The following is a 144,179-nucleotide window of genomic DNA, read 5'->3' on the forward strand; positions in this document are numbered from 1 at the left end:
TCTCTCTCTTTTCTCTTCTCTCCCCAGTACTCGCAATAGTCTCACTTCGATTTTCTATGAATTTACTATTCTAAACTTGAAGAAAAGGGAATGGGAATCATATCAAGTAAGGAACATGGCATTCTCTTGCCCTCAGCTCTCCAGCCTGCTCCGGCCCATGTCAAGCACGTAGACTTACTGGCCTACTATGAAGCAACACAGGGTGTGACCCCGTCGGTGCTGGATCTAGGTAAGCACTTTTCTCCGTGTTGGCTGGCAATGTCCTGAAACCGTTTATTTTTGTGCTCCATTTTATTAGGCACGATCTTGTGTTTACTCATTTAGTTGCAACACCCCATCTCGTTTTTGCTCTCTTACACACACCTATTGTAATTATGTATTACAAAGAAATGTGTGCACAGTTGTTTTGCAAATAGCTATTAGTTGAATGCATTTAGAATGCAGTGATACTGCTACCGAATCTTGTCCCATGCTTAAGCTACTCATCACATAAGGAATTGGATTTTGTTAGCCTGCATAGATGCATCATGCATGCAGTGCTTTATAATAAAGGTGATAATTTTTTTCAGTCAGCACCCCCTGCTCAAAACTACTTCCCGCGGCTATGCCACCTTCTCCTTGACTCTGTCCTCTGTCCTTGACCGGGAGGATAGAATCCTCCCAGCGTCTAGCATGGACAGTGGCATCATGCCCATAGGGGGCACAAGGGCATGTGCCCACTCAGATTTGTCCTGTTTATGTTAAAATAATTACTAAACTGAATTTTTAAGTCCACGTTTTATCATAATTCATCAGAATTATTGTGGAGGGGGCACACTAACTGGACCCCCCTATTCTCCCTAGTAAGTGATTATTTCCAAGTTGCACTGAGCAAGGAAATGCTAGGCAGACCATTGGATAGGCTCTAGTGTGTGCAGTATCGTCAGTGGAGGAGGAGAGGGAGTGTAATGTCACGACTTCCGCCAAAGTTGGTCCCTCTCCTTGTTCTGGCGGCATTCGGCAGTCGACGTCACCGGTTTTCTAGCCGCCACCGATCCACTTTTCATTTTCCATTTGTTTTGTCTTCATTGTACACACCTGGTTTCTCTTCCCATAATGATGTTCCTTATTTTACCCTCTAGTTCCCCCATGGTTTTGTGTGTGTTTGTTCATTGTAAGTTGGTCTCATTTGTGAGCTTGTTTATTTTTCCTTCTTGGAATATTCGTTGTTTTGAGTAAAGTTACGTTTATTACTCATCTCTGTGTGCTGCGCCTGACTCCGCCTTACCTGCTACACCTAGACTCCTTACAGTAGAGTGTCACACACAGCGTTTGATTTGATTTTAGCTGCCGGTGATGGGAAGGACTTGCAGGGAGGTATGTTTGTAAATTGATTTGATTAAGCTATTGATTTCTTCTTGATGAATAAATACAAAAAAAATGTTTCTCTGTAATACCAGCCGCCTAGCAATTTCATGAAGTTGGCTTTAGCTAGCCAGCTAGATAATTCGGTTGGAAGATTGGGAACCTTTCGATCTAATAAAACTCAAAGGTTTTCTTTAATGGAAGCTTCTCTAATGTCAAACATGTAAAGCAGCTCTCTAGGCCCTGTACTCTTTTCTATTTTTACTAATGACCTGCCACTGGCATTAAAACAAAGCATATGTGTCCATGTATGCTGATGATTCAGTTCTTAACTGACTTGCCTAGTTAAATAAAGGTTAAATAAATGTAAAAAACGCCACTATATACACACATCAGCAACCACAGCTATTGAAGTCAAATGAAACCCTTAAGAGTTGCAGTCTGTTTAGGAATGGGTGGCCAATAATTAACTGGCGCTGAACATCTCTAAGAGCATTGTATTTGGTATAAATAATTCCCTAAACTCTAGACCCCAGCTGAATCTGGTAATGAATGTGTAATGGGTGCGTGCTGGTGGCAGGGAAGTCAGACGCAGGAGAACTAACTTTGTATAAACGGAGTCGTTTAATAAGTGCTCACAAAACTCAGAATACCAAAATATACATAATTAAAGTGGGTACAAAACCCGTCGCACACTAGAACATAACTTGCACATAACATAAAATCAAACAATCACCGACAAGGACATGAGGGGAAACAGAGGGTTAAATACACATGTAATTGATGGAATTGGAACCAGGTGTGAAGGAAGACAAGACCAATGAAAAATGGATCAGCGATGGCTAGAAGGACGGTGACGTCGACCTCCGAACACCGCCCGAACAAGGAGAGGGACCGACTTTGGCGGAAGTCGTGACAGAATGGTGTACCTGTTGAACAAGTTGAGACTAAATTATTTACGGTTACCTTAGATTGTCATGGTCAAAACATATAGATTCAATGGTTGTAAAGATGGGGAGAGGTCTGTCCGTAATAAAGAGATGCTCTGCTTCTTTGACACCACACTCCCAAAAGCAAGTCCTGCAGGTTCTAGTTTAGTCTTATCTTGATTATTGTCCAGTCGTGTGGTCGAGTGCTTCAAGGAAAGACCAGGTTAAGCTGCAGCTGGCCCAGAACTGAGCGGTACATCTTGCTCTTCATTGTAATCAGAGAGCTGATATAAATACTACGCATGCCAGTCTCTCTTGGATAAGACTTGACTGACTGCCTTTTTATAAAAAACATTGAAAATTCCAAATCGTTTGTACAGTCAACTTACATACAGCTCTGACACACACTTACCCAAACAAACATGCCTCCGGGGGTATTTTCACTGTCCACAAATGTAGAACAAATTCAAGTGTAGAGTATTATATAGAGCCATTATTGCATGGAACTCAGTTTCATCTCATATTGTTCAAATGAACAAACATAGTTAAAAAAGATTAACACTTCATAATGCCTTTCCCCTGTTTGACCTAGATAGTTTGTGTATGTATTGATGTGTAGGCTTTTGCAACAGATAATGGGGATCCATCTAGCAAGGTTGCTAGACTAAACAGAGCAAGCAATTAAATGTTCTAAGAGTCACATTCTCAATATTTTACCAGAGATGCAGAGAAGCATATTTAGTATGAACCACCAGTCAGGATACAGCTAGTGCAAGGTGAACGCTTAAATAGGTGGAAAGATACTTGGTTTAAAATGGAATCTGATGAGTATCCTAGCAACGGTTCCATTTTGGAATCTCAATGACAGGTGTTTGAAGATAACAGGAAATGGGTTACTAAAACAGCGATATCTAGAGATTGGTACATATGATTCCAAAATCCAGATTTGAAAAGCATGGGAATGTTTTGCATCTTTGAAAATGTTCTAACTTGTTGCGTTAGTTAAAACGGCAGTTGTTCAGGAAAAGTTGGAAGATGTGGTAATGCAGTTACTAAAACAGCTGTACTGCAAGTTCCATGGTCAATATTTTGAGTCTGTGGACAGAAAAAGTAGACAATTACATACCCTGTAACTTTGTCTAACTTGAGGTAGTGGTCAAAACAGCAGCTGTTTGCAAACATGTTAGCTTGATGCTGTTATTTTATCAAAATACATTTTCTTCCAACAGCAGATTAGAGTAGCGGGGAATAAGACTATAAATAGCTGATGTAAACACCGTACAAAACACAGCACCCCCACAGCTATGCTTCCGCCATAGTGAAACACCAATTAGTGACAGCAGAAAGGGTTCAAGCACAGTAGACTTTCACAATGTGTGAATAAAAGTAGATATAATTCTACCAATGTATTGTTGTGAAAGCCCAATGTGTGCGAAACTGAGGCAAAAATAAGAGGTTATCTGCGAAGACGGTTTAAAGTTTAGTAGCCTAGTCAAGGATGCGTCATGAAATATTGGGACACTACACATTATATTTTAAAATGTGTTTTAGGTAATCATTTAGCACTAGAGGAAGTGGAATAAGTATTACTGAGCAGCTAAGCTTTAAAATACTAAGGACTATGTTCATTTCAAATGTTATTGTAGCCTATGAGAAAGTGGAAACATACATTGTCACAAGTACATGTCAAAACTTTATTGAACAATCTATGAGCATATTAGGCTGCAACAGTTATATCATGATGTTTTTACAATAAACGTTATACTACACAAAAATCACAAGTGTACATCAACCCTCTGACAAAGTATCCTTTGCAGTTGCAGGAATAGAAATACCACTGTATGGACACATGCAACAGGTCAGATAAATGGATGCGTAAGCATCAACCAACATTGTCCCCTAGCACAACAAAAATGTACACTGCATAAACTGCAAAACAATCACTAACGACCCCTGTCGTCTGTACACAGGAAGCAAACAAGTAAGGAGTTTCGTACATCCTCATAGCCTGCCTCCACAGAGTGGACCACACGTTAGGCCATATGTGCTTGTCCACGTGCTTGTCACGTGATTGTCAGTGTCCACGGAATGGGTAGGCCTACTGGTTTGAGCGCAAATATGAATTCCCATGCGTGAAGTAGAAAGGTGTTCTCGTCCGGTACTTCCCAATTTGCGCACATGACCGTCCTCAATGAAATGTTTAAAATTGATTTGTTAAACAGTTTGCCCAGCTAGGCCGCCGATGTTAATCCTGGCTGTGTGTTCAGTGCACATGAGTACTCTAGAAACGGCCCTGTATGAGCGAACCCACCACCGCAATGTGGATGAGGAGCGTGACGTGGCTGGACTGCAAGGACGCACTGGCTCCTTTGGGAATGGTGATGTTCTTGGTAGTGACATCGGGCATCTTGGTCATGTTAGAACTCACGTCGCCAGCTTTGATCGGAGCAGTCATGGCAGTGGACTGTGTGGTAGCGTTTTGCGCGTGGACCTAAAACAGGAGAGCAGATGGTCGCGTCACTGAGGATTGGCGACAAACTTCACATGTTACAAACAAGTCAAGTTTAAGCAATTGACGAATCAGGACAAGTCTCAATAGGCCTACATACCTTCCGACTAATTCCAAGCGGCAAAAACATGTGCATTATGTTCGGAGAACATATTGCCATGCTCCTTACAAAACTTGAGACATGTCATAAGTGCCATAACCTTGTGGGAATGTTAACTGCCAATAACCTGCATTTGAATTGCGAAGCAGAAAGATACAGTCGCTCTCAAGTTACATTAGCCTATGCATCTTGAAGTAACTATAGTAAGGATTCAGTATTTGATGGGAGGCGTCACCGTTTCATATCGCGCTCGCACGCTAGATTTCGCCAGTCAGACAGAAAACATCGGATACCAATTATACGCGCCATCATTAGCTTGTCAATGAGAACACCCGTCGATAGTCTAAATAAATCCTACATTGATTCATTTTCTATGGTTTATCAAAAATAATCCATATTGAATGTTGCAGCTGTACTGTTGAAATGCCTTCACTCTACAGACTGGATAGCCTAATTAAATACTTTGTTCAACCGAAACAAACATGCTAAAAAGTAGGTCATCTTAAAAAAGTTCTTACGTGTGATGAAAACTGAATGGCAAGGAGAAGGAATCCAATATAAGGCATCACAATTTTAGTCATTTTGTTATAGTTTTTTTTTTCTCAACCTCAATTACGCGTAGTGTGACTCCTGTCTTTTCTCACCGTGAATGACAAGAGGACAAATCCAGGGGATTTTATACCCCCATAGAGTGTGACGTCAGGTCAAAAGGGCACATCCCCAAAACCAACTGTCTGACCTACCCCTCAAATAGAAACATACAGTATATCAGAAACCTCCCATAAACCAAAGGGCTGAGACCTCTTCCTATATATATCATCTTAGGGGGTGACTGTCAGCAATACAAATATCCTGTGTTTTTAATTATTGTCTTTCTTTATATAATGTCAGTGACTATTAGGCAAATTCACAGGCAAATAATTTGAAGTTCGAGACTAACCTTCCTCAGAGAAGGTGGACCTCAATGAACATGATGGGGACATCTACAATACTACTCCTATAGGTAGTTTAGTTTATGGTGCTCAAAATATATTTATGGAAGATATTTTGCCTGGTAAAGAAAAGTTTTACACGTAAACAGGTCTTATAGCGACCTCTTGAGGTAAATCAAATTAAATCAAAGTTTATTTGTCACTTCCACCGAAAACAACAGGTGTAGGTAGACCTTACAGTGAAATGCTTACTTGGCTCTAACCAATAGTGCAAAAAAGTTATTAGGTGAACAATAGGTAAGTAAAGAAATAAAAACAATAGAAACTACTTACCACAATACAATTCGATTCATACATTATGTCCCTTCCCCATCCGTAATAGTAGGCATACTGGTCTCACATGGAAGCAGTGGCGGTTCTAGCTTGTATGGCTCCCTGTGCGAACCCCCCCTTCAAAAATGAAACAATATGTCTTTGGTTTAATTTGGTAGCGGCCCCCGTACTTCTGAGTGCGAGACCTTCACAAGCAGTAGCCTGCCTAGCTCACAAACTAGAATCAGGGCGCCCACGGTTAATTGACGTAACGTGCAAATGAGCGATAGAAAACCAATCGAGCAAATGTCACAATTCCACATTTTTTTGCGTGGGCGCCCCGTGCTGCCCCCAGCAAGATGACGCCCTGGGCAGCTGCTCATGTCGCCTATACCTACATCTGCCACTGTATGGAAGCAACACTTCACTGGTGGTAACTAAGGTCAAGTAAAAACTCATAGTACATTTCCTGAAGTAAATGCGTGTGCTTGCTAGCTTGTCTTGAGGTAATATGATTGATAGAATAGGATAGCTGGGACAGGTGAAAGTTGGTTGGGCGTCTCTAGCTTGAACGGTTCTAGAGTTCGGCCTATAATATTACTGTGTGTTATTTTATGCTAAATCATGCAAATTTGAATCGTTCTAATTTATAAAAGTTTGTACCAGTTTTATGTTGTTTTAATGATTGTAGCTGAAATGTTAAAGAGCAGTAGCATTTAAAATGTATATCACTGTGTTCTTGTAATTGGCATTGGGAGATTCTCAATTGGGTTAAAGTCCATCCTCCATAGCGGAGCTCCAGTACCCTCTCTGGGGAAATGACAAAACGGCAGCACCCCCTGCAGAAGAGGTAAGAATTTGTGTTGTTACATTAAAAAAACATTAACTATTTTTCTGTTGCATATTTGATATAAATAATAATGAGATTGGAGCAGGGGAGAGAGAAAAACATGGGAGTTCTTTGAAGCAGTGGATGTGGTGCAATCAGAAGCGGAGAGAAGATTCGACCAGGAAAGGCTTGGGATATACGCAAAATAAGAGACAACCATAATTGCCGCAGCAAAAGGAAGCACAACTCAACTGGATGCACAGTCCCTTGACTCCCTTCACCTCCCCATGCAGCTAAACATAGGCCGCCTGCTGCTCCAACTCCACATGTTGGGAGAAATCACAAAAAATATCCCTTGCAGCACTGTCCCATGGGTTACTTCAACTCGCCCAACTTCACCCACAAACAAGAGGTCTCTTCAGAGAAGTAGAAACCCTAATTAAACTTTGCCTCCATCTCCTGATCTCTGTCATGTCCTCAGAGAGGACGTTCTCCACCTTTCGCTGCCTAAAGGCGTGGATGGTCTGCTTAGTTCATTGACTGTATATGAACCACAAAAAGGAGGGACTGGGATGTCTCGCTTCCTATTCAGTATCTGGATGGACATGTTCGAAAACTTTTCCATGAGAGCAGAAGTCATGTTCTGATAATCACGCCAACTAGTAGGGAGTTTCAATACAACTCTGAAACTCTGAGTTAAAATGTACATACTTTTTTTTGCGTATGGCTTCCTATTGGTCGATTCTGATATTTTCCAAGTAGGATATTTCAGAGTTTCTGAGTTCTGGGTTGTCTTGAAAAGGGCGTTAATCACGTGTTTGACTGGATGGTCATATACAGTTGAAGTCGGAAGTTTACATACACGTTAGCCAAACACATTTAAACTCCGTTTTTCACAATTCCTGACATTTAATCCTTGTAATAATTCCCTGTCTTGGGTCAGTTAGGATCACCATTTTATTTTAAGAATGTGAAATGTCAAAATAATAGTAGAGAGAATGATTTGTTTCAGCTTTTATTTCTTTCATCACATTCCCAGTGGGTCACAAGTTTACATATACTCAATTAGTATTTGGTAGCAATGCCTTTAAATTCTTTAACTAGGGTCAAATGTTTTGGGTAGCCTTCCACAAGCTTCCCACAATAAGTTGGGTGAATTTTGGCCCATTCCTCCTGACAGAGCTGGTGTAAGTGATTTAGGTTTGTAGGATCCTTGCTCGCACATGCTTTTTCAGTTCTGCCCGCAAATTGTCTATAGGATTGAGGTTAGGGCTTTCTGATGGCCACTCTAATACCTTGACTTTGTTGTCCTTAAAGCCATTTTGCCACAACTTTGGAAATGTGCTTGGGGTCATTGTCCACATGGAAGACCCATTTGCGACCAAGCTTTAACTTCCTGACTGATGTCTTGAGATGTTGCTTCAATATATCCACATAATTTTCCTACCTCATGATGCCATATATTTTGCGAAGTACACCAGTCTCTCCTGCAGCAAAGCACCCCCACAACATGGTGCTGCCACCCCCGTGCTTCACAGTGGTGTTTTTCGGCTTGCAAGCCTCCCCCTTTTTCCTTCAAACATAACAATGGTCATTATGGCAAAACAGTTCTATTTTTGTTTCATTAGACCAGAGGACATTTCTACAGAAAGTACGATCTTTGTCCCCATGTGCAGTTGCAAACCGTAGTCTGGCTTTTTTTATGGCAGTTTTGGAGCAGTGGCTTCTTCCTTGCTGAGCGGCCTTTCAGGTTATGTCGATATAGGACTCATTTTACTGTGGATATAGATACTTTTGTACCTGTTTCCTCCAACATCTTCAAAAGGTCCTTTGCTTTTGTTCTGGGATTGATTTGCACTTTTCGCACCAAAGTACGTTCATCTCTAGGAGACAACGAGTCTCCTTCCTGAGCGGTATGATGGCTGTGTGGTCCCATGGTGTTTGCACTTGCGTACTATTGTTTGTACAGTTGAATGTGGTACCTTCAGGCGTTTGGAAATTGCTCTCAAGGATGAACCAGACTTGTGGAGGTCTACAATTGTTTTTCGTGAGGTCTTGGCTGATTTCTTTTGATTTTCCAATGATATCAAGCATTGAGGCACTGAGTTTGAAGGTAGGCCTTGAAATACATCCACAGGTACACCTCCAATTGACTCAAATGATGTCAATTAGCCTACCAGAAGCTTCTAAAGCCATTACATAATTTAAAGGCACAGTCAACTTAGTGTATGTAAACTTCTGACCCACTGTAATTGTGATTATATTGAATTATAAGTGAAATAATCTGTCTGTAAACAATTTTTGGAAAATTACTTGTGTCATGCCAATTGTCCACATATTCTAAGTCAGAACCGATGGACGGGCGGGCGGGTGCGGGCAGCGATCAGTTGAAGAGCATGCATTTAGTTTGACTTGCATTTAAGAGCAGTTGGAGGCCACGGAATGAGAGTTGTATGGCATTGAAATTCGTCTGGAGGTTAGTTCACACAGTGTCCAAAGGGCCAGAAGTATACAGAATGGTGTCGTCTGCGTAGAGGTGGATCAGAGAATCACCCGCAGCAAGAGCGACATCATTGATGTATACAGAGAAAAGTCGGCCCGAGAATTGAACGCTGTGGCACCCCCATAGAGACTGCCAGAGGTCCGTGCAACAGGCCCTCCGATTTGATACACTGAACTCTGTTTGAGAAGTAGTTGGTGAACTAGGCGAGGCAGTCATTTGAGAAACCAAGGCTATTGAGTCTGCCGATAAGAATGTGGTGATTGACAGAGTCAAAAGCCTTGGCCAGGTCGTTGAATACGGCTGCACAGTATTGTATTTTATCGATGGCAGTTATGATATCGTTTAGGACCTTGAGCGTGGCTGAGGTGCACCCATGACCAGCTCGGAAACCAGATTGCATAGCGGAGAAGGTACGGTGGGATTTGAAATGGTCGGTGATCTGTTTGTTAACTTGGCTTTCGAAGACTTTGGAAAGGCAGGGTAGGATAGATATAGGTCTGTAACAGTTTGCGTCTAGAGTGTCTTCCCCCTTTGAAGAAGGGGATTACCGCAGCAGCTTTCCAATCTTTGGGGATCTCAGGTGATATGAAAGAGAGGTTGAACAAGACTAGTAATAGGGGTTGCAACAATTGCGGCAGATCATTTTAGAAAGAGAAGGTCCAGATTGTCTAGCCCAGCTGATTTGTAGGGGTCCAGATTTTGCAACTCTTTCAGAACATCAGCTATCTGGATTTGGGTGAAGGAGAAATGGGGGAGGCTTGGGCAAGTTGCTGTGGGGGGTGCATGGCTGTTGACCGGGGTAGGGGTAGCCAGGTGGAAAGCATGGCCAGCCTTAGAAAAATGCTTATTGAAATTCTCAATTATTGTGGATTTATCGGTGGTGACAGTGTTTCCTGTCCTCAGTGCAGTGGGCAGCTGGGAGGAGGTGCTCTTATTCTCCATGGACTTTACAGTGTCCCAGAACTTTTGGGAGTTTGTGATACAGAATGCAAATTTATGTTTGAAAAAGCTAGCCTTTGCTTTCCTAACTGCCTGTGTATATTGCTTCCTAACTTCCCTGAAAAGTTGCATATTACGGGGGCTATTCGATGCAAATGCTGTACGCCACAGGATGTTTTGGGGAGTGGAGCTAGGCGCTGCAGGGCCTGGATTCATCTCCACATCACCAGAGGAGCAGAGGAGGAGGAGTAGGGTAAGGGTACGGCTAAAGGCAATAAGAACTGGTTGTCTAGTGTGTTCGGAACAGAGAGCAAAAATAGCGGGATTCTGGGTGCGGAAGAATAGATTCAAGGCATAATGTACAGACAAGGGTATGGTAGGATGTGAATACAGTGGAGCATTGAGGCATTGAGTGACGATGAGAGAGGTTTTGTCTCTAGAGACATCATTTAGACCAGGTGAGGTCACTGCATGTGTGGGGGGTGAAACAAAAGGGCTAGCTAAGGCATATTGAGCAGGGCTGGAGGCTCTACAGTGAAATAAGACAACAATCACTAACCAAAACAGCAATGGACAAGGCATATTGACATTAGAGAGAGGCATGCGTATCCGAGTGATCATAGGGACCAGTGGGTAGCTAGGCGAGCTGGAGACACGGCGATTCAGACAGCTAGCGGGCTGGGGCTAGCAGAAGGGCCTTAGGGGGACGTCGCGATGGAAGAGTCTGTTGTAGCCCTCTCGGACGGTTACGTTGGCAGACCAGTGGTGTTGGATTGGCAGGGCTCTGTGTAGGCAGTAAAAGGGTCCAGGCCAATTGGCAAAATAGGTATTGTAGCCCAAGAAATTGTCTGATGGTCCTCTTCAGCTAGCAGTCCGATATGCTCTAGACAGCTAGCCGGCCGCGGCTAGTAGGCTAGCGGATGGGCCTTCAGGGAACGTCGCGATGGAGGAGCCTGTTGAAACCCCTCGGGCAGATTACGTCAGTAGACCAGTCGTGATGGATCAGCGGGGCTCCATGTCGGCAGTAAAAGCGGTCCAGGCCAATTGGCAAAATAGGTATTGTAGCCCAAGGCGTGGTTGATGGACCTCTTCAGCTAGCCGGGAGATGGGCCTAGCACGAGGCCAGTTCCAGGCTCACTGGTGGTTGCTTAGGGACAAAGATGTTAGCCAGGGGGTAGCCACTCGAATAGCAGCTAGCTAACTGCGATGTGTGGAGAAAAAGCAGTCCGGTATGCTCTGGGTTGAATCCGCTGTGTAGACTGCCAGGGTTGACCGAGCTAAGGTTAGCTGATGACAGCTAGCAGTGGCTAATTGACTACTAGCTAGTTAGCTGGCTAGGTTCTGTTGGGGGTTCCGGTGCTAAAGTATAGAAAATAGCAGATCCATACCACATTGGATGAGGCGGGTTGCAGGAGAGTATGTTGAAACTGAGGTTAAAAATATTTTTTAAATATATACGAAATATATAGAAACTATTACGCATTCAAGCGCCTGTCTCCCGAATCTCTTCATACCAATGTGACAACAATTCCTTAATAATCTTGACACAGGTCAGTGACCTCCTGCCTATAGGTTGTCTCATCGTCGTTGGTGATCAGGCCAACCACCGTCGTGCCGCCAGTAAACTTCATGATGGTGTAGGAGTAGCGCGTGGCCACGCAAAAATGGGTGAACAGGGAGTACAGGAGCGGACTAAGAGAGCACCCCTTAGGATCCCCCATGTTGAGTGTCAGCTTGGCGGATGTGTTGTTGCCTACCCTCACCATTTGGGGGCGGCATGTCAGGAAGTTGAGGATTCAGTTGCAGGGGGAGTACCAGGGTCCTGAACTTAGTGATGAGCTTGGAGGGTGTGGGGGAAATTCTAAAGAAGAGAGAGAATGTAGACTCTTCCAACACACTTAATTATAAGATTAGCAAAAATTGAGTAACCAGCATCACTCAAGTAGTTCAATGCTGAAAGCCCATCGAACAAGAGTTGGGTCTCAGCTTTTATAGAAAGGTACATCCTCTTTTGTCTACGTGGCAGTTTAGCAGATGTGTGGAAACAGGTTCAAAACATAGTTTAAAAGGCGATTGGCTTGTCTGTGCACATCAAGATAGAATGAGGTTGATAGCACGAGAGCTCAACAGTATAACTGCGTTTTGTCACAGTTCACACTAGTCTGTGCTCCTTCCCGCAAGGTTCCATACAGCTGACCTCCTGCAGATAGTAAACCCATGGGATGTCACAACTTTGCTGGAGCCTGACCCAATTGCTCCTTTAGTTCGACAAACGCTTCCTCACACTATTAACTCCACTCTAACGTCTCGTGACCCCTCCTCCCTTTCGTCAATTCTATAAAGCTATTTCAGAATAATTAATAAAGTGTCTCACAAGATTGAAAAAACCCCTAGGGTTTTCCTGAGTCTGCAAGGATTGTTCATTCGTTCCAAAGAATGCATTGTTCCTACTCGATCACGTGTAATGTGCTTCGTGACTTACAAAATCGAAACCCCCAAATATGTTATCTCTTCTTTCGCTGGTTGTACTTTCCCATATGATGCCTTGTGACCCTGCTCTGCCAAATAGTTTACTAATGTGGTGACGTCTGGCATATGAATTTCTTTGTCTTTTATTGCCAATAACCAATTAACTACATACTGATCCAACACAGAACCCTCAAATTTGCCCCCTTTAGCGATTGTTTAAATGCGGCGTGATAGAAAGTTGGACTATTTGTAAACATCATTCGTGCTCTCGCGCCCATGTATGCTGCCAATTTTAACTTGTTACCTTTTAGAATCACCTTTCTTTGATTCTGGCAAGGATTATCAAAGCCCAAAATTGTCTCCACCTCCGTCATCGTGTAAAATGATCTGGGTTTTGGACCTATGTTCAAAGATATAGATAGTAGCTGTATCGCTTTTGATTCTTCCTGTAACCCCACTAAATATAATACTTATCCTGTCGTAATTTAAGCCAATTTCGAGCTCTACTGCCACCACACTCACTTTTGCAATGACCAATGGCTCCACACCTAAAACAAGGTGACTTTCATTGTGGCTGTATTTGATTCCATTCTCAAAACCTCCTTTACTATTTCATCCCAATGAAAAATGTTGGTCCACTACCCCCGCAATATCCATTTTGATAACAGGTTTCAAACCTGCCATCAAAGCATATGTACACATTTGATCAACATACTCAAATCAAATTGTATTAGTCACATGCGCAAAATGCAACAGGTGTAGGTAGGCCTTAGAGTGAAATGCTTACCTACAAGCCCCTAACCAACAATGCAGTTTAAAAAATACAAATAAGAAATAAAAGGAACAAGTAATTAAAGAGCAGCAGTAAAAAGCAGCAGTAAAATAACAATAGGGAGACCATATACAGGGGGTACAGGTACAGAGTCAATGTGCAGGGGCACCGGTTAGTTGAGGTAATTGAGATAATATGTACATATAGGTAGTGACTATGCATGATGATAACAGAGAGTAGCGGCATCGTAAAAGAGGGGGTTGGGGGGAGCAATGCAAATAGTCTGGGTAGCCATTTGATTAGATGTTCAGGAGTCTTATGGCCTGGCGGTAGAAGCTGTTTAGAAGTCTCTTGGACCTAGACTTGGCACTGTTACCACTTGCCGTGTGGTAGCAGAGAGAACAGTCTATGACTAGGATGGCTGGAGTCTATGACAATTTTTAGGGCCTTCCTCTGACACCGCCTAGTATAGAGGTCCTGGATGGCAGGAATCTTGGCCCCAGTGATGTACTGGGCCGTACGTACTACCCTCTGTCGTGCCTTGCGGTCGGAGGCCAAGCAGTTGCCATAACAGTCAGGATGCTCTCGATGGTGCAGCTGTGGAACCTTTTGAGGATCTGAGGACCCATGCCAAATCTTTTCAGTCTCCTGAGGGCAAATAGGTTTTGTCGTGCCCTCTTCACAACTGTCTTGGTGTGCTTGGACCATGTTAGTTTGTTGGTGATGTGGACACCAAGGAACTTGAAGCTCTCAACCTGCTCCACTACAGCCCCGTCGATGAGAATGGGGGCATGCTCGGTCCTCCTTTTCTTGTAGTCCACAATCATCTCCTTTGTCTTGATCACGTTGAGGGAGAGGTTGTTGTCCTGGCACCACACGGCCAGGTCTCTGACCTCCTCTCTGTAAGCTGTCTCATCATTGTCGGTGATCAGGCCTACCACTGTTGTGTCATCGGCAAACTTAATGATGGTGTTGGAGTCATGCCTGGCTGTGCTGTCATGAGTGAACAGGGAGCACAGGAGGACACTGAGCACGCACCCTTGAGGGGCCGCTGTGATGAGGATCAGTGTGGCGTATGTGTTGTTACCTACCCTTACCACCAGGGGCGGCCCATCTGGAAGTCCAGGATCCAGTTGCAGAGGGAGGTGTTTAGTCCCAGGGTCCTTAGCTTAGTGATGAGCTTTGAGGGCACTATGGTGCTGAATGCTTAGCTGTCATCAATTAATAGCATTCTCACATAGGTGTGTTCCTTTTGTCCAGGTGGGAAAGGTGTTAAGGGAATTTTTATCAATGATGACTAATTATGTATACATTTCAATCAGGACTGACTAATCAGAATACTATTATGTTACTGTATATGTACTAATCAGAATACTATTATGTTACTGTATATGTATGACATTTCTTTTTAATCCTGAATATAATGTGTGTAAATATAATCAAGAATTAGAACAATGACAGTCTGTACCATGGTAGAAATTAATGAACTTATAGCCAGACTGGCTAGAAGGCTTATCTACACAAGCTGGCCTTGGCTCGGTCATATATTATCTTAATAGGGAGAGACATGTGAGAACCATACAGCCATTGTACTAGAGTGGAGATGACACGGGCTAGTACTAAAACTAATGACGTCATTTTCAGTTTATAACCTGTGGTAAAATGTGTAATGGGCAGTACTCTCATGAATAAAAGCTGCTGGTTGACTTTAAGACTGGGCTCTGTCCATTTTATACAAATAAGGGTCATACAAATTCTTATGAATTGACAGAGTGTTTGATTTTAATTGGGTATTAAAAACAGAGGAATTGAATTCCTTTAACAAAAGGGCAGTGTGGATGCAATTGAGATTGCATCATCTGTGGATGTGTTAGGGCGGTATGCAAATTGGGGTGGATCTAGTGTTTCTGGGATGATGGTGTTGATGTGAGCCATGACCAGCCTTTCAAATCACCTCACGGCTACAGACGTGAGTGCTACGGGTCGGTAGTCATTTAGGCAGGTTACGTTAGTGTTCTTGGGCACAGGGAATATGGTGGTCTGCTTAAAACATGTTGGTATTACAGACTCGGACAGGGAGAGGTTGAAAATGTCAGTGAAGACACTTGCCAGTTGGTCAGCGCAGGCTCGCAGTACATGTCCTGGTAATCCGTCTGGCCCTGCGGCTTTGTGAATGTTGACTTGTTTAAAGGTCTTACTCACATCGGCTGCGGAGAGCGTGATCACACAGTCGTCCGGAACAGCTGGTGCTCTCATGCATGTGTCAGTGTTATTTGCCTCGAAGCGAGCATGGAAGTAGTTTAGCTCGTCCGGTAGACTCGTGTCACTGGGCAGCTCTCGGCTGTGCTTCCCTTTGTAGTCTGTAATGGTTTGCAAGCCCTGCCACATCCGATGAGCATCTGAGCCGGTGTAGTACGATTCGATCTTAGTCCTGTATTGACGCTTTGCCTGTTGGATGGTTCGTCGGAGGGCATAGCGGGATTTCTTATAAGCTTCCGGGTTAGAGTCCCGCTCCTTGAAAGCGGCAGCTCTAGCCTTTAGCTCAGTGCGGATGTTGCCTGTAATCCATGGCTTCTGGTTGGGGTATGTAATAACTGTCACTGTTGGGACGACGTCATCGATGCACTTATTGATTAAGCTAATGACTGATGTGGTGTACTCGTCAATGCCATCGGAAGAATACTGTAACATATTCCAGTCTGTGCTAGCAAAAACAGTCCTGTAGCTTAGCATCTGCTTCATCTGATCACTTTTTTATTGACAAAGTCACTGGTGCTTCCTGCTTTCATTTTTGCTTGTAATCAGGAGTCAGGAGGATAGAATTATGGTCAGATTTGCCAAATGGAGGGCGACGTCTCTGTGTGTGGAGTACACGTGGTAGAGTTTTTATCCCCTCTGGTTGCACATTTAACATGTTGATAGAAATTTGGTAAAACGGATTTAAGTTTCCCTGCATTAAAGTCCCCGGCCACTAGGAGCGCCGCCTCTGGATTAGCTTTTTCCTCTTTGCTTATGGCGGAATACAGCTCATTGAGTGCGGTCTTCGTGCCAGCAACTTCTTGCTAGCATAATCAATTAATAAAATAGATTTATAACACCCTTTTTACATCAGCCTATGTCACAAAGTGCTATACAGAAACCCAGCCTAAAACCCCAAACAGCAAGCAATGCAGATGTAGAAGCATGGTGGCTAGGAAAAAACTCCCTAGAAAGGCAGGAACCTAGGAAGAAACCTAGAGAGGACACAGGCTCTGAGGGGTGGCCAGTCCTCTTCTGGCTGTGCCGGGTGGAGATTATAACAGTGCATGGCCAAGATGTTCAAACGTTCATAGATGACCAGCAGGGTCAAATAATAATAATCACAGTGGTTGTAGTGGGTGCAACAGGCCAGCACCTCAGAAGTAAATGTCAGTTGGTTTTTCATAACCGAGCATCCAGAGTTCGAGACAGCAGGTGCAGTAGAGAGAGAATGTCGAAAACAGCAGGTCCGGGACAAGGTAGCACGTCCAGTGAACAGGTCAGGGTTCCATAGCCGCAGGCAGAACAGTTGAAACTGGAGCAGCAGCACGACCTGGTGGACTGGGGACAGCAAGGAGTCATCAGGCCAGGTAGTCTCGAGGCATGGTCCCAGGCTCAGGTTCTCCTGGAGGGGAGGGAGAGAGATAGAGGGAGCATACTTAAATTCACACAGGATACTGGATAAGACAGGAGAATTACACCAGATATAACAGACTGACCCTCGCCCCCGACACAAACTATTACAGCATAGATACTGGAGGTTGAGACAGGAGGGGTCAGGAGACACTGTGGCCCCATCCGACGATACCCCCGGACAGGGCCAACCAGCCAGGATATAACCCTACCAACTTTGCCAAAGCACAGCCCCCACACCACTAGAGGGATATCCGCGAAGATCATATAGTCCACGAAGATCTCCCCCACGGCATGAACCCAAGGAAGGTCACAGGAAGATCACGTTAGTGACTCAACCCACTCAAGTGGCGCACCCCTCCTAGGGATGGTATGGTCTGCAGCTCATCATGAGGTATTCTAACTCAGGCGAGCAAAACCTTGAGACTTCCTTAAATTAGAGATCACGCACTAGCTGTTGTTAAGCGACACACACCTCCCCCCATAACTTAACCTTACACAAAGCTGCCGTTCGGTTTTTACGATGCATATAAAACCAACTAGAAATATATTATCCATGTCCTTGCTCAGCCACGACTCTGAAAAACACAGGACATTACATTTCTTCAGGTCCCATTAATAGTCTCGAACGGAGCTTGACCTGTTTGTTCTCAGTGATTGTACGTTTGCCAACAGAATGGAGGGTAGAGGCGGTTTATTTCCTCACCTGCGTATTCTCGTCAGGGAGCCCGCTCTTGCACCGTCACTTCCCCTTTTGAGTCCCGGGGATTAGGGTGTGAAATGTGCAGTAAGTCCACAGCTGCCGACTCGCTGAAATAGAAATCTTCTTCCAAATCGAGGTTAGGGATCGTTGTTCTGATGTCCAAAGTTGCTTTCGGTCATAGGAAATGGAATAAATAATGTACAAAAAAAAGTTACGGTCAGCGTAAAACCCAAAATGGCAGAATTGGTCAGGAGCCTGCCTGTAAGACGGCAGCTATCAGTTGCAGCGCTGTCTTCATAATATCATTTGTTTCCACGTTCCCTCCCCTCGCTGCCTCTCCTTGATTACCTTTTTCAAAATGAGGTGAGGAGAGGACAGAGGAGGAGGCAGGAGGCAAAGAAAACCAACTGAGATTCTCCCAATGAATCCATGAGGTTGCATGTTTATGCCAATTAAATGTTTATAGTTTCAAATGAATAAATGGCATCAAAAAGCTGTATACATGTAAAGTTGCGTCACTATGCACATTTCAACATTGATTGATTTGATAGTTTAAGCGGTTTAAGAAGTAGCATCTAGATTTTGAACGTTTGACCATTAAAGTAGATGGTCATTGACATGCATTGAGTTTCATACAAATATGGTATTACAAAAAGTATAAATAGTATCAAGCAGTCTAAGTTGGGGCCATCTGCGCATTTTAAAGTTGATTGTGTTTATAGTTTAAAGCATTTTATTGCTAGAGGCAAACTAGAATATTAATAAAAGTAAGTAAGAGTAGCCTACTAGACTAGTCTTGCTTTCAGCAAGCACACAAAATGTCAACCAAGATGACAGTTTACAGTGCCTTCAGGAAGTATTCACACCCCTTAACTTTTTCCACATTTTGTTGTGTTACAGCTTGAATTGAAAATGGATTAAATGTAGATTTGTGTCACTGATATACACAAAATAGAATACCCCATAATGTCAAAGTGGAATTATGTATTTAGAAATATTTCCTAATTAATCAAATTTTTAAAGCTAAAATGTTTTGAGTCAATCACTATTCAACCATTTTGTAATGGCAAACCTAAATAAATTCAGGAGTACACATGTCCTTAACCTATTACAGCCTAAGCCGGGGGAGGAGGCTCCACTAAACTATATGGAATTGTTTTAAGAAGATCATACCAAGGATCATTTTGCTGTCTCCCCAAAAAATCAAAAGGAAATTTGTTATGAAATACTTGTGCTATGCCTGAGAGATATGTATTTAACCCCTTATTTTTGGTACTAATCAGTCTAAGCCCTGTCTAAGCCGGGGAGCGGGATTCAGAATAAAATTATTCCAAAACATGCATTCTGGTTTGCAATAATCAAATGTTATTGGTCGAGTACACATAGTTTGCAGATGTTTTCATGGATGTAGTGGAATGCTTATGTTCCTAGCTCCAACAGTGCAGTAATACCTAACAATACAATACACACAAATCCAACAAATAAAAATAAAGGAATTAAGAAATATAGAAATATTAGAATGAGCAATGTCAAAGTCCGGAAAATACATATATACACTGAGTGTACAATACATGCTCTTTCCATGACATAGACTGACCAGGTGAATCCAGTGGCATTCCGAGGGTGAATGGGCAAGACAAAATTGTGCCTTTGAACAAGGTATGGTAGTAGATGACAGGTGCACTGTTTTGTGTGTGTCAAGAACTGCAACGCTGTTGGGTTTTTTCACAGGCAACAGTTTCCCGTGTGTATCAAGAATGGTGAACCACCCAAAGGACATCCAGCCAACTTGACACAAGTGTGGGAAGCATTGGTGTCAACATGGGCCAGCATCCCTGTGGAAAACTTGACACCTTGTAGAGTCCATGCCCCGATGAATTGAGGCTGTTCTGAGGGAAAAATGGGGTGCAACTCAATATTAGGAATGTGTTCCTAATAGGTAAATGATGGAGTGTATAGACATTATATGAATAGACAAGGTGTACACAGCAGTAGTTATATAAGATGAGCCTAGACTAGAATACAGTACATTATATACATATGAAGTGGGTAAAACAGTATGTAAACATTATTAAGGTGACCAGTGTTCAATGACTATGTACATAGGGCAGCAGTCTTTAATGGGGTAGAGATAACTGTTAGTGAACATAGAGGAGCCCGGTCAGACCTACGGACAGCACTGGTTTTCTGACACGTGGGGCATGATTTGCAGTAGGTTTGTACATCAGTATACATGGAGGGCCAAAAGAAACAGCAGCCTAAGATAGGTCTCATGTTGCCCTAGATGACCTGCCCATGGAACTGTATGTGCAAGGTTGAGAACAAGTGGGCTACAGGTAGATGGCACCACCAACTTCCTGCTATCTGCCTCTGACCCAAGGTAGAGTATGTGGTTGTCTACTGTGTAAATCCCCCCACATGAAGATTGACTGTCCCCAGCTAAGGCCTTGTCAAACATTTCAAGGTTGCGTCAGACTTCTGCAGTGTAGCAACATTTTGCAGAACATCCCATTGCACCTCCAGACACATCAGCAACAGGTACAGGGGTTCCCACATACTTCTCAAGATGCCACTGGCGGCGTGACTTTCTGGGCACTTTGGTTCCCCCCTCACACAGACTATCACACAAGTCAGGCAGAGGTTGTAAACCAGCTTTGGCCTGGGCACGAGTGACAACTGAACATGACATCTGAACATCAGACTGGCAAACTGACTGCTCATATAGCTGACCCCCCACACTTCCCAACAGATCAGAGAGTACAGTCACATCCCTCCCCAAAATCATCTCAAAAGGCAGTCCACCTTGCTGTGCTGCTGTTCCAGTTTCAACTGTTCTGCCTGCGGCTATAGAACCCTGACCTGTTCACTGGATGTGCTACCTGTCCCAGACCTGTGGTTTTCAACTCTAGAGAGAGGAGAGGTAGAGGTGCTGACCTGTTGCACCCTTGACAACTGATTATTTGACCATGCTGGTCATTTATGAACATCTCGGCCATGTTCTGTTATAATCTCCAACCGGTACAGACAGAAGAGGACTGGCCACCCCTCAGAGCCTGGTTCCTCTAGGTTTCGACCTTTCTAAGGAGTTTTTCCTAGCCACTTCTACACCTGCATTGCTTACCGTTTGGGGTTTTAAACTGTTTCTGTACAGCACTTTGAGAAATCAGCTGATCTAAGGGCTATATAAATCAATTTGATGATATCACCATCATATATTTACAGTTAATGCTAATTTGACCCCATTTTCTCCAAAACAATACAAGGCAGGATACTTGTCCACATGATTATGTATTTAATGTAGCATTTGACCAAATGAGCAGTTACTGCCTTTTTGCTTGGCAGGGCAGTATATGCATCTAAATAATCAAATGTCTTCACAAAAATGTTTCACAATTGGGTCAAATGTCAAGGTTACCTTTTGTATTTGTACAAATGAGCCTGTGAAAGCAGTTGCCACTGACAGGTGAAGGTTGCTGGCCAACATGTGGCAGATTGTTCCATTCACAGGAATGCTCACAGCGAGGGGATGTCTGCATGATGCTGATGAGGGACCCCTTGCAGCCTAGAGAAGACCAGCATGTTGGGCTGCAAACTGGACATTTCGAATAATTGCAGCAGGCAATCTGGTAGGTCCCGGCATCCGTTCAGAAATAGGGGATCAGTCTGGCACCCAACTGTGCACTAACAGGGTCAATGGTCATCCCTCGATTATAAAAATAGCTCAAGAAAAATTGTTGAGGCTAATGTGACGCTGTACAGATGTAGACTGGTTCCTGATTGAATTAGATTCAGGCCAGTGACACCATCTGACATGTTTTGCTATGGCCCTGGGTTGGTTTAGCTTCTCAGTACACTTGTCAGACATGAGTACCACCATAACTGCATTAAATATTTGCCCTAGACATTGGTTGCACCCCAGGCTAATGTGACAGTTGTCAAATTACACTTAGTGGCATGGAAACACAGTACGATAGACATTGCTAAAAGCAAATTAGGAAACTGGCATGTGAAATTCTAGAGATGGCGATGTTAATTACTAGCAAACAGTCTAACTAGCAATGCTAATATTCGCTAGCTAAAATAATTCCAATCTGAAGGTTGTGTTCAAGCCTAGCGGTACCCGTTTGTTTTAACCCCATCAAACCTTATCCGTTTAACATTCAAAATGAATAGCTAAACGTAGTGTTTCAACCACATCCAAAACATTAACTTCAAAAGGTGACAGAAACTGAATACTGCACAGGAGTCAACCCAGGGTGTCAAACACTGACATTGAAAAATGTGGCTCAACATCACACTTCAGTCAAATTGGTGAAACCAAGAGAGCGTTGCATAAAGTATCAAAAGAAGTTCAGTATGCGCCGTTCCTACTAGGCCAATTAGTTGGCACGTCAAGCTTTAGACTACAGAGACACAAATCAGTTAGGCCCATGAAATTTTATTGTAGCCTACAAGAACAAATACATTTTGTCACAAGTACATTTCAAATAATTTGTTAACACATGACAATTTAAACTAAATTAATACTTAAAATAATCAAGCTTTAGTGTCCATTGCAGGTTTAGAAATACTACACCTATGCATGCCAAAGATCAGACTACTGGATACATTATGTTCCACAATGCACCCCAACTTCCTTATATTAGTAGACTAAACAAACACTGCGCAAATTTACACTTCATACATTAAAAAAACAACCCTGCCATCTACACAAGACCAGTGGGACCAAACAAGTCAAAGAGTCCAGTTTCACACATCCTCGTCATGGCCTGCCGCCATGGAGGGGTCCACACCATAGGCCCTATGGCCAGTGCACAAGTTGTATAGGCCTACTGGTTTGAAGTGGCCAGGGAGGTGTGATCCCCTAATAAGAAATCCCATCAGTGAATTAGAAAGATGTTCTGCAGCACTGCAACAGCCTAATTGCAATCAATCTATGGTTAGGTGAACACGACTGCCTTTAAGTTATAAAAAAAGTGTGCTCTTCCTAAAACAATTTCCCCATCTAGTCCGCTGATGTTAGTCATTGCAGTATCTGTTCAGTGCACAGGAGCCTTCTAGAAGCGGCCGTGTAGGAGAGCGCCCGCCAACGCGATGGAAAAGAGCGTGACTGAGCTGGACAGCAAGGACACACTGGCTCCTTTGGGAATGGTGATGTTCTTGGTAGCGACAACAGCGGGCATCTTGGTCATGTTGGAACTCGCGCCGCCAGCTTCGGTCATAGCAGTCACGGCAGGGGACTTTGTGGTAGTGTTTTGCGCGTGGACCTAAAACAAGCATGGGAGCGTCACTGACTGAGCATTGGCCACAAAGTTCACATGTGAAACTATTTAAAAATTAAATATGAAACATTTGACAAATCGGCACAATTCCCAATACATCATACTTTCGTCCGACTAATTTCAAGCTGCAAAAAAACGCATGCGTAAAGTTAAGATCTAGCCTACATAAGGTGTAGGTAGTCCTGTGCCTAAGAAAATAACCCCACGGCAAATATGTTTCCCAAACAAAATGCACTTCAAATAAAATGTCATTAAATTAAATCGAGCCCTCACCTTGTGGGAAATGTGTTCATAGCATATAGGTCAACTGTAATTCCTGGATTCAAAATTGCGACCCCTAAGGCACGTTAGATTTCGAATACATTTTGGCGTTATAATTAGACTCATCTGAGGAGAAGTAGCCACGCCATCATTAGGTTCTCAATGAGAAAACCCACCAATAGCCAATAAACCCTAAATTTAGATTCAGTATGATCCATTTATGGTTTCAAAAGCCAATGTTGCACCTGTTGAAATGCATGTATTATACACAATGGACACTAATTAAAACAGATTAGAAACAAACATGGTAAAGTGTAAGTCAATTCATAAGACCTTAACCTACCTGTGATGAACAAGGCAAGGCAAGGAGAATGAATCCAATGTAAGCCGTCAACAGTTTAGCCATTTTGTTGTCGGTTTCTTTCTCAGCCGCTTAGTGTCACTGTCCTGTCGATGGCTTTTCACAGTGAATGACTGGAGGACAAATCTAAGGGATTTTATACCCCCACCAGTGACGTCAGGTCAAAAAGGCGCATCCCCAAAACCACCTGTCTTATCCTCCAATGGAAACCTACACTTTATCCGAAACCTCATCATAAACCACACCACTAAGACCTCTTCTTTGACAAAATATAAGGGTGTGACTTTCAGCAATACAAATACTTGCCTTTGTTTTATTAATAATGGGCTTTTTTTAGGCCTATATGCCTGTAACGGTCAATGAATATCCCTATTAATTCACAGGTTTATAATTTGAAGATCTTGACATATTAGGCTAGGGTCTCCCTTCCTACTAAGATGTATCACGGTTGTTCTCCCTGAACATGATGGGGGAATTTTCTACAATACTATTATAGGTTATAGCCTATGGTGTTCAAAATGTTGGCTATTATGAAAGACATTCTGCCTTAAATGGCAAATAAATGTTTTACACATAAACAGTTCTTATGGCCACCTCTTGCGCTAAAAATAAACAAATTACCACAACGCAATTCAATTAATTTGTCCCTTCATAGTGTCCGTAGAATTCTCTTCTGGAGGACCATATCACAACAACAAACCAACCAAACGGTCTCTTTTTTTAAATTTTGGAAGCTAGATCTGAATATTACAAAGTGCTTGCCTCTCCATGCTGCGGTGCCGCATCTTAGCAGTGAGCCTGACCGTAGTGAGATGGTGACCGAGTGCCCGGAGAGGCGCCCTACTCCACCCCCTGCACTCTCTTTCAACTCCAGCTGATGTCAAAATCTCAGCTCCACTGAATGCACCGTTCAGTCTGCAACTGCCGTTCATCTCAGGATCGGACTGTTTGTTCTTGTGTTGTCATTTCCAGGGGCTGATCGACCGGGACTATACACCAGTGTTCTGGCCTCCTTCCTCCCCGTAGGCAGCACTGAGTGCCTTCTGGATGTCACAAGTCTTTGCTACACACCTTTGGTTGCTTTCTCTGTCCCTCCTCATTCTTAGCCCCCCTCTCACCCCTCCCTCCATTCTCCACCTCCATTTCTTCCTCTACCTTCTATCTCTCCAGGACGGCTCTTTCGGAGGCAGAACTAGAGTATAACCCCCAGCATGTGAGCAAGGCAATCTACACCACCTTCGCCCTGGTCAACCTGCCCCCTAAGATGGCAGAAGCTGATGGGGAGTTGGGCAACATTTCTGTGTTGGTGTGGACCACCCAACCATGGACCATCCCAGCCAACCAGGCTATCTGCCATTGTCAACAGACTACCTCCAGACTGCACGTTCACTAGAATCACTAACATGATACGGTATATCTCCTATCTGTTGTAAATGTTGGGGCTCCCAAGTGGCGCAGCGGTCTAAGGCACTGCATCTCAGTGCTAGAGTTGTCACCACAGACCCTGGTTCAATTCCAGGCTGTATCACAACCGGCTGTGATTGGGAGTCCCATAGGACGTCCCAGCGCACAATTGGCTCGGTGTTGTCCAGGTTAGAGTTTGGTCGGGGTAGGCCTTCAATGTAAATAAGAATTGGTTCTTAACTGACTTGGCCACAGAGTGCGTTTCGAGCCTGGCAGCTGCTGGGCACAGAGCTGGAGAGTGTTGGCACCTTCACAGGTAAACTATACAAATACTCACCTGTCATTGGAAAACTTTTTCTTCCCATCCCCACCTAGGTGCAGAACTTGAGGGCAGAGTCTGCCAGCATCCCACCATTTCCGGGAAGGAGGTTCCATTGCTTCCAGCTAATCTTTTGACCATGGGAAAAGGAACAGGATTGGTCCACACAGCTCCTGCCCATGGGATGGAGAACTACAGTGTAGTCTCACAATTTGAACTAACAGTGGTGCGTTCTTTTAGTTGACTGATATAGCAGCTAGATAGACAGAGCTGAGTGAGTTCACCAGCTTGGATGCCAGTTAGTTTCTGATGAGCCTCCTCCTGAAACAGTCTGGCGTCCAGGCTAATACAGTAGGTTGTAAGTCTTTATGAACTTCCAATGATATATGTACGGCTGTGTGTGTTTCTCCCGTTCCAGGAGTGTATGGCGGATGAGGAAGGTAGGTTCAATGAGCTAGCTGGGCCTTAGCTACAGAATCTGTCTGTGATGGGGGAGGGAAACGACACGGGTAGGAAGAAACTCTATGTGTGTGAGCGACAAAGAGTTCTCGTTCAGCTTCTGCCACTCTGTACACGCTTTTGTTTGTTTTCTCTGTGTGTGTGTGTGTCAGTGATTTCCATACTGAAGGCGGTCAGTGCTCTAGTGAAGGAGGAGGAGTGTGTCCACAGCTATCCGGATGACCAGGGGAGTAAACAGCCTGTAGTCATCAGACCTAGCAAATAGTGGTTCATCAACACCGCCAGCCTCGAAGACAATGCCAAGGTAGGAGTCGCAAACTGGGAATAACTCTTATAAACAGCGAATGATTCTCAGTTCTCATTGGGATAAATTTAAGAAATATTATTTCAAACAGGCGATGACTCTAACTCACATAACTTAGAACAAGTCCCACACAGTTAGTTGGACTCTAAGAAACTGAGAATGTGTCTTTCTCTAGGATTAAGAAACTCTTTCTGACTGTGTGTGTAGGACGGGCTGGCAAAGATGCGTGTAATGCCAGAGTCAGCGAGGGGCAGTCTGTTTGCCCAGCTGGACAGGAGACCGTCCTGGTGTATCTCTCACCAGAGAAGCTGGGGTATGCCCATACCTGTTTTCTACCACATAGAGACAGGAGAGCCTCTCATGAACAAGTAATTACATACACGCACACACACAAACCACGACCCCACTCTGACCCCTGCACTCTCCCCATGTGGCCCAGTTGTTCTCAGAGAAGGGAAGTGACTGCTGGTGGGAGCTGCCCCTGGAATCCCTACTGCCCCCTGAGGAGCTCAAGAAGGTGAATCACTGCAGTGCAGTGCAGAGCAGAGTAGGGAACAGTATATATACAGTGCCTTCAGAAGGTATCCACACCCCTTGACCTTTTCCACATTTTGTTGTGTTAAAAAGTGGGATTAAAATGTATTGAATTGTAATTTTTCTCTGTCAAAGTGGAAGAAAAGTTCTAAAAAAAATGTATGAATGGAAAAAAAACACTAATATATCTTGATTATATAAGTGTTCAACCCAGTGAGTCAATACATGTTAGAATCACCTTTGGCAGTGATTACAGCTGCGAGTCTTTCTGGTTAAGTCTAAGAGCTTTGCAGACCTGGATTGTACAATATTTTCCCATTACTCTTGAAAAAATGTGTCAAGCTCTGTCAAGTTGTTGACCATTGCTAGACGGACATTTTTAAGTCTTGCAATAGATTTTCAAGCCGATTTCAGTCAAAACTGTAACTAGGCCACTCAGGAACATTCAATGTTGTCTTGGTAAGTAACTCCAGTGTATATTTGGCCTTGTATTTTAGATTTTTTTCCTGCTGAAAGGTTCATTTGTCTCCTAGTGTCTGTTGGAAAGCAGATTGAACAAGAATTCCTTCCAGGATTTTGCCTGTACTTAGCTCTATTCTGTTTACTTTGTCCTAAAAAACTGCCTAGTCCTTGCTGATTACAAGCATACCCACCACCATTCTTGAAAATACCCAGTGATGTGTTGTGTTGAATTTGCCCCAAACATAATGCATTCTGTTCAGGATAAAAAGTGATTTTCTTTGCCATATTATTTACAGTATTACTTTTGTGCCTTATTGCAAACAGGATGTATGTTTGGGAATATGTTCCTTCTTTTCACCATGTCATTTATTTTAGCATTGTGGAGTAACTACAATGTTGTTGAGCCATCCTCCGTTACCTCCTATCACATCCATTAAACTCTGTAACTGTCTTTAAAGGTCCCAAACAGTCATTCTGATTACCATGTAAAATAGCCTTTTTAAATGATTAAAATATCACCCATAATATTTTGGGGGGGATGTAAATGCTCAACATTTTTGAAAAAGTACTATTTTTATCTCATGGCTAACTACCAATAAGTATGAAAAGACAGGCTGAGTGGGAGGGGAGCTTATATTCATGAGCTCGCCTTGACTGACAGATCTTTGAAACGCCTATGTTAAGAAACTTGGATGCAGTGAGCAGTGTTGCAGTAATATAAACTCAAGCAAATTTGGTAATGAACAAAGCAACTCAAACAAAATTGATGGCTTTTTTTTTTGTTGCACAAAGCAACTCAAACAAAATTGATTGCATTTTTAAAAATATCCATCTCCCATTTGGCATGTCTCTTGATAGCACTGACGGATGTGTTGACATGACAACTGCGTCAGAGTTTTGAATGACCCTCCCCCCTTTTGTTCCATGCCGACTGAAGACCTAGCTAGCCAATAACTAGCTAACACCAGACACAGACAAAAGTATATTTGCCATAGATGAATAGTGTAAACGTAATTATATTTGCTAAAATCCTAAAGTAACATTTTGGCACCAGTAGAGTAGATATCTAGGTATATAAACCATGCCCATCCAAACACACCTTTTCCACTGTTGGTTACAAGGGGGTACTTATTTAGATTAGGTAAGAGAATATCATGTTACCATTGGTGTATTAAAATGAGAGTTAGGGTGATGTCACCCTGTCCCCTTAAAAATCCTGCCTCCTAAATCCAAATGTTTGAAATGAGAGAGTGAACCAGTAACTGTATCATTGTAGAAGCCAGTCATTTTTAATATTTTTATATGGTTTCATCCAAATATCACCCATTTTCATGAAAAACAGGATTTTGACTGTTCATGACCTTTTAAATCGCCACTGGCCTCATAGTTTAATCCCTGAGCTGTTTCATTGCTCTCTGGCAACTGATTTAAGAAGGGCGCCTGTGTCTTTGTAGTGACTGGGTCTATTGATACACCATCCAAAGTGTAAAATTAATAACTGCACCATGCTATAAGGGTATTCATTGTCTGCTTTTTTTAATACCCATCTACCCTTTGCAAAACATAGGAACACTTCCCTGGTCTTTGAGGTTGAATCTGTGTTTGAAATTCACTGCCCGACAATTATCTGTATGTGTGGGGTACAGAGTTGGGGTAGATTTAATCATGTTAAACACTATTATTGCACACAGTGAGTCCATGCAACTTATTATGTGACCTGTTGAGCACATTTTTACTCCCAAACTAATTTAGGCTTGCCATAACAAAAGGGTTGAATACTTATTGACTCAAGGCATTTCAGCATGTCATTTTTAATTCATTTGTAAACATTTGTAAAAACATAATTCCACTTGGATGTTATAGGGTATTGTATGTAGATCAGTGACACAATCTTAATTTAAGCCATTTTAAGTTCAGGCTGTATAACACAACAAATGTGGAAAAAGTCAAGGGTTGTGAATACTTTCTGAAGGCACTGTAACTGCTACATTCACTCACACGTCAGTGAATACGGTTGTATCATTCGGAGATGATTTTAGCGCCGTGTGTGAAGGTTAACATCTTGTGTGTTTGTCAGAGTAAAGCAGGAGTAGGTAACAGACTATGAGCGTGGAGAAAATGTGTTGGACATTTGTTTTGACAGTGGAACCTCCTGGGCTGCTGTTTTGGAAGGTGTTAGCCACCCTGGCAAAGCTACGTACTACTGCTGCCAAGTATTCTTACACTAGCGATTACTTTAATTTCTTAGAATTCAAGGTTGTTTCTGAAGGTTGCGTCATCTTAGCTAGGGCTAGCTAAATCCCAATTTGGTAAGTGCCTACCTATACTCACACAGCCAGTAATGCGAAGTCTCCTTACTGCACTACGCAGTTACTGAAGACTTACAACCTGCCTGGTAATGCGCTCTCTATTTGCCACATTGATCATTGTGAATAGCAATTACTTAAACTCTATCTCTACATAGTATGTAGCAGCTTAGTCCTCTTACATCAACAACTAGCTTAGTCTCCCTGTGGAACACAAACTGTGACACCGTACATAAGTATTTGTTGTTGATGGTGAGGATGATTGTACAAAACATGAGGAACTGCTCTTTGCATGACAAATATGTATATATTAGTAATTTCTCTCTCTCAGGGCTCTAGTGGTACATTACTTTGTGGTCAGTGAGAAAGGAGAGAAGGTTTTAGGCAACTTAGTAGACCCAGATTCAGCCATCCACAGTGGGAAGGTGAGAGGCAGTGGATATTATTATTATTTTCTTAGTAGACCCAGATTCAGCCATCCACAGTGGGAAGGTGAGAGGCAGTGGATATTATTATTATTTTCTTTTCACCTTTATTTAACCAGGTAGGCCAGTTGAGAACAAGTTCTCATTTACAACTGCGACCTGGCCAAGGTAAAGCAAAGCAGTGCGACACAAACAACAGAGTTACACATGGGATAAACAAACGTACAGTCAATAACACAAATAAAAATCTATGTAGTGTGTGCAAATGTTGTAAGGTTAGGCAATAAATAAGCCATAGTGGCGAAATAATTACAATTTAGCAGATGAGATCCACTTACTGGAGAAACAGATGCACACTCATGGGGTGGTAAGGCCCCAATCTCTCTATCTCGTTCCCTCTCTCTCAGGACCCCAGTGTGCCTATGAGGTGGATATTTTTGCTCTGGTGGGTGGCAAAGTCCAACGTCTTCTCTGAGGTCCAGATCGGCTCGACCGTGCTCAACTCAGCCAGAGACAACATCGATAAGGTGAGTATCTCATGGTGTCTTCTGTGTGTGTCTGTCAATTCATCTGAAAATATGTCTGTCTGTGTGGAAGTTTGTCTCTCCCTGCAATAGGCGGCAGCCCATGGCGGCAGATTGACGAGGGCGGAATTAACTGAGCTAAACTGACCAAGACGCACCTACAACAACACAAAACCTCACATAATGCTGCCCCAAAACAATGACAATTTCTCTCAACCAGTGGCATGAGGGTTTTTTAGGTGAGGGTTGATGCCGCCCTGTGATAAGCAGTGCTCACTTTGTCCCAGGGTGCTGTTGGAGAGACGCATCGCTCCGGCGCTCCACCAACGTTCCCTCAAAGAAATCATCTCACATGAATCATGTAGCAGAAAGAGTGTGTTTCCTTTTCTGTAGCCTACAGGCTGGAGATAAAATGGATGATAATGTAATGAGAGACACTTTTTAAATCATGCAGGTTTCTCCAATCAAATAGCCTAACCTAAATGGCGCCCAATCAAATAATAAATGCGCTGTCATGTTAACAAACATCCTAAAAACAGGACAGGTCAAAGTTAAATGGACAATATGGAATGGACCATCAATCACAACTGTTGTCCAGGAGTTTCACCCCATTGTCATAATCAGTGGTTTCAAGTTTGTATCCGTCAATTTTTGACAAGCTGATCATAGTGAAAAATACTTCTGCATTTCCTGCTGTGTAAACAGACTAGACTCACTATAACTCCTGATAAAGTTGGGTAGCTGATATTCAGAGCTTAAATAGCCTAATTGATTAGTCACAGGAATCAGGACTAATGCCAATGCAACGGCCTGTTTAACAAATGGTGGACCTACCACATGGATGGGCATTCGTAAAATTCCATTGGGTGCCGACATGGTAGGCTACACCCCAGGAAGCACGAGCCGACGCCTTTTGGGGGCCCTGTCCAGAACAGACGTCTTTTTTGTTTGTTTTACAAATGGCAGGCTTACCACAGATGGGCATTCATAAAATTCAATTTCAGGCAACACTATAGGCTACACCTCAGTAAGCACGGGCAGATGCCTTTTGGACATCTTTTTTTGGTGCTATCTGGACCAGCGTTGATTTCCACATCCAAATCTGAACCAATGGTCTATTTGGTTTCAGATTTTGTCAGGTCTGGACCAGCCTTGATTTTGCCCAAACATAGACATCTATAAATTATGTCTTTTCATCTTTCATTCAAACCAAAAATTTGCCTGATTTCAACATCTGGAAAATGTATTTTTAAACAGCTTTTCAATGTCATTTTGCTTACTGGGACTATTCTAGTTTGGCGGGGGAGGAATTTTGTTTGGTCTCACCTAGGGTGGCAGAACGGCAAGGACCGGCCCCGACTCGTTTACACTGTTAATAGAACACTACTACTAATACACTGTCATTAATGAATAGTCTGATACAACTACTCTTCCCCCTCCCAGGCTGTACTGTGAACCTGAGGACTCGTTGGGTCGGAGGTCCTGTCAGATGGTTTTAGAGGCGATTCTGGACGCAGTGACACGTTCCATCGCTCCCATCGTGTCTCACCTGGTTGAGGTCGACCTACACACCCCAGGACATGACGGTACGGCCCTGTGTGTACGTGTGAGTGTGTCTTAGTGACTCAAAGTAAATCTCTGTATCTTCAGAGGGGGAGACCCTGTTCAGGAGTGGCTGGATTAAAAGCAGTCCTGTGTGGCGGAAGCATGTGCTATCAGGGATTCCTTCCTGTCCTCTATCCCAGGACGCAGCGCAGCCGAGTATGAGCTGACCATAGAGATTGAGCCTGGCCTACTGTTCGAACTCATTCAAGAAAGGGGGCAGAATGCACTCTGATGTCCTCATAATCACTATACCACAAACGGCTGAGCTGTAGTTGTATGGAAGTGACAGTCCTGCCACTAACTGTACCTATCTACTCTCTCTCTTTCTCTCTGTCTTCCAGTCTCTCCAGGACAAGCCTAATTCCTATTATGCCCAGCTAACGGAGCTGATGGTGTCATCATGGACCACCCTGAACAGCGCCCTGCCCAGAGACATGCCCTTATCAGCAAGGTCAACTTTCTCATCAACCTGTAGGGTGAGTCCCAGACAAGCCGCTAACACTAACAAATTGACAGTACTGTGGCAGCTGTCTCCATAACGAAACATGAGTTCAAAAGACCCAAGTATTTTAGAGGTCATATAGTAACACCGGGTCATATTCACCACTAGAGACATGAAACAGAAGAAAATGGACCGAAACAGAGTTGCTACCTGATCTTTTGAAATAAGAAGTGTTTCTGCTGCAAAATGTTTTACTACGGTGTGCACTAATGAATACGACCTTGGTAAGCTTCCTAATCATAGCCCCTAGTAACCTTCCTTCCCTCTGTCCAATCAGATGGGGTTATCCGTGATGACAGTGCTTACCAAGTAGCGGCAGTGCCCACTTCTATGGTCCACTTCTATGGTCCCTGGACTGCCCCTGACAGACCATCCTCAACAGGGCGCAGTGACACCCTCACCCGTCATCATTACAACCTGCAAATGACCCTCTGATCCGGTCAATCTGCTTGAACTTAGCCAGGACAACCAGGGGTCAACAAAGAAACACACCTTGCTTAGCAACAGTACTGAGAGGGGTAACAGAGCGACAGCCACTGTCTAGCAGTGCCAAAACTACATTACCCACAATACTATAAGTGACATTGACTCTGGCATGTTGTTGCTGCATGCAGAGTGAGGATGGCTGGTTCAGCACTCATTTTGTGTTATTTATTTAAGAAAGGAGAGAATTATCATCTGGTGTAAGGGCTATGCAGGACTTTTGGGTTGATACGACACCTCTCCCAAAAAAGGGCACATGTCAGTGATGTTCCCTGGAAAGGGAAACGTATTTACTTCTGAATCACTCCAATGAGGCACACAGTACATTAAGATACCTACTGAGAGAATCAAGTCAAAGGGCAGACATGAAGTCAGATTCAAGTTCGTGTGTGCGTTGAGAGGATATATAGGGGATGGTACAATTCTGAGTGCTTTGGTTTTTATTCAAGTTTAATGTTGAAATGGAAGTCATAATGTAACTCATCTTATAATGTGACAAGTAAAGAAGAGATGTTTGAGTTCATTAAAACTTCTTATGGCTGGAGGGCAGTATTGAGTAGCTTGGATGAATAAGTTGCCCAAAGTAAACGGCCTGGTCCTCAGTCTCAGTTGCTAATATATGCATATTATTAGTAGTATTGGATAGAAAACCCAAAAGTTTCTAAAACTGTTTGAATGATGTCTGTGAGTATAACAGAACTCATATGGCAGGCAAAATCCTGAGGAGAAATCAAAACAGGAAGTGAGAAATCTGAGCTTGGTATGTATTCACCACAGTTCCCAATGAAATCCCCTTGAGATATTAATGATGTTGCACTTTCTAGGGGTTCCACTAGATGTCAACCATCTATAGAAATTTGAATGAGACTTCTGTGTTGTGGGACTGAATGAGAGCAGAATCTATCAGGTGACTGGCAGTCAGCCATTTTCTGATCACGCTCATTCCTCATGGTATCCACTTGCGTTCCATTGCTCATCAAGATACAAAGGAATACTCCGGTTGGAACTTTATCAAAGCTATATGTTAAAAACATCCTAATTATTGATTCTGTACTTGGTTTGAAATGTTTCTTCGACCTGTAATAACTTTTAAGTTTTTGTCTGGTCGTAACTCTGACCAGAATGAGCGTTTGGATATGTATACCAAACGGGCATTATCGAACAAAACAAATATTTATTGTGGACCTGGGATTCCTGGAGTGCTTTCTGATGAAGATCAAAGGTAAGGGAATATTTATCATGTAATTTCTTGTTTATGTTGACGCCAACATGGCGGCTATTGTGACTATTTCTTCTGAGCGCCGTCTCAGATTATTGCATGGTTTGCTTATTCCGTAAAGTTTTTTTTAAATCGGACACAGCGGTTGCATTAAGGAGAGGTATATCTATAATTCCATGTGTATAACTTGTATTGTCAACTACATTTATGATGAGTATTTCTGTTGAATGATGTGGCTATGCAAAATCACTGGATGTTTTTGGAACTAGTGAATGTACCCGCCAATGTAAACTCATATTTTGATAAATATTAACTTTATCAAACAAAACAAATGTATTGTGTAACATGAAGTCCTATGAGTGTCATCTGATGAATATCAAAGGTTAGTGATTAATTTTATCTCTTTGTGACTTTTTGTAATCGTTTGTGGTGCTTTCGCCGTAAAGCCTATTTGAAATCGGACACTGTGGTGGGATTAACAACAAGACTACCTTGAAAACGGTATAAGATATACATGTATGTTTGAGGACTTATGAGATTTTTGATGTTTTGAATTTGGCGCCCTGCACTTTCACTGGCTGTTGTCATATCGATCCCGTTAACGGGATTTCAGCCCTAAGACGTTAACAAACTATGATGATTATGGTTTTGGGTAATTGTTCTTCCATATTTTTACTTGTAAATGCAAACCTCTGTATAATACTCCTATACCAAACTCATTAAATAAAGAATTATTTACTTTAGTTTGAATATTGACCAACATAATACACATGGAAGCCAGATATGGTATGTTGGGAATTGCGCTACCTTACAGTAATCAAATAGTCGGTGATTCCCCTCACCCTCTGGATGAGGTCAGTGAGCTACTGTACAAAACGTTATAAACAGTCTGTCTACCTGAATGGTCCGGAGAGAATACGGAATGGAAAGTACCACCATGACCAGCGTTGACTGCTCTTACCCCAGACCCAGAGAGAAAGAGACCAAAGCTAGACCATGCTGAGCATTTAGTCTGTTCCGTCTGCCCCCAGTGGGGTTCCTCAGCCAGGGTGTAGAACAGTACAGAGGGTACAGGCACAGCTAGTACAGTACTGCAGCGTGTATAAATAACCAGATCATCCATTCTGTCTATCATACATCATCATTACTCATCTGAGGGACAGGTGAAGAGAAAGGGATGCTTACTAAACAATGATATGGCACACAAACACACCCTGCAACCCCCTTTGATTGGATTGTTAAGTCTGTTAGAATGGGCAGTACAGGGGCTGCTAGGTATAGCTGACAGACAAAGTTTTAAAAAATAAGTCGGAAGTGACAAAAACAAATGGATATATAACACCATGCTCATATAGCATATCCCCTTCAGAAATGCAGACTTCAAACAAAACAATTCCCTCTCTTTCATTTACAATTACATTTTTTCAACTGAACACATGAGCCTCCTCTCAAACAGGGTGGCCATTTCCCTGACATCTCCTTCCTGTACATGATAGTTGTATAATCCTATATATTTCCTACTTCAACAGTTTACTCTCTCACTCCTATCCTGGATGCTAGCAATGACAGCAGGAACGGAATTGCACACAGGCCATCTCTCTTCCTGAGCCTCTTGCTCTCCTCCCCCCTTTCACTCAGTCCTCTCCCTGCAAGACCTCCACAGCCTCCAGTAGGTGTAGTGCCAGGCTGTACTGGCCGTGGTTCTCAGGTAGGATCTCTATGAGGCGGCTCACCAGCCTGCTGGTCTGGCTCAGGGGCACCGACAGGCACCCCAGCTCACTGGGATCCTGGGGATAACACACACACGCAGAGATAAATACAAACACCATCAGTAAACCAGGCAACACTAGGGGGTTGAATTAGGCTAAGAGATGCTTTTAATCACCCTGAGACAGTTGTTCTAGCATGCTGTAAGGTAACACAGAGGTTGGTCTCACCATAGCCTTGAGCCAGGTGCAGAGTGTGGGGGGGAGGCGTGCCAGCAGCTCCATGGCGGGCTTGGTCTGGGTCTGGGTGTGAAGCAGGGAGTAGCTCAGCCTCTGGCCTGTTAGAACCAACAGCTGAGAACCCAACACGTCCTTATCCTCCACCTCCAACATCACCTGACAGATAACACACACACACACACACACAGGCTAGCTTCTGCTTTTTTAATATACTTTGAGTGATCATAAATAATTTGATTAATGTGTGTATAATGTAACATGTATTTTGTATTGAGGGAGTTGTTGGTGTTTATGACTACCTACCTGCTCTGCCCGGGGGTCCAGGCCGTGGTTGTACAGCTCACACACCAGGTGTCTGCGCAGGATGTCTGGGTTGACTTGCAGCAGGGTCCCCAGGTCCAGACACAGAGAGGGCCACTTCTCGTCCCCTGAGTCAAGGTCCAGCCGGGTGGATGCAGGAGCCATCCCTGCCTCACTCTGGGTCTTCACCCAGCCTGTCAACACCCTGAGAAGGAACTCCTGTCTAAGAGAGACCAGTCCAGGGTCCATATCTCCGCTGGGCATCAGCTGGATGGACACCAACTCTCTGAAGAAGGCACTCTTACCCTGGAAGGAAAGACTTGCAGTGAGTATACTGTAGGTGTTATGCATGTGTGTACTCTTTGGTTTACGCCACATGTGTTTGTCTCACCTTGCTGTCGAACAGACTGAGTGGTTTGACCCGGAGGTTGAAGGTCATAGCAGTGTGTAGTAGAGTGGCCAGGAGACAGTGGTGTTGTACAAGGGGGTAGTGGATTCCCCTCTGCTCCAGGGCTAACTCTACTATGGAGGCAGGACCCTCCGCTCCCCCCCACACCTCCTCCACACACAGCTCTGGAGGGGTCACCTCTTCTATCCCCGAGTCTGCCTGGAGGAGAGGGGGGGGGTTCAGAGTTACCAAGGAAAAGCCTCACTTGCCACTATCAATCTACAAATGCTTTAGTTCAAAAGTAATTTTTCAATGCTGCAGCAATGGTACCAGGGCTTGCGACTAACTTGTTTCCTCACCGTCCCGAAGTGCAATTTCAACTGTCCCAAACTGAAGTTGAACTATCCCAAAATTAAAATACTATTTTTTTTTTAAATGTTTTTGATATGCCAACATGGGTCTAGGTCATTTGCAGTGATTTTGTTGTGTGTGTGTGTATTTCTGAGACAGATACAGTCTATATTATTTATTTAAGAAAAAAATGTTGAGCATCTTATCTAAGAGAGAACTATGTTATTGTGAACTGGTTACTGAATAAACTTATGTTAGCGACATTACATTCCACCAACAGCTGCCCCATTAAAACAACAATAGCCTATACAATAAAGAATGTGTGTGTTCCCAGCCTTCACTTTCTCTGCTTCACCTTCCCTCTGAATAATAAAGAATGGTGGCCTTGACCTTTCTGAGCACCACCACTTACATCACTTTTTGTACATTTTAGTAGGTTAAATAAATCAAATATCCATCGCATTTTAAAAACCTCTCGCATCAGTTGCACGTTTGGGAATGCTGTTCTCCCGTAGTAACATTTTGGAACATTCACGCATATGGCTGAGAGGAGTGAACACATTGCTGCTCTTGTAATGTGAATTATTCATAGTTTAGCAACTTTTAAGCTAAATGTTGTGATCTGTTTCAGCAGCCTCGTCTTTGTGCTTAAACATTTTAGTATGGAACCACTGTTGTATGCATTTTATATTTTTCTGGCCTATGGTCCCCCAACTTCTATTTAGAACCGTCCCAACGTCTGTTTTGAACTATCACAGAATTTATTTGTATTTTTATTGTGCCCGGGAAGACGGGAAGCCCTTAATTTCGAGCCCTGAATGGTACATCATTGCTGTGACAAATCCTCTTGTACTTATATCCACTTTGCATGCAGCACATGCTTTTTACCTGTGCTGCAGTTAATCTGCCTAACTGTATGCATCCATCCATCTATTTGTGTGTACCTCCATCAGAATCTGTAGCAGCGCAACACAGGATCCCAGGAATGATGTCGTGGCACCGTCTCCCATTCCCACATCCTGAATACACACAGAGACACCACCAATGTTATATACCGCTATGTGCACGTCTATTCACAGCCCAAGCTCAACAAGTCCCAATCAGAGAGGTAGACGTGTAGCTGAATAGAGCAGGGCTCTGCTCACCCGTCGACACAGGCGGTCTTTAGGGGCCTTCCCCACCTGTGGAGAGGAAACACAAACAATCTTTCATGAAACAAAAATATAGGACACCAGTTTTCTGTTCTGTTGAAAACAGAACCCATTTGAGTCCCACTCTATGAAATACTAATCTTGTGACAGTTGTAATAGCGTGAAAATGTTCAGCTATGCAAATATATTGGTACATTTCAGCTGATGTCTGCAGAAAACCCTACAACTTCGACCAAACTAAATGTAAAATCATATTTCTACACAAGTGAAATGTCAGTTTTATCGACTTCAGTTGAAAAGTGAAGGGCATTATAAAAAATAATTATGATCGGGACGTTTCATGCATCAGAACTCTCTCACATACAAACACACACAAAAAAAGAAATTGCTGCTCACCTTCTCCATAAGGAAAGCAGCAGCTGAGAAACGTTTAACGATGAACGTGTTCCACATCATTGAGGAGATGCCTGCAGGAGAAAGACTCTTCTAGTACAAACCAAGGGATACACAGCGTGAATATTAAATATGATTCTGTATTGTCTGACCCAGCTGGATGTGAGGACTAGAGACGAGCTTCAGGTGTTCCACTGCACAACACAGATACCGCCCCTCCTTCAGGGAGAGAAGAAAACATTAGATTTTACACCTTAAACTGTGTGTGTGTGTGTGTGTGTGTGTGTGTGTATGTGTATATAGATGTGTATTGATGTGAGTGTCTGTAAGGGAAAGGGGGATAACCTAGTCAGTTGTACAACTGAATGCATTCAACTGAAATGTGTATAGATGTGAGTGTCTGTGTGCTGGTACTGTTTGGAGCCAAACCTCTGGGTATTTGTTCCACTGCACCACGTACTCCCAGCAGCAGTGGGCAAAGAGCAGGTCAGGAGAGAGGGAGTCTGGGAAACGCTGACACACAGACACCAGCAGCTCTGGAGGAACACAGAAAACACACTCTTTAATACAACAACCACACTTCCTATAGAGGAATCAGTTTAGCGACCATAGAGTACCCACTCACCTGCTGCCCTATTGAAGTCTGCATCCTCCTGGCTTTTCTCTCTCAGCACTGGCTGGGAGGGCTGTTCTGTCCTCTGGGCCTCCCCCCTCCTCTGCAGCATGTCCTTCAGCCGCTCAGGGGCCAAGTCCTGCCTGAACACCCACTTAGCCACACTGTCTGCTATACCACCTGAGAGAATAAAGAAAAAGGGGGGGGGGGGGGGGGGATCTACTGTTCATGTGATTGGATTGGTGAAAGCAAAGTTTCACTTTACCACTCTCACCAATACCCAGCCTCTCAGATCTGAGATTCCTTCAAGGATTTAAGGTAAGGATTATGGGCTTTTTATTCAAAGTGGCTGCGGATCTGACTTTTCTAGATCTTTCTTCCTGGGGGTTAAAGGTCTAGAAGCTTCTGCGCATGTTGGATTCTGTACTTTACACACAGTCTCTGTGAGAACAGAGAGAGAACAGGCTACTCTGGCAAATGGTGCTCGTTTAATAGTTACCGGTAGATCAAAGCTGAATCAATATCTGCAAGATCACAGTGACAATTTATAATAGCATAGTATACCGTTATTGGAATGAAGCTGAAATGGTCTAACCACAAGGACACCGTAGTGAAGGCACGACAGCGACTCTTCAACCTCAGGATGCTGAAAAAATTCTGCCTGTCCCCGTGGGCCCTCTCAGTGTTCTACAGGAGCACCATTGAGAGCATACTGTCGTGCTGCGTCACAGCCTGGTACAGCAACTCCACCGCCGTGGACCGCACGGCTTTTCAGAGGGTGATACGTGCAGCCGAATGCACCATTGGGCGCACACTACCTACCATACAGGACACCTACAACACCAGGTGCCGCAGGAAGGCCAAGAGGATCATCAGGGACCCCCAGCCACGCCCTGTTCTCCCCGATTCAATCACTCAGAAGCAGGCAGTACATGGCAAAAAACTGAGACTGGCCAATAGTTTCTACCGTCAGACCACCCCCACACCCTCAACTCTCACTTACCTGCTATTCCCCCTACGGACATTGTTTCGCCGGCCATTTCTTATGAGATCTCAGGATGCCGTGTGAATGGTGGCATTTCTCTCTCATGCGGCCACAGCGCGCGCCACTGGGCAAAAATACGCTATATATATTTTTTTCTTCTTAAAATTGGACAACCCATTGCTGACAGGTGTATAAAATCAAACACACAAGCCATGCAATCTCCATGGACAAACATTGACAGTAAAATGGCCTTACTGAAGAGCTCAGTGACTTTCAACGTTGCACCGTCATAGGATGTCACCTTAGTTCGTCAAATTTCTTTCCTGCTAAAGCTGCCCCGGTCAACTGTAAGTGCTGTTATTATGAAGTGGAAATGTCTAGGAGCAACAACAGCTAAGCCACGAAGTGGTAGGCCACACAAGCTCACAGAATCGGACCGCCAAGTGCTGAACGCATAGCGAAGTAAAAATAGTCTGTCCTCGGCTGGAACACTCACTACCGAGTTCCAAACTGTCTCTGGAAGCAACGTCAGCACAATAACTGTTCGTCGGGAGTTTCATGAAATGGGTTTCCATGGCCGAGCAGTCACACACAAGCCTAAGATCACCATGCGCAATGCCAAGCGTCGGCTAGAGTGGTGTAAAGCTCGCCACTATTGGACTCCGGAGCAGTGGAAACATGTTCCTGGAGTGATGACTCACCCTTCGGAAGTACAAAAGACGAACCTTGGTTTGGCAGATGCCAGGAGAACGCTAACTGCCCCAGTGCATAGTGCCAACGGTAATGTTTGGTGGAGGAGGAACAATGGCCTGGGGCTATTTTTCATGGTTCAGGCTAGGCCCTTAGTTCCAGTGAAGGGAAATCTTATCGCTACAGCATACGATGACATTCTAGACGATTCTGTGCTTCCAACTTTGTGGCAAAAGTTTGGGGAAGGCCTTTTCTTTTTTCAGCATGACAATGCCCCTGTGCACAGAGCGAGGTCCATACAGAAATGATTTCTCAAGATCGGTGTGGAAGAACTTGACTGGCCTGCACAGAGCCCTGATCTCAACACCATTGAACACCTTTGAGATTAATTGGAACGCAGACTGCGAGCCAGGCCTAATCGCCCAACATCAGTGCCCGACCTCACTAATGCTCTTGCGGCTGAATGGAAGCAAGTCCCCACAGCAATGTTCCAACATCTAGTGGAAAGCCTTCCCAGAAGAGTGGAGGCTGCTATAGCTGCAAAGGGGGGGACAAACTCCATAATAATGCCCATGATTTTGGAATGAAATGTTTGACAACCAGGTGTCCACATACTTTTGGTCACATAATGCATGTGCTTTGATTGAATCAAAACACAGGTATGCTGCAGTTTGTTAACACCATCTGCTCAAAAGTTCGCTCCGAAAAATAATTATATCATTCACGATTGACAGTGAGAAAAGTGAAGGGAGGGTGAACACACAAATTTGTGCGCCAAGTAACACATGCGCAGAACGTGATCCGGATCTTTCCATTGGGTTCTAGTGAGACGGGGCGGAAAGGGGCATTTACCTACGGATTCGCAGCCACAGCCTTTTTTATTTCTTATAGTATTTCTTAACTTCTTGGTGACTGGGGGGCAGTATTGAGTAGCTTGGATGAATAAGGTGCCCAGAGTAAACTGCCTGCTACTCAGCCATAAAAGCAAGAAAATGCATTTGGATAGAAAACACTGAAGTTTCTAAAATTGTTTGAATGATGTCTGAGTATAACAGAACTCATTTGGCAGGCAAAAACCTCAGAAAAATCCAACCAGGAAGTGGGAAATCTGAGGTTTATAGGTTATCAAAGATACAGTGGGATATTAGTCATGTTGCACTTCCTAAGGCATCTACTAGATGTCAACAGTCTTAAGAACTTTGTTTGATGCTTCTACTGTGAAGTGGGGCCGAATGAGGGGATTGAGCCAGGTGTCTGGCAGATTTCCACGAGCGGTCACGTGAAAGTTAGCTTGCATTCCATTGCTTTTCTACAGACAAAGGAATTCTCCGGTTGGTACATTATTGAAGATTTATGATTAAAAACAACCTAAAGATTGATTCTATACTTCGTTTGACATGTTTCTACGACATGTAATATAACTTTTTGGACTTTTCGGCTGGACTTGCACGTGCGTTTGGATTTGTTTACCAAACGCCCTAACAAAAAGGAGGTATTTGTACATAAATTCCGAACTTTATCGAACAAATCAAACATTTGTGGAACTGGGATTCCTGGGAGTACATTCTGATGTTCAAAGGTAAGTGAATATTTAGAATGCTATTTCTGACTAATGTTGACTCCACAACATGGAGGATATCTCTTTGGCTGTTTTGGAGCGCCGTACTCAGATTGCATGGTATGCTTTTTCCGTAAAGTTTTTAAAAAATCTGACACAGCGGTTGCATTAACTTCTTATGGCTGCAGGGGCAGTATTGAGTAGCTTGGATGAAAAGGTGCCCATTGTAAACGGCCAACTCCTCAGTCTCAGTTGCTAATATATACATATTATTATTAGTATTGGATAGAAAACACTGAAGTTTCCAAAACTGTCAAAATATTGTCTGTGAGTATAACAGAACTGATATATCAGGCAAAACCCTGAGGAAAATCAAAACAGGAAGTGGCTTCTATTTTGAAAACTCCATGTTCCATAGCCTCCCTTTGCTGGATTTAAAGGGATATGAACAAGATTCCTTTTCCTATCGCTTCCTCAAGGTGTCGTCTTCAAACATAGTTTCAGGCTTTTATTTTGAAAATTGAGTTAGAACGATAACGTCGCGTCAAGTGGTCACATGAGTTTTGCTCACGCAACAGAGTTTGGATAGATATTGCTTTTCCCTCTCCTACTGTGAAAGACATTTGCGGTTGATATATTATCGATTATATTTTTTTTAAACAACCTGAGGATTGATTATAAAAAAACGTTTGACATGTTTCTGTGGACATTATGGAAACTATTTGGAATTTTCGTCTGCGTTGTCGTGTCCGCTCTTTCCTGTGGATTTCTGAACATAATGCGACAAACGGAGGTATTTTGGATATAAAAATAATCTTTATGGAACAAAAGGAACATTTGTTGTGTAACTGGGAGTCTTGTGAGTGAAAACATTCGAAGATCGAAGGTAAACGATTAATTTGATTGCTTTTCTGATTTGTGACCAAGCTTCCTGATGCTAAATGTACTTAATATTTTATCGTGCGATCGATAAACTTACACAAACGCTTGGATTGCTTTTGCTGTAAAACATCACGACAGGTGGATTAACAAAAGGCTAAACTGTGTTTTCCTATATTGCACTTGTGATTTCATGAATATAAATATTTGTAGTAATATTTATTGAATGCAGCGGTGTTGATGACACTTATCCCGATAGGGGGATTGCAGCCATAACAAGTTAAGGAGAAGTTTATCTAAAGTTCCATGTATAATAGTTATGTTTTTATCAATGTTTATTATGAGTATTTCTGTAAATTGATGTGGCTCTCTGCAAAATCACCACATGTTTTGGAACTACTGAACATAACACGCCAATGTAAACTGATTTTTGGATATAAATATGCACTTTATCGAACAAAACATACATGTATTGTGTAACATGAAGTCCTATGAGTGTCATCTGATTAAGATCATCAAAGGTTAGTGATACATTTTATCTATATTTCTGCTTTTTGTGACTCCTCTCTTTGGCTGGAAAAATGGCTGTTTTTCTGTGACTTGGTAGTGACCTAACAATCGTTTGTGGTGCTTTTGCTGTAATCACACTGTGGCTGGATTAACAAGAATTGTATCTTTAAAATAGTGTAAAATACTTGTACACTTGGATTTTTATTTATGAGATTTTTGTTGTTTTGAATTTGGCGCCCTGCACTTTCACTGGCTGTTGACGGGGTGGGACGCTACCGTCCTGAATATCCCAGAGAGGTTAAGTATTCGTTCAGTACCTCGGCCCCCCTCCAGCAGGGCTTTGACTGAGCAGTGTGGTGTGGCGCCCCCTGGTGTTCCTTTAAGAGGCGCCACACACAGCAGCGTCTGCAGGGCCAGCACGTCCTCCAGCTGTCTCACACACACCGCCCACTGCTCCAGCTCCAACGACACCGCCTCCCACTCTGACTGAAACTGACACACACACACACAGAGTCAGTGATGAAGCACACACACACATCAGTGTGTGTGTGTGTGTGTTACCTTAGTCTCGGCCAGGCTGGTGATGTTATCCTTGGCAGCGTGGTGAGCCACTATTGCAGCCAGCAGGGCAGCAGCAGCACTGTGTGACTGGACACACGCAGACCGCACCTGCTGCCACCAGGGGGAGACACACTGCATGTCCCACGACGACTCCACCGCACCTAAGGAGAGGAGGAAACAGAGACGTCTCTGAAAGTCAATGGAAGTCCACCACAGGAGGCTGCTGAGGGGAGGATGGCTCATAATAATGACCGGAACAGAACAAATGGAATGGCATCAAACACTTCGAAACCACACGTGTGATACCATTCCACAAACCTGTCCACCCCAAAGAAGGTGCCACTAGCCTCCTGTGGACTCCACTACCTATTATCTAACCACAACCCAACTGCTAACTCAATTGTATCACAGCACAGACCACCTTACAAAATACGATGTGATCGCACACCTTTCATGGAGCTGAGGGCAGTGAGGAGTGTGTGTAGGTGTCTGACGGCCTTTGGTTTCTTCAATACTTCCTTCTCTCTGTGCAGCCATACACTCAGCAGCAGAGACTGAGGGAAAGAACACACACATAAGGAAATGTAACTCATCCATGTTGTCTATTTGAGTCTATTCTTCCTCCCATACCCAAATCTCCCCTTCCTTGAATTGGAGGTACGGATCAAAAAAGATGGATGAATACATACAGTTGGGCAGATGAAGAAATGTCCCTGCACTGAAGCACAGGTAAAAAGCATGTGCTGCATGCAGAATGGATATTAGTGCACGTCACACTCCCATCCTTTTGCCGTACCACCCTCCCTCTCCTCACCAGTAAATGCTGTGGGCTGATGCCTGTCTCCTGTAGTGTGTCACAGACTTTCTGTAGAGGGCTCTCTCCTATCAGACAGCCCCAGAACAGAAAGCTCCCTACAGGGTAAACAACAACACAGTCTTACCCTTTATACTCATAGGTTTCAAGTTTCACGTTTTAATGTCACGGGCACAATTACACATTTTGCCATGGAGCGAAGGGAAAATGTAGCAGTTTTAATTAAAGCTAATTTCCTGCAATTTTACACATTTTCAATGTCACGTGCACAAGTACAGTGAAATGCCTTTCTTGCTAGCTCTAACCCCAACAATGCAGTAATCAATAACAATGTAATACTACAAATAATAAGGTATAACAAAAACACACAAGATACAAAAATAACACGAGAAAGCAAGAATACATTTTTAGGGTCAGTCAGTTCCAATATCATATTTACAATGTGCAAGAGATACTGGAGTGATTGAGGTAGATTTGTATAGGGGTAATGTGACTTGTGTGTGTGTGTGTGTGTTCCTCCTACCCAGTTGTGTCCAGTCTGCGTCAGGCCCTGGGACCACCCTGATCTCCTCTCCTTCACACTCCATCTGGGACAGGAAGCCGCGTACAGGAAGTGATGCGTCAGGGGAGTCCTGGGCAAATGAGACGGAGGGGCGGGAGCCGGAGGTGAGCTCGGTGTAGCGCTGCAGGATGAGGGAGACACGGGCTAGCTCCTCCTCTACACCGGCAACCTCCGTCTGGATAGGAAGAGGAAGAAAAGAGAGAAAAGAAGAGTAGTTCAGAATGCTGTACTCACAGGTTTAGGGTGTGTATGTGTGTATGGGTTGGTTCTTCTATCCTTGTGGGGACCCACATTTTTTTAATGGACAAGATTAGCAAACATATTGTAGGTATGACATGCCAGAAACAAACGCTGACACTACACATCCTAGTATATCTGACCAAATTATGAAAGACAAGAATTGTAATTTTGAATTTCATAAAGTGAGTGTGGAAGAGGTGAAAAAAAATGATTGACAAGACAAGCCACCGGGGTCAGACAACTTGGATGGAAAATTACTGAGGATAATAGCAGACGATATTGCCACATCTTCCATTTAAGCCTACTAGAAAGTGTGTGCCCTCATGCCTGGAGGGAAGTGAAAGTAATTCCGCTACCTAAGAATAGTAAAGCCCCCTTTACTGCCTCAAAAAAAAGAATTGTTTGACCAACAACAGGCTTTCAGCATGCAGCACTGATGATTGGCTGAGAGAAATGTATAATAAAAAGATTTGGGGGACTGTTTAGTTAGACTTCAGTGCGGGTTTTGACATTATTGATCATAGTCTGCGTTATGGCTGCTATATTGTGGATAAAGAGTTACCTGTCTAACAGAACATAGAGGGTGTTCTTTAATGTAAGCCTCTCCAACATAATCCAGGTAGAAATCAGGAATTCCCCAAGGCTGCTATCTAGGCCCATTACTTTTTTCAAATCTTTACTAGCGACATACCTCTGGCTTTGAGTAAAGCCAGTGTGTCTATGTATGTGGATGACTCAACACTATACACATCAGCTACTACAGTGACTGAAACACTTAACAAAGAGCTGCAGTTGGTGTCCAACAGGGTGGCAAGGAATAAATTAATCCTAAATATTTCTAAAACTCAAAGCATTGTATTTGGGTTAAATCAATCACTCAACCCTAAACCTCAACTAAATCTTGTAATAAATAAAATGGAAATTGAGCAAGGTGAGGTGACTAAACTGCTCAGAGTAACCCTGGATTGTAAACTGTGATGGTAAAAACATTGATACAATAGAGACAACAGTCTGTCCATAATAATGTGCTGCTCTATCTTCTTTACAACACTATCAACAAGGCAGGTCCTACAGGCTCTAGTTTTGTCGCACCAGGACTACTGTTCATTCGTGTAGGCAGGTGCCACAAAGAGGGACTGTCAAGGCTGGCCCTTGGATGTACACAGAGGAAACATTAATAATATGCATGTCATTCTCTCCTGGCTCAAAGTGGAGGAGAGATTGACTTCATCACTTCTTGTATTTGTGAGAGGTATTGACATGTTGAAAGCACTGAGCTGTCTGTTTAAATGACTAGCACAAAGCTCAGACACCCATGCATACCCCACAAGACATGCCACCAGAGGTCTCTTCACAGTCCCCAAGTCCAGAACAAACCACGGGAGAGGAGAGTACTACATAGAGCCACGACTACATGGAACACGATTCCACATCAGGTAACTCACGCCAGCAGTAGAATCAGATTTAAAAAACAGATAAAAAAATACACCTTATGGAGCAGCGGGGACTGTGAAGCAACACAAACATAGGAACAAACACATGCACACACACGATAACATAGGCACTATACACCCACGTAAACATGGATTTTGTGTTGTAGATATATTGTAGTGGAGTAAGTGCCAGAGGGCACACAGTGTGTTGTGAAATCTGTTATGAATGCATTGTAATGTTTTTAAAATGGTATAACTGCCTTAATTTTGCCAGACCCCAGAAAGAGGAGCTGCTGCCTTTATGGGGATCCATAATAAATACAAAATCCCCAAAAGTCCCCACAAGGATAATAAAACAAGGAAAATTCTCCCTCATGGAGACATTTTCCACATCCCCACGAGGGCAACGCTATTTTAAACTTAGGGGTTAGGGTTAAGTTTAGAATTAAATTAAGGCTAAGGGGTTCTTGATTCAATTTAATTTATTTAACCTTTGTTTAACTTGGCAAGTCATTTAAGAACAAATTCTTATTTACAATGAAGGCCTACCGGGGAACAGTGGGTTAACTGCCTTGTTCAGGGGCAGAACGACAGATTTTTTACCTTGTCAGCTCGGGGATTCGATCCAGCATTTCTGTTACTAGCCCAACGCTCTAACCAATAGGCTACCTGCCGGGTTAGGGTTATGGGAAGGGTAAATTTGATTTTGAATGGAAATGAATTTTAGATCCCAACGAGGATAGAAGAACAAAATGCGTGTGAATGCGTAGTGGTTCTGCCCTCACAGGTTTAGTGTGTGCATCTGTGCTAGCCTCCACAGTAGAGTGCAGCTGTTGGATGTCAGTGTAGAGCTGGAGCAGTTTCAGCTGGGAGGAACACAACTGGAGCAATGCTTCATCTACCGCCTCAGGGTCTGCAGGGACAACACACACACATTTGTACAAAAACATGGTTTTGATATTAATTCTCAATGAATGTCCAGAAACGCACAGTACCTTTCCCCCTGAGACTGGCCAGTAAGAGTCGGGTGATGTTGGTCAGACAGGAGACTGGAGCATTTTTATTGGCTAGCAGAGACTCCAGGGCCTAAAGGGCAGGACAGAGAGCAGCAAGTAATAAGAAACGACATTCCCTGGGTGTGCTGACCCCCCCCCCCTCATCTGTGTCTGGGTGTGTGTGCTCATTGACCTGTTTCTTAATGGCAGGGTGTTTGATGTCCAGCAGTACACGCTGGGCCTCGCTCTCCAGGTAATCTGAGGAGAGAAGGTCAAAGGTAAGAAAGAGCTCATCGTTTGCCCTGTCGAAATATTTCTGTAAAGGGCTTCCTTCAACCTCTTCATGTTCCCCCTCCATCTCACCTGGTTCCAACTCTCTGCTCTTCAGTAGTGTGGTCAGTCTCTTCAGCAGGTGCAGGTCCTTTGCTCTCTCACTCTTCTTATCACTGAAACAGGAGTCAACGCTGTTTTGCGTGTGTATCTTTGCCATGTATGACAATCGAGAGACCACAGTGTTCGAAATAGCTTTTCACGTTCAAATAATTGTACCCCTGATACAAAGTGTGTGTATGTACTCACCTGAGGGCCAGATGGAAGGGGACAGTGACAGTGCGTAGTGCTCCAGTAGCAGGGTCGAACAGACACACCTGCTGTGTGTGGAGCTGCCAGCCTTGACTGGTCACACTGTTCACCCCCATCAGCCGGTAGCCTGCATACAGCAACCTGACACACACACACACACACACAAGAGAAGGGAATGGTTACAACTGCTTTAAATCAGAACTGTGTGTGTGTGTGTGTGTGTGTGTGTGTGTGTGTGTGTACCTGCAGTGTTTCCCGACAGTGAAGGCTCCTACTCGGGGGCCCTGCTGTGTGCCCCACACCTCCAGGATGCCTCTCCTGGGGGCGTAGATGACCAGAAACTGAGCATGGCGCCGTGGGAGGGGCGCGGACGGGGAGGACTCGCCCCTCCCCTCAGACACCTGTACCCACCCCAGCTGGGCGTCCCGGTAGCCTGGGGCAGGAGACAGTCAGAATTAGATTAGAACTATATGTATAACCAGGGCCTTTATCCAATTCAACAAAAACTAAACCCTACACAATGTTTGCTGTCTTTATAATAAAAATAAAAATAAACTCTTGTTACTGTTGAGTGTCAAAGGGAAACTATTTCTCTCCCTCTCACCCTTCCACATGCGGATGGCGATGCCTCTCCCCACGTCGAGCAGCATGACCCTGCCAAAGTCGTCCGTGACCCCAGCCAGAGTGTTACAGGGGGACAGACAGATGGACTCCCCATGACGCCGTGAGTCTGGGAGACCAAACCTGGGGCCGGGACAGAGAGGAAGGACAGGGTGAGGATGGGCTAGGTAATCAGTTCACTTAGAAATGGAAAACAAGTGAAAGTGGTAAGGTAACTAGGCAAGTTGACTGTGTCAGAGTAAATGTGCAGATTAAACAATTTCATAGTTCTTCTAATAAGAGGGACGTGTTGTCACCTGACTGCCAGGGGCGTGGCCGGTTCCACCTTAGGCTTCTGTTTCTGAGTTGGCTCCTCCTCATTCTGTTTCTTCCACCCCAGCCACCCACTGAGAGACAGCGAGAGAGAGAGAAAATTAGATGAAAGAGAAAGGGTACAGAGGCAATGCAGACGAAAGAGTGAGAAGAGACAGAAGGGAAAGGAGAGGAAAAATACACGGCAAACCAAATGCATAGACGGAGCCCTGTGCTGGAGGAAATCGTAGATATTTAAACTCATGGTTATAAGCAGAATCATAGCACCCACCCCCCGTGAGGGTATTGACAATCATACCGTGGGTATTTCAAAATACCCCGGTATACATGGTATACCGCCCGAGCCTAACATTCACTGAGAAATACACACCTGGCGGCGGTGAATAAGGCCGATGTGAGTTTGCTGGCCACAGCCAGAGCAACGTGGGAGAGGAGAGGCTGAGAGCTGCCCTAGAGGGAGGGAGAGAGAATAGGAAAGTCAGGAATCCCTGCTACTGGTCTGAACAAATGCTGACTGTTTTCTTAGCCGATAATAACTACAACTTTCTCTCAGAGATAAATAAACATGTGTGAGGTGAGAAAATGATGGACAGCAGCCAGACACAAACACACACCTCTATGGCATAGTAAAAGCCTGTGTAGGGTCCTCCCCCACAGTTATGTACTGACTCATGGCGGGGAGGCTGCCCTTCACAGAGGCATGGAAACCCCCCAGGATAGACGCATTCCTCATCTGGTCAAACACACACAGGGTCATTATACCTGTGTAGTGAGGTACAGAAAGAGAGCACAGTTAGACTGGAGAACATAGCTACACTTTCACTCAACCAGTATCCATCCAATCGATTCTTCATGATCTTCTCCCCCTTTCATCTCCACTCCCTGTCCTCCTTCCCCCTCCCCTACTCCCAGTCCTCCTTCCCCCTCCAGCCCCTCCCACTCCCTGTCCTCCTTCCCCCTCCAGCCCCCCTCCCACTCCCTGTCCGTTCCCCTGTCCTCCTCCAGCCCCCCCACTCCCTGTCCTCCTTCCCCCTCCCCCATTCCCTGTCCTCCTTCCCCCTCCAGCACCCCCCACTCCCTGTCCTCCTTCCCCCTCCAGCACCCCCCACTCCCTGTCCGTCCCCCTGTCCTCCTTCCCCCCCACTCCCTGTCCATCCCCCTGTCCTCCTTCCCCCCCCACTCCCTGTCCGTCCTCCTTCCCCCCCACTCCCTGTCCGTCCCCCTGTCCTCCTTCCCCCTCCCCCACTCCCTGTCCTCCTTCCCCCTCCAGCCCCCCCACTCCCTGTCCGTCCCCCTGTCCTCCTTCCCCCCCACTCCCTGTCCCTCCCCCTGTCCTCCTTCCCCCCCACTCCCTGTCCCTCCCCCTGTCCTCCTTCCCCCCCCACTCCCTGTCCCTCCCCCTGTCCTCCTTCCCCCCCCACTCCCTGTCCCTCCCCCTGTCCTCCTTCCCCCCCACTCCCTGTCCGTCCCCCTGTCCTCCTTCCCCCCACTCCCTGTTCGTCCACCTGTCCTCCTCCCCCCCCACTCCCTGTCCTCCTTCCCCCCCACTCCCTGTCCGTCCCCCTGTCCTCCTTCCCCCCCACTCCCTGTTCGTCCACCTGTCCTCCTTCCCCCCACTCCCTGTCCTCCTTCCCCCCCACTCCCTGTCCGTCCCCCTGTCCTCCTCCCCCCCCCACTCCCTGTCCGTCCCCCTGTCCTCCTTCCCCCCCACTCCCTGTCCGTCCCCCTCCAGCCCTCCCACTCCCTGCCCATCCTCCATCCCCCTCCAGACCTCCCACTCCCTGCCCATCCTCCTTCCCCCTCCAGCCCTCCCACTCCCTGTCCGTCCCCCTTCCCCCTCCAGCCCTCCCACTCCCTGTCCGTCCCCATGTCCTCCTTCCCCCCCCACTCCCTGTCCGCCCCCTGTCCTCCTTCCCCCCCACTCCCTGTCCGTCCCCCTCCAGCCCTCCCACTCCCTGTCCATCCTCCTTCCCCCTCCAGCCCTCCCACTCCCGGTCCATCCTCCTTCCCTCTCCAGCCCTCCCACTCCCGGTCCGTCCTCCTTCCCCCTCCAGCCCTCCCACTCCCTGTCCGTCCCCTGTCCTCCTTCCTCCCCACTCCCTGTCCGTCCCCTGTCCTCCTTCCCCCTCCAGCCCTCCCACTCCCTGTCCATCCTCCTTCCCCCTCCAGCCCTCCCACTGCCTGTAGCCATCCATCCATCCAACCCTCCCTCCGGTCTCTCACCCACGCTGCTGTGGTCTACGATAGCATCCATGTCCTGTAGACCCCACTTCTTATAGGCCAGAGGAGGAGGCTGGACCACCTCACTGCCTGCTGCCGCCGCTGGGGAGAAAGAAGACATGCACATAAGAAGAATAATGACAAAGGGAAGGGTTTTGGAGGAAGAGAGGGTAGACAGAGACAAAGAGGAGATGAGGAAAAAAGTAAATGGTATGGAATTCCAGTATACTGTATATCACCTCAAGCTACAATACACAAAATATACAAAACACACTACAGGTACCATGCTAAGTGTCAAAGACTAGCTTGTGTGCGCGTGTCAGTACCTGCATCCTTTCTGGCGAACCCAGCCAGCAAATAGAGAAGATGGTTCTATTAAAACATAGGACTACTTTGAATTTTTACATTGAAATTTCAGAATAAAATAAATAAATAAAATAATAATAATTAAAGAGCAACAATAAAATAACAGTAACAGTATAGAGGTCCTGGATGGCAGTGGGCCGTACGCACTACCCTCTGTACAGCTGTTTGAAGCTAGTGGACCAAAACCGAAAGTAACTTACCATGAGCTTTTTTTTTTTATTGAAAATATATTTCAGAGATTTACAAGGCACAATGATAAACTGAAATTGAGGGAACAGTGTAGAATTTTTGCAACCAGGAAATGACTTAGCGATTTCCACTAGATAACACAGTCTTCCCAATTTGACAACAGATGCCTCTCCGGCGGCAGAAATCAATAGGCGAATACCACAGCCAATCACAACACTGGGGGGGTAAGTAATCATTACACTACTAGCGACAGATATATTATGGATATTTTCTGAAATGACAATGCAAAAATTGTTTATGTAAATTACATTTTAGTCATTTAACAGACGCTCTTATCCATAGCACCATTAACGCATTACTAAAACTAGTTTTACAACTACTACTACCATACCTGTCCTGCTACTATAGTACTTTAACAAACAGACACAAAAACACACACACATGCAGCAGTACCTCGAGCCACCTGGTTTCTGCAGGCCCGTAGAGACTGGAAGAGACTGAAGCCGTCGATGGTGACCAGGGCTGCTGGGTAAAGGATACTCAGCTCCTCATGCTGACACAGAGACAAAGAGAGAGACTCACAAATACAAAGTGTCACCAAGGGAACCTTGGTCTCCAGGCCAAGAGAGCAGTCAGTATTTCGACATGTGCCATAGTCGTACCTGCTCGGTGACACCAGGGTGGCGGGGGATCTCATAAGTACGACACTTGAGCCTCAGGACAGGGTCCTCATTCAACAGCTGGGCTAGGAGTAGGACCCCACTCTGACAAAACACACACCACCGTTAGATTAACATCAGCCAGACTCCTGATGATATTCTGCCTTCCAGGTCACGGAAGTAAATGCTGCTATACCTCGGTGTAGAAGCGTACATAGCCAGATGAGAAGCCCACGACAATACATGTCCAGTCTGGTCGACCCGTGGAACTCCTGAACACAGACGGAGAGAAGGTTAATACTCATCAATAGAACAAACTTAAGATACACACTGATATGTGCACAGAAGTGAACACATTAGGTGGCTTACCTCTTCTGGCTGGCCAAAGGTATACAGATGACGTTGCTCACACTCTCCCTGTAGAGAGAGAGAGACGCACAGTGAATCTGGAATCACGTCTTCTTTCTGTCCTTTCCTCACATTCCTCTCTCATCCGCCCGTGTTTCTTCCCCACCTCCCTCATCCCTCTGTTCTCCCACCCCTCCTCCCCCTGTTCTCTCCCCCTGTCTCATCCATCCACCCCCATGTTTCTTCCCCTCCTCCCTCTTGTCCCCCGGGTTCCACCACCCCTCCTCGCACTGTTCTCTCACCCCTCGTTGGTGCTGAGAGTTCCACTCCAGGACACAGCCAGCGTCATCCCCTCTCTGCCTCCGTCATCTGTTTGCCACCTCGCTGTCGGAGACGAGAGAAAAAGGCAACACACATCCCCCTCACAATCAACAGCAGTGTGTCTGTGTCATGTCTGTGCATGTGTGCGCGTGTGTGTACATTAAACGTGAGCGTCTGTGTTTTGGGAGACATACCTGAGAGAAACACAGCCTTGCTGCCTTTGGCGACAACCATCAGGTCTGAGCAGGGAGACAGAGACACCACACAGTCCTGCAGCCAGGGGGCGCTGACTGCTGCAGTATCCTCCTCCACCCCCTGAGGAACACACCACAACAGGACCAATCCTCAGAGATCACAGACGGCTATGGAAGAGTGCTATCTGATTTTTGTGCACAGGACAAAAGGCATAATGAAGGATTTTTAGGGATTTTTCTGCCATTGTAATCCTTGGGCGGGCCACCTAAGCATTTTTTTGTTCGTTTTTTTCCAAACAGTGAAATAATAAAACATTTGGGATGGAAAAACGCTTTCAGTGTAAACTTAAACAACTAAAACCAGATATAAACTATGTACACCCATCTAGTACTGGGTCAGACCACCCTTTTGCTGCCAGAACAGAATTAATTATTTGGGGCTTGGAAACATTGCTCAATTGGTATCAAGTGGCCTAACGTGTGCCAGGAAAACATTCCCCACATCATTACACCCCCGAGTACCATTGACACCAGACAGGATGGGTCCATGGACTCATGATGCTTACTTTAAATCCTGACTGCCATCAGCATGACGCAACAGGAAATAGGATTTGCCAGACCAGGCAATGTTTTTCCCACTCCTAAATTGTCCAGTCTTGGTGATCGGGTGCCCACTGAGGCTAGTTCTTCTTGTTTTTAGCTGATAGAAGTGGAACCCAGTGTAGTCGTTTGCCCATCTGTGACAAGGACTGACGAGTTCCGAGATGCCGTTCTGCACACCACTGTTGTTCCGCACCGTTATTTTCCTGTTTGTGGCCCGCCTGTTAGCTTGCACAATTCTTGCCATTCTCCTTTGACCTTTCATCAACAAGCCGTTTTTGCCCCCACAAGACTGCCGTGGGCTAGATGTTTTTTATTTCAAGCACCATTCTCGGTAAACCCTAGACAACGGTTGTGCGTGACAAGCCCGGGAGGCCAGACGTTTCTGAGATATCGGTGCTGCCTTGCACAGACGATCATACCATACTCAAAGCCGCTTAGGTCACTTGTTTTGCCCATTCTAATGTCAATCAAAAAGTAACTGAATGCCTGTCTGCCTGTTTTATATAGCAAACCACAGCCACGTGACTCACTGTCTGTAGGAGTGAAAGGTTTTCGTGAACAGGGTGGTGTACCTAATAAACCGTTTAAGGGAGTGTATTATTTAAAATAATATAATCTTCGAGAACTAACAATCACCAAAATAAAATCTAGACAGGCAGTGAAAATGCCCAAAACAATACATTTAGTAGTATTGCTTTTGTTATTATGTTTGAGTAAATGAACACAGCCTTCTCTGTTACAAAATGCATAGAATTGCAGGAAATTAGCTTTAAAACTGCAACATTTTCTCTCAGTTCCATGGCAAAGTGTGTAGAATTGCAGGAAATGTGCTTTAAAACTGCTAAACTGTCTCTACACCGCCAAGATGGGGGCTTCTAAAATCTTCCCTACAATTTAGCTGCGCCGCCTGGCAGACCAAGGCAATTGCCCTTTTTGATCCAGAAAAACCCTGACGTTATTTTATAAGAAAGACTACTGGGACAGAGCTGGACAGAAGGAGAGTGTTGGAGACGTCTTGGCCTGTTTATGTGTTGCGTATACAGTTGAAGTCGGAAGTTTACATTCACCTTAGCAAAATACATTTACATTCACAATTTTCACAATTCCTGACATTTAATCCTAATAAAAATTCCCTGTCCAAGGTCAGTTAGGATCACCACTTTATTTTAAGAATGTGAAATGTCAGAATAATAGTAGAGAGAATGATTTATTTCAGCTTTTATTTTTTTTTATCACATTCCCAGTGGGTCAGAAGTTTTCATACACTCAATTAGTATTTGGTAGCAATGCCTTTAAATTGTTTAACGTGGGTCAAACGTTTTGGGAAGCCTTCTACAAGCTTCCCACAATAAGTTGGGTGGATTTTGGCCCATTCCTCCTGACAGAGCTGGTGTAACTGAGTCAGGTTTGTAGGCCTCCTTGCTCGCACACACTTTTTCAGTTCTGCCCACAAATTTTCTATAGGATTGAGGTCAGACACTGGTGATGGCCACTCCAATACCTTGACTTTGTTGTCGTTAAGCCATTTTGCCACAACTTTGGAAGTATGCTTGGGGTCATTGTCCATTTGGAAGACCCATTTGCGACCAAGCTTTAACTTCCTGACTGATGCCTTTTGATGTTGCTTCAATATATCCACATAATTTTCCTACCTCATGATGCCATCTATTTTGTGAAGTGCACCAGTCCCTTCTGCAGCAAAGCACCCCCACAACATGATGCTGCCACCCCTGAGCTTCACGGTTGGGATGGTGTTCTTCTGCTTGCAAGCCTCCCTCTTTTTCCTCTAAACATAACGATGGTCATTATGACCAAACAGTTCCATTTTTGTTTCATCTGACTAGAGGACTTTTCTCCATGTGCAGTTGCAAACCATAGTCTGGCTTTTTTATGGCGGTTTTGGAGCAGTGGCTTCTTCCTTGCTGAGCAGCCTTTCAGGTTATGTCGATATAGGACTCGTTTACTGTGGATATAGATACTTTCGTACCGGTTTCCTCCAGCATCTTCACAAGGTCCTTTGCTATTGTTCTGGGGGTGATTTGCACTTTCGCACCAAAGTACATTCATCTCTAGGAGACAGAATGTGCCTCCTTCCTGAGCGGTATGACGGCTGCGTGGTCCCATGGTGTTTATACTTGCGTACTATTGTTTGTAGAGATGAACGTGGTACTTTCAGGTGTTTGGAAAGCGCAGGTTACCTGGAAGGGTAAGCGCAGGTCGCCTGGAAGGGTTAGCGCAGGTGGCCTGGAAGGGTTAGCGCAGGTGGCCTGGAAGGGTTGGCGCAGGTGGCCTGGAAGGGTTAGTGCAGGTGGCCTGGAAGGGTTGGCGCAGGTGGCCTGGAAGGGTTAGCGCAGGTGGCCTGGAAGGGTTAGCGCAGGTGGCCTGGAAGGGTTAGCGCAGGTGGCCTGGAAGGGTTAGCGCAGGTGGCCTGGAAGGGTTAGCGCAGGTGGCCTGGAAGGGTTAGCGCAGGTGGCCTGGAAGGGCCTGGAAGGGTTAGCGCAGGTGGCCTGGAAGGGTTAGCGCAGGTGACCTGGAAGGGCCTGGAAGGGTTAGCGCAGGTGGCCTGGAAGGGTTAGCGCAGGTGACCTGGAAGGGCCTGGAAGGGTTAGCACAGGTGGCCTGGAAGGGTTAGCGCAGGTGGCCTGGAAGGGTTAGCGCAGGTGGCCTGGAAGGGTTAGCGCAGGTGGCCTGGAAGGGTTAGCGCAGGTGGCCTGGAAGGGTTAGCGCAGGTGGCCTGGAAGGGTTAGCGCAGGTGGCCTGGAAGGGTTAGCGCAGGTGGCCTGGAAGGGTTAGCGCAGGTGGCCTGGAAGGGTTAGCGCAGGTGGCCTGGAAGGGTTAGCGCAGGTGGCCTGGAAGGGTTAGCGCAGGTGGCCTGGAAGGGTTAGCGCAGGTGGCCTGGAAGGGTTAGCGCAGGTGGCCTGGAAGGGTTAGCGCAGGTGGCCTGGAAGGGTTAGCGCAGGTGGCCGGGAAGGGTTAGCGCAGGTGACCGGGAAGGGATAGCGCAGGTGACCGGGAAGGGATAGCGCAGGTGACAGGGAAGGGATAGCGCAGGTGACCGGGAAGGGATGGCGCAGGTGACCGGGAAGGGATGGCGCAGGTGACCGGGAAGGGATGGCGCAGGTGACCGGGAAGGGATAGCGCAGGTGACCGGGAAGGGATGGCGCAGGTGACCGGGAAGGGATGGCGCAGGTGACCGGGAAGGGATAGCGCAGGTGACCGGGAAGGGATAGCGCAGGTGACCGGGAAGGGATAGCGCAGGTGACCGGGTAGGGATAGCGCAGGGTTAGCAGAGGTGAGAGGAGAGCACGTACAGTTCTTACCGTATCACAGATACAGCTTATAGAATGCATCTCTGCACCTTTAGTATAGGAATGTGTTTAAGCTATTTATATATGCGCAATAAATTGGAACTTCAGCCAAAAAGATTAATGTTTGGAAACCTGATTTGAGGACATGTTATGGATAGCTCTCTCCTGTGCCAGTGGCTTCTCATAGGGAATCGCCACTACAGAGAACAAGAGTGTAAGAGACAGACAAACTGACCGTGGTTTCCCCACTTCCAACTTCTTTGGCCTCAGGGTTATCCCATGACCCCCAGTTGGAGTCATCCCAGGCCAGCTCATTCTCTGAGGGGGAGGAAGGAATTCACAAATTATTTGAAGGTGCAATCCAGAATCAATTGTCAGTTTATAAAGGCTATAAAGTTGAACATTTATTCAGACCAGGTGATGATACACACACACACACACACTTGTACAACATATTTCAAACTGGTGGGGTCACACTAACAGAGAAAACAGAGAGAGAAGAGCATGAAGGACAAGAGAATTCCCTTGACCCAAGAGAGAAAATTGATGAAGTTAGAGATGCTATAAATATCAATGAGTGGGAGGAGAGCTATTGACAGAACTCCTATTGACAGCCAAGGAGACGCCTGTTGCTATGGTCTTACTGAAACATGCATGCACACAGGCTCAGGGTTAAGAGCATGCATGTGGATTGTGTGCGTGTCTTCTTTTGTCCAGTATCATGCAGTAATCTGTTAAAATGCCCTCCTGTAGGATGACTCATTGCATACGACAAAGGGCAAAACTCCCCCCTCTTTCTTTCCATCCCTGTCTGCATCCCGCTGTCACAGCGGAGCGAAGCAACTCTCCGGCTCACCATCACTACACCTTGCGCATATTAACTGCTATAATCTCTAATTATATTATTCATTATGTGACAGGCCAAGGATTTAAAGAGATGCATTGTTTACATTCCGTGCCCCTGGCATTTCTAACAACTAGAACACGAACAAAAAGTGCGACTTCGAGAGCTGGCAAATTCTGCAGACACGAGATGATAGGTGACTTCGCCCATAGCTAAAACATTAACGTGTGCAGTCTCTTTTTGAAAAGCAAGCACACAAGTTGGTTATAAACAGCAACTTCTCTCTCCCAGAGCTGAGCGTTAGCTACCTCCTTTCTTGTCCACCGAGGAATTGTTGTTTTGCTGGCTCTGGAACAAGAACTCCCGGACTGCTTTGAGTTCTTGGACCCGACAGTACTCGAACAGGCAGCAGGACATTTCGATGCAGCCCCGACCAGAACGGATACAGGGAATTAGCCAGCTAGGCTAGCTAGCAGCTACAGTCCAACAGGGAGGGAAACAACGTTGCAGTACGATTAAGTTTTCGCTAATCTATACATTCGACAAGACTAGAGTCCTCGGCGAAACGTTGTGTTGATATCTGTAACGTTCCCAGGAATATCGGTAGAAAATGAAGTGTACAGGCTTTTGCTGTCAGTGGTTTTCGTTACTATTTGCACCGTTTCCACTCTTTACTTGAAGTGTTTTGGTGAGGACACATACCGTTGTGAAACAGGCAAGAATAACTTAACACTTCAGGTCACGGATTTTTGGAATAGGCTACTTCAGAATAAGAGTCCCGTCCTGCATGCTTTGTAAATTGATAATACGTTGTTTTTTTTATGATGGAAAATGTGCACAATTATCATAATACATTTTGTACACGTTATCATACAAACAATAATGTAAAGTATTTCTATAAGATATTTTGTGAGTTTTCTTCTTCTTTTCAAGCCTAAATGGTCAATAATGTTTTGTTGTGTGTGTAGGTCTACTCTTATAATTTATTATTTTACAAAAAACATTGAAGTTTTGAAACTGCAGTAAAAATATAGTAACTGCAGTCAACTGTGTTATTTTGGATGCAGTAATTGCAGAATACTGCAGTTACACTGCAAAATTACTGTAGTAAAAAAAACAGTGTTATTTTGGATGCAGTATTTGCAGCATACTGCAGTTAAACGGCACTCTGATTTCAATTTTTTTTGTGGGGGATCAGCTTTAATGCAGTATGTTTTTCATATTGGATATACATAGGCCTTTGGCACCGTACACAATTTCCTGTACATTGTGTTAAATTAAAAAGGGTGATCCATTCTACTCAGGAGCCCAATCAGAATATTTTTTGTTCATATGAGACCGATAGGTTATATTTACACAAATACATGTGCCACAATGGACAACTTTTCAATTGAAGTGCAGTTTTCATAAGATAGGAAGGAAAGGAAATAAGGAAGGAAATAAACATGATTAAAAGATAAACATATTACCGTTTTGTTTTATGAAGTTAGAGCAATTTCCTCAAGTATGTGGTACATTTTCACAAGTCTAAGCACAGAAATCTAAACAGATCATTAAAATGGCTAATTTTTCAAAACTTTAAGCAAACATTAAGCACAACAATTCACTTATCACTGATCATTTTGTGGCCATAAAAGAGTAGCAACTCAGTTGAAATGCAGTACATTTTGCATATTTAACTCTGGACATATGGTTTGTTGCTCTGTTGCATTGTATTGTGATGTAACATACAGTCAGATACCTGCAATGACTGGGAAGGTATAAGAGAGTTGGGTGTGTGTGATATATGTAGGTCTCTGTATTATAGCCTATTGCTAGTGCCTTCAGATGTATTCAGACCCCTTGACTTTTTCCACATTTTGTTATGTTACAGCCTTATTCTAAAATGGATGTAAAAAATAAATCCTCAGCCATCTACAGACAATACCATATAACGACAAAGCGAAAACCGCTTTTTAGAAATGTTTGCAAATTTATTTCAAAATATAAAACAGAAATAAGTACTCAGACTCTTTGCTATGAGACTCAATTTTTTTATTTTACCTTAATTTAACCTTTATTTAACCAGGTAGGCCAGTTGAGAACAAGTTGGCTGTGTACAGGTACAGTGATCAGTAAGGTGCTTTGACAGCTGATGCTTAAAGTTAGAGAGGGAGATATAAGACTCCAGCTTCAGAGATTTTTGCAATTCATTCCTGTCATTGGCAGCAGAGAACTGGAAGGAAAGGCGGCCAAAGTAAGTTTTGGCTTTGGGGATGACCAGTGAAATATACCTGCTAGAGCTCGTGCTATGGGTGGGTGTTGCTATGGTGACCAGTGAGCTGAGATAAGGCGGGGCTTTACCTAGCAAAGACTTATAGATTACCTGGAGCCAGTAGGTTTGGCGACGGATATGTAGTGAGGGCCAGCCAACGAGAGCATACAGGTAGGTCGCAGTGGTGGGTAGTATATGGGGCTTTGGTGATAAAACAGATGGCACTGTGGTAGACTACATCCAGTTTGCTGAGTAGGGTGTTGGGCGTTATTTTGTAAATGACATCGCCGAAGTCAAGGATCGGTAGCATAGACAGTTTTACGAGGGTATATTTGGTGTCATGAGTGAAGGAGGCTTTGTTGCGAAATAGGAAACCGATTCTAGATTTAATTTTGGATTGGAGATGTTGAAATTGAGCTCAGGTGCATCCTGTTTCCATTGATCATCCTTGAGATGTTTCTATAAATTGATTGGAGTCCACCTGTGGTAAATTATATTGAATGAACATGATTTGGAAAGGCTGTATATATAAGGTCTATATACCAAGCGATGAGGTCAAAGCAATTGTCCGTAGAGCTCCGAGACAGGATTGTGTCGAGAAACAGATCTAGGGAAGGGTACCAAAACATTAACGCAGCATTGAAGGTCCCCAAGAACGCAGTGGCCTCCATTCTTACATGGAATACGTTTGGAACCACCAAGACTCCAGCTGGCCATCCGGCCAAACAGAGCAATTGGAGAGAAGGGCCTTGGTCAGGGAGATGACCAAGTACCTGATGGTCACTATGACAGAGCTCTAGAGTTCCTCTGTGGAGATGGGAGAACCTTCCAGAAGGACAACCATCTTTGCAGCACTCTACCAATCAGGCCTTTATGGTAGAGTGACCAGATGGAAGCCACTCCTCAGTAAAATGCACATGACAGCCCGCTTGGAGTTTGCAAAAAAAGACACCTAAACGACTCAAAGACCATAAGAAAAAAGATTCTCTGATCTGATGAAACCAAGTTTCAACTCTTTGGCCTGAATTCCAAGAGTTACTCACGTCTGGAGGAAACCTGGCACCATCCCTAAGGTGAAGCATGGTGTTGGCAGCATCATGCTGTGGGGATGTTTTTCAGCGGCAGGGACTGGGAGACTAGTCAGGATTGAGGGAAAGATGAACGAAGCAAAGTACAGAGAGATCCTTGATGAAAACCTGCTCCAGAGCACACAGGACCTCAGACTAGGGCGACGGTTCACCTTCCAACAGGATAACAACCCTAAGCGCACAGCCAAGACAACGCATAAGTGGCTTCGGGACAGGCCTCTTCATGTCCTCGAGTGGCCGAGCCAGAGCCAGAGCCAGAGCCGATCAAACATCTCTGGAGAGACCTGAAAATAGCTGTGCGGCGGCGCTCCCCATCCAACCTGACTGAGCTTGAAAGGATCTGCAGAGAAGAATGGGAGAAACTCCCCCACTCTGTAATCACTGCCAAAGATACTTCAACAAAGTACTGAGTAAAGGGTCTGAATACTTATTTAAATGTGATATTTAAGTTTTTTAACAAGCAAAAATGTCTAAAAACCTGTTTTTGCTTTGTCATTATAGGGTATTGTGTGTAGATTGATGAGGAAAAAGACATTGTAATACATTTTTGAATAAGGCTGTAACGTAGCAAAATGAGAAAAAAGTAAAGGGGCCTGAATTTTCCAGGAAAACTCCAGGGCTGGATGGCATACCAGTTGAGGTATATCAATCCTTTTTTGATGTACTCAGAGGACCATTATTACTGTAGCATGTTTTAACCACTCCTATAAAAATGGTAGATTATCAGATACACAAGAAGGTCTGATTTTACTATTACTGAAACAAAACCCAGGTGCTAAATATAAAGATCCAGTCCATTTATTTAAAAAAACGGAGGTCCCTTGCACTTCAGTGTTGTGACACAAAAATTCAAGAAAAATGCATAGCGCACAGAATTAAAAAGGTATTGTTGGATATTTATAATCGTAATCAGACAGGTTTTTTACATGGACGATACATTGGAGATAATATAAGACAAGTACTGGAAACAATAGAACACTATGACCAATCTGGGAAACCAGGCCTGGTATTCAAAGCTGACTTTGATAAAGTGTGTCTGGAATGTATATATAAATGCCTGAAATATGTCAGTATTAGAGAATCTCTTATACAATGGGTTAAAGTTATGTATAGTAACCCAAGGTGTAAAATATTAAATTATGTCTACTTCTCAGAAAGTATTAAACTGTCAAGAGGAGTAAAACAAGGTTGTCAACTATCGGCATGTATATTTATTATAAAGGCCATCGAAATGTTTGCTATTAATATCAAGGGATTGGAAATCCAGGGCTTAAAAACAAAGGTGTCATTGTACGTTGATGATTCCAGTTTCTTCTAAATCCACCATTTGGATCCCTCCATAGCCTCCATAGAAGATCTAGATCTTTTCTAACCTCTTGTTTTGCTTAAATCCCTGCCTACACCTAACGACTTGTTTTTTAAATGATATGAGCAAAAAATATTCCATTTTATTTGGAATGGCAAGAGGACAGATATTATTAAATATTAAAGCATTAGACCTCTCACTAAAGGCTTCCGTCAAGAAAAGCTATACTTAAATCCGAATTGGTTCTATAGCAGATTAGTAAGAATGGCTCATCCCATGTTCAAGAATGGCCTTTTTCCCTTTAATCAGATTACAACCTCTAACTTTCGGTTATTTGAAAATGAAATAGTCTCCAAAATATTGCAATTTTTTAAACAAGCCAGAGAAATTTGGTTGCAATTTCAGTTTAATCCACCAGAAAAGACAGAACAAATATTACAACAAATATTATGGTTAAACTCAAATATAATAGTTGATCCAAAAAATGTTTTATAATGGTATAGTCTTTGTAAATTATATTATAAAAAGGAGTGTTGGAGTTATGTCACACATGTAGCTAATATATGTAAATGTCTGCTCTATACAAAATTACAACCAACGAATTGCAGCATTATGGAAGAGGCAAGGGGGAGGGGGAGAAAGTAAGGAACTTGTCCGTCGGCCCTGCATTAAAGACCAAAATTGGTTAAAGAAAATTAAGAATGTATACTAGTTTAATTTTAGGACCAACATTTTTACAGCTGTGCTATACAGATTGAAAAATAGCTGTGAAGAGATTTTCAACGTAGCAAAAATCCACAGCTTTTAGTTATTTGACTGTATAATGTATTTGTTTTGCTTTCAATCTTTAGTAGCTCAATCTTCAAGTCCATGGCTTATTTTTGTGTGAAATGTCGTAATATTTTTTTTGTTTTGATTACATTTTTAATAGCTCTTACATAAAGCATTCCATGACTATGAAAATTATGTTTTCTGAATCAGGGGAGGATGGACAGAAATCCATGGCTTTAGTTTATTGGAATCATTTTTGTTTTGGGGGGATTTCAATTTTCAATTTTCAAATTATACAATCTGAATTCGGGGAGGATGGACAAAATTCCACAGCTTTTATGTGTGAAATGTCATATATATAAATATATATTATTTTTTTGCGCTTGCTTTCAATTTTTAATAGCTCTTACACAAAGTGTGCCATGACTATGAAAAGTATATATTCTGAATTGGGGGAGGATGATCAAAAACTCACAGCTTTTTGTGTCAAATTCTGTATATATATTTTTTCTTGTCCTTTCAATCTTCAATAGCGCTTGCACAAGCGTACCATGACTATGAAAATTATATACCCTGAATCAGGGGAGCATGGAGACAAATCCACTGCTATTTTTTGTTGTTAAAATATCTTGAATTGTTTTGTTTTTTTGCTTTCAATCTTCAATAGCTCTTACACAAAACGTGCCATGACTATGAAAATTCTATAATCTGAATTGGGGCAGATGGACCTTATATAGACAGGTGTGTGCCTTTCCTAATCATGTCCAATCAATTGAATTTACCACAGGTGGACTCCAATGGAGTTGTAAGGATGATCAATGGAAACAGGTTGCACCTGAGCTCAATTTCGAGTCTCATAGCAAAGGGTCTGAATACTTATGTAAATAAGGTATTTCTGTGTTTTATTTTTAATACATTTGCAAAAATATCTAAAAACCTGTTTTTGCTTTGTCATTATGGGGTATTGTGTGTAGATTGATGAGAAAAAAAAAGAAATCAATTGTTAGAATAAGGCTGTAACGCAACAAAATTTGGAAAAAGGGAAGGGGTCTGAATACTTTCCGAATGCACTATGTCCAATATGAAGAGTGTGCGTAACATTGTGCAATACAAATGTGTTAATTAACAATGTGATTTAATTTATAAATATAATATAATTACTAGTAATATATATATAATTCTTTCTATATTAAAATTGTTATTGCTATTAATATTAACAGTTGCATTATACATACTTTTTGTCTGGCCCTCATAACATCATGGTCACCTAATCCTCCCCAGCTTCCAATTGGCTCACCCCCTAGTTAGTTATTATGTTACCATAATAACTATCTAGTAATCATTCATTTTAATGCTATTATGTGTTCTTTTAAAGCCATTAACTATTGACCTTTTGTGATCAATTCGAAGTCTGCTAACATTTCGTAATACAATTTTACGAATTCCGACCATTTGTATAATTTCATATCGTCATTTCCCGGAACTTTTATTTTGAATCGAAATCGCCGAGGTCACGTCGTTATTTATTGCTAGGTCTTGCTTATTCTTGGTCACTTCTCAGCGGTATGACACGTACTTTGACACATCGCTAACCATTAAAAAAAAACAGGCAGGTATATACAGAGGCGCTCTCGTGTATGTCGCCCTCTATCGCCCAGGAAGGCAGATGCAACAATAAAAGTGAGCTTTGTTTAAGATCAGCAAAGGTTGACAACCCAATAAATACGCTCACGCACTACAATAATAATCTGCTATATCTATCAGATCTTTGTTGGAGGTGCTCCTCTTTTCAATCTGGGGTTGAGCCTGGGATGTATTTTGAGAGTCCCGCACCGACTGTTGGTAATATGTAAGAGTTTACTGTTCTTGAATGCACCCCAAGGCTGGGAACATTCACTGCGCAAACCATGGAACAAACGGCATTTGTTTGGACTCTTCTCTGACATTAAACCTATAAAACTCGTACTAATTTGCTATTCACTCCATTGGGTTTTCCACTTCGGTTGTAACAAACTTACTCAGACATAATGCTGATAAACAGCTGTTCATAGTTTATCGCTTTTAATAAAATGTAACTCTTCGTCCTGAGTGTTCGAAACAGCGGCTTGGTCTAGGAACGGACAACCAACTCATACTTCCTGTTCTGATGTATGTTTCAACAGCGAATGGAAACGATTACGGAGGGGTTGTGACATGAAATAACTAGGTTTTAACGACATACAGTACGCTAATACAATATGTTGTTGTTTTCTAGCTTATTGTAAGGAGTCTAAAGCCGTCAAGATGCTTGAGACACCTCCTGGGTATCCATTTGAAGAGATAGAATATGAGGATATAGAAGTTGAAGAGGTAAGTGTCGTATGATAGCTATACATACCAAACCATCAGCCTTCAATGAGTGAGAAAATGAAGACAGGCAGGGGTGAGAGAAATCACACTAGCTAGCCTAGTTGAATAGTTTGAATAGTAGAGAAGTTTAGTTTTGTGTTCATCCATGTAACTTCTGAATGACCATTTCAACTATGGAGCCAAGATACCTATTTCAAAACACCAGCTACAGTATCAAGAATGATTTGTAGACTATACAGAAAAGAACGAGACAGACCACCACTCTGAAACATGTCAAATTATAGCCTAGAGGGGAGCCTGTCTGTCCAAGACTCACAGAAGGGACAGAAATGAAAATGCAAGGTCTTCCTTGAAAACATGCTACTAGACTAGAGTTGCAGTGTTTTATGGATGTGTGACATTTGTTTCTCCAGGTTGTTGGCAGAGGAACATTTGGAGTTGTCTTCAAGGCCAAATGGAAAGGCAAAGATGTGGCCATCAAGACCATAGAGAGTGAATCTGAGAGGAAAGCTTTTGTAGTAGAGGTACAGGAACATCCTTGCCTGAAAATCACTTTTTTTTTCTGTGTGTGTAAGCCTGGTTTTGGTAATAGTGTATTGTTGAAATGCGTTTGTCTTGTTATCACAATAATGTCCGTCCTTTAAAAAAAATACCACTAACATTTATTGACACGTTTTATATTAGGTAGCAGCAGTCAAATGATATCCAATTACAATGGAAAGGAAATGTGCGTGCGTGTTTAGATGGTGAGATCCATTTCACTTATCCATGTCTCTTCTTCATCCAGCTCCGCCAGCTTTCCAGAGTAAATCACCCAAATATTGTCAAGCTCTATGGTTCATGTCATAATCCAGTAAGTACATTCAGGAAATGTTGCCTTCTTAGTATGATTTGCCTGGTGTTCAACGATATACTGTAGTGTCATTATTCCTTTATTAGTTGTTATTATTAGTAGTTATTATTCATTTATTAGGTCTACACTTGTTTGTCTGCATTAATTTGACACCAGATTTGCAATCCCATACAGTATGCCTAGTGTAAGTGTTTTCCCCTTTTGATCACAATGATTGAAACATTCACACACAGGTCTGTCTTGTTATGGAATACGCTGAAGGTGGCTCTTTATACAATGGTAAGAAATTACTCTTTAACTCTCCACTGACGGCATATCTATTTATTATGGCCATCGAAATGTTAGCTATTAAAATCAGATCCAACAATAATACATAGGGGTGTCATTGTATGCTGACGACTCAAACGTCCTCTTAAATCTGCAATCTGGATCCCTCCACAACCTCAGAGGATCTAGATCATTTTTCTGACCTCGAACTAGGATAAGTGTACCATATTACATATTGGATTTTTTTTTAAATCAACTTTTACATTACCGTGTAGTTTACCAATAAAATGGTCTGATGGGGATGTGGACACAATCAGTATTCATATCCCTAAAGAAATAAAGGGGCTGCAACACGTTTTAACAGAAAGTTAGCAAAAATAGATAAGATCTTGCTACCATGGAATGGTCAATACCTATTTGTGGAAAAATTATTAAATTCTTTAGTCATATCCCAGTTTACCTATTTACAGTGGTGGAAAAAGTGCCCAATTGTCATACTTGAGTAAAAGTAAAGATACGTTAATAGGAAATTACTCAAGTAAAAGTGAAAGTCACCCAGTAAAATACTATTTGTCTAAAAGTATTTGGTTTTAAATATACTTAAGTATCAAAGGTAAATGTATTTGCTAAAATCTACTTAAGTATCAAAAGTAAAACTATAAATAATTTCAAATTCCTTATATTAAGCAAACCAGATGGCACCATTTTTTATTTACGGATAGCCAGGGGCACACTCCAACACTCAGACATAATTTACAAACGAAGCATTTGTGTTTAGTGAGTCCTCCAGATCAGAGGCAGTACATGACCAGAGATGTTCTCTGCATGAATTGGACCATTTTCCTGCCCTGCTCAGCATTCAAAATGTAACAAGTACTTTTGGGTGTAAAAAGTACAGTATTTTCTTTAGGAATGTAGTGAAGTAAAAAATAGTATAGATACAAAAAAAACGACTTAAGTAGTACTTGAAAGTATTTTTACTCAAGTACTTTACACCACTGTTCAATTGAGAGAATTTCCACACTGCATGATATGGGCAAATCATATAGGTCTTATTTTTAACCAAATGTTGCAATTGCGATTTGACTTGCCAATTAGAGCAAAACTGTTGGAATCATGGAAATATGGCTATTCTAATTCTATAGTTAGAATATAATAGTGGGCACTTTGAATAACGTGTTGTTTGAGATGACAACAAATTAAAATGCCAGGGAGGAGTTATTGCGACAGGGTAGGAACTAAATTGTTGATAAGTGTTTCCTAGGGGACCTTAAAAGTTTTTGCTACATTGCATGTTTTCTCTTAGCTACTTCATGTTGGTAAAATATAATATTGCTTTGCATATTCCTCTTTGATATAGAATATACTGTTGCACAAACAACATGCTGATTTAGGTACACACCATCGCTGGTAATCATTCTCTATTAGCTAGCTACGTTTGCTCTTTATTAGCTAGCTATTAGCATTAGCGGCTAACAATTAGCATCTCACAAGATTTAGAGCAACTTGCTAAGAAAAGACAAACTAGCTGTTTGCTGATGTAAGAAACACAAACTAATGGTGTCATTATAGAACGATAGTGGATTTATATTAAGAAGAAAAGTGAAAACAGCATTGTTGTCAACATTGTTTTATGTGCTGCATTGACCGGTCAATGCAGACTGAACGAAAGTGTCTCGTGGTTGAGGAACATCAAATGCGCTCCTTGAGTGACAGGGGGCGTGGCTTGGTCTGTGTGGAAAGTGGCATGGATGGAGAGAGAGTGGAGAGAGATGAGAAGTAAACTATAAAAATGGACATTACACATGGCATATCACATTTAACAAACCAAACATTCAAATACCGGTATAGAAAGTAAAGTAAAAACCCAAACCGGTACCTGCATCAATTACCTGTACATTATTTTCTTTAGGAATGTAGTGAAGTAAAAGTTGTCAAAAATATAAATAGTAAAGTAAAGCACAGATTCCTCAAAAAACAACTTAAGTAATACTTTCAAGTACTTTTACTTGAGTACTTTTCACCACGGCCTATTTTCTATTGGCCCTGCCTATGCCAAACGATTTGTCTTTTACATTTAACAAAAATTATTGCACTGTGTTTGGAATGGCAAGCCAGACAAAATTAAACGTGCATATATATATAATGAATATGAGTTCGGTGGGGGCTAAAATGATTAAATATTAAAGCATTAAACCTCTCACTAAAATGATCAGTATTACAAAAGTTATACTTAAACCCAAACTGGATCTCCAGTAGATTAGTAAGAATGGCTCATCCCTTGTTCAAAAATTGCATTTTCCATTTATCCAGATTACAACCTCTCACTTTCAGTTCAATGAAAATGGACCCTTTTTGAAAATATCACCCTTTCCAAAACAAGCCATACAAAGCTGGTTGCAATTTCAGTTTTATCCTCCAGAAAAGACAGAACAAATATTCCAATAAATAATGTGGTTAAATTCAAATATACGGTGTAGTTATGCCACATGTGCAGCTAACAAACATATATGGAAATGTTTACTCTGTCCAAAATTACAACCAACTGATAAAAGCAGTACTACAAAAATGGAGGAGGCAAGTGGAAGGGAGAGAAGGTGGGGAACTTGTTTTTCTTTTTGCCCTTTATTGAAGACCATAATTGGCCCCTAAAAAGTGTCATAAATAAGACAGAATACATACATATTTTTTTGACTGTGTTGTGTCTGTCCATTCCCAGTTCTGCATGGAGCTGAGCCCCTGCCCCAGTACAGTGCATCCCATGCTATGAGCTGGTGTCTGCAGTGTGCTCAGGGGGTCTCCTATCTCCATGGCATGAAACCCAAGGCCCTCATTCACAGAGACCTCAAACCACCCAAGTATGACCCTTTTGTGTGTACTGTTCCTAAACTGTCTGTTTTAGGATTGCAAAATTCTGGAAACTTTCCCAAATTTCCCCGTTTTCCTGAATATTCCTGGAAGTACGGGGGAATAAGCAGGAACTTTGGGAATCCTCCAACCAGGATTTCTGTGAAATGGGGGAATTGTGGGAAAGTTACCAGAATTTCATGAACACAAGTCTGTTTACAGTACTTACATATTTAATGAAGTTGTTGCACTCTCTGAACCTAAACCCTAGAAATTTGTTTCAGTCTGCTACTTGTACAGGGGGGCACAGTGTTGAAGATCTGTGACTTTGGGACAGCCTGTGACATTCAGACACACATGACCAACAACAAAGGAAGCGCAGCCTGGATGGCACCAGAAGTGTTTGAAGGCATGTATCCTATAGCAAGGCGCTTTCCTCCTTTCATTCAAAAGCAAAAGACTAAAATGGTCTGAGCACCAATTCTCTCTGTGTCACCAATAGAACAAACAATAGGGTCTCAGTCTAACCTGTATTCCTTCACTCACCTATATCTCTCTCTGTGACTCTGTTGTCCAGGCAGTAACTACAGTGAAAAGTGTGATGTGTTCAGCTGGGGTATCATCCTGTGGGAGGTGATCACTCGCAGGAAGCCCTTTGACGAGATCGGAGGATCGGCCTTCTGCATCATGTGGGCCGTGCACAGAGGTGAGAGGTCACAGAGCCATAGACTCTTAGTTACATACATACACACGCACAGAGGAATAAAGAGAAAAATGTACAGCACCAGTCAAAAGTTTGGACACACCTACTCATTCAAGGGTTGTTCTTTATTGTTTACAATTTTCTACATTGTAAAATAATAGTGAAGACATCAAAACTATGAAATAACACATATGGAATCATGTAGTAACCAAAAATAGTGTTAAATCAAAATATATTTTATATTTGAGATTTATTAAAGTAGCCACCCTTTGCCTTGATGACAGCTTTGCACACTCTTGGCATTCTCTCAACCAGCTTCATGAGGTAGTCACCTGGAATGCATTTCAATTAACAGGTGTGGAATTTCTTTCCTTCTTAAGGCGTTTGAGCCAATCAGTTGTGTTGTGACAAGATAGGGGTGGTATACAGAAGATAGCCCTATTTGGTAAAATACCATAGTCTTTTACCAAATAGTAAAAGACCAAGACCAAGTCCATATTATGGCAAGAACAGCTCAAATAAGCAAATAGAAACGACAGTCCATCATTACTTTCAGACATGAAGGTCAGTGAATCCGGAAAATGTAAATAACTTTAAAAAAGGGAACTTCTTTGGTTCCTACATGATTCTATATGTGTTATTTCATAGTTTTTATGAAATAAAAAAAACCTTGAATGAGTAGGTATGTCCAAACTTTTGACTGGTACTCTGTGTAGGGAGGTGGAATATACACTACCGTTCAAAAGTTTGGGGTCACAAATTTGTTGTCCATTAAAATAACATAAAATTGATCAGAAATACAGTGTAGACATTGTTAATGTTGTAAATGACTATTATAGCTGGAAATGGCTGATTATTTTTAATGGAATATCTACAGTGCCTTGCGAAAGTATTCGGCCCCCTTGAACTTTGCGACCTTTTGCCACATTTCAGGCTTCAAACATAAAGATATAAAACTGTATTTTTTTGTGAAGAATCAACAACAAGTAGGACACAATCTTGAAGTGGAACGACATTTATTGGATATTTCAAACGTTTTTAACAAATCAAAAACTGAAAAAATGGGGCGTGCAAAATTATTCAGCCCCCTTAAGTTAATACTTTGTAGCGCCACCTTTTACTGCGATTACAGCTGTAAGTCGCTTGGGGTATGTCTCTATCAGTTTTGCACATAGAGAGACTGACATTTTTTCCCATTCCTCCTTGCAAAACAGCTCGAGCTCAGTGAGGTTGGATGGAGAGCATTTGTGAACAGCAGTTTTCAGTTCTTTCCACAGATTCTCGATTGGATTCAGGTCTGGACTTTGACTTGGCCATTCTAACACCTGGATATGTTTATTTTTGAACCATTCCATTGTAGATTTTGCTTTATGTTTTGGATCATTGTCTTGTTGGAAGACAAATCTCCGTCCCAGTCTCAGGTCTTTTGCAGACTCCATCAGGTTTTCTTCCAGAATGGTCCTGTATTTGGCTCCATCCATCTTCCCATCAATTTTAACCACCTTCCCTGTCCCTGCTGAAGAAAAGCAGGCCCAAACCATGATGGTGCCATCACCATGTTTGACAGTGGGGATGGTGTGTTCAGGGTGATGGGCTGTGTTGCTTTTACGCCAAACATAACGTTTTGCATTGTTGCCAAAAAGTTCAATTTTGGTTTCATCTGACCAGAGCACCTTCTTCCACATGTTTGGTGTGTCTCCCAGGTGGCTTGTGGCAAACTTTAAACAACACTTTTTATGGATATCTTTAAGAAATGGCTTTCTTCTTGCCATTCTTCCATAAAGGCTAGATTTGTGCAATATACGACTGATTGTTGTCCTATGGACAGAGTCTCCCACCTCAGCTGTAGATCTCTGCAGTTCATCCAGAGTGATCATGGGCCTCTTGGCTGCATCTCTGATCAGTCTTCTCCTTGTATGAGCTGAAAGTTTAGAGGGACGGCCAGGTCTTGGTAGATTTGCAGTGGTCTGATACTCCTTCCATTTCAATATTATCGCTTGCACAGTGCTCCTTGGGATGTTTAAAGCTTGGGAAATCTTTTTGTATCCAAATCCGGCTTTAAACTTCTTCACAACAGTATCTCGGACCTGCCTGATGTGTTCCTTGTTCTTCATGATGCTCTCTGCGCTTTTAACGGACCTCTGAGACTATCACAGTGCAGGTGCATTTATACGGAGACTTGATTACACACAGGTGGATTGTATTTATCATCATTAGTCATTTAGGTCAACATTGGATCATTCAGAGATCCTCACTGAACTTCTGGAGAGAAGTAAAGAGAAAGTAAAGGGGCTGAATAATTTTGCACGCCCAATTTTTCAGTTTTTGATTCGTTAAAAAAGTTTGAAATATTGAAAGTAAAGGGGCTGAATAATTTTGCACACCCAATTTTTCAGTTTTTGATTTGTTAAAAAAGTTTGAAATATCCAATAAATGTCATTCCACTTCATGATTGTGTCCCATTTGTTGTTGATTCTTCACAAAAAAATACAGTTTTATATCTTTATGTTTGAAGCCTGAAATGTGGCAAAAGGTCGCAAAGTTCAAGGCGGCCGAATACTTTCGCAAGGCACTGTACATAGGTGTACAGAGTTTATTATCAGCAACCATCACTCCTGTGTTCCAATTGCACATTGTGTTAGCTAATCCAAGTGTATCATTTTAAAAGGCTAATTGATCATTAGAAAACCCTTTTGCAATTATGTTAGCACAGCTGAAAACTGTTCTGATTAAAGAAGCAACAAAACTGTCTTTCTTTAGACTAGTTGAGTATCTGGAGCATCAGCATTTGTGGGTTTGATGCAACACCGTACAACGCCATGCCATACCCTGTGGACGGCGCTTAATTGGAGCTAATTTCCTCCTACAACAGAACAATGACCCAAAGCACAGCTCCAAACTATGCAAGAACTATTTAGGGAAGAAGCAGTCAGCTGGTATTCTGTCTATAATCGAGTGGCCAGCACAGTCACCGGATCTCAACCCTATTGAGTTTGACTGTATGGTACGTAAGAAGTGCCCATCAAGCCAATCCAACTTGTGAGAGGTGCTTCAGGAAGCATGGGGTGAAATCTTTTCAGATTTCCTCAACAAATTGACAACGAGAATGCAAAAGGTCTGCAAGGCTGTAATTTCTGCAAATGGAGGATTCTTTGACGAAAGAAAAGTTTGAAGGACACAATTATTATTTCAATTAAAAATCATTATTTATAACCTTGTCAACATCTTCACTATATTTACTATTCATTTTGACACTCATTTTATGTATATTTTAATGGAAAACAAGGACATTTCTAAGTGACCCCAAACTTTTGAACGATTGTGTAAGTTTGAAGAAAAACTCACCTATTTGTTAAATGACAGAAAGAAGGTGAGTAGAGGAAGCCACTTTAGACTGACATTACCCACTGACACGTTAGTATCCTGTATGTGTTCTCAGGTACTCGCCCACCCCTGATAAAGGACCTCCCGGAGCCCATTGAGGGCCTGATGACACACTGCTGGGACAAAGACCCTGCCCAGAGGCCCTCCATGGAGGAGGTCAGAAACACCATGGCAAGCCTCATGAAGGTACAGTACTGGAAAACCCCACAGACCCATGTTCTCAGAACTTCACACTCACAACTCTAATAATAACCCATATATGTTAGTAATACCTGCAATTTCAAGACTTCGCTCTTAGAGGGGAATTCAGACCCAAGTTACATGCGGAAATTGAACTTTATTCCCTTTTCTCTGAGTATTCTGACCTTGAACTTAAGTATGAGGAAACACAGCCAACTATTTGTTTGGGGTGGAGGTCATAGAAATGTAGGTGTGGCATTTCTATTTCCAATAGAAATAACACCATTCTACATGCACTGAAATGTATAAATTGATAAGAGCTTGGTTAATTATTTATCCTTTTGGAGAAAGCGATTATAATTAGGCCTACAAATGGCAATTGTTTAAAAATATTTTTCCTTGGGATTGCTGGAGACGAATGTAAAACCAGTCATATGGAAGCAAACTGAAAATAATTTCAACAAGACATATATTTCGGACCCTTCTCCACAGTGAAGTAGGCTGTAAATAGCTGTGCCTTTATTCACAATTGTTATTGTATGTCCTCGTAATTTGAGGGGATGAAATTTGGAGACCCAAACTATAGGCTTATTTAGCGCCTAACCTACCAAGTAGATTTATGCACTCTAGAATGTTTTAATTATATGCCCTGGCTTTTCTCAGTAAAAAAAAACAATTTGTATCATATACAGTGCCTTCAGACAGTATTCACACCCCTTGACTTTCCACATTTTGTGTTACAGCCTGAATTTAAATGGATTAAATAGAGATTTTTTTAACACTGGCCTACACACAATTATGTTTTTCGAAATGTTTACCAATTAGTTACAAATGAAAAGCTGAAACATATTGAGCCAATAAGTATTCAACCCCTTTGTTATAGCAAGACTGACATTCTGACAAGACTGACAAGTCACATAATAAGTTGCAATGTGTGCAATAATAGTGTTTAACATGATTTTAGAAAGTTCTGAACCCGTTCTCCCTATATATTATATTGAGTCTGTCGAGAAAATTCGAATGAAAGATGCACTGTATTTAAAGGGATCGTTGAAAAGGCGCATACATTTCTGACCGAAGTCTGAATCGGGCCCCTAGTTATTAAGAAATGGTGTCTTTGTTCCACAGTTTGAGTGTTTGATTTTATATCTACATTGAACAAAAATATACAGTTGAAGTCAGAAGTTTACATACACTTAGGTTGGAGTCATTAAAACTAGTTTTTCAACCACTCCACAAATTTCTTGTTAACAAACTATAGTTTTGGCAAGTCGGTTAGGACACTTACTTTGTGCATGACATAAGTAATTTTTCCAACAATTGTTTACAGACAGATTATTTCACTTAATTCACTGTATCACAATTCCAGTGGGTTAGAAGTTTGCATACACTAAGTTGACTGTGCCTTTAAACAGCTTGGAGAATCCAAGAAAATTATGTCATGGCTTTAGAAGCTTCTGATAGGCTAATTTACATCATTTGAGTCAATTGGAGGTGTACCTGTGGATGTATTTCAAGGCCTACCTTCAAACTCAGTGCCTCTTTGCTTGACATCAAATCAGCCAAGACCTCAGAAAATAATTGTAGACCTCCACAAGTCTGGTTCATCCTTGGGAGCAATTACCAAACACCTGAAGGTACCACGTTCATCTGTACAAACAATAGTATGCAAATATAAACACCATGGGACCACGCAGCCGTCATATCGCTCAGGAAGTAGATCTCCTAGAGATGAACCTACTTTGGTGTGAAAAGTGCAAATCAATACCAGAACAACAGCAAAGGACATTGTGAAGATGCTGGAGGAAACAGGTACAAAAGTATCTATATCCACAGTAAAAACGAGTTCTATATCGACATAACCTGAAAGGTCGCTCAACAAGGAAGAAGCCACTGGTCCAAACCGCCATAAAAAAGACAGACTACAGTTTGCAACTGCACATGGAGACAAATATTGTACTTTTTGGAGAAATGTCCTCTGGTCTGATGAAACAAAAATAGAAATGTTTGGCCATAATGACCATCGTTATGTTTGGAGGAAAAAGGGAGAGGCTTGCAACCCGAAAAATACCGTCCCAACCGCGAAGCGCGGGGATGGCAGCATCATGTTGTGTGGGTGCTTTGCTGCAGGAGGGACTGGTGCACTTCACAAAATAGATGGGATCATGTGGGAGGAAAATTATATGGATATATTGAAGCAACATCTCAAGACATCAGTCAGGAAGTTAAAGCTTGGTTGCAAATGGGTCTTCCAAATGGACAATGACCCCAAGTATACTTCCAAAGTTGTGGCAAAATGGCTTAAGGGCAACAAAGTCAAGGGATTGCATTGGCCATCACAAAGCCCTGACTTCAATCCCATAGAAAATTTGGGGGCAGAACTGAAAAAGTGTGTGCGAGCAAGGAGGCCTACAAAACTGACTCATTTACACCAGCTCTGTCAGGAGGAATGGGCCAAAATTCACCCCAGTTATTGTGGGATGCCTGTGGAAGGCTACCCGAAACGTTGACCCAAGTTAAACAATTTAAAGGCAATGCTACCAAATACTAATTTAGTGTATGTAAACTTCTGACCCACTGGGAATGTGAAAGAAATCAAATATGAATAAATCATTCTCTACTATTAATCTGACATTTCACATTCTTAAAATAAACTGGTGATCCTAACTGACCTAAGACAGGGAATTTTTACTAGGATTAAATGTCATGAATTGTGAAACTGAGTTTAAATGTATTTGGCTATGGTGTATGTAAACTTCCGACTTCAATTGTAAATGCAACATTGAAGGAGTTGGTCCCATATTTTATGAGCTGAAATAAAAGATCCCAGAAATATTCCATATGTACCAAAAGGTTCTTTCTCTTAAATTTTGTGCACACATTTGTTTACATCCCTGTTGGTGAGCAGTTCACCTTTGCCAATCCATCCACCTGACAGGTGTGGCATATAAAGAAGCTGATTAAACAGCATGATCATTAAACATGTGCACCTTGTGCTGGGGACGATAAAAGGCCTCTAAAATATGCAATTTTGTCACACAACACAATCCCACAGATGTCTCAAGTTTTGAGGGAGTGTGCGATTGGCATGCTAACTGCAGGAATGTACACCAGAGCTTTTGTCAGAGAATTGAACGTTCATTTCTCTACAATAAGCCGCCTCCAACGTTGTTTTGAGTAATTTGGCAGTAAATCCAACTGGCCTCACAACCGCAGACCAAGTGTAACCATGCCAGCCCAGGATCTCCACATCCAGCTTATTCACCTGCGGGATTGTCTGGGACCGGCATAAGCTATGGATAATGAACACAATGTCATTTTATCGATGGCAATTTGAATGCACAGAGATACCATGACGAGATCCTGAGGCCCATTGTTGTGCCATTCATCCGCCGCCATCACCTCTTGTTTCAGCATGATAATGCACGGCCCCATGTCGCTAGGATCTGTACACAATTCCTGAAAGATGAAAATGTCCCAGTTCTTCCATGGCCTGCATACTCACCAGACATGTCGCCAATTGAGCATTTTTGGGATGCTCTGGATCGACGTCTATGACAGCGTATTCCAGTTCCCGTCAATATCCAGCATCTTCGCACAGCCATTGAAGAGGAGTGGGACAACATTCCACAGGCCACAATCAACAGCCTGAACAACTCTATGCGAAGGAGACGTGTCGCGCTGCATGAGGAAACTGGTGGTCACACCAGATAGACTGGTTTTCTGATCCACGCCCCTACTTTATTTATTTTTTATAAAGGTATCTGTGACCAACAGATGCATATCTGTTTTCCCAGTCAAGTTAAACCCATAGATTAGGGCCAAATTAATTAATAAAAATTGTCTGATTTCCTTATATGAACTGTAACCCAGTAAAATCTTAGAAATTGTTCCATGTTGAGTTTTTATATTTTGTTCAGTATACATTTCCTGTAAGCATTGTTCATTGCACTCTTCCTCCCATGTGTCTGCAGTACTTCCCAGGGTCTGATGAGCCTCTTCAGTACCCCCACCAGTGTCCAAGCAACAGCAGGAGTGGCTCCTCATCAGCCACAAGCACAGGTGAGTTCCATAGATTTAGATACGCTTTGAAAGTTTATGGATTTTATAAACATTTGGAGACAAGTAAAACTATATCTTGTATTAAAATTGAGTCAAAACTTTGGAAATGCATATTAATGAAGTTCAGAAGTTGCTGTTATTACAGAAGTTTCTGGAAAAACATTTTAAAAAGCCATCTTCTCTTCTGTAGGTTCCAATGCAGACAACACTATCAACAGCTACAGATCCGAAGGCAACATGGAGCATGGAACAAACTGTCAAGAGAGAGATGACACCCTGAAAAACGAAAAATTTCCACTTCAGTTCAAACCTTTAAAGGTGATGCATTTGTCAACTGCGTTTATTTTCAGCAAACTTAACATGTGTAAATATTTGAATGAACATAAGATTCAACAACTGAGACATAAACTGAACAAGTTCCACAGACATGTGACAAACAGAAATGGAATAATGTGTCCCTGAACAAAGGGGGGTCAAAATCAAAAGTAACAGTCAGTATCTGGTGTGGCCACCAGCTGCATTAAGTACTGCAGTGCATCTCCTCATGGACTGCACCAGATTTGCCAGTTCTTGCTGTGAGATGTTTCCCCAATCTTTCACCAAGGCACTCGCAAGTTCCCGGACATTTGGCCCTAGCCCTCACCCTCCGATCCAACAGGTCCCAGACGTGCTCAATGGGATTGAGATCTGGGCTCTTCGCTGGCCATGGCAGAACACTGGCATTCCTGTCTTGCAGGAAATCACGCACAGAACGAGCAGTATGGCTGGTGGCATTGTCATGCTGGAGGGTCATGTCAGGATGAGCCTGCAGGAAGGGTATCACATGAGGGAGGAGGATGTCTTCCCTGTAACACACAGCGTTGAGATTGCCTGCAATGACAACAAGCTCAGTCCGATGATGCTGTGACACACCGCCCCAGACCATGATGGACCCTCCACCTCCAAATCAATCCCACTCCAGAGTACAGGCCTCGGTGTAACGCAATTTTTTTTTGACGATAAACGCGAAGCCAACCATCACCCCTGGTGAGACCAAACCGTGACTCGTCAGTGAAGAGCACTTTTTGCCAGTCCTGTCTGGTCCAGCGACGGTGGATTTGTGCCCATGGGCGACGTTGTTGCCGGTGATGTCTGGTGAGGACCTGCTTTACAACAGGCCTACAAGCCCTCAGTCCAGCCTCTCTCAGCCTATTGCGGACAGTCTGAGCACTGATGGAGGGATTGTGCATTCCTGGTGTAACTCGGGCAGTTGTTGTTGCCATCCTGTACCTGTCCCGCAGGTGTGATGTTTGGATGTACTGATCCTGTGCCGTTGTTGTTACACGTAGTCTGCCACTGCGAGGACGATCAGATGTCCGTCCTGTCTCCCTGTAGCATTGTCTTAGACGTCTCAAAGTACGGACATTGCAATTTATTGCCCTGGCCACATCTGCAGTCCTCATGCCTCCTTGCAGCATGCCTAAGGCACGTTCACGCATATGAGCAGGGACCCTGGGCATCTTTCTTTTTGTGTTTTTCAGAGTCAGTAGAAAGGCCTCTTTAGTGTCCTAAGTTTTCATAACTGTGACCTTGATTGCTTACCGTCTGAAAGCTGTTAGTGTCTTAACGACCGTTCCACGGGTGCATGTTCATTAATTGTTTATGGTTCATTGAACAAACATGGGAAACAGTGTTTAAACCCTTTACAAGGAAGATCTGTGAAGTTATTTGGATTTTTACAAATTATCTTTAAAAGACAGGGTCCTGAAAAAGGGACGTTTCTTTTTTTGCTGAGTTTAGTTGTCGCAAAAGCTAAAGTAATAACTCACCCCATCCATGTTCATGCTGTTCATGTTCTTTCTCAGGGGGGAACATTACGCCACAGCCTGCCCCTATCCAGAGGGCCTAGTATGGAGAGCCTGCCTGAGCGTACCCAGAGCCCTGCCCCCACTGAGGTCAAAGGGCAATGTGCTGGCCAGTCAGGGCCAGAGCTGAGAGCACCTATCAGTCCCACAGGTATGGGCCCTATTTAGTATTGGTTGAAACAATAGAGCTAGTTTAAATCAAATCAAATCAAATTTATTTATATAGCCCTTCGTACATCAGCTGATATCTCAAAGTGCTGTACAGAAACCCAGCCTAAAACCCCAAACAGCAAGCAATGCAGGTGTAGAAGCACGGTGGCTAGGAAAAACTCCCTAGAAAGGCCAAAACCTAGGAAGAAACCTAGAGAGGAACCAGGCTATGTGGGGTGGCCAGTCCTCTTCTGGCTGTGCCGGGTGGAGATTATAACAGAACATGGCCAAGATGTTCAAATGTTCATAAATGACCAGCATGGTCGAATAATAATAAGGCAAAAAATAATAATTTACCAAAGATTGTATATGCATGGAACCTACTGAATATCTGACACTGTCACTACAGTGTTCACCAGGGGGCAGTACCATACAACATAAAGTATATGCTCACCATTATGTTTTCTATGTCCTCAGATATTAATGGTTTGGACAGCTCCATCCCCATGGCTTATCTGACACTAGATCACCAGCTGCAGGTACTGTTCTTTCTCCATTCATCCTCAGTCCTGACAGATACTAAATCCTAATACTGATAACCAACTAGCAATGATTTACATTCTTACATCTCCATAGCTTACTCACTGCCCTGTTTGGATTTCATGTGTCCTCCACTTGAAATATTACATTTGTTTAAAATGTAAAGTACTGTTCATTATAAGAATGTGTGTGTAAATTGTAAGTGCATGATGGTGATGTGTGTATTCCTGGGTCGGGTTTAGCCCCTGGCCCCATTCTCAAACTCCAACGAGTCCATGGCTGTGTTTGAGCAGCACTGCAGAATGGCCCAGGAGTACCTGAAAGTGGAGACTGAAATTGCCCTACTCACCCAGAGAAAGTAAGTCACATATGAGCCCAGAATTCCCTATGCAGAAGATGTTTGTCCAATATGTACAAACTGTACTGAAGATGGCACCGTAATCTGGTGTTATGTCTAATTAATTACTGTTGAAGATGTTTTACTAACTTCTATTTGTTGTGATACCAGTTACTCTTAACATGAATACATTCATTAGTATTAAATCTAACAACATTGTTTCCCGTACAGAATTTTGTAGTATTTTACTGTATGTAGTAATTAGTTGTAGAGTGACAGTGAATGCAGGCTACCTAAATGCTAAACATGTTCTCTCTCCCTTTGTCGTGGGGATGTGTAGGAAGGAGTTAATCTCTGAGCTGGACCAGGATGAAAGGGAGCAGCAAAATACTTCCCGTCTGGTTCAGGAGCACAACAAACTGTTGGACGAGAACAAGAGCCTCTCCACCTACTTCCACATTTGTAAGAACAAGCTGGAGCGGATTCAGAGTCAGCAACAACAGAAGAGTTAGAATACCTCTTGATGTGTGCTTGCTGCCCCAGAACTGTCCTCAGATCATCAGCAGCCAAATAGACTGTCAAGGGGCCATTTTGTTTGGTCTCCTCTGTAGACCCTCAACTGTTTTGGGATTTGCAGCCAAATATACGTGCCATATTTGTGATGACTGCTTCATATTTCTCATCAACTGTTTTCAGATGAGCAGCCCAAGAGACTGACCATTTAGTGAACTCTTCCCTGTTGCTCTTAAGCTGTTCCTGGATCAGTGGCCAAAGCGGAAGGCCATGTCATTATGAATGCTTTGTAGATCCCCAACTGATCCAGTCAGCAGCGGATTGCACAAAGCATGTCTCCCCTCAGATTCTTGCTCCCCAATGCGCTGTACAGTAACAACATACTCCACCTGTCTCAATCCAGAGCTGCGTTCAGTACAACAATGTTGGGAAATGTTGTGCAAGACCTCTATTAAGAACAGCTAAGTTAATTTACATGCATGTTTTCGGAAAGATGTCATTCTATTCTGCCAGAGGTACACTGGACTAGTTGAACAAGGAAAGTCTGGAGGCCCTGTAAAGTCATCTCCTACTGTAGCTATTGACATCAAGAGGAAAATGCAGTTGCCCCTAGAGACTGATCTTGGGTCAGTTTAGTACCCCCCCCCCCCCCTCACCATTGTGCCTAAGGGCAACTTCTGTCCATAGCTCGACATCCAGGAATTATCAGAAAGGCTTTGTAGAAAATGATTGATGATGTGAAGGGGGGATGACTTGCAGTAACACCTCAGATGACTTGAGGTGTTTCCTGTCTTGCAGCAGATGACTGTCACTATACCCTCCCCAGGACTGTTCTAGAGGTGCTGGTTGTAAAAGAAGTGACTCAGCTTGTTTTCACCGTCTGACTCTGGCCTCTCTGTGACAGCTAGCTTGGTATGGAGATGACAAATAGATGACTAAGTTGTGTTTTTAAATGTTTATACTCATTCTTATATCTGTATTCCCTTTTTACGTACACAGAGTAAACAAAACATTAGGAACACCTTCATAATATTGCATTGCACACCCTTTTCCCTTCAGAACAGCCTCAGTTTGTCAGGGCATGGACTCTACAAGGTGTCGAAGGGGTTCCACTGGGATGCTGGCCCATGTTGATTCCAATGTTGGCTCGATGTCCTTTGGGTGGTGGACCATTTTTGATATACACAGGAAACTGTTGAGTGTGAAAAACTCAGCAGCGTTGCAGTTCTTGACACACTCAAACCGGTGCACCTGGCACCTATTACCATACCCCGTTCAATGGCACTTAAATATTTTGTCTAGCCCATTCACCCTCTGAGTGACAAACATACACAATCCATGTCTCAATTGTCTTTTATGCTTAAAAATCCTTCTTTATCCTGTCTCCTCCCCTTCATCTACACTGACTGAAGTGGATTTAACAGGTGACAACAATAAGGGATCATAGCTTTCACCTGGATTCACCTGGTCAGTCTACGCCATGGAAAGGGCAGGTGTTCCTAATGTTTTGTACTCTCAATGTATATGCAATTGCTCCTTGAGAAGCAATGGCAATATTTCAAAAGGATCTTTGTTTTTAGTAATTTTATGTAGCCTATATTTTGAGGTCTTTCTCAAGTCTTATCTGCCTTCGATGTTTTCGATATATTTTCTCATAGAATACCCCCACCACGTAGTCCACTCTGTATTTGTGTTCATATTTTGTTCATTTTGTCAAATATTTCACTTTTGTATTCACTCCTAAAATGTGTATGTGCTGGTTGTGGACTTTGAGTTTGGTCTTGTTCCAGTACTTCCACAAATGTGTTCTACACTTGTTTGCTTGATTTGCCCTCTGTGTGCGTGTGTGTTCACAAATTGCCTTAGGTTGTATCTCACTGTGTATTGTATTTTTCTAAATAGCGCTTTGACTTGCAAAATCGGAAAGGTTGTCAATGCACTTTTGAATGTATATCTCAAGAACTTCAAAGGTACTGAAATAAAAAAAAGTGAATGCACACAAGAAAAGGCTGCTTTTACATTCTTGGTATTAAGGCATTCGTGATTGAATATAATATAATCTGTTGCCCTAGCATATCTTTTTGATTTCATTTGCACTTTGTGTGTCACTTGGCAGTTCTGAAACGCCTGTATGCTTGAGTGCATAAAACATTTCCTATTATCTATGTTTTCAATGGTTTGATATATTCGTAGAAAAATATTTATTCAGATAGTGTTTTGGGGAAGTAGAATAATACCATCATAAATGTCCTTTATTTCAATTGACTTGTTCCCCCCTTTTTGTAAATTGGTGACACCCTTTGAGAACTATTTTGTTGTTGTATATCCTCTATTTAAACATTGTGCTTGGTCATGCGTTTATGCATACCAAATCATTTTGGTAGCCCCTCTTCAAATTAAACTTATGTGCATGTGGCCATTTGCATTCTCATCGAACATACTGAATAAAGTCATGAACTCCTTTACATCTAAATTAAGTATATGAGTAAAGTATGGAACAAATTTGAAACAATTTGTATGTCTCTGAAGTATGTTTTGTCTCGCGGTTGAAACAGTGTAATGACAAAGGGCTTGCTCAGTCCTGACAGAGGGGGTTTGCTTTGTCTGCAGTGCAGTGGGGATATGACGGCTAAATCACTGGCTAGTGATTAACATGACTGGCTTGTGTTGGCGAAAAAGACTGATGATCTCACTCTCTCTGTCATTCCTGGCATTCCTGTTACAAGCTGCTCAGCTAATGTGAAAATGCTGGTCTTCATACAGTTGTTTTCCCTGCATGTTGAGTATGCTTTGCCTTTGACCCTTACATTGACTTGTTCTGAGTATGAAGTTCTTTCCAAAAATGTAAATGTTATTTTGCGCAGTACAGATGTGGGATCTTAATTTGAGCCGGTTTGCTACAGCAGGAAAATAATCCTGCAGCAACAGGAAAGGTAAATGATAATGTGAATTGTAATTATTATAATTTTTTTGTAGGGGTTGATACATTTTTCATAAGAGAAAATCAATTCAAATTTCAAAGTAGAAATAATTTCGGAAGCCTTTTTAAACCTCAAATACACTACAAGTTCTCCTGCAACAGGGTGATCAAATTAAGATCCTTCATCTGTATGTATGATAGATATTGTGTTCATAATGTTTGCGAAACCAATTTACTTGAAAGTGTTTCCATAGTTACCAAAGTAGGCTATTTCAGTAGCTTAATTAGGTCAAAAGGAGTATGATAATCTTGGCTGCAATAAGACTGTGATTCCTGGCAATTTGATAAGGTTGTTTGATTTCATGTTTTGTGTATGAATGCTTCCATACAACCCTCAGTCTTAAACAAAACATTTGGACTGAGTTTGAACCCAGTTACCCACCCACCAACCTGCCCACGCAGGAATGTAGCCTACATGTTTCCATCAAGAAAAATAACAAGCTGATCTGTCACTGCTGTGTCATCTTTAATCTCTGCTTTAAAAGAAAGTAGAGGAAATTAGAGAATTGACAGCAGAATTTTGTTCCAATTTCAGGTCATGTTCAAGTGTAGGCCATGGCCTCCTGGGGGACTTGTCAGTTTGGCCGGGTGTAATTGTGTCTCCCTGTCTCCGTTATATCTGTTTCAGAAATGCCTTTTTGACAGTCGCTTATATGGGATATGACTAGCAAAGCAACATCTGATAATTTTCTAATGTATCTTCATTGTCAATTTTACACTGCATTTGAAGCAAGTGTAAAATGTGTGATTCTTCCCATCACTGGCTCATTGCATTACCACTTAGTACACCATGTCCAGCTGTTGAACAGATAGATCTGCAGTGAGAATCAGCTTTGGTTATTTATACCACTTGACATTGAAAATGTGGGCCAATCTGAATACCACACATCAGGGGTGGATTGCCCATCTGGCAATTCTGGCAAATTCCAGATGGGCTGGTCTAAATTGACATACACAAAAACATATATATTTTTTAAATATAAAAATAAATAAATGACAAGGTGACATAGCCAGCAGCCCATGGGCCTGTTAAGATGTATTTTGAATTTTTGGGGGCTGGCCCAACTTGGTAGGGTGGCGGCCGTTGTGCTCTGATCAACCAAAGGCTCATTATAGATTAGTATAACAAAGAAATTGCGCAAAAAATCTCAAAACTATCAGCAAAGAGACCTGGTCCGACTCTGTCATCAGCTAGACAGCAAAGACCATGGATCGTAAAAACGGAAAGGGTTCATGGGTTGCATATTTCGTCACAATGTTGTTTTGAACATTAGTTTTGGACTGATGCCCAACAAAGCATTCTACTCAATGCATCGTCAATGAGCAATGACGAAGATTTCATCAAAAATACTTGGAAGTGGCTTGGAAATACAATGGCATTCAAAAGGAGGCAAATAATTAGTAGACATTACAATTACAATATTTTTTACGAACTTTGCTAGTTAATGACAACATTGCCAACTGTCTAAAGTCAATTTGACAACATGATAATGCTGGCAAAGTTGTTTCCTGCTAAATATTTGACTACTTTAGAAATGGCATATTTCCAGACACTATAGTGTAATTTAGACTAAACAGTAGCTAGTTAGCTTCTGTCCAGTATGACTGGGCTTATCATCACTTTAGGGCACCACTATGGCGCCACCGATAGCGGGCGGTTTCAGAATGTTCATAACAATGGCATGGCATGACGTGACAGAGGTGCAACCTATGAATACAGAAACAGCACATTCTACATTGTCACCGCACTCAAAACATTATATTTTTGGATGGCTAAAACCATGATTTGGTCAAACAGTAAAGCATTATTCTCATGATTTCTGTCATGAAAGTGTGTGCCCTGCCCCTGTTCCTGTTTTGTGGGGCTTGCTGCTATAATGAGCGAGACACTCTCGTCTCCCCCATGCGCTCGAGAGATGTGTTCTGATGTGTGTTCTGATCATATAACATTTCAAGCTTCGTTCCTCAGCTTTCTGTAGGTACAATAACTGATTTCTTAATATTCAGCTCAATAGCAACTATTTTACAACTAAGATATTTGATAAGGCATTGAGATATGGAGCAGCACACACACGAAATGGCCCTCACAGGCCACTGTGAGGGCATAGGCCTATAGGTCTCATGGGTAGTAGCATACAACTGCAATGCTTTTTAAAGACATTACATTTACTGTTGGATAAATACAAGCCTACTAGCAGTGAGTAGTATATTTAGAGTTAGCAATCTAGTTAATGTGTAACCCCAAATTAATACGCCTATGATATTAGTTAGTGCACATAAAGATGTATGGAATTCATCTCTGTTGAACAAAAAAATCTGGAAATTGACAGTAAAATATAGCAACTACAGTCTAATTGTCAACCCAAAAGTCATGACAATTTCTGGTCATGCATTCCTGCTTTGACATGTGATATGAAATAACTTATTTCCTGAATACATCAGTAGTCTATTTATTACACTTCTTAATAAAGAACTGTGAATGACTTTATAAGATGATAACTCGTGATTTGGGTCCAACCAAGTCCTGGCCTGGTGCCACCAACTGTAAAAGTTAGTGGCACCAGTGACACCAGGGGAAAATGGTAGTCTGTAGCCCTATAATAGTAATGAACACTGAGGGTTGGTGATGATTCAAGCGATGATTCGGGGGATCACATATGACAGGCATTAATTTGAAATATAGCCTAAGCCGTTTGCTTGGGTTTTATAATGTATAAGGATGAAGCAGACAGACAGACTTGTTTTTTTTTTAATTATTATTTTATTCCACCTTTATTTAACCAGGTAGGCTAGTTGAGAACAAGTTCTCATTTACAACTGCGACCTGGCCAAGATAAAGCAAAGCAGTGCTACAAAAAGAACAACACAAAGTTAGACATAAACAAACGTACAGTCAATAACACAAAAGAAAAGAAAAATCTATGTAGTGTGTGAAAATGTACTGTAGAAGAGTAGGGAGGTAGGCAATAAATAGGCCATAGAGGCGAAATAATTACAATTTAGCATAAATACTGGAGTAATAGATGTGCAGATGATGATGTGCAAGTAGAGATACTGGGGTGCAAAAGAGCAAGAGGATAAATAACAATATGGGGATGAGGTAGTTGGGTGTGCTATTTACAGATGGGCTGTGTACAGGTACAGTTGCTAAGCTGCTCTGACAGCTGATGTTTAAAGTTAGAGAGGGAGATATCAGACTCCAGCTTCAGTGATTTTTGCAATTCGTTCCAGTCATTGACAGCAGAGAACTGGAAGGAAAGGCGGCCAAAGTAAGTGTTGGCTTTGGGGATGATCAGAGAACTATACCTGCTGGAGTGCGTGCTACGGGTGGGTGTTGCTATGGTGACCAGTGAGCTGAGATAAGGCGGGGCTTTACCTAGCAAAGACTTATAGATGACCTGGAGCCAGTGGGTTTGGCAACGAATATGTAGTGAGGGTCAGTCAACGAGAGCATACAGGTCGCAGTGGTGGGTAGTACTGTATATGGGGCTTTGGTGACAAAACGGATGGCACTGTGATAGACTACATCGAGTTTGCTGAGTAGTGTGTTGGAGGCTATTTTGTAAATTACATTGCCGAAGTCAAGGATCGGTAGGATAGTCAGCTTTACGAAGGTATGTTTGGCAGCATGAGTGAAGGAGGCTTTGTTGCAAAATAGGTAGCCAACAGACACAGAGAAAAAAAGAAGCACAGAGTGACAGCAGAGAAGATGCTGAGACAGACAGACAGCACAACAGGGAGTTAAACAAAATGGCTAGAACAGAGGCCCAGTTATAGTGATGAGTTGTATCTCTAGTGTGTTACAAATTTGCATTGGTTTTAAACATGAGCTGGTTAAACAAGAGGAGGACCATGTCTCGCCAGTCACTGGTACAGGAAAGGTTGAGAAATGCTGTACTGTCCTGCCAATGTTATGGGTCAGCACGACTGCCTGCGTCTAGGTAGGGTGTGTAGGGTCCCTCCAGTCTGCTTTCCACCCCTCAAAAGTTGTCAATGACCTCCTCACCTCTGCTGATGCTGGTGCTGTAAACATTCTGATTCTCCTCGACCAGAGTGCCGCGTTTGACACAGTGATCGATCAGATCCTCCTCATCAGGCTTGAGGGTCTAGGTGTTGAGGGATCTGTACTGTCCTGGCTACAATCATACCTCACAAACCAGACCCACTACATCTCCCTCAATGTCCACACCTCAGATTCAGCTGCAGTTACACAGGGTGTTCCCAAGGGCTCTGTGCTAAGTCCCTTACTCTTCATCATCTACATCAGCCCCCTTGGTCAGATCCTCCGTCACTTCAACCTTGACTTCCACTACTATGCCGATGACACCCAGTTCTACAACAGCACCAAATCCCTCCTCAACCCACCTCTGACCCACACTGAATCCTGCCTCTCTACAATAAAAACATGGATGCAACAAAACTTACTCAAGGTGTCAGTGATAAAACAGAACTCCTCCTCATAGGCACCAAATCCAACCTCCCCAAAACTGGCAACCTCACCATTGACACCCCTGTCTCTTCCTCTCCCCACACACACAACCCTGGTGTCATCCTGGACTCCACCCTCTCCTTTGACCACCACATGAGACAGACTGTCTTCTTCATTCTTCCACCTCTGCAACATTGCCAAAGTCAGGTCCTCCCTCTCCCATCCTGTCGCTGAAACCCTCATATATGCACTGAGTTGGCAGCGAGTTGGCAGCGTGCGCATTGATGTGGGCTGGTGTGGATAAAATGCCTGGGCCGAATTCTTGTCCTATCCAGCCCATGCCACACAGGGAAAATAAATGGGCTCCAGGAGCAGCAAGTCTGTGACAACCTGATAAAACGTTATAGCGTGCAAAGCTCCTTGGGGATCCGCTGTCTCTATATTAGAAAACACACTCTCTCTGCCTGACTATTGCTGCCTTGTTCAACCTATATTAGAGTGGCCTCCATACTGAACCAATATGTTTCTGCATAATGCAGAGGAGTGGACAGTCTCGTGTCTGCTGTAACCTCTGAATTGTATTTGTCTAATTATGTAACAAATGGCTGTTGATGATTATTGTCTAGAATTGATCATTCAAATGAAATGTAGGTAGGTTTCTTTTTGGCCAGTGGAGAGATTTGCCATGATATTTCACGCACATTCTGTGTTACAGCCTGAAACAATGATCTTGAAATAGGATTTCTGTGTAGGCGACTAACAAGCATGTATCATGTCAAAGCCCACTGTTTCCTGCCTGTGGCATTCTCACCTTTAGCTGCATGCTCAAACAGACACATAGAGGGTCATATGCCTTCCGTAAATATGCTTTGAAACTTGAAACTCATAGACCATAATATGATTTATTTTAGAAAAATATACTATCAGTAGCATTACCATTATATAGCCAATGTCATCATCACTTGATGGTGATTGTGTAGGGTTTTAGTAGCATAATGGGGAATGGGGTTGTGAACACGGCTGATGCTGGCTATTGTTCAGTCAGTCAGTCATGGATCTGTAGCAGGATGAGATCATGCTTTCTGTGTCCTGAGGTCTAACAGTGATGTGAATAGAGTCTGACAAGAATCTCTGCTCCTCAAGGAGAGACTGGTGATGTGCAATAAGGGGATTGTTTGCTCTGAGTGATGACAATCAGTTAATTGGGGGTTGGTCATAAATGTGTTTAAATGTGTCATCAATGAGATGCATTATTATTATTATGACTTTTTAAAATTGTTATTGTAGCTTTTTTATGGCTTCGGGCTGGTATGACGATAGGATGTTATTTTGTCCTTTATTAATGGTTGATCATCATAGGATTATCGTCATTGTATGCTGTTTTCATTCCTAGCCATCCTCCTGTGCCTCGCTCCGCGCTGAATTAAACACTTCTATAGCCAAACGGGGATTTACGGTGACATGATTGTAAGGCCAATTCACCAACCCCAAGTGCGTCCCGCTATTTTGAGTAAAATGTCAAAGCGACCGGGGCTGTAGCGTAATTTCTGCACAGCGCATTGTTGTGAATGAGGGACAGGGTGACGTCAGCGCTCGAATGTCAACAATGTAGCTCCTGGGAGAAGGCGTTTCATAAGCGATACAAACAGCAGAGGAGGCTGCACGCTGTTTTTCAAAAGGACAAAACGCGTAACATTCACTGAATAGCAATTGTAATAGTGTAACCACTCTTTTACACGTTATAAAACAAAATATTGATGACTATTGAAAAACACGCGGTTTCAGCAGTTTGGAGGGGGTGCTGCTGAAGTCACCATGTGGAACCATTCTAATTTGTAAGAGACCAACGGAGCGCTGACGTGCAAGAAAACGGGAAAGTTACGGTGAGCTTATTACTGCTTATTACCTATAACTAATTAAATTATTGCTTTGGTTTAAAGTGCGTTCCTTTTCCCGATTGCATTGTTCAATTTGCAGTGATTGTTTTATACTGATGTTGCCGCGCATTGCATTATACATTTCCCACAAGTTCTTTGTTGACATCCAATCATATGCATACGTAAATGCATAGAGACGCGTGTATTTTTTAAATATTTTTTTACTTTGTTAATCAGCATAGCGAACGGATATCCTTCATTTGGCTGTACCTTGAAGTGCTCGTCCCATTGTGCAGAGCGGTGACAGTGCGCTTTGTTGTGGGGGGCATGTTTTCGAACGGTCAAAGCGCAGAGGCTGGGTGGTCGCTGCCTGGTCAACATGACTCGAGCTTCCATAACGATGAGGGCACTGTCATTTTGCGGAAAGGGGGGGCAGAGAGGGACAAAGGATCACATCTCGTAGCTCCTATTCCCGCCCTTGGCCGCGCTAGAAGGACATTTTATTAACGTTTTTCAACGAATTAGTGACTTGCAATCATGCAATATAGATTTTTACTCACAAAAAAACGGGAAATAAATTGCACATTGACAATTTTTGTTTCACGGCTAGATGTCACTCTGCTCCCCACGTGTTAGGCTACAAACACCAATAACAGTTGACAATAAATCTTAACATATGTAGATGAATGTCTGAAATTATTATTTTTAAATGATCAATGATTGAATGTCCCAATCTTATTTTTTGGATTAATTGCATTGATTGATTATTTTGATGTAATATAACGGATTTCGTTTCAGTGCCATGCATGAATCTCGTATACCCCTTCTGGCCATCTAATAATATTGTAATCTTTCAATCTGGAATGTGGTGTCACTCGCACTCCCTGACCTGTTACTTGAGCAGTCTTTGAACAGCTGCCTCTTTGTTTTAATCTAATCATACTAAGGTCATTTGCTTTCCCTTATCTTTCCTTGTTTATGGTCTCACATGACGGGGAAAGGCGGATTTGGGTGCAATAGCAACTCAAGCACTTGAGAGTGGAACATTTTTAGCACAGCATCTGATTCCGAGGAAGCGGATTTGCATCATTGTTTTGAAATGAAAGGATAGAGTGAGGGAGAGGGGGCAAGGAGAAGGTGGGACTTGGACGACCCTGAGTTGTTGTCAGTCTGCCAGAGCCAGTCAATGAACACATTCAACCATGCATGGGGAAGCTAGCTACATGCACACAACCACGCACCAGGATCATGTCCTAAATTGAATAGAACGTGGCATGTGAGAGATGACTTGTGAACAGTGGCGTGTATTCATGGATGCCAAGTGAAACCAGGTTTACCCCCAAAATTGACCAATAAAATAATGTATATTTCGTCTATCTGTGTTTCATGATGTATAATCAATTCGCAAGCGGCTGAATGTATCTCACCGGAGAAAGCATTCGAGCGAGCGAAACAGCGCCCCTCGGTCTTTGTATGTGTTTCAGCCCATCATTTCGTATTATTCTGTACATAAATCCTAGACATTACATTTAGTATATGTTACGTTTTGTATGGTATGTATTAATTTGTGGATTTTCATGGCCCATTTCCTATGATAAATTACAATTAGTATTATATGTTACGAATTTGCGAAATGTACAATATGTTACAATGTATGATATGTTACGAATTCTAGCTAGGTGGCCCGCTAACGTTAGCTATGGGTCAGGGTTAAGTTTAGGATTTAAGTTAAATGGTTAAGGTTAGCTAAAATACTAAGTAGTTGCAAAGTAGCAAGTAGTTGAAAAGCTGCTAATTAGCTAAAGTTGTTCGTGATGAGATTCGAACTTGCAATTTATGGGTTGCTAGATGTTCGCGTTATACACCCACTCGTGGTGCTGTAATAGTGGTGCCAGCTCCTGTTTTCTTTGCGACTTGCAGTAACTCAATGGTTCTAAATCAGTAGTTGTTTAGTAGCCCGAAAATGTCGAAAACATTAACTTGCTTGACCATGCTCTAGGTCATTTAACTGTTTGTTACATGCAATATGCTTTGTGGACTTCACCGGACAGCGGTTGCTCTAAACTTTTGTGATGAAACAAAGGTGTGGTGGAATTTATTATGCCATTGTGTCTTGTTATTGTCTCGGCCTGAGGCCGAAAGTCAGCAAAAAGTAAACTGGAGCACTGTCTCTGCTATTCCAGCACCATTTCAACTTAAAAATGTAAGCTTTATTAAATCAACTAGGTCTAATACAGTGAAAACAAACATAAAGATACCATTAAACGATTTAGTGCACTCAATGTTGCTAAATAACATGTGGCTGTCCATGGTAGCCTAAGTCCTCACGTGAGCAACAATGAGCAAGTTAAGTTAGCTAGCTAATTAAAGGTGCAATATGCAGAAATTGCTTAATTTCAGTTTATGTGACAAAACGTGGCTGAACGACTACATTATCAACATACAGCTAGCTGGCTGGTTATACGCTGTATCGGCAGGATAGAACAGCGGAGTCTGGTATGCCAAGGGGTGGCGGACAATGCATATATGTAAACAACAGCTGGTGCACGATATCTAAGGAAGTCTCAAAGTTTTGCTCGCCTGAGGTAGAGTATCACATGATAAGCTGTAGACCACACTATTTACCTAGAGGGTTTTCATCTGTATTTTTTTGTAGCTGTCTACATACCACCACAGACCAATGCTGGCACGAAGACCACACTCAATAAGCTGTATTCTGCCATAAGCAAACAGGAAAATGCTCATCCAGTGGCCGGGGACTTTAATGCAGGGAAACTTAAATCTGTTTTACCACATTTCTATCAGCATGTTAAAAAACTCTAGACCACCTTTATTCCACACACAGAGACGTGTACAAAGCTCTCCCTCGCCCTCCATTTGGTAAATCTGACCATAATTCTATCCTCCTGATTCCTGCTTACAAGCAAAAAGTAAAGCAGGAAGCACCAGTGACTCGGTCAATAAAAAAGTAGTCAGATGAAGCAGATGCTAAGCTACAGGACTGTTTTGCCTGCACAGACTGGAATATGTTCCGGGATTCTTCCTATGGCATTGAGGAGTACCCCACATCAGTCATTGGCTTCATCAATAAGTGCATCAATGACGTCGGCCCCACAGTGACCGCACATACATACCCCAACCAGAAGCCATGGATTACAGACAACATCTGCTCTAAGCTAAAGGCTAGAGCTGCCACTTTCAAGGAGCGGGACTCTAACCCGGAAGCTTATAAGAAATCCCGCTATGCCCTCCAACGAACCATCAAACAGTCAAAGTGTCAATACAGCACTGGCTCCGATGCTCATCGGATGTGGCAGGGCTTGCAAACCATTACAGACAACAAAGGGAAGCACAGCCAAAAGCTGCCCAGTGACACAAGCCTACCAGATGAGCTAAACTACTTCTATGCTCTCTTCGAGGCAAATAACACTGAAACATACATGAGAGCACCAACTGTTTGATCACGCTCTCCGCTGCAGATGTGAGTAAGACATTTAAACAGGTCAACATTCACAAGGCCGTAGGGCCAGACGGATTACCAGGATGTGTACTGTGAGCATGCGCTGACCACCTGGCAAGTGTCTTCACTGGCATTTTCAACCTCTCCCTGTCCGAGTCTGTAATACCAACATGTTTTAAGCAGACCACCATATTCCCCTTGCCCAAGAACACTAAGGTAACCTGCCTAAATGACTACAGACCCGTAGCACTCACATCTGTAGCCGTGAGGTGATTTGAAAGGCTGGTCATGGCTCACATCAACACCATTATCCCAGAAACCCTAGACCCACTCCAATTTGCATACCACCCTAAAAGATCCACAGGTGATGCAATCTCTATTGCACTCCACACTGCCCTTTCCTACCTGGACAAAAGGAGAATGCAAAAGTGAGAATGCTATTTATTGCTCAAAGCTCAAGCTCATCAATAAGCTAAGGACCCTTGGGCTAAACACCTCCATTTGCAACTGGATCGTGGACTTCCTGACGGGCTGCCCCCAGGTGGTAAGGGTAGGTAGCAGCACATCCACCACACTGATCCTCAACACAGGGGCCCCTCAGGGTTGTGTGCTCAGTCCCCTCCTGTACTCCCTGTTCACTCATGACTGCACGGCCAGGCACGAATGCAACACCATCATTAAGTTTGCCGATGACACAACAGTGGTTGGCCTGATCACCGACAACGACGAGACAGCCTATAGGGAGGAGGTCAGAGACCTGGCCGTGTGGTGCCAGGACAACAACCTCTCTCTCAACGTGATAAAGACAAAGGAGATGATCGTGGACTACAGGAAAAGGAGGACCGAGCATGCCCCCATTCTCATCAACGGGGCTGTAGTGGAGCAGGTTGAGAGCTTCAAGTTCCTTGGTGTCCACATCACCAACAAACTAACACCGTCCAAGCACACCAAGACAGTCATGAAGAAGGCACGACAAAACCTATTCCCCCTCAGGAGACTGAAAAGATTTGGCATGGGTACTCAGATCCTCAATAGGTTCTACAGCTGCACCATCAAGCGTATCCTGGTTGCATCACTGCCTGGAATGGCAACTGCTCGGCCTCCGACCGCAAGGCACTACAGAGAGTAGTGCGTACAGCCCAGTACATCACTGGGGCCAAGCTTCCTGCCATCCAGGATCTCTATACCAGGCGGTGTCAGAGGAAGGCCCTAAAAATTGTCAAGACTCCAGACACCCTAGTCATAGACTGTTCTCTCTGCTACCGCACGGCAAGCGGTACCGGAGGGCCAAGTCTAGGTCCAAGAGGCTTCTAAACAGCTTCTACCCCCAAGCCATAAGACTCCTGAACATCAAATGGCTACCCAGACTATTTGCACCCCCCCCCCCTTTTTACGCCACTGCTACTCTCTGTTATTATCTATGCATAGTCACTTTAATAACACTACCTACATGTACATATTACCTCAATTACCTTGACTAACCGGTGCCCCCGCACATTGACTCTGTACCGGTACCCCCTGTAAATAGTCTTACTTTTATTTATTATTATTATTCATATTTTTTAAACTGCATTGTTGGTTAGGGGCTTGTTAGTTAGCATTTCACTGTAAGGTCTAAACCTGTTGTATTCAGCGCATGTGACTAATACAATTTGATTTGATTTGATTTGAAACAGGCAATGTGTAGAGAATCATTGTAATCTAAACCACTGTGAAATATATTTTCAATAACCAAAAATATTGTATTTTCAGCTGGTTGAAGCTGGTGTACAAAACCGAACGTAAAAGACGCAAAAACTAAACTTAAGAACGGGAAGCATAGAAATAGCGCACATAGAAAATATCTATCGCTTCTTAGAATTGCTTTCAATGACAGATCTGTAACTCACATTTCTATGTGAATTTGGTTGGGTTGCACACTAGGCAACATCTAGGCTAGGGTTATATATTGAACTTTAGTTGAGCTCAGCTCAACGCTGATTGGCTAATTATTTTTTGATTTTTTTATCAAGGGAAATCAAATGCTGGCAAAACATCAATCAATCTAAGACTATGGTGGCAACATGTCATACTCTTTTTGTCCAGACAGCATCAGATACATCGGCTACACATACTGAAACAGAGGGGCGCTGTTTCCCTCACTCAGATAGAATCTGAATCTATCTCAGATTCAGCGAATTGAAGGAAAATTATTAAAACACAGAGAGACGAAAGATAATACTATTTTTTTAAAGTATATATGGCATCCATGAATACACAACACTGCAAGTGTGGCTTGTCTTCTACTTCAGTAACTTCAAATGAGTGAGTGTGTGGTGGGCAGGTTCAGGTTGGCGATTTGCATCCTGTGACAGACATACATGTGGTTGGGAGGAGAGTGAAACACACTTCCTGTGCTGTGTATGTACGGAGGCGTATTGTCACTGTCACTCGCTTAAATAACAGGATTTGCTTGTGGTAACTTCTCACTGCCTTGTCATATCAGCAACACATCCAAGATATGTGGACATGCACTGTACAGAAAAGCAAAATCAGTAGCGTTTTGACAGTCACATTTATAGTGGAAATTGTAGATTGTGTCTAAATTTAAATTAAAAATGCACTATGCAGAAATTGCTCCGCCATTTCCTGGTTGCTAAAATTCGAATAGTTCCCCTAATTTCAGTTTATGTGACAAAATAAGCAGGTGCAATGTAGAGAATCATTGTATCATCTAAACGGCTGTGAAATATCTTTTCCATCACCAAAAATATTGTATTTTCAGCTGTTTGAAGCTGATGTACCAAACCGAAAGTTAAAGACTCAAAAACTAAACTTAAGAATGGGAAGCATAGAAATAACGCACATAGAACAGATATACCGCTTCTTAGACTTGCTTTCAATGAGAATGACAGATCTGTAAATCACATTTCTATATGGATTTGGTTGTGTCGCCCCAAAAATTGCATCTTGCAGATTAAAGATTAAGATCACTTTATTTGTCTAATTGTATCAAGGTCAAACAGAAATTTGACTTCCGCTTTGGGGTGGCAGATAGCCTAGTGGTTAGAGCGTTGGGGCAGTAACTGAAAGGTTGCTAGATTGAATCCCCGAGCTGACAAGGTAAAAATCTGTTGTTCTATCCCTGAACAAGGCAGTTACCCATTGTAAATAATAATTTGTTCTTAACTGACTTACCTAGTTAAATAAAGGTTAAAAAAATCAAATATCCCAGCCTCTCAGAAAGATACACATGGAACAGGGTGCCACTATACTATGGGGCCCATGGAGTAGTTGTTTTCGGGGGTTTAAGTGCCTTGCTCAAGTCCACAACAGCAGGCGATGGTATCTAAGATTTGATACCAGCAACCCTCCGGTTGCCAGCTCACTTCCTGACAGATTTGTCTTGTAAGACCTGGCATTTGAACTGGCAACCCTCGGGTTGCCTCTCAAACCACTATGCTATCTGCCGGCTGCCGACCCGTATTTTGTCACATCGTAATAAGAATAAATAGGACTAGCTGAACTGAATGCGGGTCTATTTTCATCTTAGATTCGTCATGTGAGGACATTGCCAGAAGGTGTTTTGTGTGTGTTTGTCCACGTCTGTATACGCCTGTGTGTCTGTGTCCGCTTGTGTGTGTGTGTGTGTCTGCTGCGTCTTTGTGTGTGCGTGTGTGTGCCTGTCATATTCCACTCATAGTGTTTCCCTTAGGATTTATTTCAGCAGTGGTGGCAAATTTAGCGTGGGGGGGGGGGGGGTTAATCACTTAATCAGTAAAAACACTATAACTAATTGAGAGGTGTTCCATTACTTGTTACTTTTGTGAAAATATTACTTTTGTGAATTTTCATTATCCTCTCCTCATTAGGGAGAGAAATTAGAAAATATCTTAAAGACGTGGGTTTTTGGTAACGGAATTTCAAGGCACAAGGCAATGTTTCTTAAACTTATAGAAGGCAGAAACATTTCTCCTAAACTAAATATAAGTGTTGATATTAGTTGGAAGGGGTCTTTACTTCAACATTATTCTGTTTTGATGTATTTCTAAAACCTTTTAAGACTTTTTCCGGTAGATGTTTTCTAAGACTCTTTTCCTTCTGTTTGACCAGAATCAAAGCCTTTGATTATTTATAATTTATAGAATGGAAAATTGTTGAAAAATGTATACAGTATATGCCTTAATTTAAAAAAATATTGACTCTTAGCTTGCATTTGACAGCCAATTGGACATGCTCCTATGTACTTGACATGTTGGCGCTCATTGGCCCTTTTACATGGAAATAGACAATTACATTATGTATGGTGAAGCACTGTGAGGCATTTCTCGGTGCTGTCACACAGAGGGAGAACGTCTGTATGATAGACAGACAGTGGTACCAATGCATTGGATTCAACTCCACTGGAGAAAGACATAGTACAGAATCTACCGTTACCCATGCGGAATCTATCCATATGAGACATCAACTCGTATGTTATTCTTCCACACACTGTCTGGCAGGCAGTATTGAAGCACAGCCCCCTAGTATGTACAGAGTACAGATAGTGCTGTGAGGTACATGTATAATTTACAGTGTAGAGCGCAGTGAAAGTCAAGTGCGGGTATGACTGAGTGTATCAGGATTCCTGTCTCTCTGAGAGGTTTGCTGAGGTGCAGGAAAAGCAGTCGGAGCGACGCCTCGCCACCTCCTCTCCTCTCCCCATTATCACTCCCATCAATCCGTCCAAGGTGATAAGGACAGACTGTCTCTGGGGACGCCTGAGTGCCAGAGCGCTCCAGGGCAGACAGACCAAACCGTGGAGAGAGGCTGTAGATGAATATCCCTCTCTTTCTATCTATCACTTTCATTGTCTTTTTCTTTCTGTATTCTCTATCTTTAGCTTTCCCTCCTTTATGTACCTTTATTATGCGTTTATATCTCTGTCTCTCTCTCTTTCTCTCTCGCTTTCTCCCCCATTAACATATTGTCTGTGAATGCAGTAGAGGGTTTAATGGTGCTCAAGCAGCGGTGTCTGTCATGTGATTCTATTTCACGCCTGGATCCCGTGATTTTTCACCATGACTGTCAGCAAACCTGCATCGAAACCGATATTCCATCAAATTCCTATATGAAATCAAATGTTTTTTTTTTAATGCAGAATGTATGGAAGTGCACACATTTATAAAAACGTATTGACCTTTTGTTCTATTTCTTATGAAATGTGAATCACCCATAAGTTTGAAAAAAAAAAACGAGATATGATTTGTAGGCCATATCCCCCAGCCCTGCTAGCACAGCAGAAATGTGTATTTTTTATCAGTGTGAAAGGATGTGTACATCCTATGTCCTGATGCATGCAGTTCCCTCCCACTGGGCACAGCCTGGGTGAATCAACATTGTTTCAATGTAATTTGTCAACGTATTGTGATGTGGAATTTGTGTGGGAAATACATTGGATTTGAAAAAAGTAATCAATGTATCAATTATTAATTTGTATACAAACTGGCATTAAAGCCAGACTAAGTCAGCGGGACAGATGGAACTATCTAAGCAGAAGATACATCAAGTGTTGATATTTGGTTGTGTTGACAACCAAACAATTCAATATCACTTTTGAAATGCAATAAATAGTCTAATAAGTTGCCGACAAGTTAACAAATTATATGTTGGATTCACGTCTCCAACTCAACCACAAATAAAAGTGAAGGAATGGGATTAAGCCAGTGGCTCAGATGGAATTAACCAAGCAGTAGATACATCTTTTTTTAAATGTTTATAGTTGGTTGCCTTGTCAACCAAACACAATTCAATATTACTTTTGTAATACAGCAAATAACCTAAGTTAAGGTTATCTTACAAACGAATGTAACATTGGGTCAGTAAGAGAAAGGTTGCTGGCTGGAGTCCCCGAGCTGACAAGGTAAAAATCAGTTGTTCTGCCCCTGAGCAAGGCATTAACCCACTGTTCTCTGGGCACCGAAGACGTGGATGTTGATTAAGGCAACCCTCCTCACCTCTCTGATTCAGAGGGGTTGGGTTAAACGTATAAGAAACATTTCAGTTGTACAACTGACTAGGTATCCACCTTTCCCTAACACATCCAGGGCCACATTTTGAGGTTACTGTAACTATACATTTCTTCTTATGTAATCATATAAGGCGTGCATGTTCAACATAGCATGCCTAGGTCTGTCGAGATCTTCACAATTTCTGTAATAATCTACGCAGAAACTGAAATGGCATTGATCATTTGCACCATGTACTTCTAATGTAATCACATCTCCAGTCCAGACCATTTGTTTCTGCTATTAGATGAAGCACATTGATAACCCATTAATCTGTTGTATAAATAAACAAAATATCTGACATTGTATTCCCATTTGAACTTTGTTGTGCTTTTAAATGGTTGAATGTGCAATGATAGACATTTGGGTGGCGAATAAACCGAAAATGAGTCATTGGTTTTCCATTGGAATTTGGTTGTGCTTTTAGACAGGGATGGGAGGTTCAGCTCTTTTAACCAACTCTGATCTTTTCAACTCATTCAGTCAAAATAACAAATCTTTCGACTCATTTTGTTCATTTGAGTCAGTCATGCCCAGAGCACGAACAAACGATGAACTGAAAATTCGAAAGAGTCATGACTCGACAAGCCTCTCGTTCACATCGTTCACAATAGGTGTCTTATTGGAGCTGTCATTTGTGACTGAGACTGTCATTTGTGACTGTGCTTTTAACAATGTACATTTGTTGATCGCTAGGCATACAAATGTGTTGATACATTTGAAATGAGGTCTAGTTGGGGCCGCAACCGGGCTAGATTGTGAACGACTCTTGACAGAGTGCATTGCTTGACTGCCGTGAGGGTGATAAGAGCAATGTCGTTCCGCAAACTGCAGACCCCCAACGATTCTTTCCTCGAGTTCGTGTTTGTGGACGTTCTAGAGCTCGAGTGTGTTGAGGTTCTAGAAAGCTCTGTCCGTCATAATATTCCACCATCATTGAATTGCATTCACTCTTGCACCATGCACAATCAATTATCAATTCTTAACATGTCTTTTTCCTCTATGCTCAGGATCTATTGTCATGCGCACATATGACAGACAGTTGGTGGTCGGAGCACATCTCTGGAGCCGCTGAGCAGGAGTAGTATGTATTAGTCCCGCTGTAAGACTCATTGCGGCCAGCACTAGCAGGTCAAACGAATGACTAAAATGAACGAGTCGCCCATAAAAACAAGTCATAACTCACGAGTCAGTAAAAGGAGTCATTCAAAAAGCACAAATTGTTCGCAAACTGCACATCACTAGAAACCACCATAGTGATAACACATTGGAAATTCAACAAACTTTTGGCTGTCTTTTTGAGTGGGTGAATATAGTATGTAATCTCATTGATCAACATCTCAATCAAATATTACCCAACTATCCATGTTGATATGATGTGGTGTGCCCAGTGGGCTGTGCTCGTATCTGTGCCACCAGTACATCACGTTTAATAGGCATGGAATTGACAATTCATGTTCACAGCATGACAGTTGTTTTCACATTGTGGTTGAATTTTGGCGTTTCTTGACAGATTCCACATTGATGTATTCATCCGGACCTACCGCTGGTAAGAATTGTGCTCGCCGGATTGTAGGATTTTGACAGCATATTAGGGGATGCTTATACATTTTGGCAGCATAGTTTGACACAGACCACCATTGTCATATATTTCATACAGTCCAGAGGCTGTATGTATATGCTCTAATGTGTATGCATTGATTTAACAGAAAAGCCCTCTTGATTGCCCAATACCAGGCTAGTCTGCTTCATAGAAACTAGAATGTCCCCAGTCCATTCTGGCCCAGTATTGGCACAGCTGATGGCTGGCTGGGTTGGGGTTGGATAACCTTGCCATATATCTGGCAGCCCATCTGGCATGGCATGGCATGATTAGTGGAGCATGGGCAGATGGTGACAAGATCATACCCTGGGTCTTTGTTGTTTAGGGGGGTGCATTAATCCATGGATTCCATGGGTGTGCCCACCAGATAAGCCAAAGCCCATGTTGTTTATTCCCATTCTCTCTTGCTTGTTTATAGGCCTCCAGATACATATAGGTCATATTTGATTTGAGTCATGGCACCACTGGGCAAAACAATGGCAAAGGCCTTGCAGTCGAAGAGCCAGTGTGTAGCCAGTGAACAAGTCAGTAGGAAAAAGGCCTGTAGAACTCATCAAGCTCGGTGTGAGTGTGTGAGCGAGAGAGAGAGAGAGAGAGAGAGGAAACCCTTGAGAAGCTTCATGCAGAGAGAGGAGTTAGACAGGAAGGCAGGCATGGAATCCTCACGAACCACAGGAAGAAACATAGGCAGGGCGAGAGAGAATGAGCTGGATTCTTGGAATGCACTTTAGCTGGGACTACATTCTACAGGCTGTCAGTCATTAACCAGCTGAACCCAGTGAACCTGAGTGGGGCTCTAAGGTTCTTCCTGGGAGCTAAGTTACACCGGCCAGCCGGCCAGTCAGACTCTATGACAGAGTCATGTGCTCCACGAGGAACGAGGGGTCATTGAGGGGGAAAACCACTCCAATCAAGGGAACAAAAACAAACACAGGTCATTGCTCTGGTCTGTTTGTTATGTTTGATCACTTAGTCAGCGGTTCGACCTCTTTCATTTTAATGTGGAAAGAACAGGGTTGTGCATTTCTCCTCACGCATTCTTATTCTAAAAATAATGTTATTGCAGCAGCTGTGGTAAATGTTGATAAGTTATTGAGTATTATAAACTGGGTGGTTCGAGCCCTGAATGCTGATTGGCTGAAAGCCGTGGTATATCAGACCGTATGTCACGTTCTGACCTTAGTTTGTTTTAGTATGGTCAGGGCGTGAGTTGGGGTGAGCAGTCTATGTTTGTTTTTCTATGTTGGGTTTTGAGTTCGGCCTAGTATGGTTCTCAATCAGAGGCAGCTGTCAATTGTTGTCCCTGATTGAGAATCATACTTACAGTGCCTTGCGAAAGTATTCGGCCCCCTTGAACTTTGCGACCTTTTGCCACATTTCAGGCTTCAAACATAAAGATATAAAACTGTATTTTCTTGTGAAGAATCAACAACAAGTGGGACACAATCATGAAGGGGAACGACATTTATTGGATATTTCAAACTTTTTTAACAAATCAAAAACGGAAAAATTGGCCGTGCAAAATTATTCAGCCCCTTTACTTTCAGTGCAGCAAACTCTCTCCAGAAGTTCAGTGAGGATCTGTGAATGATCCAATGTTGACCTAAATGACTAATGATGATAAATACAATCCACCTGTGTGTAATCAAGTCTCCGTATAAATGCACCTGCACTGTGATAGTCTCAGAGGTCCGTTAAAAGCGCAGAGAGCATCATGAAGAACAAGGAACACACCAGGCAGGTCCGAGATACTGTTGTGAAGAAGTTTAAAGCCGGATTTGGATACAAAAATATTTCCCAAGCTTTAAACATCCCAAGGAGCACTGTGCAAGCGATAATATTGAAATGGAAGGAGTATCAGACCACTGCAAATCTACCAAGACCTGGCCGTCCCTCTAAACTTTCAGCTCATACAAGGAGAAGACTGATCAGAGATGCAGCCAAGAGGCCCATGATCACTCTGGATGAACTGCAGAGATCTACAGCTGAGGTGGGAGACTCTGTCCATAGGACAACAATCAGTCGTATATTGCACAAATCTGGCCTTTATGGAAGAGTGGCAAGAAGAAAGCCATTTCTTAAAGATATCAATAAAAATTGTCATTTAAAGTTTGCCACAAGCCACCTGGGAGACACACCAAACATGTGGAAGAAGGTGCTCTGGTCAGATGAAACCAAAATTGAACTTTTTGGCAACAATGCAAAATGTTATGTTTGGCGTAAAAGCAACACAGCTCATCACCCTGAACACACCATCCCCACTGTCAAACATGGTGGTGGCAGCATCATGGTTTGGGCCTGCTTTTCTTCAGCAGGGACAGGGAAGATGGTTAAAATTGATGGGAAGATGGATGTGGCCAAATACAGGACCATTCTGGAAGAAAACCTGATGGAGTCTGCAAAAGACCTGAGACTGGGACGGAGATTTGTCTTCCAACAAGACAATGATCCAAAACATAAAGCAACATTTACAATGGAATGGTTCAAAAATAAACATATCCAGGAGTTAGAATGGCCAAGTCAAAGTCCAGACCTGAATCCAATCGAGAATCTGTGGAAAGAACTGAAAACTGCTGTTCACAAATGCTCTCCATCCAACCTCACTGAGCTTGAGCTGTTTTGCAAGGAGGAATGGGAAAAAATTTCAGTCTCTCGATGTGCAAAACTGATAGAGACATACCCCAAACGACTTCCAGCTGTAATCGCAGCAAAAGGTGGCGGTACAAAGTATTAACTTAAGGGGGCTGAATAATTATGCGCGCCCAATTTTTCAGTTTTGATTTGTTAAAAAAGTTTGAAATATCCAATAAATGTTGTTCCACTTCATGATTGTGTCCCACTTGTTGTTGATTCTTCACAAAAAAATACAGTTTTTATGTTTGAAGCCTGAAATGTGGCAAAAGGTCGCAAAGTTCAAGGGGGCCGAATACATTCGCAAGGCACTGTAGGTAGCCTGGGTTTCACTTTTGGATTGTGGGTGTTTGTTTTCCGTTCCTTCGTTCACTTTATTGTTTTGTATTTCAGTGTTCAGTTCGTTTCATTAAATATGTCATCATGAACACTTACGCCACGCTTTGGTCCGATCCTTCTTCCACCTCTGAATGCCATTACAGAAACACCCACCACAAAAGGACCAAGCAGCGTGGTAACGGGCAGCAGCAGCAGCAGCGATGTCAGGACTCCTGGACATGGGAGGACGTTTTGGACGGCAAGGGTTGCTACACATGGGAGGAGATCCTGGCTGGAAGGGATCGTCTCCCATGGGAACAGGTGGAGGCAGCTAGGAGAGCAGAGACAGCCGGAGAGAGGAGCCAGCGATTTGAGGGAACACGGCTGGCAAGGAGGCCCGAGAGGCAGCCCCACAAATGTATTGGGGGGCACACGGGGAGTGTGGCTAAGGCAGGTAGGAGACCTGCGCCAACTCCCCGTGCTTAACGTGGAGAGAGAGGGCATCATACTGGTCAGGCACCGTGTTATGCGGTGGAGTGCACGGTGTCCCCAGTACGCGTGCTTAGCCCGGTGCGCTACATCCCAGCTCCTCGTATCGGCCGGGCTAGAGTGGGCATCGAGCCAGGGGCCATGAAGCCGGCTCTGCATATCTCGTCTCCAGTGCATCTCCTTGGGCCGGCGTACATGGCACCAGCCTTACGCATGGTGTCCCCGGTTCGCCAGCACAGCCCAGTGCGGGCTATTCCACCTCGCCGCACTGGCCTGGCTACGGGGAGCATTCAACCAGGTAAGGTTGGGCAGGCTCGGTGCTCAAGAGCCGGTCTATCTGGTGCCACCTCCACGCACCAGCCCTCCGGTGGCAGCCCCCCGCACCAGGCTGTCTCTCCGTCTCCTCCCTACAGGTGCTCCCGCCTGTCCAGCGCCGCCAGAGCCTTCCTCCTGCCTAGCACCGCCAGAGTCTCCCGTCTGTCCTGAGCCGCCAGAGTCTCCCGTCTGTCCTGAGCCGCCAGAGTCTCCCATCCGTCCTGAGCCACCAGAGTCTCCCGTCTGTCCTGAGCCGCTAGAGTCTCCCGTCTGTCCTGAGCCGCCAGTCTGTCCTGAGCCACCAGTCTGTCCTGAGCCGCCAGAGCCGCCAGTCTGTCCTGAGCCGCCAGTCAGCCAGGAGTCGCCAGTCAGCCAGGAGACACCAGGAGCCGCCAGTCAGCCAGGAGCCGCCAGCCAGCCAGGAGCCGCCAGTCAGCCAGGAGCCGCCAGTCAGCCAGGAGCCTCCAGAGCCGTCAGTCAGCCAGGCGATGCCAGAATCGACCTTCAATCCGGAGCTGCCGGAGTCTCCCGCCTGTCCGGCGCTGCCGGAGTCGTCCTTCACTCCGGCGCTGCCGGAATCTCCCGTCCATTCGGGACCCGTGGCTGGGGTCTCCAGTCCAAGGTCGGCGGCGAGGGTCGCCGCTATAAAGAGGCCACGGAGGCGGGCTAAGAGGCGGACAAAACTATGGTGAAGTGGGGTCCACGTCCCGCGCCAGAGCCGCCACTGTGGACTGACGCCCACCCAGACCCTCCCCTATAGGTTTAGGTTTTGCGGCCGGAATCCGCACCTTTGGGGGGGGGGGGTACTGTCACGTTCTTTGTTTTTGTCTTTGTTTTAGTATGGTCAGGGCGTAAGTTGGGGTGGGCAGTCTATGTTTGTTTTTCTATGTTGGGTTTTGAGTTCGGCATAGTATGGTTCTCAATCAGAGGCAGCTGTCAATTGTTGTCCCTGATTGAGAATCATACTTAGGTAGCCTGGGTTTCACTTTTGGATTGTGGGTGTTTGTTTTCCGTGTGATTGTTTGGTCCACACGGTACTGTTTCGGTTTTCGTTCGTTCACTTGATTGTTTTGTATTTCAGTGTTCAGTTCGTTTCATTAAATATGTCATCATGAACACTTACCACGCTGCGCTTTGGTCCGATCCTTCTTCCACCTCTGAATGCCGTTACACCATATACCACGGGTATGACAAAACATTTATTTTACTGCTCTAATTAGGTTGGTAACCAGTTTCTAATAGCAATAAGGCACCTCTGGGGTTTGTGATATTTGGCCAATATACCACGGCTAAGGGCTGTGTCCGAGCACTCTGCGTTGCGTCATGCTTAAGAACAGCCCTTAGCCGGTTACACTGGCCATATACCACACCCCCCCAGGCCTTATTGCTTAAATAACCTCATGTTAATACAGTGCAATGCAATACAACATTGGATGTGAGATTGTGCCCTATGTGGTGGATATTACACCTGTCTTTTTACATGATAATGCTTCCACATTCATTTCCATGTTTGTGGCTGAAAGAAGACATAGTTTGGTCTTTGATGTGAGGGGATTAGTGTTTGTGAGCCTCGACGGTACTGGGACAGATTATATAGTACAGTAGGAGGTAAATAAACAACCGCTTGGTCATACTCGTAGGAAGTGACGCACCACCTTGCTTTTACCCTCCAATACGAAAACAAGCTTAGGTTCAAAACGCTACATCCTTCTACAACATGACTGAAATAGAAATTTCAAGAATTATTTGTAATCCTTTACTTGGAATGTTCACTGCAACACTGCAACAGACCCCATTGTCTTTTTTTAGTTTCTTTGTCAGGTTAGAACTCTCACAAGCCCCTGCAGTACTGTCATACACATCCGATATGACAGATAATCCAATTTGAGAGGCCCAATAGAGATTGCCGTTACACATGCCTCTCTATGAATGTCTGACATATCTTAGGCAGCTGTGAATGTATTACAGATAATGATGAAGAAATGGCTGCTGTGTCACGTTAATTGGCTGCTGTGTCGTGTTAATTGCGATGTGAGGGGCACAATCTGCTCATTTTGCGATGGCACGAGACAGTGGTCTTTTGGGCTTGTATTAATATTCCCCATCATGTACCATTAACACTGATGGAGCTGTGGAGGCCCTGAGATCAGCTTCTTTTGGCGTAGTCTGATGACTTTGGTAGAGACAGCGATCATAGGGACCGTACCATATTTTGACGCGTAGGGTAGATGGATGCGAGATGTTGAAGATAGGGTTGTTAGTTTGATTGATGTCGGACATTGTTGGGGAAGTACATTGGTCCACAACCTTTCTTTCTTACTTGTTTATATCACCCATATCTAATTTTGGGTGGATTCCCAGCCTCTAACATTTGTGTTGGCACTAGATGCTCTACCATTGCATGACTCTACAGATGTGAGACATCCAATAATTTTTTGGGGGGGTAACACCTGAGTTGATCAGAAACCCTAGAGTGTGCAAGATATGGAGACTGAAGCAAAAGACCCCAGGCCATAAATGATGTCAGCCACAGAGCAGAAAGAAGAGGAGAGTGGATGACTTCAATCAGGAAATGGACTGACATACAATAAAATGTCCCCACAGATGGAAAGTCCCTTGCTTGAGTGAGGACAGGTGTAATCTATACACACACCTTGTCACAGAAGCTGCTCTTTTTTTATTAGGGCCAGTTGTTATCATCACTGTTCCTGTGAGAAGGGAGGATGAGACTACGGGGGGGGGGGGGGCTTCGCTGCTTCTGCTAAAGGTAATGGGGATCCCAATATACGAATAAACCAAGATGCCACTGAATATCTTTTCTTAATAATATCTCTTACCAGCTGCATCCTGACATCCAGTAACCAGGCCATAGTGACTCGGTTTCTGGATAAAATTACAGCAATGGATTACGCTCGGATTTCATCAATACATTTTCTCTTTGCAGGGCTAAAGTGTATCTTGAGTTCACATGTGTAACCTGAATGCTCTGTTGACCTCAATGCATGATTTGACACAAATATCTGAGTTAGGATTTGGTCCTTACAGAATACATTTCCAGAATCTGACAGAATATCTGCAGCGCTGTAAATAACAAACTTTCTGAGTAACAATTCAGATCATGTCATTGTGTACTGTATTATCTTGCTTTTTAAACAGGTAGATTTTCCTTTATGGAAACACTGTAGGTGTGGAACGACCCACACATGTGCTTTCGTTTTTCAGCTGCAGAGGATGTTAGTGTTAGCCAGTGAATGAAATATCCCACATGAAAGTGGTTGTCACAATTTTCCTCTCTTTGTGACTCATTTGTCAACAGAGAGGTTTCACACCCTCGTGGTTATCAGTCAATCTCTTTTTACATGCATGTGGATTTTGTCCCCATACATCAATATCAGTTATCATAAATTGCATATAAGCAAAATTATTAAATACCCAGAGATATTTTGCCACGACTAGTCTTCAAGGATACAATTTTGGAATGTATTGATTATTGATTAATGCTGGTTGTTTGAGTGATGTTGTGTTTTCCATGTAAGTTTTAGAGGAAGTGGAAACGGTGGCTGTTGGCCATCTCCATCCTTGTCTGACCTCTCAGAGGTGCCGGAGAGTCAAGTTCCTCTTCCTCTATGAAAGTACCTCAAAACCAGAATGTATTTAACAGAAAGTCACCCTGTGGTCTTGTCGCACACCTTCTCTCACTTCCGTCACAATTTTGGCCATTCATATCCTCCTGACTTTCACTGCTGTGATATTTCGCTAGGTCCTCCCTCACATTGACATTAAGGTATCGTTCTGTGTCATGGCTCCAAACCACATTTCCTCCCCCAGACTATTTCCACTTGATCTGAAAACGAATGCTATACTATGGAGGCGTGATAAACTGTGAAAGCATGTCACTGTTGTTCCTGACCTGTACTGTTTTGAGCTTGTTAATCACAGGACGTTGCCGATATGAGTGGACCCCTGATGGCATTTCAATAATTCTTTGGGGGGGGAAATGACAAATATTTGGTGTTTGACGTTTCCATATTTGTAAGTTACATTCCCCCACTCCCCCCCCCCCCCCCCTTTCTCTTTCGCTCAACTTTCTCTCCCACACACACCGGCTGTTGTGAGGTCGTCACCCAGCTCTGGGGTGAAACGTGATCAGCCACAGTTCTCCTGGTTTGCCGCCCGCACCAGCTTTCTCGCTCTCTTTCTACTAATCAGGACTCTGTGTCTGAGGATCCAGCCAGTCGTTAATGGTCGGAGGCGGTATGGCGGGCGCTGAGGCTGCTGCCAAATTACCACCAGGGGGTATCACATGGCAGGGGGTCAGCCTTGATACAGACCCCGAGGAGACATGTAGTTCTTAGGGTTCACACAAAGCCTTTACAATCACTCCTGGATGACTTTGGTCATTTAAGCCACTCTGATGTTTTAGGAACCGTTGAATCTGAGATGTTTTTCATCTTTTCTCTGTTTGAGGAATTTTTCAACTGAAATCCTTGTGTGGTTACTGATACATTCTGAGAATGGTCTGTTTGTACTGACATGGCTATTGTCAAACATTAAGCAGCCATGCAGACCCCCCCACACACACACGCGCGCGCACACACACACACACACACACACACATATATACACACACTCATCCATTCAACAGCCTGTCCATGTTTGACCATGAATGAATGCTGGGCAGCCGTGTTAGTTCTCTACACACACTGACTGACTGCTGGGGGTTATTCCTGGCCAGAGCAACAGTGTACGTTTCTGTCACATGGCCGCTCGGCTAGCTCTAAGCTGTGTGTTACCATTCTAAACTGGGCTGTGGTGGTGACTCACCCTGGGCTGGCTGGGCTCCGACCAACAAAGCGCTGAGCAGTGGGAAGTCATGATTCACTCCTCCTGCTCCCTCCGCTTAGTTCACTTTAGTTTAGTTACCACCACACGCCCAAAATACTCTCCAGGCTACTACGACGTGACCGCGCTCCCCACTGACTGGCTGGCTAGCATGGACAGACTGCTTTTCTCCACCACCACCATGCATTTCTGCTGTTACCTATGGGGAATATCTGCTCTGGCCCACTGAGAGAAAGGGTTTACTAGGCCTAGGGTGCATTTAACTGGAGTCACTGACCCTGACATGGACTAGAGAGAGACATTACGCCATTGCTCTGTAAAGGTTTCTGAGGTATGCACTGCATGACTCATGGTTATGGTGGATGAAAACTCTTTAGTGAGTGTGTTGTTGTCCTTTCATGGAGTGTCCACCATTACAAATAAGTTGTTTTTGGAGAGAAAGAATGTGTGCAACCTTAGTCGAATACAGCTGTGGAGTGGAGACCCAGCTATCTTGGGCTGACTAAGTTTGTGCATGACTTTCCCTCAGAAAATTTATGCGTGTGCATGTCTGTGCGCTGAGGTAGCGAGCAAGGTGAAAGTGACTATTGATAGTCAATGGCCAGAGATGGGAGCCAACGTTCAATTTATCATGTCAGCGTCTAGAGGGGAGTAGATTCTAAGTTACACCACTACTACTACTGCACACACACACACACACACACACACACACACACACACACACACACACACACACACACACACACACACACACACACACACACACACACACACACACACACACACACACACACACACACACACACACACACACAGTCTCCCTCTTTTTCCTTTCTCTCGCTGGTTCTTTCTCTCTATTCTGTAGTTAAAACATGCACTACTCATAATGAAGGATCTCTCCTCTCCGTGATGAATGAATTTCAGATGCCTTGTGCTCTAACCTAGTTCATCTGAAATGAAACAGGCCCTTTATTAAACAGGCTGACTGAGCACAGGTCGACTCGCCCTTCAATTGCATCTCGAGTAACCCTTGAATATGCCATTTTCCTGTCTGGAGGGCCAGTGGGGAGCTCGTTTGCAGTAAATCCAATTTCACTTCACAATGCCTGGTTGACTTAGCCGTAAAGAAGATTGAGACTCGCACAAACAGTGTTAGGTATGACCTCAGATGACATACTGTATGTCATGGGTTTCACTGACCTTCTGAAAGTGAGATCTCCTAACCCTGATTCTAGAACAAAGAGGTTTTGTTAAACGCAGATGATGATGTGACTGGTGCATTTCCGTCCCAGCAGCCCTCAGGGGAAGGCCCCTAGTAATGGACCCTGTTGCCCAATTCCTTTTGCTTTGGTCTTATGATGTTTCACCTAATGCCCCTTTTGATGACTAATTATAAAAACAAATGTGTTTATATTTTCTTCCCCAATATGTGTTGGAACGAAAGAAGTCTGACATTGTTTTATTGATTTCACACATTGCCGTCGAGCTTGGCTTTGTGTGTTTTGGTCGAGGTCAACCTCACGCAAAACCCACTTTCATCACCTTCCTTTTATTATTCTCTCTTACACACACTCCCAACGCACACACACATGCCACACACACACCACACACACACACACACACGCCACACACACACACGCCACACACACACGCCACACACACACACGCCACACACACACATACACGCCACACACACACACGCCACACACATACACATTGTCGTGAGTTGAAAATAAGACATAATCAGGGCAGGAAGAACACAGGGTGGAGGGAAGTAGGGCATAGCAGTTGTCAGTGGTGTATAGTGTACTGTACATCACCACCAACATCGGCCTTCAAGTGGGAAGCCCTGAATTATTACTGTTTGTTAATTAATATTTCTCTGCCAGCCCAGAGGAAGACTGGGGCCCCACTCTCTGTGCTCTGTGCTAAATAATTCACAGCTAGTTGCTGATAATCCTGCTGGTTTACTTTCGATCACAAGGTTGTTTTCTTCCTCTTTCTCACTCAGGGGGCAGCCTTAGATGTGTTTTGATAGATGCCGATGGATTGAATATAGGCTAGCCTCACTTTAAACTACAAATGCCATGTTATAATATTGCACTAAATTACTCAAAAGTTTATGTGCATTCCCTGTGGAAACTCCAGGTCGAAACAGGGATAATATATAATACAATTTGTTTTGTAAGTTATCCTAGAAAAATAAATGCACTGTAAAAACTGTATTTTATTTCTTCTTTTGATTTGGTACTATGGGTAGGGTTGCAAAGCCACCGGTAATTTACTAAAATTACTGGAATCTTCACTAATTTTGCTAATTAGCAGAAAATCTATGGCAATCTATCATAACTTTGGTAATTTATACTTGAATAACTTTTAAAATATATATTCATATATAGTATTAATTTTTTATATCAGTGTCTATATTGTCCACGAGTTTCTAGTAGATAGACCACGTGGTTCAAGAGAAAATAGCCTAATTAATGAAAAAAACATCAACAATGGCATTATTATATATAACTCTTTCAACTATTGACTTTTTTCACAACTCCCACCATTTTGATGCCAAAACATTGACAACAAATACATATTGACATAGTAAAATAAAATAAAAGTGTGTAAAACATTTTTGAAAGGATATTTCATGCTGAAACCCTCATATTGTGAAATTGTTAGATTACTTGTTAGATATTACTGCATGATCGGTACTAGAAGCACAAGCATTTCGCTACACTTGCATTAACATCTGCTAATTAATTTGTATGTGACAAATAAAATTTGATTTGAATAAATACCAATGGTATTCACTAAGTTTATGGTTCATATTTAGGATAATGTTTAACAGCTTTGTCATTAAATTTGTGATATTTTTGTATTATTATTTAATAATTTAATGTGATAAGGCCACACAGAGGGCCAGAGATAATTACAGACACCTGTGATAATCTGAAGGACCCAAAAGGGCCACTAAATGTCTTGTGATAGAATACATCAGCTGGGCTAGACAATCTGGACCCTCTCTTTCTAAAATTATCCTTTTACATTGTTGCAGCCCCTATTACTCTCTTTTGTATCGTCTGAGATTCCTAAAGATTGGAAAGCTGCCGCGGTCATCCCCCTCTTCAAAGGGGGTGACACTCTAGACCCAAACTGTTACATACCTATATCTATCCTACCCTGCCTTTCTAAAGTCTTTGAAAGCTAAGTTAACAAACAGATCACTGACCATTTCGAATCCTACCGTACCTTCTTCGCTGTGCAATCCGGTTTCCGAGCTAGTCACGGGTGCACATCAGAAACGCTCAAGGTACTAAATGATATCATAACTTCCATCGATAAAAAACAGTACTGTGCAGCCGTCTTCATCGACCTGGCCAAGGCTTTCGACTCTGTCAATCACCGTATTCTTATCGGCAGACTCAACAGCCTTTCTGAAATGACTGCCTCGCCTGGTTCACCAACTACTTCTCAGATAGAGTTCAGTGTGTTAAATCGGAGGGCCTGTTGTCTGGACCTCTGTCAGTCTCTATGGGGGTACCATAGGGTTCAATTCTCGGGCCAACTCTTTTCTCTGTATATATCAATGATGTCGCTCTTGCTGCTGGTGATTCCTTGATCCACCTCTACTCAGACGACACCATTCTGTATACATCTGGCCCTTCTTTGGATACTGTGTTAACAAACCTCCAAACAAGCTTCAATGCCATACAACACTCCTTCCGTGGCCTCCAACTGCTCTTAAATGCTTGTAAAGCTAAATGCATGCTCTTCAACCGATCGCTGCCCGCACATGCCCACCCGACTAGCATCAATACTCTGGACAGTTCTGACTTAGAATATGTGGACAACCTCAAATATCTAGGTATCTGGTTAGACTGTAAACTCTCCTTCCAGGCTCATATTAAGCATCTCCAATACAAAATTAAATCTAGAATCGACATCCTATTTCATAACAAAGCCTCCTCCACTCACGCTGCCAAACATACCCTCGTAAAACGGACTATCCTACCAATCCTCGACTTCGGCGATGTCATTTACAAAATAGTCTCCAACACTCTACTCAGCAAACTGGATGCAGTCTATCACAGTGCCATCCGTTTTGTCACCAAAGCCCCATATACTCTCCACCACTGCGACCTGTGTGCTCTCGTCGGCTGGCCCTCGCTACATATTCGTCGCCAGACCCACTGACTCCAGGTCATCTCTAAGTCTTTGCTCGGTAAAGCTCCGACTTATCTCAGATCACAGGTCACCATAACAACATAACACCATAGCACACGCTCCAGCAGGTATATCTCACTGGTCGTCCCCAAAGCCAACACCCCCTTTGGCCGCCTTTCCTTCCAGTTATCTGCTGCCAATGACTGGAATGAATTGCAAAAATCGCTGAAGTTGGAGACTTATATCTCCCTCACTAACTTTAAGCATCAGCTATCTGAGCAGCTTACCGATCTCTGCAGCTGTACTGTACATAGCCCATCTGCAAATAGCCCATCCAACTACCTACCTCATCCCCATATTGTTTTTATTTACCTTTTTGCTCTTTTGCACACCAGTATTTCTACTTGCACATCCTCATCCGCACATCTTTCACTCCAGTGTTAATTTTCTAAATTGTAATTACTTTGCTACTATGGCCTATTTATTGCCTTACCTCCTTACTCCATTTGCACACACTGTATATAGATTTTTCTAATGTGTTATTGACTGTACTTTTGTTTATCCTATGTGTAACTCTGTGTTGTTGTTTTTTGTCGCACTGCTTTGCTTTATCTTGGCCAGGTCGCAGTTGTAAATGAGAACTTGTTCTCAACTGGCCTACCTGGTTAAATAAAGATAAATATCTTTATTTAATAAATAAATAAAAAACATAAAATCATTGAACGTTACCAAAATTCTCGTAGTTTACTGGTAAACATAGAACGTTTGCAGTAATATAACCCTCCCTTTGCAACCCTAACTATGGAAGATGATGTGGATCGATGTGGCATTCCTTTGAGTTGAGCTTCTGAGGCTAACCCATTGAGATCCGAGTCTCATTCACAACGGTGCCCTGATCACAGTAACGTAAATATCCAAAATACGATATGAAACAAAACAGCGATCAATACAATGTACAATTTTATAAGAAAAACAATGACATTTCTCAGCTACAAGGACCTCAATCAATACTTTAGTTTGCCCTAGTGGCAATTGTAATGAGTTTTGTAAATCGTTCCAGCAGTGAGGTATGTTAAAACTAAAAGCGGATTTACTTAATTCGGTGGACACCCGAGGAAGCTCAGGAGTTAACCAACACTGTGAACGGGTTTTGTAACTAATGTTTTTATACTTCAACAATGAAGTTAGGTAAGTGCCTATCACAGCTGTGCTATCTAGTGCTGAGCTTGTTCATTTGAACAGAAGGCAGAGACAGTGAGACCCAGAGGAGCTGTTCAATATTTAATTGTTAATTGTTTGTCACTGATACTGTACAGCTTCAGAAAGTCATCTACAAAGGAGACTTAGGGAGACCCTCCCACTGTGCCCTTTGTTAATGTGTTTGTTTATTGCCTTTATAATGTCACACTCACGCACACACATGCACATACACACACACAGTTCCTCACTGAGTCGTTGTTCATAATAATAGTGTTGTATCACCAGCTGGTTATTTCATTCTGAAAGACGAATTCTCTTCCTCTTTGTTAGTCTGTTGTACTCTAAAATGACAACTGATATTTATCTCTGAGTTGATGTCTGATTTTGCCTACGCAACCTCCGTGTACACTGTAGCCTATCACAATGTAGTCACCTACGGGCACATCAAGGCAAAACAGTCCTACAGCACTTTCTATACTGTGTATACCCCGCCAACCTCAATTCACGTCCTGTTTATTTCACCCAACTAGCTCTACCCTCAGTCTGAACCAGTCAAAGCTCAATTATTTCCAATATGATCCCAGAACTGTGACATGCTGAGAGTGGAACGAGAAGGGATGAGAAGGAGGGGTGAGCAGGGGGATATGCTCTCCTCCCCTGGCTCTCGTCAAGCATTAACAGTTGGACTCCCAGAAGCCTGGAGTAATGATTATACAGTTAGCTGCTTGTCTGTCTAGAAGCTGTCTGTCTGGCAGACAAATATGATGTCGAAATATGTCATCCACACACAACAGACAACATGATGAAACGAGCTGCAACGGCTTGTTTACAGAAACAGACTGTTTTTTAAATATTCATCTGGTGTTATTGGTGAGTTAATGAATTGGACTTTGAAGATCAAGTGTCAAACATAAGAACGATAGCTCGTCTAATATACAAAGGTATGTCATGTGGTTGCTAGTCTAATTCGCAAGGTATTGTAAGGGTATTGACACTGGTTTGAAGTTATGGCTAGTTTCCATAGACATATCGGTGTATTAAAGATAACGAGGGAAGGTTGTGGTTGTCCTGTAGATGCAGCAGAGAGAGATGGAAGGTGTGGAAGATTAGGCCATGGAAAGGGAACAAGTTCTTTGTCTGTTTTTGTCCTCCTTGTTGTTTTGTCCTCTACATTATTCAAACCGTTAAAAAGAGAACATGGTTCTGTTCTACTGCTGGCCTGCTTAGCTCACAGAGACTACGAATGAAATCATCTATGGACCATGGCAATCAATCTGTTCAATCAAGACCAATTAATGGCATCACGCGTATTACTGTAATAGTACTAGTCAACACTGCTCTAGAAAATTACAGTATTTTGACATGGGGGAAAATATCAATGCCGAAATGTATATTCTGTAATAACTCAAATATTATGAGGAGAGGGACACCAAAGTGGCTTATTAACAGTGTTTGCAAGCATCACCGTTTATTTATCGAGCTACAAAGAAAGGGAATATTATGATGCTACTGTGAGCCTTTTCTCCCCTAGTCATAAAGGTAACCTGAGGGCAAATAGTAGACCATTTAGAATTCTGAGAAGATTCCCCCCCTGGAGTCTGTTCCTCTGCAGCAGGCCCCTGGCTCCAGGCTCTGCACATTAAAACACCGTGACTCAGCAGAAAGAAACCCCTCCAAGCATGATGAGTCCACACACACACCACACACTCCTGGGCTCAAATAGACAGACTGCAGCCTCAGCTGTCTGTAGGGCTGCAGGAGCTTTAAGTGCTCCAGTGTTGAGATGAGCACAATGAAAAATGCCTCTGCATTGAACCACTTTGAATCAATGTGGAACCATACTGAGTGACGCTACCTTAGACTTCCTGCAAATAACGTATTTATTTTCGATGCTTTTATTGTCACATCATATGATTTCCAATGTGCTTTACATTTTTTATTTTTTACAATTTACGCTCAATCATTGTTGTCTGTAGCGCGCTAGAGCCCTTAACTAATGTCATCGTTGTCCTTTCCTAGGAATCAGCACAACAAGATAATGCTGTTTGTGCTGTAGGCTAGTAATCTCAAATCGCCATGACCGTCTGAGCTATGAATGTGGGTCAAGAGAGACTAGTCCAGAGACTACATGTGTATCCTATTAGGAAAATCACGGGATGTATGTCAGGTTTGTCTTGCAGAGGTGTTGAATCCAGGATTCTCTGTTGAAGCTAGTGGCGAAGAGGTGATAAAAACACATTTGAGGTATGTCATTACTGTGGTATGTCCCCCGTCTAACTGAACACCTGAACAGAATGAAAGTTTGTGCGCTTGTGTGTGCATGCACGTGGGCACGTTTGTACGTGTATGGAGGAGAGAGACAGCGTTTTCTGTTCTCCATATTTGTAGAAGAAAGAAAGAAAAAAAGAAACCTCAGAGAAATGAGGTCCTTTGCATCCTTTGGGTCCATTGACTGTGTATCCAACAAACATCTTGTCTGTGTGTTGTGTTCTCTGCAGGACGTGAGCAGGATGTCTGCGGATGAGGGGGCTCATGCCCACGTCAGGTCCGGGGATGCTCCCATGTACGTGTATGAGTCAACGGTGCACTGTGCCAACGTGCTGCTGAGTCTGGAGGACCAGCGGCGGCAGGACATCCTGTGTGATGTGACGGTGGTGGTGGAGGGGACGGAGATCAGGGCCCACAGGGCCGTCCTGGCAGCCAGCAGCAGATACTTCCTACAGGTGCTGCTGGGACACACACACCCCGAGCAGGAGCCAATCATCAGCCTGTCTGACAAGGTGGGTAATGACCAATCACGTACATGTATATGTATGTCTAACAGCCCTTAGAAAGCGCTAATAACTTGACTTGAAAGACTTTATGCACCCCTGGGCGTGGCCATTTTATACTGTTACAATGTATTATTACACAGCCCTTCCATTACATTCAGATACCTGCAATAGAGTGGTAAAAAGGAAGTGTCAGTCAAAGAGAGAGAGAGAGAGAGAGAGAGAATCTAGACTTATTGAGTACTCAAAATTCATGATCTTTTGTGTCTGTGTGAGTCAGAGAGAGAGAGAGTCAGATAGAGACAGGGAGGCGGCCGAGTAGCTTGCTCAGGTGTCACACTGAAGCATTCCAATAGCTTGTTTACCTAGTGTTGGAAGGATTCCTGAAAACCCTGTGTGAATTTTTTGGAATCAGTGAAACGTTATCTTTCTGCCGCTATATCTAATTGCGGGCGGAACAGCCCCGGCCCACATCCCAGTGGCTGCCATTAGCATATAATGTCCTAGATCTGTCAATTTGATTATCTATTTGACTCTACCTCATATAGTAATCACTATCAACGACTGAACCACTTCACATGTCAGAATCCATCCTCTAATGACTAGAAAGCATGGCTTATTTCAGTTTTGGTTTGTTTAAAAAATATATATCTTCATTCAAGTTTTTACACATTTTGCAATCATAAATAATTCACCTGAATACAAATCAACTTTCACATCAATACATTTAAGTTCATAAATACATAGCATGGTTTACAGATGTAATAGTTTCCACAGAGATTGTTTTTCTTCTTGTTTTTAGTTTAATTTTGGTTTGAAATAAATAAATAAGTGTTTGAACAATAATGTTGTTTTATAGTCTCATAGACATCTTGTCTTCCACATTGTACTGTTCATAATGCATATTATTGTCCACAATATTTGTTAAGTAATGTCAATGCATAATATTCTCCACCATACTTCTTTAGTAATGTAATCCACGTAAATATCAAAGACACCTTGACTTGGGATTTATACATACATCAAACACGATCATTCTCATCAGATCCGCTATTTCTTTACTTCTGTAGTATTTCACTTAAAGGTTTTCTAAATTCTCTTCATCATGACAATTAGGCATAGGACACAATTCACTTTTGACAAAACAACTCCACTTTACTGCAGCACGCACTGGTCATTGTTTTGAAAGGAAAAAGGGCAAATTAAGTCATACAATTAAAATGTTGACACGCAGGTCCATATATGCACACATGCAAATGAACATGTGCACACACGCAACACACAAACACACAGCACACACGATTCCTAACTCTGGCACTCATTGTTCTAAACTGACCTGCCTAATTGGCCTCCCATCCTATTCTAACCACCTCTCGCCGTCTTTGTGAACATGTTAGCTGATGAAATTGCTGTACAATAGGATCTTGTTGCCATCTGAGGCACATTCAGATGTCATAAATCAGCACTGCAGATCTATCCCTGTCCTCTGCTGTGCCTTGATTGTATTACTGTTGATGATATCTGGAAATGTGCATGTACACCCTGGCCCATCTACTGTTGCTAGCCCCAATTCTGACTTGTGCTCTGATATCTGCTTCACTGATTTCTGCTCTCATAAAAGCCTGGGTTTTCTGCACGTTACCTAAAATGGATCAATTGAAAGTGTGGATTCACAGCTCCAATCCAGATGTGTTGGTCATTACTGAGACATGGTTAAGGAAGAGTGTTTTGAAAACTGATGTTAACTTTTCTGGTTATAACCTTTTTCGGCAAGACAGATCTTCCAAAGGTGGGGGAGTGGCAATATTTACCAAGGATCACCTTCAGTCCCAAAACAATTTGATTTGCTGGTTTTAAGCATTAAACTTTCAAAGAGCCCTTTGTTGACTGTTGCTGGGTGCCATCGTCCTCCATCAGCACTGGCCTGTACCCTACCTGCCCTAAGCTCTCTCCTGACCCCTTACACTAAGTCTGAATTTGTCTTGCTTGGTGACCTAAATTGGGACATGCTTAAACCAACTGACCAAGTCCTGAAGCAATGGGACTCCCTAAATCTTTCTTAAATTATTACCAATCCCGCAAGGTATGACACCAAACACCCAGAAAAGGCTACTCTCCCCGAAGTTATCCTCACAAATAATCCTGATAGGTATCAGTTTGTTGTTTTTTGTAATGACCTTAGTGATCACTGTTTTACAGCCTGTGTTCGTAATGGCTCCTCTTTGAAACGACCTGTCCTGATTTGTCATAGACGATTGCTAAAAAAATAATAATGAGCAAGCCTTCCTTCATGAACTGGCCTATGTTAAATGATATAGAATCAGCTTGACCCCCCTCCGTCGAAGACGCTTGAACCTTCTTTTTTGATATTTTCAGTGGTATTGTTCACAGACACGCCCCCATAAAGACAATTTGAATTAAAAACAGGTTCATCCCCTGGTTCGACCATGATCTTGCAGATGTCACGTATACTCCCTCTCCAGCCTCTTGGTCATCAGGCTACTGATTATCCCGCACACCTGTCACCATCGTCTCGCCCGCCTGCGCCTCATGACACTCACCTGGACTCCATCACCTCCTTGATTATATTCCCTATATTTGTCACTCCCCTTGGTTCTTTCCTCAGGTGTTATTGACTCTGTTTTCATGTCGGTGCGTTGTTTGCGTTTCGTGTTTATTTGATTTATTTAAACACTCCCTGAACTTGCTTCCTGACTCTCAGCGCATTCGTCACAGCAGAGTTACTCCACCTCAATAATTGCATTTGTTGAAAGACCTTATTTCTCACGCAAATGAGAAATAAGTGCACTCAGGCTATCCGGAAGGCCAAAGTTAGTTTAAGGAGCAGGTCTAACCCCAAGAAGTTCTGGAAAACAGTTAAAAACCTGTAGAATAAACCCTCCTCCTCACAGCTGCCCATGTCTCTTAATGTTGATGATGTGGTTGTTACTGACAATAAGCACATGGCTAAGCTCTTTAATCACCACTTCATGTCAGGATTCCGATTTGATTCAGCCATGCCTCCTTGCCAATCCAACATTTCCTAATTTCCCACCCCTTCTAATGCGACTATCCCCGATGGTTCTCCCTCTTTTTCCCCTGCCCCGCTACAAAGTTTCTCCCTGCAGGCAGTCACTGAGTCCAAGGTGCTATAGGAGCTCCTTAAACTTGACCCCCAAAACCATCTTGGTCAGATGGTTCAGACCCTTTCTTCTTTAAGGTTGCTGCCCCTCTCATCGCCAAGCCTATCTCTGACCTTTTTAACCTGTCTCTCCTTTCTGGGGAGGTTCCCATTGCTTGGAAGGCAGCCACGGGTGGTCCTTTATTTAAAGGCAGAGATCAAGCTGATCCTAACTGTTATAGGCCTATTTCTATTTTACCCTGTTTATCAAAAGTTTTGGAAAAACTTGTCAATAATCAACTGACTGGCTTTCTTGATGTCTATAGTATTCTCTCAGGTATGCAATCTTGTTTCCGCTCAGGTTATGGATGTGTAACCTTAAAGGTCCTCAATGATGTCACCATTGCACTTGATTCTAAGCAATATTGTGCTGCTATTTTTATAGACTTGGCCAAGGATTTTGATACGGTAGACCATTCCATTCTTGTGGGCCGGCTAAGGAGTATTGGTATCTCTGAGGGGCCTTTGGCCTTGTTTGCTAACTAGTGGAGTGTAGAAAGTCAGAAATTCTGCTGTCTCAGCTACTGCCTGTCACCAAGGGAGTGCCCCAAGGCTCAATCCTAGGCCGCACGCTCTTCTAAATTTACGTCAACAAGATAGTTCAGGCAGGAGGAAGCTCTCCAATCCATTTATATGCTGGTGAGACGGTTTTATACTCAGCTGGCCCCTCCCTAGATTTTGTGTTAAATGCTCTACCACAAAGCATTCTTATTGTCCAACAAGCTTTCTCTACCCTTAACCTTGTTCTGAACACCTCCAAAACAATGGTCATGTGGTTTGGTAAGAAGAATCCCCCTCTTCCCACAGGTGTTATTACTACCTCTGAGAGTTTAGAGCTTGAGGTAGTCACCTCATACAAGTACTTGGGAGTGTGGCTAAACGGTGCACTGTCCTTCTCTCAGCACATAACAAAGCTGCAGGCTAAAGTTAAATCTAGACTTGGTTTCCTACTATTGTAATTGCTCCTCTTTCGCCCCAGCTGCCCAACTAACCCTAATTCAGATGACCATCCTACCCATGCTAGATTACGGAGACGTAATTTATAGATCGACAGGTAAGGGTGCTCTCGAGCAGCTAGATGTTCTTTAACATTCGGCTGTCAGATTTGCCACCAATGCTCCTTATAGGACACATCACTGCACCTATACTCCTCTGTAAACTGGTCATCTCTGTATACCCGTTGCAATGCCCACTGGTTGATGCTTATTTATAAAACCCTCTTAGGCCTCACTTCCTTCTATCTGAGATATCTACTGCAGCCCTCATCATCCACATACAACAGCCATTCTGCCAGTCACATTCTGTGAAAGGTCCCCAAAGCACACACATTCCTGGGTCGCTCCTCTTTTCAGTTCGCTGCAGCTAGCTACTGGAACGAGCTGGAGCAAACACTCAAACTGGACAGTTTTATCTCAATCTCTTCATTCAAAGACTCAATCATGGACACACTTACTGACAGGTGTGGCTGCTTTTTGTGATGTATTGTTGTCTCTACCTTCTTGCCCTTTGTGCTGTTGTCTGTGCCCAATAATGTTTGTACCATGTTTTGTGCTGCTACCATGTTGTTGTTGTGTTGCTACCCATGCTGTGTTGTCATGTGTTGCTGCCTTGCTATGTTGTTGTCTTAGCTCTCTCTTTATGTAGTGTTGTGTTGTCTCTCTTTTGTGATGTGTGTTTTGTCCTATATTTATATTGTATTTAATTTTTTTAATCCCAGGCCCCCGCCCCAGCAGGAGGCCTTTTGCCTTTTGGTAGCCCGTCATTGTAAATAAGAATTTGTTGTTAACTGGCTAGCCTAGTTAAATAAAGGTTAAATAAATTAAATAAATTAAGGTTAAATAAAACCATTTAGCAGCCTACACAATAAATAACTAATATTGATGACTACCTGTCGTACTGAAATCACCCAGGCAGTATCTCTGAAATGTTTTGACAGTAGTGCACAGAGTAGAATTGTTAATAAATTATTTTGTTTTTGCAGGGGTCAGGTATGCCACTTCACTACTATATAATTCATCAGAAATCACTTTATTGATAGTTTTGTTCAAAAGACTGTTCCAGTTAATATTTAAATGTCTGAAATTGTCTGAGATACCCAATCATTAGATTATTCAAATCCCTACATATAATTACTGAATATCTCACACATAAATAGCCCCTAGTTTCGTAAATAATATATTTTCTTATTTGCATCAGATGCTGTGTATACATTTATCGCTCTTATTTTCATTCCTCTAAAGTAGCAGTCAAATATTAAATTATCAATGTTTGCAAAGTATGGTATTCTTTTAGATTATTTGCATACCTTCTACTGGGGACTTGGTTTCTCATCTTTATTTTTAACCTGCTTGAGTGGTGGGGGGAACTAACTCTGGTGGGGAAGGGAGCAGAGAGAATGTGGGCAGGGGGAGATGGGATTCATTGTCATCTCTCTCTCTCTTTTGGGGGTCGCAGAATTAATACTAAAGTCTGACTCGCTTATCTCCTCAAAGGACTCTTCTTCCTCACTCTCACTGCAGCTGGACTTGGGTACTGGATACTCTCGTTTACACTTTCAGCTCCCTCTACACCTACACCTCTGAGATCTGGCCACCCTAACTTTTGGATTCAGCTCCCTCTGCTTCTCTCTCATTCACTAGCATCTGCCTCTAAGCTGCGCTTGAACCTGTAGTGGTGACCTCACGCTCTGTCGTGGTGTGGGGGATGGAACTCACTGTTGGGGTCGGTGGCCCTGTCTCTCGCTCTCTCTCCTCTCCCGGCTCTTCCCCTGGGCTGTATTGGGGACAATAGCAAGATGGCGCCGACAGAGAGGGTCGCCTCGCTTCTAGGCCTTAGGAAACTATGCGGTATTTTGTTTTTTTAATGTATTATTTCTTACATTGTTAGCCCAGAAAATCTTAAGTGTTATTACAAACAGCCGGGAAGAACTATTGGATATCAGAGCAAAGTCAACTTACCAGCACTACGACCAGGAATATGACTTTCCCGAAGCGGATCCTTTGCTCGAACAACCTAAGGCATTCAAACTGATTCCAGAGGCTGACCCGAAACAATGTTGCCACAGAAGAGGTAGACGGAGCAGCCTTCTGGTCAGACTTCGGAGGCGCACCCCCCCCCCCACCGCATCCGAGTATATTACTCGCCTATGTCCAGTCTCTAGATAACAAGGTAGATTAAATTAGGGCAAGGGTTACTTTCCAGAGAGACATCCGGGATTGTAACATACTCTGTTTCACGGAAACATTGCTCTCTGGGGACATGCTGTCAGAGTCTGTACAGCCACCGGGATTCTTTGTGCATTGCGCCGACTGGAATAAACATCTCTCCGGGAAGAACAAGGGCGTGTATGTTTCATGACTAACGACTCATGGTGTAATTGTAACAACATAAAGGAACTCAAGTCCTTCTGTTCACCTCACCTAGAATTCCTTACAATCAAATGCCGACCGTATTATCTCCCAAGATAATTCTTGTCGGTTATCGTCACAACCCTGTATATCCCCCTCAAGCCAATACCACGACGGACCTCAAGGAACTCCACTGGACTCTATGCAAACTGGAAACCATATATCCTGAGGCTGCATTTATTGTAGCTGGGGATTTTAACAAAGCAAATTTGAGAACACCGCTACCTAAATTCTATCAGCATATTGATTGTAGTACCTGGGCTGGCAAAACACTGGATCACTGTTTCTCTAACTGCCGCGATGCATACAAGGTCCTCCTCCGCCCTCTGTTTGGCAAATCTGACCACGACTCCATTTTGCTTCTGCCCTCCTATAGGCAGAAACTCAAACAGGATGTACCTGTGACAAGGACCATTCAATGTTGGTCTGACCAATCGGAATCCACGCTTCGAGATTGTTTTAATCACGCGGACTGGGATATATAATATAGATTTATACACTGATTCGGTGAGTGAGTTTATAAGGAAGTGCATAGCAGATGTTGTACCCACTGTGACTACTAAAACCTACTCTAACCAGAAACTGTGGATAGATGGCGGAATTCATGCAAAACTGAAAGCGCAAACTACAGCATTTACCAATGGAAAGATGACAGGGAATATGGCCGGATACAAACAGTGTAGTTATTCCCTCCGCAAGGCAATCAAACAAGCAAAATGTCAGTATAGGGACAAAGTGGAGTCGCAATTCAATGGCTTAGACACGAGACGTATGTGGCAGGGTCTACAGACAATCATGGACTACAAAAAGAAAACCAGGCACGTCACGGTCACCAACGTCTTGCTTCCAGATAAACTAAACACCTTCTTTGCCCGCTTTGAGGATAACACAGTGCCACTGACGCGGCCCACTACCAAGGAATGCGGGCTCTCCTTCTCCATGGCCGACGTGAGTAAGACAACATGTTAACCCTCACAAGGCTGCCGGCCCAGACGGCATCCCTAGCCGCGTCCTTAGAGGATGTGCAGACCAGCTGGCTGGTGTGTTTACGGACATATTCAATCGCTCCCTATCCCAGTCTGCTGTCCAGAAGTGCTTGAAGATGGCCACCATTGTTCCAAAGGTAACTGAACTGAATGACTATCGCCCCATAGCACTCACTTCTGTCATAAAGTGCTTAGAGACTAGTCAAGGATCATATCACCTCCACCTTACCTGTCACCCTAGACCCACTGCAATATGCATATTGCCCCAATAGGTCCACAGACGATGCAATCGTCATCACACTGCACACTGCCCTATCCCATCTGGATAGGAATACCTATGTAAGAATGCTGTTAATTGACTACAGCTCAGCTCATTTAACACCATAGTACCCTCCAAGCTCATCATTAAGCTTGAGGCCCTGGGTCTCAACCCTGCCCTGTGCGATTGGGTCCTGGACTTCCTGACGGGCTGCCCCCAGGTGGTGAAGGTAGGAAACAACGATCTCCACTTCGCTGATCCTCAATACTGGGGCCCCACAAGGGTGCGTGCTCAGCCCCCTCCTGTACTCCCTGTTCACCCATGACTGCATGGCCTTGCACGCCTCCAACTCGATCATCACGTTTGCAGACGACACAACAGTAGTAGGCTTGATCACCAACAACGACGAGACAGCCAATAGGGAGGAGGTGAGGGAACTCGGAGTGTGGTGTCAGGAAAACAACCTCTCACACAAAGTCAACAAAACAAAGGAGATGATCGTGGGCTTCAGGAAACAGCAGAAGAAGCACCCCGCTATCCACATCGACGGGACAGCAGTAGAGAAGATGGAAAGTTTTAGATTCCTCAGCGTACACATCACAGACAAACTGAAATGGTCCACCCACACATGCAGTGTGGTGAAGAAGGCACAACAGCGGCTCTTTTACCTCAGGAGGCTGAAGAAATTTGTCTCGTCACCTAAAACCCTCACAAACTTTTACAAATGTACAATCGAGAGCATCCTGTCGGGCTGTATCACCGCCTGGTACGGCAACTGCACCTCCTACAACCGCGCGGCTCTCCAGAGGATGGTGCAGTCTGCACAACGCATCACCGGGGGCAAACTACCTGCCCTCCAGGACAACTACAGCACCCGATGTCACAGGAAGGCCAAAAACAGTCACCTGAGCCACTGCCTGTTCACCCCGCTACCATCCAGAAGGCCAGGTCAGTACAGGTACACAAAGCTGGGACCGAGAGACGGAAAAACAGCTTCTATCTCAAGGCCATCAGACTGTTAAACAGACATCACTAACACATAGAGGCTGCTGCCCACATACAGACTTGAAATCATTGGCCACTCTTAACAAATGGATCACTAGTCACTTTATTAATGCCACTTTAATAATGATGTTTACATATCTTGCATTACTCATCCCATATGTATATACTGTATTTTATACCATCTATTGCGTCTTGCCTATGCCACTCTGTCATAGCTCATCCATACATTTATATGTACATTTTCTTATTCCATCCCTTTACTCAGATTTGTATGTATTAGGTAGTTGTTGTGGAATTGTTAGATTGATGATTTTACTGCACTGTCGGAACTAGAAGCACAAGCATTTCGCTACACTCGCAATAACATCTGCTGTGTGTATGTCACCAATACCATTTGATTTGATTTGATTTGTAGACATAAGACTGGGGGACACATGAAGAAGTCGTGGGCCTCGTTTGCACACAGGGTGCACATGCTTGGAGACTCAGGGTCTCCACGTCTCCAACATCTCCCTGATGGTCCAGGCTCTGGGAGATGTAACATCGAGGGGTCTGTCTAGGGAAGGGATCTTCCCGTTGTACGGGCCCAGGAAGAATGAGTTAGGGATTGTTATCAACTGCCCACTTGTGGTTTTGCGCATGCACACTTTGTACTTGCATACCCCATACCATATCCCGAACTTCTGCACAGGTTTCACTACAGGTTTTAAAATAGTGCAATTATTGAACCATTATTATTGAAGATAATTGATATATACTTTGGTTCGTCATGTACAACCGCGAGGTCGGCCAGACAGCGTTTGCTCAAGCGACCGAATGGCTTATTTTCCACATCTCTCTTTTCTTTCTCACCAGACGTCCTCTCTCTCCCTTTCTCGTCTCCTTTATCCTTTGTAGTGTGAATTTTTTATTTTTCTCACTCACACTCATTTTCTCTCTATCCATCCTTTCGCTTGCCTCCTTTTTGCTTTGTAGTGTCTCTCTCTATCTCTTCCTCTCTCTCGCTCTCTCCGTTGTCTCTCATTTAGTTTTCCCTCTTTCTTTCCCTGCCTTTATTAGGAAGGATGGTAGTAACATTAAAGGTAACTAGCCTGGCTTCTGTGTGTTCATAAAGACATGCTTCTGTGGGTTCATAAAGACATGCTTCTGTGGGTTCATGAAGACATGCTTCTGTGTGTTCATGAAGACATGCTTCTGTGGGTTCATGAAGACATGCTTCTGTGTGTTCATGAAGACATGCTTCTATGGGTTCATAAAGACATGCTTATGCAGGCATAGGAGGCAGCTGCTGACGCTAGCTGAAAACAGAGCCTCAGAACACTCAGCACTCTACCCCCCCCCCCCCCCCCACACACACACACATAAACAGGCACAGACACACAGGCACACTCAGACACACACACACACACACATTCAGGTACGCACACGCTGCACGCACACACACACACCAGGCTTGCTGGCTATCAGCTACTATGAGAGAGAACAAGAGATGATGAGGGGCAGGAGAAGATTGGGGGAGCTAGGAGGGGGAAAAGAGGGGAAGAGGAAGGTGCTAGGAGGTGCTAAAGTGGAGGGGAGAGATAGCAAGCTGAAGGGGGAGAAGACGACAAGGGAGGGAGAGACATATTTTAAGGTTGGGTGACGTTCACCTTCAGACAAGGACGAGCCCCCAGGAATTTTTCAATTCAATTCAATTCAAGGGCTTTATTGGTGTGGAAAACATATGTTAACATTGCCAAAGCATGTGAAGTAGTTAATAAACAAAAGTGAAACATTACACTCACAGAAGTTCCAAAATAATAAAGACATTTAAAATGTCATATTATGTCTATATACAGTGTTGTAACGATGTTCTCTCTCTCTATCTCTTTCTCTCTCTCGTAAAAATGTCTAAATAAAAACATGAATGGGTAGTCCACACTGCAGGGTTTGTTTGCCTGTGTGTAAGCATTGTAAGCAGCAGCTTTCTCCCTACACAAAATCCCCAGGACCAATAACAACACAATAGATGTTAACACTGCGTTTCCTCTTTTCCTCCCCTAACCAGGTCACAGCCAGGGGGTTTGCCCCGCTGCTACAGTTTGCCTACACAGCCAAGCTGGTTCTGAGCAAAGAGAACATCCATGAGGTGATCCGCTGTGCTGACTTCCTGGGCGTTCACAACCTAGAGGACTCCTGCTTCCGCTTTCTGCAGGCCCAGCTGCACAGCGACACAGCTGATCACAACAATGGCCTTCTCTGCCGCAAGGAGCACACCGATGACCTCATCACAGAGATGGACGGTAGTGGTGGTTCCGCATCGTCGGAGAAGCTCAGGGTGACGTCATCCTCAGCGACGAGGCGGCGGCCCAATCACTCAACCCTCACGTCCCTCACCAGCAGCCTGACCTCTGACCTCCCACGATGCCCCAAATACAGGAAGTACCAGCAGGCCTGCGCCAAGCACAGCGGAGAGAATGACGACGATGACAGCGTCACCTCAGCCTCCTCGTCACACTGCCATACCTCAACCTCCCCAGGCCCTCTCTCAGAGACCAGCAGCACCCGTCAAGGGGGACAACCTCACCCCCTCTCCCCCTCCAGAATCAAAGAGGAACCCCGCTCCTGGGGCGAGGGAGAGGGGAGTCCCCCAGGACTGTCAGAGGATAGCCAGGATGTCCTGGAGATGGAGATGTGGCCGGAGCCCTCAGAGCGTCCCCCCAGCAGAGGCTCACCATCCTGCCTGAGCTCCTACCTCCAGAGGGGCCTCCTGGATCTCAGTAACCCAGACAGCACTCTACCTACCACTCCTCTCACCCAGCAGCTACTGAACAATGAACGCTCATTAGCCCATAACAGGGATAGGGACAGGAACAGGGGGGCATTTCAAGGTGAGGGTGGAAGGGACCTCAGGGCGGGGTCTGCAGGGACAGTGCATTTGTCTGTGGATGGTGTGACTATGCAACCTCTGCCCTCAGATGGTCTCAGCAAGCAGGAAGTAGAGTTGGATCGCCGTAGCAGCGTCATCTTCTCCTCTGGAGTGTGCGACCGCCTGGGAACACCGTCTCAATCCTACTGCGACCGGAAGTCTCTGGAAAAAGATCTGTTGGAGATCACATCAAAATCCCTGTGGACAGGTGTTAGTCAGTCCTTCCCCTGCCGCCAGCCTTACTCTCCCCTATCCTCCTCCACCACCCTCACCACGGTCCTCCAGGACCCCCTGCCGACAGTGGCCTGCCGAGCGCAACCCACGACCAGCTGTCCTCTGCCCATTAAGATTTCCCCCCGCTCCCCTCCATGCGAGCCCCGCACACGCACCTCAAGCTCCTGCTCATCTTTCTCTTACCTGGAGGACGTGGGCAGTGGGGACTCGCCCTCCAACATGCCCCAGTTTGAGTTCTCCTCCTCCCCATGCTCTGTGTCGGGCTCTGGCCTGGCTCGCTGTCTGGTGGGGGAGCAGAGGGAGCACGGTGGGATGGTGGTGGGGGAAGCCATCTTCTCTCAGGGCCGTGCCAAGATCAAGTGTGAACGTTCGTATGGGGCCAACTCCAGTGATGAATCTGGGTCCTTCTCAGAGGGAGACAGTGAGTCCGGCCCTGCCAGAGAGCCAGGCCCTGAGGTCAGAATACTTCATCTACACTCTATATTACGATTGCAATCTGTGCGATGGGTTTCGAAATTGGTTTGCTCTGTCAAGATATTACTAGTGTTATGGCTAAAATGATGAACTACACCCTTAGAAAAAAGGGTTCCAAAAGGGTTCTTCGGCTGTCCCCATAGGAGAACCCCTTTTGGTTCCAGGTAGAACCATTTTTGGTTCCAGGTAGAACCGTTTTGGGTTCCATGTAGAACCCTCTGTCGAAAAGGGTTCTACCTGCAACCAAAAAGGGTTCTTCAAAGGGTTCTCATATGGGGACAGCCGAAGAACCCTTTAAGGTTCTAGATAGCACCTTTTTACTAAGAGTGTAGGTTGTGGTAAATATTTTCTGATGGTTGGAAATATACTTTTTTAAACCAAAAGGGCAACATTTCTGAACAAGTTGCTACGATCACTCCACTTTATGAACTGCTATGAAAGCAGTGGTGGAGACAAAAGACACAGAAAGAGACAGAGAGACAGTGGTAAATGAATGGACTGGTTATTGGTATGACAACCATTGTTCTGCGGAAGAAGAGCCTGGAGAGTTTAGAACAGTACTAGTCATCTGTGATGCTATTCATCTCTAAAGCTATAGTCATGGCCCATCCATACACACACACACTGTCCATACTGGTACACACCATCCATCCACACAGCCTAGCCTCTTGAGGATAAGACCTTGACTGCCTTGACTTCACACTGCCTTGATATCAAGAGAACCGCAGGGGTTGCCATGGCAATGTTTAAGCTCACACTCAGTCTCTCATGTTGCTGTGTGGAGAGAAATGTGATGATTCCTTCTGTGCTGCACTGTGGGCTGAAGCCTGTCATTCAGCTCCTCTCTGAGAGACACACACACAGCAGCTTCTTCTATTAACTCATCTGTATCAGTGTCCTCGTTTGATTCAAGTCCCTATTTCAGGACCAGTGATGAGTCAGTCAGTCAGAGGTTGTTGGAACGGGTGTGCGTGGGAAAGAGATTCATGTAATACAATGAATGTCTGCTGAAAATACTCAAACAGGGATAGAATTATTCAACTTTTTAGGCACAGTTTTTTTTTTTTGATGAACGGAAGGAAATTGAAGTAACTCTCAGTCACATAGCTCCATAGAGGTGTCGTTTTTTAATTAGTGCAATAAAATGATGTTCTGTTCATAGTGAGGGTTGATGCATTAGCGATTTTTCTCACTCAAGTCTGAAAGGGAGGTGAGGAGTGTGTGTGTGTCCATATGCTCATACCAGTTCTCAGCGCTGACACACTTAGCTCAGACAGAACAGACACACACACACCCCAGGATCCACAGTGGCCAGGTACAAGGTGTTGTGTCCCTGTATCCTCTACCATCTGGCACCCTCCCCCAGTTTAGACACTCCTAACTAGGACAGTCCACTATGCGAGCCCCCTGCCTGGAGACAGAGCACCAGGCCCAGAACCTGGCCCATATAATACAGACACACACCAGTTGAAACAGATGAGGCCTACTTCTTAGCGCTGACCCACTCACAGAGCGGTGTAATGAACTGAATAGAGGGAGGCAGAGTTAAAAATGGAAACCAGAACAAGAGAGAGAGAAGGACAGGATTTACGGCTGTGTCTGAAGCTCACTCTGTCATCCTAACCTTGTTATGGGACTGGTGTGAGTGGAGGGGCTATATATAGATGTCTATCCAGCTCTGAGAGATAGAGAGAGCCCCCCTCCCCCAAGGTCACAGCTGAAACCGAGCACTCCCTAAGTCCCCTGCCTCTCCCCAGCTCTCTCTGAGACATGACAAAACGTCACACAGCATATACTGACCCATTAAACACTGAATACTAAGACTTTCAATTGGGAACATCATGCAGACAACTACTTACATTGGAGGAGTTCCTTATGACGTTAACAGAGATAACTTTATTGTATCTTAAACATCAGTTTGAGAACATCCGCTAATAATTAAAATCTTCCTCCCACTGTTTTTGACTAATATAAACTATTGATTTATATCTGCGCTTCAAATACACTATATAAGTATGCGGACACCCCTTCAAATGAGGGGATTCGGCTATTTCAGCTACACCCGTTGCTGGCAGGTGTATAACATCGAGCACACAGCCATGCAATCTCCATAGACAAACATTGGCAGTAGAATGGCCTTGCTGAAGTGTTTAGTGACTTTAAACGTGGCATCGTCATAGGATGCCACCTTTACAACAAGTCAATTCGTCAAATTTCTGCCCTGCTAGAGCTGCCCCGTTCAACTGTAAATGCTGTTATTGTGAAGTGGAAAAGTCTAAGAGCAACGACGGCTCAGCCACACAAGCGGCTCAGCCACACAAGCTCACAGAACGGGACCGCCTAGTACTGAAGTGCGTTGCATGTAAAATCGTCTGTCTGTTGCAACACTCACTACCGAGTTCCAAACTGTCTCTGGAAGCAACGTCAGCACAAGAACCTTTCATCGGGAGCTTCATGAAATGGGTTTCCATGGCAGAGCAACCGCACAAGATCACCATGCGCAATGCCAAAGCTTGCCACAGTGAAACGCGATATCTGGAGTGATGAATCATGCTTCACCATTTAGCAGTCCGATGGACAAATCTGGGTTTGGCAGGTGCCGGGAGAACACTTCCTGCCCGAATGGATAGTGTCAACTGTAAAGTTTGGTGGATGGGGAATAATGCCCCGGGCTGTTTTTCATGGTTCGGGCTAGGCCCATTAGTTCCAGTGAAGGGAAATCTTTACGCTACAACATACAATAACATTCTAGACCATTCTGTGCTTACAACTTTGTGGCAACAGTTTGGGGAAGGCCCTTTCCTGTGTCAGCATGAACATGCCCCTGTGCACAAAGCGAGGTCCATACAGAAATGGTTTGTTGAGATCGTTGTGTAAGAACTTGACTGGCTTGCACAGATCCCTGACCTCAACCCCATCAAACACCTTTGGGATGAATTGGAATGCTGACTGCAAGCCTAATTTCCCAACATCAGTGCCCGACCTCACTAATGCTCTTGTGGCTGAATGGAAGCAAGTCCTTGCAGCAAGGTTCCTGCATCTAGTGGAAAGCCTTCCCAGAAGAATTGTAGGCTGTTAAAGCAGCAAAGGTCGGAACCAACACCATATTAATGCCCATGATTTTGGAATAAGATGTTTGACAAGCAGGTGTCCATATACTTTTGTTCATGTAGTGTATGTAGTGGAACATCATGTACAGGCTACGACCATCTACAATAGGTAGAATGACAGTGTCACCTAGTGGACTGAGTGGGTACACCCTGGGCTTCTTTCAACTGTGTGTGTGTGTGTGTGTGTGTGTGTGTGTGTGTGTGTGTGTGTGTGTGTGTGTGTGTGTGTGTGTGTGTGTGTGTGTTATCTGGGGGAGTTGAGTAATTAGAGCAGAGGACACATTTCAGTTGTTCACTGTAACATGCACAATAAAGTTGTGTTGTATTGTACACCAGAGAAGATAGAAACTGCTGTATATCCCCAATGCATTCTTCTTTGTATTTTGTTATTTGTCTGCCAGGTCAAACTTCCATTCCCGGTGGATCAGATCACCAACCTTCCCCGTAATGACTTCCAGATCATGATAAAGATGCACAAACTGACCTCAGAGCAGCTGGAGTTCATTCACGACATCCGGCGGCGCAGTAAGAACCGCATCGCCGCCCAGCGCTGCCGCAAGAGGAAGCTAGACTGCATCCAGAACCTGGAGGTGGAGATACGCAAATTGGTACGTACATTGTTTTAACACAAAGGTCTATTTATCATAAAAAGGTTCATCTTTACGGTTAGCATTTTGTAGGACTGTCAGTTTTTTTAATATTTTGAGAGCAGGTTTTGGTAAACTGGTTATGCACTGTATATGAATGGATTTTCTATATGTTTGTATTCCATGAGAGTAAGCTGTGTGTCTATTCTCTATGTACTCATAACATACATGTACTGTACTGTATGTGTGTTTCCTTGCAGGTGCATGAGAAGGAGAAGCTACTGAGTGAGAGGAACCAGCTGAAGGTGTGTATGGGTGAGCTGTGGCAGAACCTCTCCTACCTGTCCCAGGCTGTGTCCCAGGAGGTGTGCAGGGAGGTGCAGGGGAACCCCGAGAAGACCAAAGCCCTGCTCCCTACACACAGGCCAAGCGATCCCATCGCTGCCACCAACAGCATCTCCATCATGGCCAGCATCGACCTCACTTCCAACCCAAGCTCCCCAACCTCAGAGGGCAGCCTGGCCAAGTCACCCTGCTCCTATGAAAGCCCTGTGGAGAGAGATGTTGGCTCTGGGCAGAGGCTTAGGAGGGGTCAGGGCGGTGTGGAGACAGAGGTGTCTGTCCTGGGGCAGAAGGACCCGGAGTCTTCCCTAGAGCCTGGAGCATCTCCGGGTGTGTGTAGCCCCACTGTTTCGGTGGATTTCTGTCAAGAGATGACTGAGAAATGCACGACAGAAGAACAGCCCGGACAGGCCTGTACCTAGCTAGCAACGACTGAATAGCTAGCAACCATTAGTGTTTTTATTGTTATTATGACACACATCTCTACCTTGATATGTATAAAATTTGAAATACATTTGTTATGTGTGTTTTTTAAAGGATGACACTACAGTTGTCTTATCAGCAATACTGTTAAAACAGGTATTTGGAGTTATCAAACTCCTTAAGACATAGCACTGGCAGCTTCCCCCTCTCTCTTTATCTCTCCACCCAGCTAGCACATTTAATTCGTTGGAAGTTGTGGCAATGTATGTTTTTGGTTTCACATTCATTGTGGGAACGAAGCCATACGTTTCCTGACCGGTAAAACTGAACGTTTTTTAAATGAGAATAGAAGGGAACATTTTGCCTGTTCTGGGAATGTTTATTTTTCGGTTGCAGGGAAGTTATGATAACGTCTTACTATGGTTCCTAGAACGTTTTCCTGGGAGATTTTAACGCTCTGAGAGCAGAAATGATTGGTTATTTGGAGGTTTTTGAATGACTTCCTTAAAACTTTCATTAAGATGTTTAATAACACTGCTAGCTTATTTTGTGTTAACTTTTTTGAACTCCAAGCACAGATAAGATACATGGAAATGTATTTCCTTAGGCATTAATCATGCAAACGCAATTATATTTTATTGTGACACGGCATCAGTGAGATTCAAACCTTTAGTCTTCTGTTCTATATCCATGGAATTAGTCCACTGCACCACCAGGATGGAGCAAGCATGCCATGTTTTTTACGCATTCAAAACTGTTCATTTTTGTCTATTCAAACAGACCCCATTTCAAGGAAAACAAGCACTCGTTAAGATCAGGTGTGGCCGATAAGTGGGTGCGGTTAACACACCTGAACACGCTTAACAAGATAGAGGATAGAGAGAGTTTTGTTGTTGCTGAGAACGGAATGTATATGTTAACATGTATATGTTACTAAAGTTTTCTTGTGATTTTTATGGAAAGGTTTTTCACCTTCTGAGAATGGAATGTATGTTTTTAAATAACATTCTTAGAACGTTCTCTGAACGTTACTAAAGTTTTCTTGTGTTTTTTTGTACGGAAAGTTTTCTTAACGTTTTCTGAACAATTTGAGAACATTACTTTAAATGGAACCATGAGGAAACCTGTAGGAAACGTTATACTGAAGTACCGAAATTCCCTCAGAAGAACATTGTTTCTTAACGTTCTCTGAACAATTTGAGAACATTCCCAATGTCAAACCAGTTGGAAAATGTTCCTAGAACATTACCAAAATTGAAATGAAATGTAACCACGTTGAACTTTTAGGAAACGTTCTCTTAAAAGTAATGAAATACCAATAAAATAACTTATTGTCAAGTTCCTTAAATGTGCTGAGAATGTTCCAAAGCCAAGCAACTATTATGCACCATAATAGTACAAAGTACATAATAGTTACAACCTTTGGAAAGGTTGTAAGCAAAATAGGACAACCACACTCTCACCAAGTTCTAAGAAACATATAGTTCTCAGAACATTATGTGCTAGCTGGGTATACATTTCTCTCTCTCTCTCTCTCTCTCTCTCTCTCTCTCTCTCTCTCTCCCTTACTCACTCCCTGGCTCTCATCATGGGAGATTAAACTCAGGAATTCCTCTGAATGTTCAATAATGTCTCTGTAAAAAGCTATTTCATTACAAATTGTACATCTGAAGAGTTCTTCTGTACAGCTGAGAGTAGAATTAACTCTCATATGCAAAGTTTCCTTCAGTTCTTATTTCTCACTTTCTTTTCCCTGCATACATGTTTTTTATGAACATTCCTCTTTTGCCTGTGACACACAGTAGCATCTGTTGTGAAAGAAAGAATGAAAGAAATAAATAAATGCAGGAATCAACATACCGTAGCTAAAGATGAAAATGGAAATAAATAAAAATGACCTGCACCATTCAGCACCTCAAAGAGGTAACATATCCCTACCAAATGCATTGAAATTGGCACTTAGAAATGAAAACTCCCAAGCCAAGTACTTACTTAACTTATATTCAACAAATATTAATGGTGTCAAAGACTATCATACTTATCTGAAACATATTGCGCTTTTAGGGGTAGAAATGTACCTTCCCACATGTAGTGAAAATGTAGTATTTCGTCCTGAGGTATATTTAGTGTAAATCAGATGTATTAAAGTATTGGGGCATAAGTGGAAGGCACCACATATTCCTTGTTTGATAATCCATATAAATTCTTAAATATAAGAGTGCAATTTATCCTCTAAACTTGTCCAGTATTCCTAATGGTGTATTATCAAGTGAAATGTTAAAAAACGAATTCAAAGAGATGCTTAGATAGTTGTTGATCCATGGTAATGCCAAATGATTCCATTGTGGAAGATAGTTCTGTAGCATGTGTCAGGGTTAGCTTAGTGGTTTCTTTGTTGATTTCTCTAGGAACTTTCAAATGTCACATTCGGGGAACCTCATTGACATCTGTTAGTTTTCCTCACAGTACAAAGTACCAATGACAGAGCTCCACAGAATGTACTGTTACTCTAACTACATTGAATATACTTAGCACCCCATTTTGATATTTTTGAATTTAGAAAAGAAATATGAACATGTTGTTAAATTAATTCATTTTAACAATGTTTCCTATGAGGATTATTTGTTGGTACAAATGTAAACTTCCTAATATTGATTCTAGTGTTTTTTAATGGTTGTTGTTTTTACTGACAATTTGGATGAAAGAGAAGTCTTTTGTGTGTTGTATAATTCACAATGTCCTTATTTAGTACAAATTAAGCGATGGTTTAAAAGAGGTGAAAGTGTTTACAAATGTCTTTGTTACATGTTTTCGTTTTTTAAGGATTTTTCCATGACAAGAGACTTTGTGTAATTGGTTCGATAAGTTCGATTTTTTTTAAAACAGTTTTTAAAATGGAACATAAAATTGTACGTGGATGATGTGTTCACACAAGATTTTAAAAAGTACATGTTTGACAAATGCAGCTCCAAGTCTTGCCTTAGAGGTTTCAGAGGCCAAAACTCATGTGAAAGGGCCCGGAAGGTGTCAAGTTAAAACCATACTGTAGGAAAATAACATTCTGTCCGTACCATGAAAAATGATTGATTTGAGTGCAAACAAATTGTTTACTTGTTGGGGGAAAACATAATTGCATTTTTCTTTTAATGTGCATTAACAATGTAATTTTTCCACAGTAAAGGTTTGATTGAATCCCAACACTGGGAATCCCATCCCAGTGTATGCGGAGGTCATGCCTCGTTGGAACATAATGGAACTCTCACACTTATCTACCTGTAAAATTCGGCATACCTCTCGTTTTGGGTCTCGGACTGTATTGTAGGAATAAGTTGTATGTGGTGTTGTTTCTATTTTTACACACACAGTGGTTATTATTGTATTTGTAGATTTCTGGTGATCCATTTTTTATGTGTAATTTGAGTAAACTGCAAAACTGCAGATTCAGCTGTTTCGCTTTTCCCATTTTATCTTTCCCATTTTATCTTTGAATGTTCAAATTGCTATATTGTTTGCTATATTGTAAATAGGGTGTAACTGTGTTTTTTGTTCATTTGATATCCAAGTGTTTTGGAAGAAGAAACAATGTTTTGTAAAGACAACATTTCTGTTTATGGATTAAAACAAATAGCATGTGTCAATTCTTTGTTTGTTTTTTCTTCTGTGAAATGATGATACATCTAAAATAATACTTTTAACCCATCAAAGAGGATGACAAAAAGTGAATTTCAGTTTTAGTAAATAAGCATTTAATGTCATGAATTAATATTGTATATCAAACAACTAAAGACACATTCCTTTTAGCATAACAGTCTCTTGATGAATGTTTGAGGCCTGGATTCAATGAGGGCTGGGAAAGATCCGCTTTATAGCGCCACTAACACTTAATTTTTGATTGAGCCGACATATCAAGCATTTATCATGAATGCAGTCTTCACTAACGTGGGAAAATTGCTTTTAATATAGTGTATTCGGAAAGTGTTCAGACCTCTTGACTTTTTCCACATTTTGTTACGTTACAGCGTTATTCAAAAAAAAAATTCTTTTTCAGACAATAACTCGTAATGACAAAGCAAAAACTGTTTTTTAGAAATGTTTGCAAATTTTTATATAAAAAAAGAAGGAAATATCACATTTCCATAAGTGTTCAGGCCCTTTACTCGGTACTTTGTTGAAGAACCTTTGGCAGCGATTACAGCCTCAAGGGTTCTTGGATATGACACTACGAGCCTGGCACACCTGTATTTGGGGAGTTTCTCCAATTCTTCTCTGTAGATCATCTCAAGCTCTGTCAGGTTGGATGGGGAGCATCGCTGCACAGCGATTTTCATGTCCCTCCAGAGATGTTAGATCGGGTTCAAGCCCGGGCTCTAGTTGGGCCACTCAAGGACATGAAGAGACCTGTCCCGAAGCCACTCCTGCGTTGTCTTTGCTGTGTACTTAGGGTCGTTGTCCTGTTGAAAGGTGAACCTTCGCCCCCAGTATGAGGTCCTGAGCGCTCTGGAGCAGGTTTTCATCAAGGATCTCTCTGTACTTTGCTCCCTTCATCTATTCCTCAATCCTGACTAGTCTCCCAGTCCCTGCCGCTGAAAAACATCCCCACAGCATGATGCTGTCACCCCCATGCTTTACCATAGGGATGGTGCCAGGTTTCCTCCAGACGTAACGATTGGCATTCAGGCCAAAGAGTTCAATCTTGGCTTCATCAGATCAGAGAATCTTGTTTCTCATGGTCTGAGAGTCCTTTAGGTGCCTTTTGGAAAACTCCAAGCGGGCCTTTTACTGAGGAGTGGCTTCCGTCTGGCCACTACCACAAAGGCCTGATTGGTGGAGTGCTGCAGAGATGTTTGTCCTTCTGGAAGGTTGTCCCATCTCCAAACTCTGGAGCTCTGTCAGAGTGACCATCGGGTTCTTGGCCACCTCCCTGACCAAGGCCCTTCTACACAGATTACTCAGTTTGGCCGGGCGGCCAGCTCTCTGAGAATGATGGAGGACACTGTGTTCTTGGGAACTTTCAATGCTGCAGAAATTTTTGGTACCCTTCCCCAGATCAGTGCCTCAACACAATCCTGTCTCGGAGCTCTACGGACAATTCCTTCAACCTCATTGCTCTGACATGCACTGTCAACTATGGGCACTTATATAGACAGGTGTGTGCCTTTCCAAATCATGTCCAATCAATTGAATGTACCACAGGTGGACGTCAATCTGGTTGTTGAAACATGTCAAGGATGATCAATGGAAACAGGATGCACCTGAGCTCAATTTCGAGTCTCATAGCAAAAGGTCTGAATACTTATGTTGTTGTTTATTTTATCCATTTGCAAAGATTTCAAAAAAACTTTTTTCGCTTTGTCATTATGGGGTATTGTGTATAGATTGATAAGGAAAATAATGTATTTAATCAATTTGAGAATAAAATGGGGGCGCAGCGGTCTAAGGCACTGCATTTCAGTACTAGAGGCATCACTACAGACCCTGGTTCGATTCCAGGCTGTTTCACAACCTGCCGTGATTGGGAGTCCCATAGGGCAGCGCACAATTGGCCCAGCGTTGTCTTTGTTAGGGTTTAAAAAGTTCAAGCTAAATAATACTTTTATAAAAGTGAATGCTCTATATGAGCATATAAAAGTTTTTCAAGGGACATCGTTACATTTTCCATGCTTTTCCATGCTTTTGCATGCTCACCAACATTATTGTATCACAATAATTTGAAGTTCTCATACTTCACACATTTCTGTTGATGTGCACAATCCTTTTCCTTTTCTGCCACGAGCAACCACATAAAAAGCAACTCATTTGGAGATACTGAGCATTTCTAGGTGCTTTGAATTGAAAACACACTGGGGAACAGCACTGCGTATGGCTTATGCCCACACATGGCACTACGTACGCCCACGCACGGCCTGGCATGGGATGGTGGCTGTTTCTGGCTCAATCAATGATGAATGCAGTGTTATTGATATCTTCTGTGTGTTGCTTCACTCGTAGGCAACTCCTGGGTCCTATTTTTGCTCTCTTCCCTCTTCACTTTTTCATGATAGAGGAGATGTCCAAGAATACACTCTGAAAGAGAGAGAACATTTAAGATTGAGAGAGGCTAGATAACACATTGACACTTGTCATCATGACTTACTTCCTGGAAGATTTCAACATTACATTTACAACATTACAAATCTATTGCAGCTTTAACAGTCAAATCTAGACATCTCTCTCTCTCTCTCTCTCTCTCTCTCTCTCTCTCTCTCTCTCTCTCTCTCTCTCTCTCTCTCTCTCTCTCTCTCTCTCTCTCTCTCTCTCTCTCACTCTCTCTCTCTCTCTCTCTGTCCCACTACCTTCCTGTCTTATGCTTTGAGTCATGCTCTCATGCTCTGTTGTTATCATGCTCTGTTGTAATAAGCTCACATTACAGAGTGTTTATGGCTCTCTAAACCACTAGGTCAGAGGCTGCCTGTCTCTTGGCTCTACTTGCCATTGACATTCTCCTTCCAGGGGGTGGCATCATGGGCATGTCCCCCATGTCGCCCAGTTCAGAGTCAGATGTCCGTAGAGAGTTGCTGCTGCAGTCACTGATGGTGGACATGCTCTCAGAGGGCATACGTGTCATGAAGCTTTGCTTCCTTCCTGGGTTAGGCAAGAGGAAGTCGCTGCCCATTGATTTCCTCCTATCTTCCTCCAGGTCTATGTCCCTTGGAGCCAAGCTTGGTCTGTGTGTTGTCATGATGCTGGGTCTGTGTGTTGCAATAGGCACAGGTACTACTTCCATGTGGCTGGGCTGGTAGTGGTCTTGAGGGTGTAAATTGGGGTCCTTATGGTTCGGCTGACCCTGCAGGTTCCTGGGCCCACTGTCTCCATTCAAGAAAACTCCTCCGTAGGCTGGAGGGTGCTGGTCAACCATGGTGGTGGTGTGGTTCTCTGGGGCTCCCTGGAGGTGCAGGGTCTGGATCATCCCTTGGCTGGGCTGACGTTGCTGGAGCTGCTGCTGCTGCTGGTAGTGCTGATGGGGCTGGAGGCCAGTGCAGTTGGCCAGGTACTGGCCTGGAGCCACGCTGTTGTGCCTGGGCACCTCGTGGTTAGGTATGTAGTGGGGAGGTGGGTCCATTGGGTTCAGATCCTCCTCAGGAATGACTTTGAAGATGGTCTGAGTCAGCGGCCCGTTGTGAGAAGACAGTTTCCTCATCACACACAGTTGCTGTATCATCGCTTTCTTCTTCGGCTTATAAATCAAACTGTCGTTGTCTGCTGGGTACTTGTCTCCCTTCAGAGTCTGTTTGATTTTCTTGATGCCCAGGTGGGAAATCTCCATTAGGTTCAGGAAGAGAGACACCCCGGCAATGA

At 43.3% G+C, this 144,179-nt stretch overlaps 4 protein-coding genes, 2 long non-coding RNA genes and 1 pseudogene across 10 annotated transcripts in view; 3 read left to right on the forward strand and 4 right to left on the reverse strand.

The window, feature by feature from the left end:
* Nucleotides 1–3,948: 3,948 nt before the first annotated feature.
* On the reverse strand, nt 3,949–6,712 carry LOC109903154 (uncharacterized). 4 transcript variants are annotated; one of them, XR_002256970.2, is made up of 2 exons: nt 6,148–6,712; nt 3,949–4,764 (listed from the first exon to the last, which is right to left on the reverse strand). It is a non-coding gene; the product is annotated as an uncharacterized LOC109903154 (long non-coding RNA). The 4 variants fall into 4 exon arrangements; XR_002256971.2 differs by lacking the exon at nt 6,148–6,712 and adding an exon at nt 5,401–5,550 and having other exon boundaries at nt 3,949–4,793; XR_002256969.2 differs by lacking the exon at nt 6,148–6,712 and adding an exon at nt 5,401–5,544.
* Nucleotides 6,713–22,410: 15,698 nt separating this feature from the next.
* On the reverse strand, nt 22,411–24,016 carry LOC109903153 (uncharacterized). The gene is made up of 2 exons (XR_002256968.2): nt 23,879–24,016; nt 22,411–23,259 (listed from the first exon to the last, which is right to left on the reverse strand). It is a non-coding gene; the product is annotated as an uncharacterized LOC109903153 (long non-coding RNA).
* Nucleotides 24,017–24,664: 648 nt separating this feature from the next.
* On the forward strand, nt 24,665–33,826 carry LOC109904512 (isoleucine--tRNA ligase, mitochondrial-like; annotated as a pseudogene).
* A 1,335-nt stretch (nt 33,827–35,161) lies between these two features.
* LOC109903914 (rab3 GTPase-activating protein non-catalytic subunit-like) lies at nt 35,162–60,098 on the reverse strand. Its single transcript, XM_031788304.1, is given in 34 exon segments — nt 35,162–36,229; nt 36,380–36,544; nt 36,692–36,994; nt 37,080–37,295; nt 38,372–38,446; nt 38,573–38,608; nt 38,975–39,045; nt 39,124–39,190; nt 39,401–39,507; nt 39,597–39,764; nt 44,524–44,928; nt 45,216–45,321; nt 45,582–45,679; nt 46,105–46,318; nt 48,602–48,729; nt 48,812–48,902; nt 49,005–49,069; nt 49,175–49,257; nt 49,391–49,534; nt 49,637–49,826; nt 49,998–50,137; nt 50,311–50,400; nt 50,697–50,776; nt 50,941–50,975; nt 50,978–51,088; nt 52,550–52,648; nt 53,555–53,654; nt 53,764–53,865; nt 53,957–54,032; nt 54,130–54,177; nt 54,411–54,492; nt 54,624–54,744; nt 58,770–58,852; nt 59,687–60,098. Coding segments are annotated over 34 exon segments (4,161 nt in total). The 5' UTR covers nt 59,796–60,098; the 3' UTR covers nt 35,162–36,076.
* A 6,580-nt stretch (nt 60,099–66,678) lies between these two features.
* On the forward strand, nt 66,679–85,338 carry LOC109903913 (mitogen-activated protein kinase kinase kinase 7). Of its 2 annotated transcripts, XM_020500924.2 has the most exons (15): nt 66,679–66,945; nt 67,052–67,146; nt 67,560–67,670; nt 67,934–67,999; nt 68,233–68,278; nt 70,986–71,124; nt 71,398–71,522; nt 71,691–71,819; nt 75,256–75,386; nt 79,355–79,442; nt 79,633–79,760; nt 81,287–81,437; nt 81,914–81,975; nt 82,219–82,334; nt 82,654–85,338. In XM_020500924.2, exons 2-15 carry the CDS (start codon nt 67,081–67,083, stop codon nt 82,823–82,825), a joined length of 1,530 nt encoding a protein of 509 aa, XP_020356513.1. In that variant the 5' UTR covers nt 66,679–66,945; nt 67,052–67,080; the 3' UTR covers nt 82,826–85,338. The 2 variants fall into 2 exon arrangements, with proteins under 2 accessions (XP_020356513.1, XP_020356514.1); XM_020500925.2 differs by lacking the exon at nt 66,679–66,945 and having other exon boundaries at nt 66,954–67,146.
* A 6,489-nt stretch (nt 85,339–91,827) lies between these two features.
* On the forward strand, nt 91,828–140,482 carry LOC109903912 (transcription regulator protein BACH2). The gene is made up of 5 exons (XM_020500921.2): nt 91,828–92,118; nt 119,656–119,937; nt 130,814–132,364; nt 135,894–136,100; nt 136,340–140,482. Exons 2-5 carry the CDS (start codon nt 119,668–119,670, stop codon nt 136,841–136,843), a joined length of 2,532 nt encoding a protein of 843 aa, XP_020356510.1. The 5' UTR covers nt 91,828–92,118; nt 119,656–119,667; the 3' UTR covers nt 136,844–140,482.
* Nucleotides 140,483–142,562: 2,080 nt separating this feature from the next.
* Nucleotides 142,563–144,179, reverse strand: part of LOC109904511 (gap junction alpha-10 protein-like) — a 2,305-nt gene continuing 688 nt past the window's right edge. The window contains exons 1-2 of the mRNA XM_020501732.2: nt 143,314–144,179; nt 142,563–142,907 (exon numbers count right to left, since the gene is read on the reverse strand). The exon at nt 143,314–144,179 is cut by the window's right edge and continues 688 nt beyond it. Of these exons, the coding sequence (XP_020357321.2) occupies nt 142,869–142,907; nt 143,314–144,179 (905 nt within the window). The 3' untranslated portion in view covers nt 142,563–142,868. The remainder of the gene's footprint in view (nt 142,908–143,313) is intronic.

The sequence above is a fragment of the Oncorhynchus kisutch genome, linkage group LG14 (assembly GCF_002021735.2).
Source record: "Oncorhynchus kisutch isolate 150728-3 linkage group LG14, Okis_V2, whole genome shotgun sequence".
Taxonomy (NCBI): Eukaryota; Metazoa; Chordata; class Actinopteri; order Salmoniformes; family Salmonidae; genus Oncorhynchus; species Oncorhynchus kisutch.

Coding starts and splice junctions, on each gene's coding strand:
- LOC109903913 (XM_020500924.2), top strand. CDS start 67,081: ATGCTTGAGACACCTCCTGGGTATCCATTTGAAGAGATAGAATATGAG. Junction 67,147..67,559: donor AGGATATAGAAGTTGAAGAG/GTAAGTGTCGTA, acceptor TTGTTTCTCCAG/GTTGTTGGCAGAGGAACATT. Junction 82,335..82,653: donor GCCCTACTCACCCAGAGAAA/GTAAGTCACATA, acceptor GGGGATGTGTAG/GAAGGAGTTAATCTCTGAGC.
- LOC109903912 (XM_020500921.2), top strand. CDS start 119,668: ATGTCTGCGGATGAGGGGGCTCATGCCCACGTCAGGTCCGGGGATGCT. Junction 119,938..130,813: donor TCATCAGCCTGTCTGACAAG/GTGGGTAATGAC, acceptor TCCCCTAACCAG/GTCACAGCCAGGGGGTTTGC. Junction 132,365..135,893: donor CCAGAGAGCCAGGCCCTGAG/GTCAGAATACTT, acceptor TTTGTCTGCCAG/GTCAAACTTCCATTCCCGGT.